This window comes from Platichthys flesus, chromosome 6, assembly GCF_949316205.1.
Source record: "Platichthys flesus chromosome 6, fPlaFle2.1, whole genome shotgun sequence".
Taxonomy (NCBI): Eukaryota; Metazoa; Chordata; class Actinopteri; order Pleuronectiformes; family Pleuronectidae; genus Platichthys; species Platichthys flesus.
Genome location: NC_084950.1, coordinates 21709968 through 21827430, shown reverse-complemented (window position 1 = coordinate 21827430; position 117463 = coordinate 21709968). Strand labels below are relative to the sequence as shown.

The 117463-nt window shown below is 41.3% G+C and overlaps 7 protein-coding genes across 8 annotated transcripts; 4 read left to right on the top strand and 3 right to left on the bottom strand.

The window, feature by feature from the left end:
- Positions 1-5172: 5172 nt before the first annotated feature.
- On the bottom strand, positions 5173-8340 carry LOC133955089 (myoD family inhibitor domain-containing protein-like). The gene is made up of 4 exons (XM_062389750.1): positions 8133-8340; positions 7682-7771; positions 6950-7183; positions 5173-5444 (listed from the first exon to the last, which is right to left on the bottom strand). The coding sequence occupies exons 1-4, from the start codon at positions 8191-8193 to the stop codon at positions 5173-5175; spliced, it is 657 nt and encodes a 218-aa protein (XP_062245734.1). The 5' UTR covers positions 8194-8340.
- A 3734-nt stretch (positions 8341-12074) lies between these two features.
- Positions 12075-24323, bottom strand: LOC133955088 (forkhead box protein P2-like). The gene is made up of 15 exons (XM_062389749.1): positions 24165-24323; positions 21214-21318; positions 20230-20316; positions 19490-19527; positions 18576-18923; positions 18049-18144; positions 16957-17044; positions 16418-16558; positions 15521-15707; positions 14716-14786; positions 14037-14138; positions 13805-13926; positions 12850-12919; positions 12636-12757; positions 12075-12551 (listed from the first exon to the last, which is right to left on the bottom strand). The coding sequence occupies exons 1-15, from the start codon at positions 24321-24323 to the stop codon at positions 12422-12424; spliced, it is 1866 nt and encodes a 621-aa protein (XP_062245733.1). The 3' UTR covers positions 12075-12421.
- Positions 24324-27856: 3533 nt separating this feature from the next.
- Positions 27857-33002, top strand: ppp1r3ab (protein phosphatase 1, regulatory subunit 3Ab). The gene is made up of 4 exons (XM_062389748.1): positions 27857-28707; positions 28931-29001; positions 29094-29173; positions 29697-33002. Exons 1-4 carry the CDS (start codon positions 27857-27859, stop codon positions 32838-32840), a joined length of 4146 nt encoding a protein of 1381 aa, XP_062245732.1. The 3' UTR covers positions 32841-33002.
- Positions 33003-38101: 5099 nt separating this feature from the next.
- On the top strand, positions 38102-46360 carry bmt2 (base methyltransferase of 25S rRNA 2 homolog). 2 transcript variants are annotated; one of them, XM_062390079.1, is made up of 5 exons: positions 38102-38345; positions 41729-41870; positions 41987-42115; positions 43147-43261; positions 43883-46360. In XM_062390079.1, exons 1-5 carry the CDS (start codon positions 38186-38188, stop codon positions 44513-44515), a joined length of 1179 nt encoding a protein of 392 aa, XP_062246063.1. In that variant the 5' UTR covers positions 38102-38185; the 3' UTR covers positions 44516-46360. The 2 variants fall into 2 exon arrangements, with proteins under 2 accessions (XP_062246063.1, XP_062246065.1); XM_062390081.1 differs by lacking the exon at positions 38102-38345 and adding an exon at positions 41210-41530.
- A 1230-nt stretch (positions 46361-47590) lies between these two features.
- On the top strand, positions 47591-55165 carry tmem168b (transmembrane protein 168b). The gene is made up of 4 exons (XM_062390077.1): positions 47591-49092; positions 49990-50132; positions 50615-50889; positions 53582-55165. Exons 1-4 carry the CDS (start codon positions 47956-47958, stop codon positions 54127-54129), a joined length of 2103 nt encoding a protein of 700 aa, XP_062246061.1. The 5' UTR covers positions 47591-47955; the 3' UTR covers positions 54130-55165.
- Positions 55166-56190: 1025 nt separating this feature from the next.
- ptdss2 (phosphatidylserine synthase 2) lies at positions 56191-77188 on the bottom strand. Its single transcript, XM_062390078.1, has 13 exons — positions 76967-77188; positions 76083-76447; positions 71991-72092; positions 70236-70318; positions 68611-68678; positions 67259-67393; positions 65518-65568; positions 64488-64601; positions 62827-62945; positions 62206-62320; positions 61452-61597; positions 60407-60592; positions 56191-59310 (listed from the first exon to the last, which is right to left on the bottom strand). Exons 2-13 carry the CDS (start codon positions 76313-76315, stop codon positions 59157-59159), a joined length of 1506 nt encoding a protein of 501 aa, XP_062246062.1. The 5' UTR covers positions 76316-76447; positions 76967-77188; the 3' UTR covers positions 56191-59156.
- A 6799-nt stretch (positions 77189-83987) lies between these two features.
- cdkn1cb (cyclin dependent kinase inhibitor 1Cb) lies at positions 83988-86139 on the top strand. The gene is made up of 3 exons (XM_062390622.1): positions 83988-84679; positions 84838-84955; positions 85416-86139. The coding sequence occupies exons 1-2, from the start codon at positions 84148-84150 to the stop codon at positions 84951-84953; spliced, it is 648 nt and encodes a 215-aa protein (XP_062246606.1). The 5' UTR covers positions 83988-84147; the 3' UTR covers positions 84954-84955; positions 85416-86139.
- Positions 86140-117463: the final 31324 nt, after the last annotated feature.

Here is a 117463-nt window from a genome sequence, read left to right as displayed (position 1 = left end):
CGGTTTTGAGATAAGTCTGTGTTTTTGCTTAGTCCTGCTAACTACCAAACAAACATGGACAGGGGTGAAAACATAACCTCCTTGGTAGGCGCAACAACAAACAATGCACATTAATAAAAAAAAAAAGTCCAGATATCCGATTATACGTGGCATGAACTTGCTGAGATAACATAAAATTGCATGTGTGACACAAACACTACATATGTTACAAACACGCAGATGTATGTATTGGTTCAGCATACAAATAGTACATACACACTTTCTCTTTTTCCAATCTGCTTCTATCAAAAGCATTTGCACTTGTTTTTAATTGATATTTAGCATCTGACTTAAAACAGAAAACACACTATAGTATAAACAAGGCAAAACCTACACGTATGTATTTTACTATTAGTTTTGGTGTATAACTATACACAGTATCTTGAACTCTGTTGTGCTTGTATTGCTCCTTATTCTGTTCGGCAGAGCGTCTCTAGATTCCAGGTGTCGTATATTCAAGATAAAAATGCAGCTGGGACATCAATATTTCATGCACACCCATTTTTAACCCAACCCTCATTAGCCATGTTTTGATGTACTTCACTTTACACACTGGCACACACACCCGCCCTCCTCCTCCTCCTCCTCTCACACTCCCAAACACGTTAAACTTGATTGTATGCGCTGGTTTAGAAACCATTCGCCTCACTTATTAAAATGAGACAATGTGTTTATGATTTGCCCCCCCCCTCCGCTGTGTCTTTCTTCCCTTTGATCCATCCTCCCGGCGTCAGCCTCAAATGTTAGATATTCAAATCTGGTTACATTTATTTTTGTTTCCTTTACAGCAGATGGGCACATCTGACAGACTGACTATTAGGTGTTATTATTTCCCCTTTTTTCAAATAGATGCCTCATCAGGCGATACACATAAACCTTGTTTTGATTGAGGAGGTTACAACCGTTGTCATGAAGCGTTGAAGGAAGGTGAGAATACAAATGGACAGATTCTGAAAAAAAAAGTGTTGAAAGGGTTGTTTTTGAAAAGCAGCTCAGGTTTAAAACCAACTGCTCCTCGCTGGATCGTCCTACATCTGTAATGCCCAGTGTTGTTATCTCAGAGAAGCAGTCCAACAACTGTTCACAAAAACAAGGTGTCAGTTCTCAACCTCGAAGCTCTGTCGGCTGAATCTTGTTTGTAAATCTTACACAAAGCTACATGTGCCAATGCACTTTACACCCAAATGAAAGGGTGACACGAAATAACAATACAAGAAAAGTCAAACATTGGTGAAACCATATCAATAACCTGAAACTTTGACCTAAAACAAAAATACCTCTATCTATTCCTCATTATTTTATTTTTATTTACTTATTATTTATTGATATAACAGTCAACTTTGATTCAAATGTGTCTTTTTAAACCTTGAGTCAAATCAGCATCATCTATATTGTGCCAAATCATAGCTGATTTTGTTATCATAGCAGTTTAAACAAAGGCAGTTTTAATTTAGAGCAGGTCAAGACCATTTTCTATGAAAGGTTGAACTGGGGTCTAACTAATTAACATGTAATGTCCGAGTGCCCTTCTAGTTTAATAGGGTTTTAAACGAAATTAAGCTTTGAAGGAGAAAGTCTTCACTTATATAATCAAAAGACATGACTAGAATGTCACTCAGTAGATCACAGACCTTCACCAAGGCCCAAAAACTTCCTGCATCAAGCTGCAGCAAATGTCACACTCTTTGATATCAGTTCCCTAAATGTGCCCTGTTTTTGTCATCAAAATATCATCCATAACGGCCCATCTTACAATGTTAAAAAGTATGAAAGAAAAAAGCCTGGATCTGCACCAAAATTGAATGGGTTCTTACCTGAGTGATACCGCAACCTTCCCACAAGTTTAATGGAAATCTGTCATGTAGTTTATGGAAATCCTTCGGAAGCATATTGCATTCACACTTTTCCTAATCCTGTTTTTCTAAAAAAAAAAATTCCTGTTTTACCGAGATAATTATATTAGAAAAGAAATCAGATGCTTTTATTTTGAAAGCATTGCTTAAAACGGTCAGACTCTCCTTCTGTATACATAACAAAGAACTACAGAAGACTAATGTAGCCGAGCAATTGGTTCTCTTATGCTGTCAGGAGGCCTTAGCCAAAAGAGGACACGAGAGATGGTTATTGAATCGGGACATCACACCCGTTTATTTTCCTTCACACATTTCTCTATCGATAGAACCCCATTCCGTTAGAACCCCTTTCATAACAAGAGTCCCAACCACCAATCAGCTTATAACAGGAACTACACATCAATCTTCCATAATAAAGCCACTAACGGGACAAAAATGAAAACTATCCTCTACCTGTAGCATGTCCCCCGAAAGATGGTCCAGACTTTCAAATGATTTTTCAGGGTTTATTTTAAAACTTCATATAAGTACACAGGTTGCTTGTGCCTCTTCGGAGGGTCGCTAACACATACAACTTCCTTTGTGAAGTTACATATTCATAACAGTAAGTGATAATTATCTCGGAAAAACAGGGAAACTTTTTTCAAGTGAATGCAATACGCGTCCGTAAAATCCTGCTACCTACCAAACGAACAGGCAGAGGTAACTAGTGGACTTGATTTACTTAATTTAGTTAGTTATTTTGTCAATACCGCTCCATATATACATGTTATGAATTATTTTTTTATTTTTTTATAGTATAATATGATTATGATTCATTATTGTGGCAGTTATTTTATTGATTTATTAAATAATTATTTAGCGTATGATAAATTATGAAAAATTCTCATCAGAATATTCTAAAGAAGATTTAAGGTTGCTCGTTTTGTCAATCCAACTCAAGTCAATCATCAGTCCAATCATTTTTTCCCCCCTAAAATAACAAATTATTTATATTGTGTAATAATCAATATATTTTCTGGTTGTTTAATCACCTACAGAAATAACAAATAAATTGATTGTTTTTTATTTTCTTCCCTTTTTCTTTCGGTATAATCGGAAATCATGGAAAATTTTTATCGCAAGCTAAATGTAAATAACTGCATCCAGCCTCAAACAGTGAATGACTGTGTGGCTGAGACATATGAAGCGATGTGTGTTCCCTCTGTGTATGATGCGTGGAGGTAGACATCAGGTGTGGGTAGAGGGTAGAACAAATTGAGGGGGACAAGTGGAACAAACCTGGCTGTTTATTATTTGTTGGTGTGCGCTCGCCACGCTCTAAATCCGACATCAGCGCTGTTTCTTGTCACGAGCACAATCCTAATGTGTTGTGGGCAAAAGAGACACTTAAATTCGATTTACTCGCTCTAACGTGATTTAAATGAGCCTCTTGGCTCGTCCGGACAGAATGACAGCGCTGTCTTTATCGACGCTTTGTTTTATTTTTGGCTGTTTACTCTGCCTCTCTGCTGTCGCCTCACATGACGACTTCAAAGGAGCTCGCTTCAATCTTCCGAGATCTGGAGAGACTGCGCCTGCTTTTATGTTCTAAGTGCTTTATATGACAAATTATGAAAAGGGATTCAAGAGAGAGCTGACAAGTTTTCTGTCGGCCTGTTCCTCAGCAGCAAAGAGCCGAGCGGGGAGAAGTCAAACCTGCAATCTTACGACATAAGATCCCAAACAAATAGCAGCAAAGAGGCTGAGCCGTCTGGGTCTGGGTCAAAGTCATTTAACGTAACAAGGAACAAACAAACTGTGTTTCTGTGGAATAAGGCCTGAAGCGATGAAACTGTGTACATTCCTTATGCTTGAGGGTCTTTTTTATGTGATTCTTACTTTATTATTAAAGAAAAAACACTTTGGATGCTGCAACATAACTAACAAAAACACTGGAGACTGATAAAGTCCCACACTGACTTTGATCCACCCCGTCAATCCATAGGTGTTTAACAAATATAAACAAATGACCCTTGTAAATGGATTTCAATATTTCCAAAAAGGTTTGTGAATTTATTTTCCCTTTCTTCCTTCTCTTGTCGGTTCAGTAGCACGGACAAAATCAATGTCAGCAGCAGAACCAGCCGTCATAGGCTATCGGTTCCAAACGGTTGCATCGAGTCTCTTAATTAATCATGATTGTGTTTCAGGCATAAGAAGTAAGAAACCAATCAAATGCCAGCTGTGGTTGGATCCTCCCAGATAACTCTTATAAGGGTTGTAGTGGTTTTTATTCTGAGGATTGTTTTGGTTTGCAGAGAGAACACTTCTCTGCAGAGGGAATGGTTTCACTTCACTCGTGAGCAGATCATCTATTTGCGACAACCAGTGGGTGTTGTCATATTACTAACTTAATAATGTGACCTTCAAATAAATAAGACTGTTCATTGAAAGCACAGCTTGTTCCTCTGCCTGAATGTAGCAACGTGCCAACATGCACATGACCAAGCCTCATTTTACAACCAGCTCACCAATGGGTACTCACATGGGAGTAAGTGAATATTCTATTGACATGTATGACATCTGTGTCTGTCTGACACGAGCCACCAGACACTTCAGAAATGAAATCATGATACCTAAGAAGTTATGGGCCTGACTATTGACCAGGAGCTTCAGGCACAGTGTTTCCTGTGGAGGACAGGAAGTCACTTGAAAACGGATTTGGTTATTTTTTTACTTGAATTTTGACATTCACAAAGACTGTATGTCTCTCAGGCTGAAGACTCCTGTCATACGCAGTGAGAGCAAAGGCAGTGCGTGGTTAGTGACAGACGTATACGCCAATACATCTGGAGCGAATCACGTGATTTGTGGTGATTATCACAGTCCGGCTCGGGCTTCAGACAACTTTATTCATTGTTGGCTACTGGGATGTGAAGAGGATTTCAACACAATACGATCAAAGTGTTTCAAGAAACAATCTAAGTTATTGTGTTGCCCCATTAGGAACATTCCCTTCACTGAAGATCAATCTGAGGAATCGAAGTCAAATTCCTCTTTATCACGTGGATTGGAATACGTTTTAAAAAGGATTTAGCAGCAATCGGTGTGAAAACAGTAAAAGTATTAGTAGAAACATTCGTGATCACAAGGAACGGCTGTTTGTGCAGTTCACAGCTCGAGAGTCACAACAAGCGATGATGTTGACGATGTCTCGTTGTATTTGGACCAATCCCTCGTTGGGTTCCACACGTAGCTTAGAAACCACAGTCCTCAGGTCGGGTGGTGCAGCTGCCTCCTAGTTGCGATGGCAGATCTCGCAGCACTCGAGGCAAAACTCGAGACACTCCGTCGGCTCACAGCAGGACTCGAACATGACCGAGTGGCAGTGGGCGTCGCAGTTGAGCTCCTCCACGGGCGCCTCCTGGATGGCCGAGCAGCAGCGGGCGCAGGCGTGGCAGCATGAGGAGCAGAGGGCGTGGAGGCAGGAGGAGCAGGCCTCCAGCAGGCCCAGCAGCAGCACGGAGCACTGGCACGACAGGCACGCCAGCAGCAGGTGAACGCAGGAGTCTGGGGCGTCAGCAACGAGACGGGGAAAGAGATTAAGCCGCAAATTTCTCGAGGTCACGAAAAAGAAGCTGCCGTTTGTTCTAAAAGCCTGTCAGACATTAACAACTCCATTAACCCCAAATTAATCTCTCGCATGTTTGCATGTTGTGCCAGGCAGGAGTTAAAAGAGAAAGCTCTGTTCTGCGGTGATCAAGTGTGATTGTGTTTACTTAATCACCGAGGTTTGTTCCAGCCTCCAGGGAAAATAAAAAGGGCCACAGAGGCGGCTGGTGATGAGCAACAACCGCGAAGAAGCTGTCACAAGATAATTGCTCCGCTACCCAAATTAGGTGCCCATGAAATTGCATACATTAACCCCGGCGGTGTGTTATTGTGCGTCTCTCGCGATCCTCACCGGTGCTCAGCTCGCGTTCTCATCCTCACACCGAGCACCTCGTCAGTGAGCTCATGCAAATCGAGCTGTTTTATCCTGTTTACTCAAGGAAGTCAATGAAACGGAGATGGCAGAATTCCCTGGGGAGTGGGGTCCGGCGTTTTTCTGCTAAGCCGCTCAAATGATGCACCCCCCGCACGCAACTTATGCTAATGACTGCACATAGATGAAAAAGGCTGCGTCGTGTGTGGCTACTGTATTGATTTAATGCACCACTTCACAGAGATAACAACATGAACACAATGATAAACAAAGAGTCGTCCACCGCGCGCTTTGATACAACTGGAAGAAAGTGCAGCAGTTTCAAAGTCGCCAATGGAAACTTTTTCTTATGCCTCAGCTTGAACAAACAGATTCTCTATGGTGGTAACCGACAAATCCTCTGATTGCAGTGGTTGATCTAGATGACCAACATCCATATTACTGATTCATTAAGGGGCACATCTTAGTCATTCCTGGTTTTCTGTTGGCTCTATAGCTTTGAGCAAACATCTCGCAACTCTTTGAATGTATTTTTTAATATTGTTCCTTGATCATTTTGTTCTTCAAAAAAGCTTAAGAAAAGAAAAACAAATCGTCATATTTATTGTTAGTTGTTAGTTATTGTTAGTAAGTGAAAAAACGGATTTCATCTGGGGCCAGTGCCCGCCCCCCCCAACCCCGTCCCTGGATCCACCACTGTTTGATTTGCTCACTTTACCCAATAACTGAACAATTTCAACTCGGCATTCTTATCGGCTGGTAAATCCTTCTTTTTGAATCTTTTTATAAATAAATGCTTTACTATTTTAGTATTCTCCACCCTCAGCCTCAAAGGGGCTTTAAAACGAAAAACACGAAGAAATAAGGTTGAAAAGTTGAAAAGAAAGAGTGCAACTCAACTGCTCATCCCCCAATAAATTAGGAAAAATCTGTTAGAGAAAGAAAAGGTAATATATAAACATAAACTCACCGTCATTAATCAAATTAGTTTGACAGTTCATCGTGATACGAATCTTTGATCATAGTGTCTTGTGTTGTTTACAGTTATTTACAGTCAGTGTGTGTAAGTCAGTCGTGTTGTAGTTCCTACCACTTGTTGCGGCTGCAGGTTGGTGTGAGCTGACCACACTGCCCCTGCTCCTCTTCCTCCTGCTGCCGCTGCTGTGCACGGACAGACTGGAGCCCTGCAGGCCCCTCTGGGCCCGGGGAGCAGGCAGGAGTCGGTGGTCCGGCACTGTGAGGCCACATCGAGGGCAGGTGGGCTTCTGGGGGTCACACGGTCTCCTCGGCCCTGCCACCTCTGGAGAGGCAGGCAGAGGCTGGGCTGGCCACACAGAGATTGAGATCATGATTACTGGCCAACAGGAACAGTGTGGAGGCTCCTCGGTGATAAAACTACTCAAAATGAGTGAGAGAAAAAAATCGGTGTCTTTCAACCAGGATTGTATTACGGTCTCTAATAATATAAATCGCCTAGGAGCTTATGTTTCATCTGTTTTTTTTTTACCAAATGCTTAATATGTATCAGCTTGTTTATTTTAATTGGATTAATACCAGTTTGATATGAAATTTCCACAGTACAACAAAAAGAGAAACATAGGTTCCACGTTATTAAATCAATTTATGAATGAAGGATCTGCACTTATTTCAAACTGCTGATATTTGACAACTTAATGACATATTGAACACTGAAACAATAAGTTAGAGACTTGATTCCACATGCAGTAAAGCTGCTATAAAGCTACAAAACAAAGAGAATAATAACAACAATATATAAATAGTCTTTGCTGTTTGCTGTGCAGATCTCAGGGTTTCCACTTACTGCTGATGAGGTCAGTGTGGAAGGTATTTCCTCCGCTAACAGAGTCCGGAGCTGAAGGGATTTCCTGTTGTGAATTTAAAAACGTTCCACCTTGAAACACAATGAAAAACATTATGTGAGCTGACTAACTAAGAGACATCATATGAATAAAAAAGGCATAAAACCAGGATTATTTTAAACATTTGCCCGATTATTAATAATTGATTGTTCAGATAAAGACAGTCTGAAATTGAATCTGCAAAATGATCCTAAATGATCATCTGTTAAAACGTTTTTATCTCTCATATAATGCAATGAGGTGTGTCAGGGGGTAAGTTCACTCCCATGTTGCTTTCACTGCCATTTCACAGGTTCTTCTACTTTTCTCTGGGAAATCTTATAAATAATACGTAGAAGCTTTAGTTGAAGTTGAAAATCCGTGCTCAGAGCAGCAGTGCGTGTGTATAGCTACCTTTAGTTTGGTTGCTCTGCTCTTCCCTCTCGTCCACAGGTAAATGATCTCCAGGTAACATATCTGATACTCATGACTTCCGCGTAGCTCTGTTCCACTTCACATCAGTCGGACGCCCTGTTCATCCTCCTGCTTCTGTCCACACCAAGATGTCAGGAAAACTCCAGCAACACCCAGCATGCCCGGCCTGAGTCACCACGCAGGAGACAGTGAGCTGGAAGTGTGTGTGTGTGTGTGTGTGTGCGTGTGTGGTTTGTTGTTGTTGTCCGGTGGGCAACACTCCCCTTTCCCAGCAGATCTGAGTGGTCACTGTGAACAGGCTGATCACAGCAGCAGAGACACAGCTGAGGCCGGGCCGTGTGACTTTAGCCTCCTCTGTTCTGCTTTTAGTCACATAACACAATGGAGACACATACCTCACAAGTGTGTCAGCTCAATACTGATTGAATGCAAACCCTCGACCACACACACACACACACACACACACACAAACACACACACACACAACACACGCATACAAATCTGCACTTATTTATGTGCAACATTTGAAAGCAACAACAACTCATACAACACAAATGAACACAATCATTGTTAAATATATTGTGTTGTGACTTTGTATAAATACTTTTAAGCATTGATGGACCTCTGCATATATGTAAGACACTGTGTTATCTGTTAAATATTCTTATTTTCTTGTTCTGTTACAGAATCTGTTACATTCTCTCCATCCTGTTACATTCTCTCCATCCTGGGACAGGAATCCTTCACATGTGACTCTCTCTTTAGTTTCTACAGTGGTTTTTTTTCACCCTTTTTGTTGTGAGGGGATGTTTCACCTTGTACAAGTTGTTAAGCCCCATGAGGCAAAGTGTGATTCATGAATATGGGATGTACAAAAAACTAATTTTAAACTTTTCTGTGAAAGAGATGTTTTATTTACTAGCGATGTCCATTGGCTGATTTTTAAAAGAGCCTTGTGGCCTCATCTTTGACGACTGTCTACTGTAATGACTTTTTTCAGACTCAAAAAAAACCCATTGTTTTCATGTGGTTCCGACATTTGCAACTAAGTACTGCATTATTACTTCTGTCACGAAAGTAACGTTTTTGCACCTGTCCACAACTATCAAACAGATTTCCACAAAACTTGGAAAGATGTGGTTTGAGCCAGGCAGGAACACATGGTGTTTTGGGCATATCAAGACAAAGGGGTATTGTGAGATAAGACTTTGTTGACATTTTCCCCATTTTCCCAGGGGACTGATGCATGATGATGAACATCAAAGATATTCACGGGACTGATATCTATGAGTGTGTGGATTTTGGTGCAGCCTGATTGAATTCAAGGGGACAGTTGAGCCTTGGAAGTGTTATGTTGTCTCCAAAGTTCAACATACATTTTGAGATGTCCTAAAACTCTCATAAACATTAGACACGCTTTTTCAGATTTCTTCTGACACCCTGTACCCCCATTTACTGTTGAGTCGTCTGTACTCACTCTACCACCGATATGGTTCTAGACCTTCAGTCTTCTTTTCATGTGGTTCACCCCAAGGGAATGAATCCCATAGTCTGTCTTTTTACAATTATTTCAACCCTCAGAAAGAAAAAACTCAGTAATTCATTTCAATCAGTGTAATTTTTGTGTGTTTATCTTGGTTTGTAAAAAGTCGTATTCTCCCACAGACGATGTTTTGAAGAGTGTGAAGGCGCTGGCGACAGCACCGTTGTTACATGTTGAAGAGAAAGACGAACAGAGACCGGCTCTTTTTCGGAGGGGCTGTTGACTAAGTACTGTCAAAAGGGCTGCGTTGAAAAACATGTTGACTTGCCCGCCTCACCGCGAGTGTGTGGCACATCAAAGCAACCCAAAAGTGAAGCTGTTGAAGTTGTCTCGCCCCACACTAACTTTGCGTCAGTAAACACACTGCGCGGAGAGGCAATCAGAGGAGGATGTCATCTAATGGGCTGACAGCGAATCAAAGGGAGCCCAGGGAGGCAACAGCAAACCTAAAACGAACTCGTTATCAGCAAAGACAATTACTGACATTAGTCAAAACACGGAGCGGAGACAATCTGAGGCCTTTGTTCTTTCATTTGGTTGTGAAGTCGACGTTAACAGCTTCACTTCCCAGCGTTCATCAGTCGATGAGACGATGTGATGCAGCCGGGACTGTTTGTTCCGTGGATTTTTGTTATTAATCCAATATTTTACACGCTGATGTCGTAAATTAAACAGGAGGAAAAAACAGAACTTCATCGCAGCGATCATCGAGGGGCAAAATAAAACACATCAATATTGGACAAAAACTGAGTAAAAAATGAATGATGCAGCAAAAAACTACTACTGTTCTCCCAACATTTCCTCATTTGTTGATAATCACTCAATTCATAGAACGGGACCAACCAAGACTCGGGGGGTAGAGCAGGTTGTCCTCTAACCAGAAGGTCAGCATTCAATCCCAGTCTCCCCCATTCCATGCTGAAGTGTGTGACGGATGTGTGGTAGAGAAAGTGCTGCACATAGATGCAGTGGGTGAATGGCAGAAATAAATGATTCATAATTGTATTTATAAAGATTTAAATACACATCATGTCAATAGCAACATATAACACACACTGATAATAAAACCTTTACATTGCAGCAGTGTAATAAAAGATATTCCCTGCACTGTATATCTAATGTAAATAGATTAGATTGATTTACATTTCAAGATTAGTTATTGATTTGCATGTTCAACCAAAAGAAAAACCCCTTGTTCAACAGAAGGAGGGGGGACGTAGATCCATGATTTTATATATAAAATTAGCTAACATTGCTTATATATGTATATATATAAACATATATATAAGCAATGTTTAAGAAAGTGAGAAAAAAATGATTCTTTGCCACTTTGCCATTAATTTAACTTTCTTTCTTGGCCATGATTCTTTTTAAATCATATTCAAGTTAAATTAAGTGAATTCCATGAAAACCTACATTTACTCAGTCGTTGTTGTAATCAAGAGACATTTTGACAGAAAATTAATTTCCTAGCTTGTTAACTGTCAAATATTCATGAAAACTGAGATTTTATTTGAATATGATATGTTGACCTTGATGATTGATGCCATGATGATCACTTAATGCAGCTCAACTATGTTCCTGAGCCTTCAAGATCTCCATCAGGGATTAGTGCACACCCTGTCAGCCTGCTGCCACAAGGCTTAAAACAACACTACAGGTGTATTCACTCAAGAAAAGTAATTTATTAATTTCCTTCAAAAATCAACTAAATAACCAACATTCACTTTCATAGACGTAAATAAATGATGGTGAAGTTTGAAGTGCATGAACATTTATAATTAGGCCTGTTCAACACACATTTCAAAACATGAACTGTATTTATCAGTGTCAGTGTCATTCATCACAAGTTTTATAACAATAAGATAAACATTAAACTGGGTACAATATATATATATCTAATGTAATTGACATACATCGGACATACAACCATACAGGCACATACATCTTTATAAATACTCATTGTTGCAAGTATTAATTCATAATATTTTGAACTTTTAGAAAAGAGGAATGTTTGGAACTATCTTTCTTTCAGTGGAAAAAATAAATAAATAAAAACACTTATTTTTTTAAACAAAAGCATCTAAAACCTACTTCCTCAAAAAAACGTAACATATATATTGTACATAACAATATCTCTCTATGTACAGACAAAACAGAGTAGAAAGTCAAACAGCACAAACTGTACATGTTTTTAACTGTTAACACAAACACAACACCTCCATCATGTTGTAACTTCCTGCTTAACCTGCTTTACTATCAATTGTAGATCATCACCAAACGTAACATTTTATTCGCTAGATAATTCACTTTGAAACTAAAATATTGAAATGTAGAGCATCAAGAATCACTGAAATGAAACACTTATAACACTTCCAGACATTTATTGCTTCCATTTTACAGTCAGAAATATTTTTCTCAATTACCTGTAAATTTGAATATTTAAAAAATGATTGAAAAAGTTGTGGGTGAACACAGAAGCCACATGTGTTACTTTATATTTCTTTACTGACTGCAAAGCAGCAGCTAAATGTTTATACGGAATTGATCTGATTTAAATCCCAGTTTGGGAGACCTCATGCCAGCTGGCAGCACAGTGAGATGTTCATTACTTGAAATCACAACGGTTCTGTTTGTACTTTGAACTGTTTTGCATACATCCCTGAACGCTCAATGAAATCTTGCTTCACTGTTTTATTATTAAAAGATTTCCATGCTCAAGGTTTCATTCGAGGTCGAGCAAATGCTCCTGGTCATTTCCAGTCATGCCATACTGCAGAGTGACTGGTTTCGCCGTCGCCATCTGACGCTCTGGTTCATCCAGATTCATTGTTTCGTCTTTGAGGAAAAGATACCTGCAGTAGGTGAAAAACCAAGACATTTGAAAATCCATTTTTGTACACAAGTCGTTTGATTTCTGGACTTTGCAACAAACTCACTGTTGGACACGTGCCGAGATGTTTTGGTGACTGTGGCCGTTGCTCTCCTGTGTTTGACTCCTGGAGTTCCTGCTCACACTTTCCTTTGTGAATCCTGGCAGTGATGTGTCAGCCAGCGCTGTCTACAACAAATGGATACCAAAAAATCAAACTGTTATCACCGATCAACCAAAAACCTTTAATCAAGAGGCTGCGCTCAAGCACATCCGCTCACCTGTAAACTGGCAGTCAGAGCTGCACCCAAAGCAAGGTTCGAGGTCACATTCTTAATAAGTGATGGACTCCTGCACAATAACAAATTGTTAGTCATTTAGAAATAGAAAATGTAGAAAATCGATAACATGTATATATTCCACTGATAAAGACAAAACACGGTAAACAGCATTAGTTTGAGGCAAGGTCAGTTATGATGGAAAATAATTCATTTGAGTGAATCATCGGCACAAAGCCTCAAAACTGTCGTCACAGTTACTCTCATCATAATCCTCAATTTATTAAAGACAATAAATGTTCAATACAGTAGATGTATTATAGACACGGAGCTGGAATTTGCTTTATGCTTTCTTTAATGCATTTGTTACCTTCTGTCAATCGATGAGCCCCAGATTTGTTTTATTCTGTGATATGCTCACACAGGGACTTCAAAACAAAACAATATTTTCTAATTAAAATTCAAGGTCTAAGGTTTAATAAACCATTGAGAATCTCTGCTTCATTTCTGTTTGCACTGTATCACTTTAATCACTACGTTTACACTTTTAGAGAACCTTATGCTGCTGTACTTAAAAAATTCTGTATGTTTACTTAGTATTAGGAAATGTCTTGTGTTATCTGTTGTGCCTGTGCACTTTATATGTTTCACTGTGGGAGAGTGGGAAACGTCGTATCGATTCCTTGTATGTTCTGAACATGTTAAGAAATTGACAATAAAGCTACTTTAACTCTAACTTTACTTTATTCCCTTTTCAATAATTAGCTGTCTTCTATTTTCAATGAAATCGTATTATTTAGCTTGTTGCCTTCGATGTTTTGTTTTCCTGTTTTTATTTGTCCTCTTTGCGAAGCACTTACAAGGTGTGAAATAAACAAAGTTAATATTGTTATAGTCAAACTGAAATACAAGTTGATAATAACAAGTCTGGGATGAAACAGGGTGTTCTCTACTCTACCCTGTGATCTTCTGGGATCTCCTCCTCTGGAATTCCACCTCATCCACCGTCCACACAGCACCTTTCACATTCTCCACCCGCACAAAGCACTTGTGCAGACTCAGGTTGTGGCGCACAGCGTTCTGATCCAGAGAAAATCAGAGCGAAGGAGCTGTGACTGAGTACATCCTGCATAAATCAGGTTAGACATAAACACTGCAATCCCAGAGTTAGTTATCTGCGAGGGGGATACCTTCCATGTGGCAGCGTTGCGTCTGAAATAAGCGAACGTCCGTGTGAACCAGTTGTAGATCTCATTGAGCGTCAGCTGCATGTCTGGTGCCTCCAGAATCGCCTGTAGACGGAAAGGAAATAAAACAAACATGATCGGAATCAAGATAAAAACCATTACTTTTATAACTCTAACAAAAGGCAGATGGGAAAATGATACACTCAAAAAATATATGACAATTTTTTTCCAGCCCCATGAACAAACTTTTTGTTAATTTTAAAATAACCTATTTAAGTATTAAAGCCAGTAGCATTTTATAGAGATTGTGTTCATGATCCACTGATTTGGATATAATTTTTGATTCATTCATTCAGTCATTGTACATTTAAAATAAAACTGTAAGATGTTTTTTAAAAAGCACAGAGCCCAAGAATACCAATTTGAAGTCTTTTTTTTTACCCATCAATACTATAAAACCATGAAGCTGAAACCAAGTGATTTTTGATGGAAAAGACACTTCGATAACATAATGTTTATGCTTTAGACAAGTGATTCAAATGAATGAGCTCACATGGAAAACATCTGGATGCTTGAATTTAAATGTGAAGACAATCAAGCATATAAACACACACACACACTTAAAAACACTCACAAGTTTATATATATATATAAATATTAGAGGATAAGTCAAAGATGGTACCTGTCTTATCAGTGTTGCGTAGGTAAACGGTGGTCTGATGTCACTGTTCTTGTAAAGCTCATACTCATTTTCTGAAAAAAGAGTAAAAAGTTATAAAGCTAAAAGTTACCACATTATTTGATACACCACATTAGTGGATAAAGCATGCAGGTGTGTTGCAACCAGTGACATCTCTATGTGTGTCAAAGTGATAAGTGAAGCAGATTTAATCCAATGGGGCGGGGCTTAGTGAACTGTGTCAGAATTTGTCCAATCATCACAAATCTTGGTAGACATCTTGAGGTTCGAAATTGGGAATAGGTAAACCAAAGCATTTTTTATCTGACCAATAGGGGTCATCCCAAATACGACATATCTGTACCTCACACATAATAGTGCAGCATGCCCTGAAGGCAAGTATTAACCAAAATCGGTACAAGGGGGCGTGGCCCATCCCAACTTTGCTCATAACTCAAGATTCCTTCAAACTAAATTGACAGAACCACATATCAAGACTTGCGGTTATTATTAAAAAACCTCCTTCACAGCATTAATATAATGGGTAAAACTCCCATATGCCCACAAAATACATTTATTATACAATTACGCTATTTGATTGGCTTAGTGCAGTCACATGTGACCACAGCCTCCGTCACTGGAAAAGAGGAAATCTCATAAGGAAACCCTAAACATTTTGTTTGTTGTTTAGGGTTTGCTTCTTGTTATTATGAAGTTGTAATCATTTCTTAACACTAAGACATTTTAGAGATGTAGCACATGACATATTTAAAATGAACCCTCTCTCTGTGTGCATCCCTAGATTTACCTGAGGACAGCGAGTAGACCAGCGGGTGCTGCCGACGTCTCATGGCCCCGGCACATCCTGTGTGAGTGGGCGTCTCTTCCTCACAGCCCTGGGATGGAGAGCCCACAGAACCCAGGGACTGGAGCGGGGAGACTGGTGCCCCGTCCGACGGGTTCAGCGAGGTCAGGTCGCTGGCGACAGCCCCGAGCTGAGAGCGACACATGCAGACGAGGTTAATAAGGCAGCAGGCAGAGTGACAGACAAAACAAATCAGACACAGAGAGACTTCCAGTGTAACAGAGCGATTCGATTCGCCTCCTCAGAGGTGAGTGCACTAATATCACAAGAAGTTATGCTTAATTATAGGGTGAAATTGTTTGGTGAGTGTTTTGATTAATGTGTAATATTTGCAAGATTAACAAATGATTAGCTTCTACACAGAGTATTTCCGCAGTATGAAAACACAATGGTGGCCTTGTGATGTCAACAGCTGGGCACCAGAGGGAAAAGAAACACTCAGGAAGGATCTCGTCATGCAGCTAAGACTTTTGGTTCAAAAAGAAAGGACCGTACAATAGTAAACCTTTTCGCAGTGATGCATTTGAGCAGGTTCAAGGGTTTATGTCTATCTCATATTGTTTTGTTTCAGAGAAAATACCAACACACACACAGAGCAACTCATCCGACTGTAAAAGACTCTCAGGTCAACTACAGGCCGGCTGCATCCTCATCCGGAGAAGATAAGTTTGCAGGCAGAAACATGGTGTTTTGACTCCCCACCACATATTTACTGTTTTGCTCACAGCTCCTTATTGCCACACAAACACACATACACACACACACACACACTCACACACACAATTCACAGCTCATTTGCTCTGTTGCTGCTGTTCACACAGCTATTACCACACACGCTACCTGTGGAGCTCGTGGGTCAGCAGCCATATCAGTCATATCAGGCAACTGTTGACTGGCGGATGCAGACAGCGACTGAGCTTCTGGAGATGGCAGATGCAGGTGAGCCGTCATCGCCCGCAGACGCTGCCGCTCTTTGCAGAGCTGTTAGAGGAGACGGAGGGAGGGAGAGGGGATCTGTGGATGGCGTCGCATTCAAAATCACCGAGCACAGATCTTTGAAATGGGAGGCTGTGAACCGGACACATTTTAAAAAGTACATTTTCCTGATGTGTCAAACATCAGGAGGGAGGAGGAGAAGGTGTTGGCTGAACATTACATGAATATACCGAGAAAAGGAAGGTGTTTAGGGGATAGAGAAGTCAGTTATGGAGAAACAATATGCTATTAATATCAGAGGATTTACCTTTTAAATAAACACACTTCTAATCAGTGCACCCAGTTTGATTGTCATGGTGCAGATTTACATTATTACAGGGCAGGATTGCATGCAGTCCTAACTTTTGATGTTGGACAGATTTGACCGGACTCATGCTTCATACCTGGAGCTCCAGCTGCTGAACCACCTGCATCTGGACTCTGCACTGCGCTGTGCTCCTGTCATCCAGAGTGTGTTCACTGCCTATGTGCCTGAAACACACACATGAGCATCAAAGCAACACTCCACTGAAAAATCTGCTCCATAGTTCTATAGACCAGTACAATATACAAGTCCCTAAATAGCTCTCAAAACAATGTTGAATATTTGTAACTGCTCGGTTGCTACAGCTGACTCCGACTCCCAAAGAAAAAAATACTAGTACAATCATTTTATCTCTTAGTTTGTGACACTCTTGTCTTGTCCTTGCATTCAAGACACGGAGATAACATCAGTGTGTCTGATGTATCCTCTTTTCTGTATGAATCAATATCCTGCTGCATGTTAAATACAATTATACCCAAGCTATGATTATTTCTTATCTAAAATCATCACCTTGCAGATGTATGTTCCAGTATACATACGTTTCTTTTCCATACTCGTATGAGGTCACTGTGACCTTCACCTTTGACCGCTGAAAGTCAAAAGGTGAAGAACCTGAAGGCAGGCAGGATATTTATGTTCAAGATGCCAAAACATGTTTTGTGCGGCCACTGTTACCTTGACCTTTGACCTTTGACTCCAAAAATCAGCTCATCTGTCCAGCTAAATGTTAGTACCAAATTTGAAGAAAATCCACATAAGCGTTCCCGAGATACCATGTCCACGACAAAGGGACAGACGGACAAAAAAAATATTGTGCAGAGCTATTAAATTTATGTTGAAGAAAATTCTGAAATTGCAACTTGGTAACTGATCAAAACTCTGCGTAAATCCTTTTTTTTATCTTCATGGTTTGAAGGATCTCTGACACATCTGAAAATTATGCAGTAAACAGCATTAAGTGCCGTTAACCTACCTCCAGAGATTTATACTTCAGAAAAGCAGATGCTTAGTTCTGTCACTCAAATGTAATGATAATTCATAAGAGTCTCAAACCGGGGCATTTCACTGAATGAGTCATTTTCTACTGAAAGTAATAAATATAACTTGGAATCATAAACAAAGATTTGAAAAACGTTTGAAGCTGAAACACATTAGGATGGAGATTAAATACCTGATGAACTGGTTCAAGTTCTCACACGTGGTCTCACATCCGGGCCAGTTACACACACCGTGACTGTAAAGAACATGTGAGGCGGCACGATCAGCACTAGACGAGGGAGGTGAAGAAGGAAAGTATTGTCATCATTAAGAAAACCACAGCAGCCAAACAACAGCAAGAGAACAAGAGCACAACAACACAGACATGAGAGTGTTTTCTTTTCCAAAAATGACAGAGAGAGGTTGGGAGGGGAGCTCTGGGAAATAAATGGGAAAGTGTTTACTTTTGATTTGGGACATGTTCTCATGTAAACTTTGTTTTCTTCTTTTTCTTTGCATAACCACTTCAGGTGGTGGAACACAAAGCAAACAAGCAAAACAAAATCTATCGTCCCGAGGGGAATTAAAAGTGAAGCCTCGCTGCAAAACACAACGCCTCCCCACCCACACCTCGACAAGAGGAAAACGTCTGCCGGTGAAAAGTGCTTGATGTTTGAAGAGAGGGAGTGTCTGTTTACAGCAGGAGCGGACTGGTCTCACCATTTGGTCCTGCGAGGAGAGGGAGACGGCTGGACATCGGCCTGTCCCCCCCTGACTTGTGTTGACCTGGTGTCGTTAGTGGAAGAGTCATAGTTGCTCTTAATCGTGGTTTTATCTTCAGTTAATCCATTTGTCAGCTCCTTCCATATCTGCTGCAACTCTGCTGGGCTGAAACCCCCTGAAACGTAGAGAAACAAAAAGTATTTGTAAATCCAAAGATGTTGTTTTGTATGTCGAGCCAGTTTACTATAAATAATGTTGACGCAATCCTTTTTTAAAATCTGTTTCACATTCACACACTTCTTCTGGAGAAACTGGAAAAGCATCTCTTTCTCAGGAGCCATTTTACTGTAATCCAGGAATAATTACCACTACAATTATTTTTCTTTCTGTCTGTCTGTATGTGCAACGCATGTCTCGCATATATGGCATGTGTATTCTAAATTGCCTGAAGAAGTGCAGTGTCAGGTTTGGCACAATTTTCCGATTTTCTACGTTACATATAAATACAAATGTAACAAACTGCCGACCAGCCCTCTGCTGAGCTGTAATGTATAATGTATACAAAATAACAGCAATTCAGTAAATCATTCAAACTTCATAATCAAATCTTCATGGCAGATGAACCAGGTAGGATGAACACAATATTTACTCTACACCATAGAGTGTATATAAAAAAGCTCTAAGAGAACGTCCATTAAAATATGAAGGTATATTGTAGAACTGTTTGAGGAGTACTCACTAATGACAAGTAATAATTCTGAAGAAGACTCCAGAACCACAGAACTAACCCTAATCTTTGTAAAAAATGTAAAGAGCAGTGACCTGGAGGGAGGGTAGAAGAGGACAGGACTGGTCTCTGCACCCGGAAGAGCTGCTGCTGCTGCTGCTGCTGCTGCTGCTGGAGCTGGAGCTGGAGGAGCTGCTGGAGCACGAGCTGCTGTGCAGGGAGCTGGAGGAGACAAACACAAAACAACTCATTCAGCAGAAAAGTGAGGTGATATCTATATAAAACTCTGCTCACACTCTATTGTCTTCTGATCATTTTCTGGATTTTGACTGCGGATAAAATCAGTGACATACACAAGTATCTCTCATAGCATTCCTTCACTAGTATGTCACAGTGAGTTGACTTTCCTGACTTTGAAATCTCACACTCACAATCTCCTCTATAGATTATATTCTCAAATAAAACCAAGCACATGAACATGTCTCTTCATTAGATATCATTAAGTACATGATTACTACCACTGTACACTTTATATTCTGGACAAAGTGTAGATATCTGTCTATATATTTGGTCTCTATTTTATTTAAATGTATTTTTATGCTTTATATCGTCATTTTATTTTTTGTCATTAATCTATTTTGTATCTGTTTATGTTAGGCTTCCTTTCTTCTTCCATCTGTCTGGTTATAATATGATATTGTTATTTTTGCAGGCCACTGCTAAATGTTCTTCTAGATACTGTAGCAGTTTATTTAAAACCATTGAAAAGATTTAACTCTTATTGGACTTCCTCATAACGGCTCTTACCACAAGATAGATAAACCTGGATAGATAAATAGATGCAAAATCAGTGAAGTAAACTGAAACAAATAAATAACAACAGATAATAATAATAACACATATAATAGACAAATCATCACTTGCCTCCTTGGCTTTCTTGCTGGGTTGCTGTTGAAGCAGCTGCAGGTGAATCTTTTGTTGTTGAGTCTTGTAAAACTCTTTCAGATGTTGCTGGAAAATGGGGAACCATTATTTCAAAGACACGTAATTCAATCTCAAACCACTTGTGATTAAATTGTTGAAATAGTAAACTTCAATATACATAAAGCTATAAATGGCCAACTGTAAAAAAGAAATTCTGTCCCCAGAGTCTTTTCTTATTCAGTGTGTGGTTTTGTTCTCAGATCAGACAGTGGTTAGTCTTTTTTACTTCTTCAGCACTTTGTCAAACAAAGAAAATATATTGGGTTAAATGTTTATATTCACAATGTAAGGTCTGTGGGTTAGTTTACTAATTTGTATTCTATTTTCAACAGTATACCCACCACTTAACATTGAATTACATAATGCTTAGTACTTGTGTTTTGCTAGTTTGTTTTTTCCTTTAGAAAACAATTTTTTCAATTATCTGTCTAGATATCATAATGGTGAATTATGGTCAGTTGGTTAAAACATGGTTTCTAATGGTGGTTTTGCATTTTGTGTTTGTCGGCCTCTGCAGACATAACTTACTTAGTTTCACTTAGCTGGATAGTTAGGATGAAAACTCTTAGTTAGGTTAACTTAATATTGCACTACAATTTTTGTTGCATTGTGTTAAAGAATTTATACACTGAGTCGCTATATGGTCAGTTGGCTAGGCTAACTTTATATTGCATTGCAATTTTAATGCAATATATTATATAACATTAAGTACTCTAGTTACAGTATGGACAGTCATCCAGGGTATATTGCATTACATTTATATTCATGTTATATTGCATTTTCCCCTTAAATTACAGTATTTTCAGTCCAATAAGTCTTTGTGTAATGTAAAAAAAAAAACATTAATATACAAAGTCAAGTAAACCAGAGACCTGTTCATTGGAACCAAAAACAATTGTAATGGTTTCAGTATTTTATAAATACCTGTTGGAGCAGAAGAGCTTGTTGCTTGTGGTGGATCAGAGCCTGCAGCTGGTTTGGAGAGAGCAGCTGTTGAATCTGCCGAGGAGCCATCATCGCCAGACACACCTTCAAGAGGAAGAGGAGGGATACGATGAAGCAGGAGAAACAGTGTACAGAGTGAAGGCGAGAGGACAAGTGGACCCGACAGAAGGCAGGTGTCAAGTGTTAAACAGTAATAACCATCCAATGGGAATCTTTCCAATCCAATTACCAAACAGTGCTGTCAACCTTTTGTGAACATCCAAGTGTCGGATTGTGTCATTGACCCCAAATGAGAAGGGAGATGGGCTGACCAGTTAATTAGCAACACAATTACATGCTTGTTGTGACTCTTAATAGAAGTGTATGGGTATTAATAAAGGCAAACACTGGCAGAATAATAACCGATCTGCACTGTTACTGATTGAGCGTCAAATAACAGAGTGATTGTCTCCGTCTCCTTCTGTAGTCAAACAGAGGCAGCGGCAATTGCCATGACTGCATTTTTAAAACAACAAAAGGTGCTTACAAATTTAATATGGTGTATTACAAATTATTTTAAAAATATAATATGAATATATATAGTATAATGAAATAGTGCTTCATATTTATTTTGGGGAAAAATAGGATCATTAGGATTTTTCATCTTTAATTTTTCTACAAAGAAAATGTAATTTTCGCAACATTTGTGCAGAGGCTGTGAGTTGATTATGTTCTTCATAGGTTTCAGTAAAACCTCAGTTTATCTCTGTTGGTATATGATCTTGGATGTAATAAACTAAGTCTTTTGAGATATTCCCAAACAAGTTTCCACCAGACAGATAAGACACTCCAAATCACTATGAATAGTAGTATCAGAGTATCTGAATTTCATGATTTGGTCGTATTTAAGATTGAAACAATTATTATATTGATTAATGTGCTGATCAACTAAAAAGATGTATGCGAGTTAAACATTTTCACGAAGCGCTGACAGCAAGTTATATTTTGTTTATTTATTTTGATTATTGTGTCCTCTGCATTATGTGCCCAGCCTAAAGCAGGCTCACAAGAAGAAGAATAAAAAAGAAAGAAAAAAACAAAGTAACAGCATCAATATAAGCACTAAACAAATGAACAATCCTGGCGTTTTAGAAGCAAAGGTAGCAACTTATGAGCATTTAACCTAGACAACCAATCTGTCATTATCAGTGAACTAGAGCCTTTCTGAATATTGAAAGGACTATTCATGTATTCTATAATCTTGACTCATCAAAATAACGGTGATACAGAATAGAATGTGATTCATTCTCAACCTCTTTGAATTCACTCAATCTGTTGTCCACAGGGATTTTTTTAAATAGACTAACGTTTACTTTTACACAAGGTTTAGTGCCATTAGTGTGCTTGATTTGAATATATGATCGTAATTTCAGTTTTACCGCAACATCTCTTGACAATATTTCTTCAAATCTAGCAAGTCACTTTCTTTTAATTGTGTTCAACCTGCAAGGTAAATGATTTCAATACACATATTATAATTCAGCTTCCTCAAAAACATCTGAAAGATCTGTGGCCAATGGAGAACTGTGTGAGTAAAAGGAAAACCTTCTTATTGACCCTGTTTTCAGACACATTAAGCAAACGATTCCATGCAAGTCTTTCTCAGTATGTAATAAAGCAAGTATCTGTACAATCAGAATAAACTAATGTCTGACACAAAGTGGTGAAGAAATAAAATACAAATGTGCAGTATTTATTCAACTATTTAAATGTACACAAGTTCTCTACATATTTAAGGAACAGGAAATCAGTTTCCCCAAACTTAATATAACCAAAATCAACTCATCTCAATAAAATCTCTATGAAAAAACAATACACGTAGCTAATTATCATAGAACTGGTGGCACCAGTCAACAAACCTGGTGTTTTGACCAGAAGTCAGCCACATGTATGACAGTGTGCAGGGTTGTGTAACTGAGCCCAACAGCTAATTTAAAGATGCTGCCTTAGACTCTGGAAACGGTGATGGACAGTCTTATTAATTTTCTGACAATTTAATAAATGATAGCAAATTTAATTACGAACTAATATATCAGAAACATAAAAGCAGCTGCAGGTCTTTTACTTTCTGTGTCTCTCCTGGATTTTCTTTTAAGCAACGTTTTAAATAAGGCACTGACACCATTTGAGTATGTGGCATGCTACACAACAGATTACACATTGAGGCCCTGCTGTTTTATGAGAGACGCCCGCTCTTCACTGTCAATACTCTTCAACTGTAACATTTGAGAGTTTAACATTTAAAAACTTTCATATCACCAGTCATTATTATGCTTTGAAGACTGGAGTCACGACAGACAACATTGTGAACAGTGGTGATCATTGAGATGAAACCATTGATTATGCCCGGGAGCAATGTGTTTATAAAATTGTTCAAATATTTTAAGGTGTTTGAAGTTTAAGGCCTTTACATGTCCTGATCACAGTGAATTAAGAGAACAGGATGAGACTGTCGGGATGAGGAGCCGTCTGAAGGAGATGGAGACGACCACACACTCATTACCTTGTTGTTTCACTGATCCCTGAGATTAAGATTCCCGGGGATGGAATCGCAACAGACAACCATAAAATGATCTTGAGCCATGCTCATTTCACTTTTCACTTTCACTTGCATCTGCTTGGCTGAGGTCTGTGGACAATTACTCCTCCTCGGCTCTGACATGCAAACTAATAATTAACTACAAACAGAGGTTTTTGCATGTCACCTCCCAGCTCGGATCAGATCTCAAATAAATCCCCTGCCACTGTCCACAGATCTACAGGCTTGTGTTGGCTGTCCTGTCAGAGGATGTCCAATGTGGAGCTGACTGGCTGTATTTCTCCTGACATCTGTTTGCCTATTTCCCGCTTATGAAGAGGAGGAAGGAGGAAGAGGAGGAGGATAAAAGTACCTGTTTATGGTGGAGACTCTGCCAGTTTTCACCACTCACTCTCCGGCAGAAGTCCCCATTAGCAACTCTATGTGCCGCACTGTTGTCTGTGTGACTGAGCAGGCTGCTGGCGGCTGGAGTTTGACGGGCTGCCGTGGGACTGAGAGGAGACTCAGGCATCCCAGCTCAGGTCCTGAAAGAAAATATTCAACAATAAATAAACCAAAAATACACTGAAAATACACTTCAGCATAGCTGCTACATCACACCTTTATGTGGCTTTGCACTAAACACAAGGCAAGAGAGACAAATATACTTTGTGATATTTAGAAATACAAAGCGTGTGTGATTTGTTATAGGGCATACTAGAAATAAAGAATATTTGCATAATAGAGACAAACAATGTAAGGTTTGAAATCTAATGAAATGCTGTAGATACAGTTTAAAGAACCACACATACAGGCATACAAAAACAACCTCTCCCAATAACAATCACTGGGAACAAACAGGAGTTTTATTTCAAGTATTACAAGACAAGAAGACACTGTCATCCCGTGTCCACAGCAGAGAGCTCTGTGATGCCTTTGAATCTCCCAGAATAACATTATAAGCATACGTACCATTTAGCTGAAGACAGAGCAGCCGGGCAGAGTTGGTGTCTCCCACTCATACGGTTTGGAGTGAGGATGGGGGAGAAAGTGCTCCAGCTGTGTGTCTACCTGAGAGGGAGGAGCCACAGCTTCAGTCTCTAAAGTAGACAGACAGGGGAAAAGAAGTTGATCACCGGGTTGTGAAAAAAAAGATGAAAATTAGCCTGAGCAGTAGAATTTTTTTTTACTCCAGGGCTTGAAATTGTTTTCAGTTAAGAGAGCATACCTGGTGAGTAGTGGAGATTTTTTACATTCAAGCTTCCCTAGAAATCCACACAAATCAATACACAGCACATCTAAATTGCAATAATGCAAAGATTATTGATATTTTGGCATGAAAACATGATCCTGAGATATTTAGTAACCCATTTGGCAGTGAGAAAGCATTCATTTCCTTTGTTGATATTTATAGACGTATGCAATCAGGTAACAAAAAAAAATGACACAATATCCTCAATGTGAGCATCGTTTATTGTCTTTATTGGTGAAAACAAAGGGCCCTTTGAGAAAAGACAAGTATAGTTGTCTGGGACTTTATTTAGAGATAAGAAATTTAAACAACAAAAAGAGCTCTGTGGCTTCAACTGTCAAACTGTTATCAAGGAGCTTTTTACAGTAGTGCACTTTTACTTGAATAGCGCATTAGTGCGTTTATGACAAACAAATAAAAGGGTGTTGTTTCGAACTGCTGATAAACACCTGGAGTGCAGAAGTTCAACACAGACACCCGAACTGACTCTAACGTGAAAAAGCTTTACACAGGACGTTTCTGCTCAGTCACATTTTCATGTTTTTCATTCTCTTCTATGTAGTATTTTGTATGTGGGTGGCTGTGGCTCACGGGGTAGAGCGGGCCGTCCACTAATCAGATTCTCTGCAGTGCAGTTGATCCCAGTCTCCCCCATTCTACATATCGAAGTGTCCATTGGCCCAAATGGCCCCTGAGTGCAAGTGTGATGTGTGATAGAGAAAGTGCTGCATATACATGTATGAATTGTGTGTGCATGGGTGAATGTCAAAAACGGGTCTGTAAAAAGCTACATAAATACAGACCATGTATTTTTGCTCTTCCTTTATGCAAACCTGAAGCTGTTTTTTCTTTCAATGTCAGCTCTTTATTGTGGAACATGTTTTACAGACTGCAGGTGCAGCAGAGGCCAGGCTGTTCTAACATCAAGACTCATTCTCCTCTGGTGAGATGAGAGGGATTTCAAGGTAGGAACAGAAGCCCTGAATACATTATTTTCATTTCACGTGCTTTTATATTTCAATGTTTATTTCTTGTCATAGTGCAACGAACAAACAACATAAATATAAAGAGTAATGTCTTTGACTACCACATGTCAAAGATTAAACTATTTTTACTATGTATGTATTTATGTAAGAAACAGTTGAGCATTGAGGCCAAAATGTTTTTTTCTGTCATAAAAAACATGTAGGGCAGATATAAGAGCAATTAATGATTGAAATGTAGATATTGTTACCAAGGTAACTTTCTGCCACCTACTGGATCAGTATTTACCTGTCCTGAAGCTTTTATGGAAGAAAAAGGAGCACACGTGTGCTCAGTGTATTCAGACACAGGAAAAAACCTTCCTTAGCATTTCCAGGGGTGAAATTAAAAGTTCACTCTGTAAGGCCATGGTTTTTTTAACTCTTCAGGGATTGAGATTACACACCAGCAGCCAGGAGTTCTGGGGGGTTGTGTTGCTGGTGTCGTGATGTTGTGTTATACATGTCCATGCGGTGCAGTTTCTGTTGTACCAGCGGTAACACTGCCACATCCGTGTGGTTGACATGAACATAGCACTGTGTCATCCAGTTGGGGGGTTGTACCCAGCCCACATGGACACTCCATGGCAGACAGCTTGGGTGAGTCCAGTCCAAATATACTGATACCTCCACAGGAACAGTGGCTTCGGAAAACCCTGCTGGAAGTCTCTCAGTTTAGCTAGGTGGATGCCCCAGTGATGGCCCCCGGCCGCAGAGGCTCACCTTCACCAAGGAACCGCTCCACCATCGCTTTGTAGATGGACTCCAGGTTGAGTTTCTGGGAGGGGGAGGAGAGGATGACTGTGGCAATCAGAGAAACGTAGGAGAGCGAAGGTTTATGGCTCTGCATTCCTAAGAGAGGGAGTGTCTGAGGAGCTCATCGGGGTCTCTGGAGGATGAACTGGTTCTGTGAGGATACTCCCATAGGGACTGACAGCCTACATCATTGTTGTCCCATTTTTTCTCCTACAAACGAATTGTAAGATAGATGTTGTCTTCTTCTTCCTATCCCTGTATTTATTGTATAATTTGTATTAGTTTAAGTACCCTGCCTGTATCCGATCACACATCCTCTGACAGCTTGTTTCTTTCCTGTTGGACATAACACTGGACGTCTCCTGTCTTCTATGTAACTTAACATGTCTTTATACTATTCATATCTTAGGGTGAAGTTCACCATTTTTTCAGTTCAGACAAATGACTGTTACTCACTATTAAAATGTGAATTATTTTTGCTCAGTAAGATTATGATTTAACCATTTTGCCGCTCTGATAGACACAGGAAGTAACACAAACGCATTTCATAACAGTAAACTGTGCAATTCTAATATCCGCAGTTTGATCTTGAGGGAAAGTGGTTTCTCCCTATGTCAGACTCGGAGAGTGATTTATTGGTCAGAGGTGAACATTTTGGAGGCCTAAAGAATATGTAAAGGCCATTTGGTCTGTTTTAGACCTCACGTGACCCATTCCTGGGCAAACGCAACAATCAGAAATAGCCGTCAAGGTAAAAGTCATGGTTGTAGTGCAAATACCATCCTCAGAGAGCAATTAGAGCAGTTGAGACAAAAAAGGTGAAGGTTTTGACAGAGTTTTGCAATAAGAAAATTAGATAATCACTGATCTATATTGTAGATAATATCACATAAACACTTTGTCTCAAAGGGGATGATATTTTCTCTTCCTGAGCTTAGATTGCTAAACATAGTTTAAGTCCCTTCTGGCCTATTTATAGTGTTGGCCCTTGCAACAATGTCATCTGTAACTCGACTCCATCTGTTAAGTCAGAGCATGTTGAATGTCAGTTGCCAGGAGCAGAAGCACTGCAAGTCATTTCCCGCTGCCTCGCTCACGGAGAGCCCCATGGAGTTTGTGGGACAGACGAGACTTTCCGGGACCTGTAACCTCCTAGGAGTGCCAGGCCCCAGCTCCCTGGACGAAGACAGTGATGAGGGTGAAGTGGTTATCGGCATTAGGCCCAAATCCTCTCCCCTCCCACGGAGAAGGAGCTCTTCCTCTGACGAGGACTGGGAGCCCGAGCCGCCCCTCAGCGGCTCCAGGAGAGTGTCCTTTGCAGACGCCAAGGGCCTCCGTTTGGTGCAGGTGAAGGAGTTTGACACATGGGATGTGCCCAAGCTGCCTGGGTACGGCTCCCCTGAGGGTAAGGGTACAGAGGCAGAGGAGTACTTCCTGTCTCCTCACACGTTCTCCTTTCCGTTGTCCACTGAGGAGCTGTTCGCCAAAGTGCGGGACCAGAGGTTGGAGCTGGAGACAATCGAGTTACTTCACAATAAGACGACAATACTGAAAGGCGTGATCCGTGTCCTCAACATCTCCTTCAGTAAGACAGTGTATGTCCGAACCACGTTGGACGCCTGGTCCAGCTACTTTGACCTACTGGCAGAGTTCATCCCCGGTTCCAATGACAGTCTGATGGATTGCTTCTCATTCAAGCTCACCTTGGTGCCCCCGTTCGGGGAGCAGGGAGCCAGAGTGGAGTTTTGTCTGCGGTACGAGACTCCTGTGGGGACGTTCTGGGCCAACAACAACAACCGGAATTATGTGCTGTTCTGTCACCAGAAGGTTAAAGACAAACCACAGACGGACAATGTGAACAAGAAAAGCTGCCTTAAGACTATCAGGTGAAGAGCTGTGTAATTTTAAAATGTCAAAACTATAATATGGTAATTGTAAGACTCATGGATGGAAGAATAGCCTGTCCTATTTCTGCCATTCAATTTCAAGAATATGTGTAACGTCTACATTTGCTTAAAGTTTGAAGCAAATTATTTGAGCATATAGTTAAGAAAGCTCCTCTGTGAGACACAGATGAGACATAACTAATTTTATTTTATTAATTCACAGTCAGAACTTCTTTGCGGAAAACATCTCAACCATGGAAGCTTCACTCGAGGAGAATACTTCAGCTATTCCAGGTGAATATTTACGTAGCTGATTGTGAACTTAAGAAAATATTTGTCAATTTTGAAGAAAGACCAAAACAATGTGCAATATTGCTTTTTTCCAGGTGTGTCAAATTATGCAGAGGAAGCGACTACGATGAAAGCCAAGCAAATCTCTGATGGTGAAGATGGACAAATCACAAAGGTGAGTAAAACATTTGTGTTTTATATTTCTTTTTTTCATTATTACTTGACACAAGACATTACCAACATAATACAACATTTTGTGGATTTGCTTTCAGACTATTGAGTTGCCGAATGCAATTGAATAAACAAGATTATAAATTTCTGTTTGCAACAAAATTATTTATGCAGGTTTGTTATACTAGTATCTATGAAAGGGTACTTTAAGACACCATGGTGTTTGTAAGGTACAGGAGAAACTTAAAGTGAGCCTGGGTGCACTTTCTGAGAGAAGTTCACATGACTGCAGCCTGAGAAGCTCCACCCTATCATACTCTGCACCAACACGGCAAGAAGTTCACGCTGCTTGCAGTTCCCCTGTGTGTCATTCTTTACATGCACGCTATTTTCTATTCACTCTGGATAAAAACCTAGGCTACAGTACTTAACTTAACGTTCCTATGTGACTTACAACTTTAAATCCCCACTCCCTTTTATTAAAACAGCATGGCCAAAATTAATCTTCTCTTGTTGTTGATTGACAGACCGAGAATAGACGAATCAGCAGCCGAAGAAGTGGCAAGAAGGCTGCGAGGATCGCTCGGGCGCGTGACCACTTTGCTCAAAGAGGGAAAGGAGGAAGCGACAATGAAAGGGATGAAACCCCGCCAGAAGCAAAACAGGAAGCACGTGAAGAAAAGCCTGTGGAAAAGCCTTCAGATGTGCCGTCACTGTCCGAGGGAGGCAACGGATCAGAACTTTCTCAGGTGGTTTCAGAGGCCCTGGACACACGCAGCAAATCCCTTCTTGATGTTCTACATGATACGACGCTGGCGAATGACAGCACATCTAACAGCGAGCCAGAGAAATCTGAGAGCAAACATTTGACTGACTCTGCAACATTAACAGGTGGTGTGAGTGCCACGGATACGTCAGATGAACCACAGCATTCACAGGATGAGTCTGCTCCTGCAAAGTCAGTCTGCAGAGCTGAGGGTGAAACTCAGGAGCAGCACACAAGCTATGAAACCACTAACAACTCTGCGGTCGACAGTGTAACTTCAGTAGTGACCAGCGAAGGCCTTGTTAGCCAAAACACCAGCTTCACGTTTGGAACTGTGGTGGCTCCACTGTATCAGCACATGTTTGACAGAATGGGATCTGAGAATGAATACTTAGGAGAGCGGGGGAATCCTATTCAAGCTACACTGAGTTTTGGAGAATCAACTCATAGTAATCCTCACTCTGAAGGAAAAGAGAGCTGCTGCACTCTTCTAACAGATTTTAGAAACAACACTGACACATTTCAGGGAAATGTGATTAACACTCAGGAATCCAACCAAGAGAACTTAGATGCCACTTCAAATAATCCTCCCAATGAGGAAAAGCAGTCATGTTTGTATGAAACAATAGGTGACCTTCAGGACAGTATAGAAAATCAACAGCATCCATGTGAGGTCGCACATTTAGACCAGGGCTGCACAGATACACCTGATGTTCCTAAAACTCTGTCTGAAGCAGAAGTAAACATTTTACAGAGAGACTTGTTAAGAACAACCGAGAGTTTCCATCAGCAGGGAGAGGCACAGGAAGACAGTCTGTCATGTGACTTTCCAAACCAAAAAGCGAAAGCAGCAGCAGCACAGGCTCAGCCTCCAGAGAATACAAGTTCACAAACTTTATTTAATAGAGATACAACTGAAGTGGCAGACGTCACTGCCAGTGTAGAAAATTTGCTTCTGCGACTTCAGCCCGATGGTGATGAGACAGTCCAACAAACCAGCAAGGGTGGAGAAAATGACAAAGAAGATTGTAAACGCACACCAGTATCAACAGCCAATGCATCTTCAGAGCTGGAGAACCTTGGAGAACCTGAAGAAGGTTTGACTCCAAACGCAATCCATCATTCAGCTGCAAGAGAAACTGATAATATCTACATGTCCAATGGTGAAGATGCTGAGGGGAATTATTCCTCAAAACCCAGAAGCTCTCAGGAAACCCAGACAGAGACTCAGACAGAAACTAGAAATGGGGAGGAACAAAACAAGTTGACTAACAATCGGATTGATGATGAAAAAGAACATTCAGGTGAAACTCAGGTCACCGACGAGGAACATGAGTCAATGACACAAGCAAGTGACAATCACACGTGTGGCAATGACACATTTATGGAGTCGAAAGAGGAAAACTCTTTCAAAGATGAACCAATGTCAGCAGCCTTACTACGGGAGGATTTAGCAGACACTACTGAAGAGAATAACTGGGAAATGATGGTTGAAGACGAGGAGAAGATTATTTTAGCAGATCAGGAGGAAAACAAGGCAACATGTTTAAAAGCAGACACTGAGACAGAGCAAACAGGACGCTCAGAGGACAGAGGGATAGAGACAGAATTAGAGGACACAAATTCACAAGAGAGCGAAAAAGACCTGGCCGAGGAGCTCAGAGGTGCAGGGGAGAACGGGACTGAGGCTGAAGACGCTGAGGGGCTGGAGGACAAGGAGAACGATGAGGAGGAAATATGGAAGGTGGGAGAATTAGAAAATGTTCAAGCCAAAAATACAGAAAAGAAAGAAGCTGAGGAGGAACACAGAGATGGGGATATTGAAATGGAGAAGGGAGAGGAACAAAAGGAGACAGAGTTAGACAAAGAACAATACTTTGCAGAGATGCAAGAGGTCAGTATCGGAAGGATCGATGTCCGAGAAGAGGAGGAGATAGAAGGGGAGGAGGAAATGAAAACAGATTTGAACAATGGATATGATGATGAGGTGGTGTGGGATGATCAAGTAAAGCCAAGGGAGGAAAAAGCAGAGGAGGAGATTCCAAATTATGAGGTGGAGATTGCATTGGATGGAGCAAGAGACTCAGAGGTTGTAGATCCAGACTCAGGGAGCATGACAGCAGAGGACGGAGAAGATGAAGTGTCGTGTTTTGAAGAGATGTTAGACGTCCAACAAATTAAGGAGGAGGGTTTATCTGCTCAGATGAACCGGGTGCAGGCCTGCAACAAAGACAGGGAGGAGGGAAGTGCACACATTCCAGCTGAAATGTACTTTTACAAAGATGAGGATTTTCAAGGCGCAGAGAATGACCCAAATAACCGATCAGAAGCTGAGCGTTTGTCCTCGGCCATGGAGGGAGACTCGTGCATTTTAGCAGATGAGCTCGAAAGTGACCAAACAGGCCACGACAGCGCAGAGTCTGACTCAGACGACGAGGTGGAGTTGTACATGCACTGTCTCAGGGCTGTTCACACTGGGGCTCAGGCCAACAAAGACAAGGACACAGGTTTCACTATGGGTAAAAGGCCGTCTGTAAACAGGGGCAAACTGCTTTCCACGCCCATGCCCTCCATCACTGAGTCTCTGGATGAAGAACCTCACCTCAGCTGCCATCAGGACAACCACGAAGACGCGGATGCAGCAGATGTCCAACCTGCAGCCGCAGCTCCGTCACTGCTGGCTGGACCGGACATAGTGAATACAAACGTTTCCTGGTGGAAAGAGACTTTTTCCTGCGGCAACCTGTCGAGGACTTTGCTATGCATCACATTGTTGGTGTTATTTTTTTTCATGGCTTACCATTACGACTTCCTCGCTTGTTTTGGCCTCTACTTGATATCAGTGGTTTGGCTCTGCTTTCAAGGAGAGAGGCAACCAGCGAAGAATAACAAGAGAATAGGTTGAACTAAATCGTCCACCAATCATCCATCCATTGTCTATGCCGCTAAACCCAGCTGACATATGACAAGAGGTACATCACGCCCTGGACAGGTCACCAGCGTATCACAGGGACGAACCATTCACTCTCACCTACACATCAGTCTAGAAACTTCACGTGTTTGGACTGTGAGAGGAAACCTAAGTACCTGCTGAGAACCCCCCCCCCCCCCCCCCCCCCACACACACACACACACACACATGGGGAGAACATGCAAAGTCCAAATAGGAAATCTCCCACTGAACCAGGATTCGATTTGGCTCACAGCTCTTTTTGGGATAATGGACTCCTTTTGTTCTGCACACCATCATGCCACTCTATAGCTGTGTCTCCATTCAGGGGCCACGTCCTTCGTAGGCTGCGTTTGAAGACAAATTGCGTCACAGCCGCACGACAAGGTTGTCTCCTCCAAATGTGCCTGACAAATGCGTCCTACCATCCCTGAGTAACATTTTTCCCAACAGTCACAAATAATGGGCATTGAATTAAAGAATATATCAGGGTAAATGTTGTGTATTCCTTATTGGAGGATGTTGACTCTCTGTTGTCAAGAGTATGAACCAATTTTCTTCACGCTTTTACAGTACATTAAATTTTGTGATGACTCAGCCAACAGGAAGCGGACCAGTGGTCACAGACCACTTCTGCAGAATGTTACTGAGGTGAAAACCCATCCGTTTGCTGTGTATGTGAACTCTACCCTATAATATCCTAGTATTTGTTTTAGTTACACATAGTTTTCATAGGTCTATAATGAATAAAATGAACTATAGAAAAATCATTTCATGTGTCAGTGACTTTTTATTATTGTTGGTGGTCACAGCTCGTATAATAGACTAGTGATAGCAGCCACCTGAATATGAATAAAACAGTGCTGATTTAATTAAAATCAATGCAGTTTATTCTGTGTTTGTATTACTTGCCATGTATTTGCTTACAAATAAAAAGCAGGATTTGTAGTCTTGGGACTTGTTTCCCTAAAGGTGGCAGGTTGGTATAGATAATCTCATCAAAAAGATCTAAAATCAGTTGTCACCACCTATCAATTCTAAAATATTTTGAAATCAAGCTGAAAAACACAAAGATTAATCTACATTTTAAAACCATTTTGGTGCCGTGGGGTTTTCAAGCTGCAGACTGAAAGTTGTTAGCCTGGATGCCAGACGAACTTAGCCCCGCCCACAACATTTTGGTCGGGCAGTTCTGACTAGAATTGTGAGTCTGACAACGTCAGGCTAGAAAGTTGTTGTTTAGACATTGAAATAAAAGCTCCAGGGACATAGACGGGAAAAAAAATGTTGTGAATTATTCCCCATCGTTTTCCATCTTTTCTTATCTTTCTCTGGGAAAGAATGTCAGGGTGAAGTTGTTCCAAGTTGAGGATAAACCCCGAGCCAAGTTCATGCAGATTTTTGACATGTCTGTCTGTAATGTGTTTATCCTCAACTTTAAATCTAGCAAAGTAGAGTTCACCTCTGACGGCTTCAAATGCCTGTTGTTCAGAGTACAGAGGTTGGTAAATATTTTATCTCAGAATAAATCAGTAGAGTCAAATAAAGTGACTTGTAGTTGAAGCACGTAGTCCCTGCTCCCTGTTTGAACCCTGGACACAGCTGCAGTCATGTACTCGCCTGGGGATACCAGGGCAGCCCGCCTTGAGGATTACCTCTCGCTTTTGCCAGGAAAACATATTTTAGTCCCCCCAAAGAAACACACTAACACATCTGACATGAATGGACACACAAAGGAAGGCTTTACTTATTCAAAAGGAACTAATACATGTTTATACTTTCATTATTGTTTCCCATTCCATATGAAGCCTTCAGGGGTTCCAGGCTATGCAAATACACTTTTTTCTATAAAATTGGATATCTGAGTCCTATGATTCAACCCTGGTAGCTGTAACTGAAACAAACTTATTCTGTCAGTCTGGTTTACTGGGTTCATTTTTACCCTGTGCAAAGATTTAGCTGCTAGCAGGATATTGTTTTTACCTGTGTGTGTGTGTGTGTGCGTGTGTGTGTGTTTGTGTGTGTGTATGTGTGTGTGTGTTTGGGTTTGTGTGTGTGTCCGTCAGCTGGGATTTGCTCCAGCCCCCTGCGACCTTCAAAGGTGAAATGGTGTAGATAAGGGATGGATGGATGGTCGCATTGATGGCTGAATGGATGTTTTATTGAAATATTTAAAAAACAAAGATATGAAAAAATAAGAATGTGAATTACTCGTCTCATTCTTTTCATTAAACATTATATAACCCTGCTATTTGATAAGATATGTTTTTGGTATTGCAGTAATCAGTTTTTAACCCTTTTTTTCTTTGCACATGAGCTTATCTGGCCACGTGTCATTAGAGCATGTTGTCTGAACCCAACACTTATCAGATTACATATACAGCCAACTGTCTGTAAGAGCTCTTTTTATGCTCGAGTGCAGTGATAAATCAAATGTACTGTGAATATATGGACGTTTACACTCAGACAGTATTATAGTGCCACCATCAACACTTTGAGCATAGGAGACTATATCATGTCTATTAAATCTGATATTCACACTAAAATACACGATTTACGGTCTGAACCACACTGTTAACAGATACAGATACATTATAATTAATACAGTAGAGTACACACAAGCTACAATGTCAACCAATGACATCAATTATAATTTATTAGGGCCTATTTAATTTCTTTTCCTGATTACTACAAGCAGCCTTATGAAAGACCTCATATGATGAGGCTCCATTTATACCTAGAATAGTGTTATGGTGTAATTACATCCACCACAGTGCCACAGAGAAGGACACAGGCTGACAGCATCTGTGATGAACAGTGCAGCACTGATCATGTGCTATCTGTTATAGAAGGATACGCTATAGTTACCAGTGATATAAGTATTTAACTATTAATACGAGTTTATAAATTAAGTCTGGATAAGAGCGCTTTAGATACAATCATAGTTGTTCTAAGTTCAACTCTTAAATCAGGACAAAAGCACTGTTGAAAGAAACTATGGTCACAGTTGTAACGACTGAACATCTTAAACGTGGTTAACCTGATTCTTTGTGATGAACGTGGACAAATGTGTATAGAGATATGAACATGGTAGAATGATGAGGAGGACAAATATCGCGAGATCAGAACAATGGAGGCATGTGGGTAAAACAAAAAACACAGATAACGTAAATCAAGCCATATGCACGTCAATGAAATATGATTCTCATTTGTGGATTTTACATTTCAAATACCAAATGAAGGACGTTTGATTAAACTTTTGCAATTAAAATCTATCATTATGCAGAGAGTTAACTGCTGTTCGTTCACTGTATTGAATGCACAAGGTAAATGTATAATTGTTTTTACTCCAGGTGTTCTACAGCATCCTCCAGAAGTCATTGCCTCAGAGACAGAGCTGGCTTGTAAACATCAGTGATCCTAATTTTGTTGACAGCCTACTATTTATCCAGCTGTTTTTAACACAGTAGCTTGTTTATACCAGCCTCAGTCAGGCGACAGAAATCCCAGATGACGGACTGTTGGTAACTTTTTCCAAAGCTTTTCGTGTGATGTCAACATCCTGTTGTTTCCATCCATCCGCTATGCTGCGTATCCTTTGAGGGTCGTAGCTGACGGTTGCATTAGAGGGAGAGGCCCTTGAAAAGTTTATCAGCATAATGCAGACAAACATCTATTCACGCTTGCATTCACAGACAGATGTAAGTCGAATTATTAACCTTATGTCTGTGGGCTGTGTGAGGAAGCCAGACCCCTGGCTGGACTTGGATTTAAACTAAGAACGTTCACGCTGTGAGAGTGCTTACTACTCTTGTGCCAACAGTTTAAGTTTCTGTAATGGAATATTTAAATACATTTCACAGCAATGACAATTATCAATTCTGGTTGTTTAATTCTTACCCAGCTGCGGCTAGGGGCATCTTGCTTGTACAACTGAATGATCCGAGCAAGCGCACATGAACAGTGAACTCACAATGCGTTTATACAAGTCAAACCCCTCCTCACACAGATGCAGAATGTTCATCCAATCAGATCTCTGCTTTGTTGTAATCAGGCTTACATTTAGTCACCTTCAATCTGAATGAGGACCCCTTTGAAAGTAACACAATGCAATGGCATCAGGCATCTGCTTAAACTCCAAGTTTCTAAAAGACTAGGTGTGAAAACCTTTTGTCTCAGCAGAGGCACAGAGGAATCTCCAACGAATACACATCTGAGTCTGCCACATCTCAGGATTTACAAAGTCTAACTGCAGAAAACATTCTAGCAACAACATTCTATATATATGTATATATATATATATATATACATATATATTTGTCATTCTTCATTAAACTTAACTAAATATAAAATCTGCCATCACAGTTTCCCTAACTCAAAGTAATCTTTGCTTGTTATCGGTCTTGTGTGCAGTATTCATTTCTTAGGCAACTTTCAAATTCAAAGAAGAATCTTCCTTTTTCCACCATTCAATATGTCTTATGCACCTGAATAATATGAACCTCATGCTAAACATTATATCATGCAAGGACTTTCCCATGTCCTCTCTCCACACTATCCAAGCATCATGTTCATGTTCAGTCACACTCTCTCAATTCCGTGCATCCATTTCTGGGCCTAATCTGATTATCTCACTTGCAGTTCACCAAAGGTCTTTAGATGTAGCAGTATCTCTGTCAAATCCCAGTAGGTAGTACCAAACACTTGTATGAGCATGTTTTAGACAAACAGACAAACTAAAGGCAGTTTACAGAGTACCTATATGGAGTTATTAATATGAACGGTATATAAAGGGCTTTCAAAACAGTGAAAGAATGCACAATTATGCATGTTTGCCCTGTGCTATGGTTTGATAAAACAAACAAAGATAGAGTAAAATTTTGTAAACAGACACACACACAAACAAACACACACACATACACAGGTTTACATGTATAGCACTTTTCTTTACAAAGTTAAAAATGCTTCACACAAGGATAAAACAGTAAAAACTGTGAAACCAAGATTTAAAAAAAGTTAAATTCACACAGACATGAATGACAGCTTTTTATTAGAGACATAGAGGAGTTGTGGGATTTACATAACTCATTTAAACGCTCCATGACGCATACGGAGACCCAGGTAGGTTTCCAGGCCTGTGATAGGACGACGCGCTGTCATTTGTTCGCCATGCCTGTCAGAGTCCACCAATCAGCTCGCGTGTTGCTGGCCGGTGCGCCGGTTCGCCGGTCGTGTTGCAGCTCGGAAAAGGGGGAAGCGACCGGCGGAGGCAGCGGAGGCAGCATCGGCGGTGCGGTGCTATGGACCCCAGGGACAATGTCGAGACCGGGGAGACGGAGAACCAGCCGGAGCTGTTTTACTTCCCCATCCCGGAGGAAGCACCGAGCAAGAATGAGCAGGAGAAGCTGTCGGTGGTCGTCAAAAACGTCCACAGGAAACTGCGCAAGAAATACAGAGAAGGTAAGCAAGCCACCGTGGGCCCCTCAACCCGAATGTGGCCCTGCGGCCGAGCAGCGTTAGCTCCAGTGTCTCCATGTAATCCTGCCGCTAGCTGCTGTGTGTGAGAACACGGACCTCTGTCAGCGAGCCCCCACACAGACCGGGTTGTTGTGTTGTGCAGACACCAGAGAGCTCTACATTCAGAAAGCAGGGCCTGGCTTGGAAGCTGCTCGACGTTAACATGACAGACATTTTCCAATGCTGCTGCTGCTGCTGCTGCTGTGTTATCTTATGTCTGTACAGCTTTTATCTCTCCCCAAAACCCAGTTAACTGACCACTGGGAATTTTACAGCTTAATGACAGACACTAACGTAGTCATTTTGTTTATTGCCAGTGCATTGCTTATACATTATAAATAGTGTTGTGGACTTAACAAACATTCACTGAAACTTCTGCAACCACCATTAGCTTTCATTCTTAGTACTGGGATTCAAAACTACACATCAGAAATGTTCTTATGCGAGATGATAAATGCATGGTTGAGCTGCAAGGGGTGCACAGTGTGGCTGAAAATACAAAAATGCATAAAGTGATATAGAAAAGCATGTGGACATTTTAAGAGATGCTCCATAGACAACATAACATGCCTGCTTGGTCCAGAAACACCTGACACTTCAAAGCATCCGCGTTGATACAAAATTCAGTCCAAAGTCCAATGTTGCCTCCATAAAGCAGTTTGACTTATTGACTTGATCATTGCCCACAACAGCCAAATGTGACCCGAGAGATTAAACAACACAATCTGGTGGAAAAGTGTCTATATCGACCAACACTGTCTTCTGCAGTCTATTCCATAACATGGGTCTGCAGAGAACACGAAGTCAACACACATTGTGTATGAAAAGATGTATAATGAGATGTAGGTAAATTGACAAGACTTGCATGATTACATTTTGATTGGTTTAAAAATATGGAAATTTAAAAATATGTATTACGAACCAAAGTTACTAACTAATAGAAAGCATGTCGGCCACAGAGGGTTTCTTAGATAAGTGCTTCGCTTCATGGAAATAGTTTGAACATCAGCATTTTAATCAAAATATCTCAATCACTGGTCAAAACCACCATCGTGGCAAAAACATCTAACTGAAGAACGTCTATGCAAATTGTGCAAACCAGAAATAAAATTGCTGCTCTCTGCAAAAACCTCAAGAAACACTCACTTATGTTTGTTCCTCATTTGTGTTCCAGACATAACATGTGAGATGGGTTTTGCTTTAACTTGAATTTCCTTTCAACCATTTTCACTGCAGTGCTCAGGAGCCACAGTTGTAGTGCTTATTGCATTCAACAGACTTCATTAGTAGACAAGACGGTGGAGTGTTGTGTAGTTCTGAATTAGCAAAACATTCGATACACAAGATCACAGAACTTTATCCATGAAACTGAGTAATTGGTCTTAGTGGGCTGATTTTTAATCTATGAAATTGTACTCAAAAGAAAATAAATTGGACCCTTTCATAGAGACAAGAATCGTGGTATGTTGCGTGCCACAGGGTTGTGTACAGGGCCCTTTATTATTTTTGATGCACAATAAATTACCTAAGCAGCAACCTCATGCAATCTGTTTTTATATACTGACAAAATACCATGTAATTTATTCAGTGTATATACGTTTTTTAGCTTTTATGACCAGAGAAACACAAGACTGTTGACATGGCTGGCCTTTCTCTGCTATTTGCCTGCTGTTTATATGTTGATTCAGCTTCACTTGCTCGCTTGTTGTTGTTGTTGTTTTGTTCATTATCTTTTGAAGTATCATTCTAGGGGACCGCTTAGTCTTCAGGCTTCATTGTGTTTCTCTGTCTCGTTTTGTGTGATTTAGGAAATGCAAATGCATTTTTTTACCTGAAAGTAATCTAATGAATCTTTTATTCATTAAGCAAATATCAAAGTCATTTGAGCCAGCACTGCCTCTAGAAGGTTAAAACAATAGTCAGTGTGAGTTCATCTGCAGCTGTCTGTCCTGAGATCATTTAAACTGGTTTCCTCTTGTGAGTCAGTCTGTGTAGGAGCATATAAAAAGGGAAGTTTGGAAAAACCCTTTGACAACACCTTGGCACTGCTGAACAGCATCTGAGCTGCAGAATGCTCAGAGAAGAAGACTCAGAGGTTCAGGCAGAGTACCAGTGGTGAAGTACCCTGGATTTAAACGCTTGCCACAATGCCGACCCACACTGAGGCTTTGTGCTGTTGCTGCACTCCGTCTCATTTTTTCTCCCTACTGCAGACTGTGTAGGAGGGGAACACAAAAAGGCAAATTCATGACAGGTGCAAACTCTTTATCTTGGTATTAGTGCATCGCCCTCTTATGATTCTAGCAGACGATGGCATTTATCTTCAGAAGTCTAAAACCACAAAATGTCCTGATTCAGGTCGTCTCCTGCTTGACTGCCTAGCTGCTATCAGATCTCAAAATAAAAGCAGAAAGAAAATGTTGAGCATTTAAACAATTCATTAAAATGTAATACAAACAAGTTTCAGTAATACTTTTTGAGCTGCAGCAAATAATCTGTTATCAGTTGTGTGGTAAGAATGTTTTGCTGTATTTTCTTTGGGCTTTGTCTTGTTTTTTTCACCTTTAAAAACACTTCACAACCAAGAATACACTGCTTTAATTGGATCAAGTCATGTTTTGAACAAAGCATGTTGAATCAGAAGTTATTCAGTGTATGAGAGACGAACTGGTTGATTTGGAGAACAGAGCAGCACAGAGGCGTCTGTCCTGCTAAAAGACCTTATGATTGGTTAATAAGTAAAGCATGATCTGGTAGGCTTGGCATTGAATCACAGTGGTCATGCTTCCAGAGCGCCGCTGTTTACCACTTGTTGTTCCCTCATTTCTGCAAATCAGATAGTCTTTCCCTGTGGTCATGGGATTTCACCTTTATCAGCGTGTTGGCCTGCGCTACGGGCTGTAAACTTCTGAGCAGCTGCGGAGATGTGCTGAAAGGAGTTTTTTGGACATTATTATTACCAGGAAAAATGGCTTTTTGAGTTTGATTTTTAGGGAGACAAATCCACTTCTGTGCTGCCAGAGACGAGTGAACATTGAGACAGTGTAGGAGGTTTTTTTTTTTTATAAATTTTTTCCGGAGGGGTACAATAATGTTTTGGTTCAAAGCTGGATGATCACAACTGGCAAGTAGGTTGAGAATGTTAGTGACTTGATGTGGATCAAGTAGAAGAAGACAAAAATTGTTCAGACAGGAAATGAATGGAAGTGATCGATAGCAGTAACCTGAGCTAACTTTGACATGCTTGATTTATTCATCTAAACTGTGAGCTCCGATACATTTTTGTTTGTTAATTTTGTCCTGATGTAATTTCTTGGTTTTCTTAGTGGGTGACTTTGACAAGATCTGGCGTGAGCACTGTGAGGACGAGCAGACACTGAGCGAGTACGCGCTGGCCATGAAGAATCTCGCAGACAACCACTGGACCAAGAACTGTGAAGGAGAGGGACGTATCGAATGGTGTCGCAGGTAGGGCCGACTTTTTATGTGTTCTCGTTGCAATTTTTGGACCCCAAGACAGTGATATTTAGAAGTGACTAGTCATTCTCACTTTCACAGTAATGTCATGTTTTCCACTCCTGCAGTATTTGTCAAGAATATTTTTTGGATGGGGGGATGAAACGAATGTTGGAAAAGGATGAGAAAAGTGCCACGCTCGCCATGGGGCTGACTGCAGCCTCTGTAAGTGCCCAACCACACAGCACTATCCCGAGGTAAGTTAAAGTATCTAACATAGTATGTGTTCTGATTCCATAACAATTATACAGTGTATATATATTATATATACACTATATTGGGACAAATAAATGCATCCAAATCTTAATCTTAACTATATACTAGTCTGTATAGTGTGTTGTTTAATAGTAGCAAAGTAATTATGAAATGCATGCATTGTCTGGTGTCAACCTAACTACAACTTTGTAATATCACTGATCATATAAATGTTTCTGTTTTTGGAGCAGTTTTACCAATATAATATTTTTAATTCTTTGAGCTGTGAATATCAATATGAACAACAACAGTACCTTTCACCGACTTTAAGGATAGTTCCTTTTTACCAGTATGAATACCCCACACCCTCAAAACCCGCAAGACTGTCTTTTCTTCAGCCACTCTATGGCAGAGCAGGGAGATATACTAAAGGGCTTTATTTAGAAGGGGTTTTATTCTAAATAATAAATGCCTCTTAAATCACTGCAGTTCTTTGTTGTTAAACTCCTTTGAAAAATATTAGAGATTTGTAAAGTAGAAATCTAGTATCAGATTAGATCGGTCAATATAATTCTGCTGCAGAGAAGAGCACAACATAACTTGTTTTCTGTATTTCTAAACCACATATTTATAGCGTCGATATTAAATGCTTTGTAAGTCGAATGTTTTTTGACTCATAATTATACATGGTCACCGAGTATAGAACATATTCCGTCTGTAGTTTTTCTGATAATTAAAATGGTTGTTTTCATATTCAGCAAGTATCTTCATCACCACATTAATATCTTATGCTATACTTATGAAATATTTTCATTTTATTTCTTTAAAACAGTTTCTCTAAGATGTAGTAGAGAGTATATATCTATTTATCTGTTGCATATAAGGTTAAAAAAACATAAAAAATCAATTATCCATTACTGTTTAAATATATAGTACTTTTGCCAATAAGCTGCTTTTAAAAAAACATACAGAGTTAAGCTGGGATTAAAAAATGTTTGCTTCAGTCGACACTTCTTCCACATTTGTGTTTCAGTTCAACCTGTCATCTGAGAAAGATGCGTGTTCTTGACGTGGGCAGCTGCTTCAACCCGTTCTTGAAGTTTGATGAGTTCCTCACAGTTGGTATCGACATAGTGCCTGCAGTCGAGGTACCAGTGTTCCCTTTTTTCTTTTGACAACATATTTGACACACATAAAATACATAAGGATTTCCTGTCTGGTGTTGCCATTTCCAAAGCAAAGCAAGAGCCATGATGACTCGTGCATGGTGTCTGAGTTGTGTGTGTGCAGGTGTATGCATATGTGTCTGTGGGCGTGTGCGTTAAGAGTGTGTTCAGAAAGCAGAACAAAAAGTGCTGTACATCCTGTAGCTGCCTGTAATGAAACAACAATTTCAGACTTGAACTCCGTATATATTTTAGCGTTTCACTGTCTGAAACACCGTCTTTTGTCTACTAAGAACATCATCACACTCCCACTTGCAAACGATGAATCCTCCTGATATCTGGTGCTGTTCTCACTTGGGCCCACTTGGACATTCTCCAGAGTTTTTCTAGGTTGCTGGCAAGAGAGCCTCCAGAGAATGCAGGCAGCAACGGATTCAGACATTTCTGTTCTCACATACAGTCCCTCTGGATAATTTCAGGAGGTTGTCTGAAGTTTAGTGCATGTCTAAAAGCAGATTAAGAGGAGTGACATTGGTTGTAGGCGTAAAAGATCCCATTTGAGCCATGCTTTATGCTGTTTGTTCTGCCCTTCTTCTCCCTCAGAGTGTGTACAAGTGTGACTTCCTCAACCTCCAGCTCCAGCAGCCTCTCCAGCTGGCAGGCGACGCGGTCGACGCCTTCCTCCGCCATCTCCACAACCCCATCGACGCCTTGCCCGCCCAACTGTTCCACGTGGTGGTATTCTCACTGCTCCTCTCCTACTTCCCTTCACCGTACCAGCGCTGGATCTGCTGCAAGAAGGCTCACGAGCTGCTCGAGCTGCATGGCCTTCTGCTCATCATCACGCCCGACTCGTCCCACCAAAACCGCCACGCCCTCATGATGCGCAGCTGGCGCGTGGCGGTGGAATCGCTGGGCTTCAAGCGCTACAAGTACGTCAAGTACTCCCACATGCATCTCATCGCCTTCCGCAAGGTGTCTCTGGCCACCACCAGTGACCTTGTGTCGCACAACTACCCGGAGATGCTCTACATCCCTCAGGACTTCAACTCCAACGAGGAGGACGACTGTGCCGACGTGCCAGTGCAGGTGCGCTCCGAGTTCGAGGATGACCAGCTGGCTTGGGGCTTCATGGAGCTACCTGACGCGCCATACGATTCAGATTCTGGAGAGAGCCAGAGCAGCTCGGTGCCCGGCTTTCACGAGCTCGAGGACCACATACTGCTTCAAAGCTAGGTTGAACCAGCAACTCCCCCCATCCCCCCCCCCCCCGTCACCTGCCCTTCAAACTGCTGCGCTGCCAAATTTAACCTGCTGCATTCTTCTCCACCCGATCCTCCCTCTCCTCCAATGCAGTTTGCACAGTGCGATAGAGTTTACAGATAATTTTCTCACATACAAACACTTCTCTGAAAGTGCACACATACACACAGACATATACACACACACACACACACACGAAGAAGAATATATTTTGATAAATAGTTAGGTTTTCTAAGAGTCTTAAGAGTTGGAAAGTTAATTCCCTTACGGTATCTTTACTCCCTGCTCCTCAATTTTCACCCCATCTTCCAATCAGCTCTCAATAACAAAAGTCAGCTTAATTCTGTACTCAGTCGCTGTTTGAATAAGCTAGTGTGGTAGGCTGCTTAGTATATATGCCAAATACAGCAACCCAAGCAGTCTGATGGTTCTATTGCACTGGAGGGACTGATGTGGAATGACAGGACTTGGTACGCTCGCTTCTGTCAGTCATGCAGCTCGACTTTCTGATAATCCTTGATGTGCATTTAGTTTTTTTCCAAAACAAAAGAATACGAAGTTGATTGTTTGAAATCTATATTCTCAGAACATTGCTGTTGTCCAGTGTAAAAGTGTGGCGGTGCCATTTTACCTTGGCATCCTCCGAATGATTTGTGTATCTTTTACAAGAACGTGGTATTTGTAGCATTTGAAACATTTTCTGAACCGTACAGTAGGAGTATTACTAGGTTTACTAATGTGAAACTGTAGCTGTGTTTACTCATTGTGTAACAAGGTACGATTGTTTCAAAGTAGGTATTACACTTCTCTCCTCCTCCTTATTGTCCTCAGAAATATCTACATTGAATTATCTCCTGTTAGATCTCCAGTATATTTTTACTCTTAAGCAGAAGAACATAGTATAACACTGCGAGTCAGTGACCATTTCAGCACCAGAATCCTTTGCAAAGTTTTGTATCTTGGAAATGAAAATACATACAGTGTCTTCTCGGCCTGATCTCCTCGCAGTCAGAAAATTCACCTGGACAGAGGAAATTTGCACTAATTTACTGTTTTGTCGTAAACCGAACCTCTGAACCGGGTGACACTGGAGATTTTAGCAATAGCCAGCAAGACCAGACACGAAGACACTACCAGGTGAAACGTTAGAGTGTGTTGCCGCCTGTCCCTGAGCAGGCCCAATGTGTGACTGTGGTTGGGTTTGTCAGAGTGAGTGAATGAAGGAATACATTCACGTGATGGTTTATTTCTCTTTTGCCTGTGGCACTTTATCTCTGATCCCAAAGGGTGTTACAAAATGTAATTATTTTCCTACGACGATGGTTTACAACCTATACGATGGGCCCATAACATGATACCATTGAGTCTAAGGTGCCTTCTCTGTCCACATTTCCGTGCACTCCGACTTTCATACCCTGGCAAAAAAATTAACCACATTTACTTTCAACAGAAGCTATCAAGCATATCTGGATCTTAACAATGTACACAATCTATTCTCCTTTCTCATATTAACAGTTAACAACGAACAGTTCCAGTGTTGGTGTAATGCAGTGTGTTGTTGCCATGTCATATCAGTTTTCAGTAATGCACATCTGTTTAAAAAAAAAAAAAGAAAAAAAGACATTTAACAGTATCCACACATACTCAGACTCTGAAGGGGGTTTTGCGACTGACTTTGGTGCATTTGTCTTCCAGTGTTTCTTTTAGCCAATTTGCATGAGATGGTTCATCTTCATTATCAACATGTTCAACAGTGCCGAACAATGTGTGCTTGTAGTACGGTTGTATCTTTCTTTTATAAATGAATGTAGATGTGAAGTGTTCGTGTGGTTTTTTTTTTGTGTGTATTGGGCCTTTTATTTTTTTATATTCATTTACTGCTTATGAAGTTTTTGAGGCGGTAAAATAGAATGACTCAAGTTGATCATTCGCTGAAAATATTAGTTGACATTAGAGATTGAAAACATAAAAAGAGCAGAGGTTGGTGACATGAGGTAGAACACTTCATGTAGTAATACTGCACATTAAATATATTACACCATTTCCACAGGTACAAGACTGCATGGGTACATTGGAATACCTGCATTTGGCACATAGTCAGCTTTTGTAGGAAAAGCAGGCAAATAAAAATAGCGGCACAAAACTATTAATAAATACTCCAAATACAGTGACAAAATATCAGATATAGGTATGTATCTATAATTGTCTGTTTTAGCTCTGATGATTTCCTCTTTATGTTTCGTTACCTAATGTTTGTTTCATATCTCTTTGAGGCTAGTTTTCTGTGTCCTCATGATCATTTCGTGTTTTAATTGACATTTTCTGAGTCTGTGGTCCTTGTTTGTATCTTTCTGGTCATTTTGTGTAATGTTTGTGTCAAATCACCATCTAATGTAGTCAGTGCTGTTCTGTACAGTTATTTTCTGTGTCTTTGAGGACATGTAGTGTCTTTATGTTCATTGGGGCGGCTGTGGCTGAGGGGTAGAGTGGTCGTCCTCCAAACCTGAAGATCGGCAGTTCGATCCCCAGTTTGACCCATCTGCATGCCGAGGTGTCCTTGGGCAAGATGCTGAACCCTGAATGGCCCCCCCATAGAATAACAAAGTGCTGCGGATAGATGCACTGTATGAATGTGTGTGTGAATGTAAAACTGTACTGTAAAGTGCTTTGAGTGGTCATCAAGACTAGTAAGGCGCTATATAAATACAAAACCATTTACCATTATATGTGTCTTTATACTTAATTCTTGTTTTTGTGTAATTTATCATTATGTTTGATCATGTGACGTAGTTGTGGTCATTCCATGCTCTCAATCAAGAAACATCTATGGTCCCTCACACAGAGGCCCTGGTCCCCGGGGAGCCTGACCCCTAGGGCATGTGCCGGGTTAGCCTAATGGATACTACATCATCAACATACATCAAGCTGCTAATAAAATAAATATGTTCAACCAAATTTTGTCAGACAAACTACATATTTTCGTTTATATCGCCATTTTAAATAATACAAAAACACAGATTTGACATTTGACTATCACTTTCTGACCCTCTGCGCATTCCGTAGTTGGAGCAAGTGTCATGGCGACTTTCATCATACCCAAAACTTTTGGCGACATAAACTTTTTGACCAGAAGTGTTTGTACCGGTGCTGACAGCCGCAGTCTCCTCCCGCCATCCTGTATTCAGTAAAGCAGATTCTACGATGACAGAGCTACAGAGATACGGTCTTCAGGGTGCGAGTGCTGAGGTTAACCGGTGTAAAGACGCACCGCTGTGAGCTAACTGTAGCTAAGCTAGCCACGCAACAGCTCAACCTGTTGCGGAAGTCAGTCGCGGGGTTTGTGATGTCTTACCGGGCTGTGAAGCGACCGTAGCCCGTCAAAGAGCCGGTTTATTTGGGACTTAAATATCAGAATGTGTCGGTTTCTACGCTACTGTTTCAGCCACTGCCTCCACGCAGCCATGACCCGGCTGGAGGAGGTGAACGGGGAGGTGAGAAGGTGGTCGTCGGTGCGGTGGCTCGGGTACCTGTCCGGGCTCAGCCTGCTGCTCGCCCTGGGCCTGGGGCTCTACGCCCGCTGGGAGAGGAGCGCGGACTCCACGCTGCTCGTCATCTTGGTGTTGGCTCTGCTCGTCCTGGGGGTGGCCTGCATACTCTACTACCACTTCAGCATGGAGCGGGTGAGCCTCAGCATCCTGCACCTGTGCCTCGGCTACCTGCTGGGGCTGCTCTGCCTCCTCAACAGTCCGGCTGTGCAGGTCGACGTGAAGGAGCGGGTGTCCAACTACCTGCTGCTGGCCAGCGTGGCTATGAGGACACTGTGGGCGTTTCTGGAGAGGCTGCTGGGGTGCACCCGGTACCGACCCGCCTTCCTCACTTCGGCGGAGCGGATGGAGCTGGTGGGCTTCGCCGCCGCCAGCACCACGCTGCTCCTCAGGGAGTCCCTGAGCGTGATGGTGCTGGTGGTGGCGCTGGCCACCGTCATGATCGGCCTCCGGATGAAGGCGGTCCTGGCTCTCCTCAACCTGTTTTGCTTCGCCGCCGTCACCGCGCTGCTGTACTTCAACTCGCTGCAAGTCCCCACCAACCCGTTCGCCCTCGCCTGCTTCTTCAGCCAACTCATTTGCGACCCCCTGCTGGATGTCTACTTCAGCGGCCTCTCCGTGACCGAGCGCTGGCAGCCCTTCCTGCTGTGGAGGGGCCTGTGGCGGCGGATGTCCCTGCTGCCTCTGCTGGCGGTGGAGGTCACCTTCATCGTCCTGGCCTCTCAGAAGCTCAGGGACCGGGACCAGTGGTACTTCATGATCCCAGGATTTGTGGTGTGTGTGATCCTCTGGTGCATCTTCCACCTGGTGTTTGTCATCACTGTGTGGGGCTTCCACACCAAGCTCAGTGAGTGCCAGAGGGTTGGCCTGTACCAGGGGTCAGGGGTCAGCGGACTGGACAAGATCATGGCCTCCAAGGGCATGAGACACTTCTGCCTCATCTCGGAGCGCCTGGCGCTCTTCACGCTGGTCACAACTGTTGCTGCTGCTGCTCTTTGTTGGCAGGTATGAGACAACACATGTACTTTACAAGCACGCATCACATACAGTTGTCTACTCATTCTCAAAAGAGGAATCATGCTAAAGATAATGATTTAAAAAATATTAATAATACAAGCATCAACATTTTCATATTTACATTTCAAATCATTCAAATATAAAAAACTATTATTCTTAGAAAATTGGGGAAGATGCATATCACAGTTTCCCATCTGCCGTTATCCTTCGATTAGAGTGAGGAAAAACTACCCAAAAGCCATTTTACAGGGGACAAACCATAGAAACCAGTGGTCCCTCTCCCAGGACGGACAGAAGTCTAATAGAAGTTGCATTTTTTAAATATTAATGAGAAAGTGAGTGGAGAGGTGTATAAATGTTTTAAACACAAGATAAGCATCAACATAGAATTTGAAGTCTAAAACTTTCATGAAATATGTATCCATGTGTAAGATGCCTGGGGGCTGTAACTGATGTTTTTCAATTATAGTTTAATCTTTCAACTGCCACACACACAGCTTATCATACACATTTATATATGTTATAAGACAGAAGATACTCACATTTCACTTCCAGTCAACTGAAAAGCTATAGAAATACTTGTTAAATATGTAGTGCTAATGCAACACAGGACTATGGTGAGCATTTCTTTTTGCATTATATTTTGTACAAAAACGTTTTATGTTGGTGCATATCATAAAACAAATACACTAATACAGTTATCCCCCTTAAATTAATCATTAAATATCAATTAATAATAACTCAGAATTCTCACCTGCTATAACATGTGTCAGATTAATATTGTTTTTAACTTTTTTTAATCTCTGTTACTTAGTCTTACACAGAAGTATTCTTCTTGTCTCTCTAACTCTTAACCCGTGTCTTAATGATACATGTGCTGTGCAGGCCTCCAGCAGCCTCTTCATGAGCATGGTCCTGCTGGTCTTGCCTCTCGAGTCTCTGTTCCACGGGCTTTTCCACGAGCTGGGGAACAGCCTGGGAGGAACCTGTGTGGGCTACGCACTGGTCATTCCCACCAACTACTGCAGGTACAGTGTGATGATGCTTAACCAGTTGCAGAGTGGGAAATAAACGACCAGCCATGTTCAAGTTGACTGTGTGTCGGCCAAGAATATTAGATGATTAAATCATTTAGGGAACTGATAACTGGGAGTGTATGAAATGTGGTGCAGCTCGATTGAATTAAAGGAGACTGGCAGGCCTTGGTGGGGTTTGCGCTCGACCTAGTGACGTTCTAGTTTTTTGCTTTGTCTGTCATTCTTTATTATGTTTTTGTGCATCTGGCCACACAAAAATAAGACACGACTGGATTTTTCTATTGCCTGGACAGCTCTGATTTAAAATCGTCTTCCTCAGCAGGAAAACATCACATGCAGTACGGCTTGTCAGAATATTTAAAACCAAGAAGCTGTCAGTCACAGTCAGGTGGTTGCTCTAGCCTGTGCAGCTTGACTGATCTAAATAGACACGGTTCACTCACTCCTCTGTGTTGTTTGTATTTGTGCTGCAGCCCCGACGGTCAGCCCAGGCTGCTGCCTCCGGACCAGGTGCAGGATCTGAACAGACGTTCCACAGGCATGTTGAACAACGTGCAGCGCTTCTTCGCCCACCACCTGATCGAGACTTTTGGCTGCGACTACTCCACCAGCGGCGTGACTCTAGAGGCCCTGCAGGCCAAGATCAAATCCTTCTTTGAGCTCCGCACGGCAGATGGGCCTCGCCACGACACTTACGTGATCTTCTACAGCGGTCATACCCACAGAAGTGGAGAGTGGGCGCTGTCAGGTGAGACCAGTATGAGTCTCATGCTCCTAACACAAAAATAAATCAGGGTCCTCGATTTGCTGTGCTGTCACTGTGATCACAAGATTGTCTTTTACCACAAATGTAGTTTTTGTAGGTGCTTTATTGTGAAAAGATGCTTTTTTGTAATATTACATGAGCAACTTATGAGTTTAAACTTAGAAAATACAGTTACATTGAAGTCTTTTTTTGAGTCGTTTAGAACTCTGGAAAATGTCTGGAAAATAGGTTCCAGCAGGTAGGAGGCCATGACGTATAGCCTGACGTTGTCAGACTCACAATTCTAGTCAGAATGTGAGTATGAGACCGCTCCATTGGGCTGTCGAGTCTATTTTTTGCGCTTGACGCGAGTGTATCGCACCAGGAAACACACTGAAAAATGATTTTAAACGATATTGATGACATATTTTATATGATATAAATGATCAAATATGCATCCCATACTTTGAAGTCCCCTTCTGTTGTCCTGGAGTTTTAATTTGACCAATGACATTATTAAATGTCCCCCTCTGCCCATCCACTACAGCCACACAAGCAGTGATACAGATAAAAAGAGAGAGGGGGGGGGGCTACGTGTTCCCCACATAGGCTTGAGTGGAGAATACGTAATTCACCCCCGACACCCGACATTTAACGGAGCAAACAGTGAAGTTCTTCAACATGGATGACATTAAATTAATAATTGAAGTGGAGAAGTACAGTGAGTTGTATGATCCTCGGAACATGTTGTATAAAGACAACACCAAGAAAGACAAATGTTGGGACGCTGTTGCTTAATGTTGGAGAAACAAGTAAAGCCTGAAACATGCTTCTGCGTTTTCACGGGCCCGTAAGCGCTAGAGCCCTTCCGGGTCCCTTACGTGCTTATGTATCCCTTCTTACGTGCTTATGGGCGTCGCCCCATTTTTCAAAAATTTACGGCAAAGCTCCGCAAGCTCACTCAGCCCGCAAGGCTGTGATTGGTCTGCTCTACATCCCTTCTGGAGCTGCATTTCCGGTTTCATGCCCCATAATACAGGCAGAAACAACGGAAGATTTTAAAAAGAAGAATGGACAACTGTTCGGTTGGAATCGTGAATACACTCTCTGCCATGGTTCACCGTGTGTTTGTAATGGAGAACACGACTGGTAGAAGGTAAATAAACAGTCAACAACGATTGCCACACCCACAAAGAAGGCGTCTCTCAGGTCGTCTTCGACAAAAAGCATTACTCCGCCTAGTGTTCTGTCGCGGAATTGCTTTGTAGACGCGCAACGCAGTCGCAGAAGCATGTTTCAGGCTTAAGTATATGCTTTTAATCTACTGGATCAACGGGTGATATTATTAGCGCTGCCCGGCGGTTCAGCATCGCTTCAGTGTCCGTTGTGAACAGCCAAGCACCGGGGCGATAGGGATTAGTGTGTTGCTTTGGCATCGCCTCCACGTTCTCTGTTCCTCTTTCAAAATGAATGCGCTGTCGATGTCTTCTAACACAGACTCAATGGCAGCATCTACACATCTCTGCTCGCCAGCGGCAGGCATGTTTGTTGAAAACGAATTCAACCCAACGGCACTTTGATGACGTGGTTGACTACGTTACCGTTGATCATCTGTCCATCATCGTATAAAGCCCGCCCTGACAATCTGATTGGCCCGGTCGGGCATAATAGAGCGACTCCAGACCGAACTTCCCGACCTCAAATGTTGTGGGCGGGGCTAAATTTGCCTGGCATCCAGGCTACATGACGTATAGATTCACCTGCGATTAGCACATGTTTTTGTTTGCAGCACATTGACCCCAGCATCGGCCCTTATCAATAAAATCTCTTGAATCTGGTTTTCTTTGTCTTCGTTGGCATATTCTACGTGTATGACACCTCTTTTTCGACCTGAGATGTTTCTTTGTTTTTCACATTTACGTCTGTTGCATGTTAGAAAATTCCTTAACACACCCACTTGCTCGCTGTGAGTTTTCCTGCTGTATTCTTACATGGGCTCACTCTGGACATTTACCATGGGGTTGGCAGAAAGAGCAAGTGATTTGATGTCTCCAATTAAGCCCTTCTGGAAAATTCTTCAGTGCTTGTCTGAAAGCAGCTTTGGTTGAATGATGCAGTGGCATTATTTATACACTGTAGATAGAATTTTATTTGTGATCTACCTTAGATAAAGACAGTCATTTTTGTCAATTGTAAATGTTTGACTATATCAAAGCTTTTGTTGAATGATTAATAGTCCTGATAAACAATTGTATTTTCAATACAGAGCAAACACTCTTTGCATTATTATTCTCACCATAAATGCTCAGGGCTATAAGGATCTAGTGTGCTCATGTATCCGATTCAAAGGTCTTTGGAACACTTTAGACCAGGATGATCCAACAGGATGTTAAAGGTGATGTTTATGAGATGAACCAGTCCTCATACTGTATATAAAGGTAGCAGAAGGTCTGGGTACATTAGTCCCTGTAAAGAATTCCTCTTCAATTTCTCCTCGCTTACATGATTAATGTGTGGTCCCACTTTGACCCTTACCCACATCTTAGTCTCAGTCTGTTATGATTTTATTGCAGTTTTTAATTATGTATTTATTTTGTTTAATGTTGTTTATCTGGTGCACTTAGCTCAAATCTCCTTAGTGATCTCTGCCAAGTATCTTATTCTCCTTTTTTCAATGTTATTCTCTGTTCATCAGGAGGAGACACTCTCCGCCTGGCGCACATCTTGGACTGGTGGCAGGAGAAGAACGGCAGCTTCTGCTCGCGCCTCATTCTGGTGCTGGACTGCGACAACTCGGCGCCGTGGGTGAAGGCGGTCACGAAGGTGGAGGGCCCGCACATGGCCGTGCAGGGAGCGACGTTCGCCAGGGGGACGGACGTGGAGATGCGGGACACGCCGCAGCTCGGAGACTTTACCTCTCAGTGGGTGGAGTATAACTGCAACTCGAGCAGCAGCATCCAGTGGTCTCAGAGGGGCCGGCTGGTCTCTGCCACATATGGAATCTCCAAACACTGGAGTGACTACACGCTGCACCTGCCGACCGGAAGCGACGTCACCAACCACTGGAGCATGTACTATCCCCGGATGACCTACCCCGTGGTGCAGCTGGTGTTGTGGTGCGGCAGCATGAACGTGCTGTGGATCTGCGGTGTCTGCCTGCGATGCCTCAAGAGAGTCAAACTCAACTGGTTCCCACCAGCAATACTGGACACAGGTCAAGGCTTCAAACTGGTCAGATCTTAGAAACGCAAACAGGGAAGTTTTATTTGTAGACTTCACACGGAATATTTTTCTAAAACACGTAAATAAGCCGTTAGCCCTAACCAGTATATGTTGTTACTGCTAAACTAATCCCATGGTTACTGATTGATTCCTTTTTTTTTACTCTTTAGTATCAGTTTTTTCTACTCTTTGCAGATTATTATATAGATGTGTATTTTTAGCTTTGACTCAGAGATCCCAGTTTATTTTGAGACTGAGCCCAATTACAAATTTGCACATTTTTGCCTTGTATTTACTGTGAGATATATTCGGACGGGGCCTTTTACCACAGAAGTACCAAAGGACATCGAGCTCTCAAACCAAAGAGGGTGTGGTACATGTTCAGATGATGATCTCAGGCATGAATTATAGTCCAAGCGATCTGTTTCTAGAGCTTGAAGTTTTATATTTAATTTTTTGGTGGCTTAATTATTCTTTTTACACTCCTGTAGGTTCTATGCACTGCTTTTCTAATGCTTGATATCCACTGTATCTGCTTCAGGGAATCCAGAGACTTTATTTTCTGTACTGATTAATCCAGTAATACAGGAAATGTGCAAGAATGACAGTAGTTATGTGTACGGTAACCCAAGAGTTTGCGTTCAGTGCACTGGGCTGTGCAAGGTGGTTCCCAGCACTTGTATGTGTATGTCGATGGATTAGCTGAAGGACAATAAGTTGAAGAATGGAAGAAACTATGCAATTAGAGACGAGTGGGACACGGCTGAATACGTTGTTTTAATAGGCTTCTATAATATATTCTCCCTTAAACTAAGTGAAGCAGGTTAAATCATGTGTCACATACATTGAGAAAATATCTCTTCCATTCAAAAAATTGAAATGCTCTGCACTAGGGAGACACTTTACGGGGCTATTATTTCTTAAAAAAAATCTGTCTTAAAAGTCTCCTGAAAATGATATGTAATTTTTGATTATTGTATTGAGACTGTAAATGTTCCAAGTTTGGCTGAGCTGTGAAATGTTTTCTGATTCCCTGGAATGAAGTGCTCCTTTTAAACCCCTCGTCATTCCTTTGAAGAACAAAGAAACTCAACCTCGTCTCTCTTTCGCCTGCTCAAACACTATTGAAGGGAATCTAATTGGAAGAAGAGATGAAAAATAAAGCTGCCAACTCGCAGCCAGCTTGTCGGGGAACGTACTTTATTGTTACAGTAGCAAGCAGCTACAAAATAAAGTAACCCAATTTGGTCAGGTTACAATTTTATATTTTCCTTGTGTATGGTGGACGACACGCGTCACACAACCGCTGTATTGGAAAACAACGGCAAAAGCTCAGTTCATGGTCAACACCCATTGTTGCTCACTTCGCCTTTTTTTTGTTGGTCTGGGGCTTCTGTATTTTACATTTGCAGTTGTTATGCGTTAATGCAAAAACACAACTAAGTACTCAAGACCCAGCTACTCAACTTTAATATGAGGTGAAAGGTTGAATGGTTTCATCACCAACTCTCTCCACGATGGGACAGGAAATTGACACAAAAGACATCTTCATGTATGACAACCAGGGTCTCGTTTCATCAATTTCAATTGAAGACTTTTTTTATATAAACTATTCTAATATAAGATATATGTCCAGTATGACAGATATGAAGGAATATCAGTCCCAGAATTGCTTACACTTCCCCGTATTTAAAGATAAGGTGAGGTAGCAGAGTAGAGACTAACTCTCTAAACACGTTGCCTCAAATCACATTCCCATGTTTGTAGTTTTATTACAGTGACATCTGTACTGAAGAGAAAAAACTGCATCTTACCAAAACTAATTTTAAAGTGCAGCAGAAGTAATGTTAAACAAATGTGAACATAAGTAAGAACTACCTAAACCTATTGAAGACATAACATAATATTTTGAATTATTTAAGAGATTTTAATGCCTTAGATTCACATTTTAGACTTTTTTAAGGGGTTCTGTTAGTGGTAGAGCAACAGTGGAGTATCAGTATCATAGTTCAATAATATTACCACAATAAAAGCTGTTTTCTGAACTTGTGATGTTTTGTTAAAAATACATACTGAGCCTGATTAAGGTTTTCATTTGATTTTATTGAAAACATTATAAAATTGTGGTGCAGCAGCATATATTTTATTTCTATGATCTTTAACATGTTTCACATTTACACAAACCATCATTGAAAATGGCTTTTAACTGCAAGTTGCCACTGATCATTGTCATGAAGACAAGAACAGAGGGCAGCGCCAGCAGTAAATCAACATATCATATACCGCCCCCATGTGTCCGTAAGTGAAACTACACAAACACTAAAAGGAAAAGGTCCTGTTTTTATTATTATTTTTGGCCAGTTCCCGTTTCAGCCTCTGAATTCATTATTTAGTGTTGTCAGAGCTGATGTGCAAATATATGCACTTTAGTCAATCTAAGACATGAACACAGTAACACAGTGAATCCCCCAGACCCACATCTAAATCAATTTGATTTAAGAAGGAAAAAAGCCATCTCTCTGAACTCCTACAAAGTTCTCAAGCCACTGAACCGGGACAGCACAGAATAACGAGCACAGGTTTACACCAGCTAGAGGTTTTAAGGGTTTTTAATTTGCACAGCATCTGTGTTCCAAAAAAGAGGCTGAAGTATTTCCAAAGCCTGGATGAGAAGGAAGATGAGTTTTGTATATGTGACAAACGTCAGGACTTCAAAATCCCTCTCTTTTGAACCACAGATTCTGCTGGTTTACATTCAGAAGGAAAGGATTTTATCTTTATACAGCAGCAGTCTACTTTACAAGATCATTAGGGGCTATCGTCACGGATGACGTACACACGCACACACACAAAGTTAACCACGGATTCTATGACCTTAAGAGACTAAAGCTTGTTTTGTTGACAGTGGCGATTCAGCAAGATCAGAACACGAAAGGCGTTGTTTTCAGTTTGCTTATTGTGTTGTATGATAATGACATTTCTGGATCATTTCTTTTAAATGATGGCAGGAACTTCTTCTCTTTGGCCAAGTTACTGGTGTCTGATGGTAGAGATGATGATGCTACTCACACAGATTTGTTTGTTTTTTACTCAAACTAATTACTATTTTGATTGATTAATCTGTTTCTCATTTTATTGACTAATTGATTGGCCTGTAAAATTTCAGAAAATATAAAAAAAAAAAAGAAAAAAAGCCATGTCTTCAATTCCCTTGTTTTGTCTGGTGCTGAGACCTGAGGTTCTTCAGTTCATTAGCACATAAGCTGCTGCCAGAGAGTATTTGACATATTTAATTGAACAATGACAACTGATTATCAAAATAGCTGTGGATGTATCTTCTGTTGATGAAAGATTCATGGACTAAAGGTTTAAAACTTTAAAACTGAAGGAAATCAGAAGCTTCTCACACGAGATACCCAGTGTGACAGAAATGAGGTGAGATCTCCGACTTACTGACATACTGTCAGTTTGGTTTCCAGGTGTCAAGTTAAGATTGGAACATAAAACTGTTAATTGAGGCAAATCACTCCAATGGCTTTGAAATTCGGCTTTGCTTAAAGTCAAAAGGAATCTGCGTGAGGTTTAACGGCAGTTGGAGCAGCTCAAGTGAATCTCTGTTGCTTTTATGGCTTTAAAAATAATGAGATATAAGCTTTGGCTGATTGCATGTGCAATATGACAACTCCCCCCAACACGCACACAAGATAGGTTCTCTTCCCCAACATTAACACAAATTAACTCGACATTAAACCTTAATTTCTTTTGAAAATTGAATTAATTCAACTGGAGAAAGAGATTTGGCATTAAAAAGAAACATATTAAATTCACATTCTGATGTGACCGAATGAGCCAGCGTTTCAGCAAAGCCTCAACCTTGACGGTGTAGATTCATTACTGTGCTACATGAGAGCCCACATCAGAGAGGACAGTGAGCACAGCTTCCTGTCAGCAGGATTGTCCTGGATCTGTTCATGCTGCCGATTTCTCTGCACCACATTTACCAAAGAAAAAAGAGCTAAAGAACAATCTAGTGTTCAGAATCGATTCACCCTAAAGAAATAACAGGGACAACAAAACATCTACAAAAAAACTCACCAAACTATATCTCATATATCATGTGTAGTATTGGAAGTTAAATACCTAGAATATGATACGTCTTGACTTTTTTTTTTTTTTTTTTTTACAACTCGTTCTTTTCAAGAACAAAGGGTGAGAGGAGAGAACAACTTTAGAGGAATTTCCTCTCCTCCCTGTGACTGAGTGAGTATCCCGCAGCAGTTTTAATAACATCCAGGGTCAGCGCTTCTAGGAATCACACACCTGAACAGTAAATGAAAACATTTAAGTATGTTACAGTAGTACAGTAGTACAATCTGTAAAAAACGTATGCGAATTCAACTGAAGGTTACAGAAATGTTTTGTTATTGACCAGGCTTAGTTTAAACTGCTGCTCTGTAATAGTGTGGCCAAACTCTTGAAGATGCTGAACACTGCATAGCAATGGACGATAAATGGAATCCAGATCAGTCATCACATCAAAAGACATTACTCTCAGCACCACTGAATGACACAGAACAAAAGCATATTTACAGCGACATGAACTTGACGCTTGTTTTCTAAGACAAAATGCAGCTGAGAAATGGAATCTGTTTTCAGTTATTGGTCGAGTCCCTGTCACCTCTATCCCTCCTTCCACTACTCTACATAAGCTTTTGTTTCCCCCTCTTCATCATTCACATGTATAAATAATGTCACGTGCATGATTGCACACATGTACTTTAAAAATAGAATGAGGTAAATCCGTGTAGTATGACAATTACTAGACGATGCACCAAATGAAAACAGCTCCTTCCACCCTCACCTATCTGAACGACTCCTGGTTTCACGCAGGCACAGAAACAGTCTACACAGCAAGTACACATCCATCTGTGTGTCTCTGCATGCGTCTTACCCTTCTCCTTCACTCATTTTATTTATTTTCCCATCAAACCTTGTCCTTTTATCCTTCAGTAGCTGCTGTGTGAGCAACTACAGCCCCCCCGCCCCCTTCAGGATTTCCTCTGCCTCACAGTCTCGGCGCTGCCATTCAGTTTGCTGCGCCCAGAGGGGGCGATGGTGCCGCTGCTGCCTAGAGGGCGGTCCCAGTCAGGGGGCACTTCCTGTTTGCGTAGTCGGGTCTCTTTGTATCGAAGTGTGATGTCCCTGGGAGAGGATAAAGGAAAATAGACAACCTGTTAATAGAAAAATCACCTGCAGGAAATCTTCCTACCAGTTACTTTCTGTTCCTCGCACTTTTATTGCTTTTTTTCACAGAGGACGTCTTTAAAAAGTGATTCTTTAAAGTTGCCACCCCAACACACTGACTAGAACAGTGTGTGTGTGTGTCTGTGAGGAAAAACAAACCGCTCCTCTATGTTTCATTTAATGAGAACGTCTCCTGTGTATCACTTTGACATCGGCAGCAAATGTGGTCTGTCTTCTGAATGCTTCACTGATGGCTACTGAGACAAAAAAATGATGTTAAGGAAATCTGAAGAAGTGAAGATTATATGATTCACCATAACAAAGAGATGCAAAGTGCCATGCAGGACCAGGGCTGAGCAACATCAGTAAAGAGGCTTACAGCAATGCACTGGAGTCTGGATACTCCCTGACATTTTCCGGATGTGCTGTTTGTGAGAACACAAATGTCCAAGAAAGTTGCTGAGAACTTTTTCCGGAACTTTACCGTCCAGACCAAATGTCTCAAAAATGTCTGAGTTACCCAATATACCTCAGAATGAAAAAGTGGAGCTATACATGTAGAAAAGCTGGAGACAATATGTAAAAGACAAAGATTTTAGAGCTTTTTGGTAATGAGGGCTGTCGCCAGTGTCTATGTGCTGAAAACCTAGTGTGTCCTGCACGCTCTACCCAGGTGCCAGCCCTTGCCTAAAGGTTTCAGAAATGTTCCAGTTGTTGTGAACGTATCTGACCCAGATAATCTCCTGCTGCGTTCGTCATATGTGAAAAGCAAACTCTTGTCTAAAAACAGATGAGTCAAGAGGAGCTCAAAGAGGCTTATGAATCAGAATAGGGAAAAACAGGGGGGAGTGGAAAAGGACAAACACCTATCTTAATACTATCTAATTACTATTAGCATGAGTGGGAGGGACTAGGACCATTAGGGGAGGAGAGAGGGGAAAGGAGGGATGTGAGAAATGTCTAACCCTAACCCTTTTTTATAACGAATTTCTTGTCTTAATTTCCAAGTTATAACCCGAAATACCGCAACCGTTAGACCCAGCCTACTTCTTACCGGATAAAAAACCTCCACAGAGTCCAGCTGAAGATGAGGAAGATTCCTAACAACCAGCACTGCGTGACTACGAAGGGGATGGGCAGCATGATGGTCTTGGGGTCGTACTTGGCCACTATGAGGAACTCCGTCACTGTGATGGCTGCCACCAGCCACGCCTGCTGGCCCAGCTTCTTGTGGAACTTCCTGATGGGAAAATAACACAAGGAGTGGTTACAGAACAATCAAATAACAGGGAGCATGTTACTGTTTAAGGGGAAGCTTATTATGTTCAAATCAATGTATCACTCAAGGTCAGTGTTACTCCTACAGCTCCACAATGATGGACAAACTTAGAGAATTACAAAGCTAGACTGTAAGCTCACTAAAATACAGATATTAAGCTGATGGGAGGCCACATGGTAAACGAACTACAACATGTTCACACGGTTTTCCCTCCACTGCCATATGAAACCCAGACTTTACACTACACTGACTTCCAATGAACTGTTTAGGTTGGATTCTGCCACAAGTAATGCCAAAGATGGAGCCTCAGTGTGTGACAGTGGAATGTTTCCTCAATAATACCCGAACTGCTTGTTTGATAAGAAGCTTACATCTTCAGCCAGGTAAACAAATACGCTCACTCCTTAAGGCGACCTGAAGTCTTGCCAACATCAACCTAACATGGGACTCATAGTGATGCAAGATTTCTTTGTTTGCACTGAACTGGAAAATATCATTGACCTACAATGAACTGCAGCACATACTGAATGTCCAAATAGAAAAGCAGCGTCACTGCTGTGAGAATAACACAAATACACTGAGTGTTGATCATCTTTTCTGCCTGAAAAAGCTACTAACGAGTCAAACTCTTCACTCAAACCTGATTTCTATTACCTTTACTTTAGATTCACCTGCTGAGTGAATGCAAGATCCAAATGCAATACTTGATCCATGTTATGAATCACCGTTCCAGTTATTTGCACACGTGATCAACATATATACAGCCCGACTAACCCCTGCACTGTCCAGCAGTCAACTGCGTGCATGGATGAAAACTCACGGGTCGTCCATGAAGTCGTAGATCTCCCTCATGGCGACGCCGCCCACATTGACGAAGAAGACCAAGCGGAGCAGCACCAGGTAGTGTTCAGGAGGCATCCACAACACACACTTCAGGTAGAAGGTGTTCAGCTCTGCCAGGAGGAACTAAGACGAGAAAAATAACACATCTCAACTTTGGTGCAATGAAATTACAATTTAATATAATTAAACATTTTTTTTGTAGACCTTCTACATCCGGCAACCATTTTTTAATCATATATGCAGTTGCTGTTGGTTGCAGATCATGTTCTCTTTGAAATGTCTTATTAAAGTAGGTAAAGAGCTATTACTGAGAGTTGAACTTAATATATTGCACATTCAGCAAAAAAAATATCTATTCAGCAAAAAAGCTGTAAGAAATAAACGGTGCACGTCTAAAGGTATTGTGTAGGGCTCTTATACAACAATCAAAAATGTAAGCACCCTTCAATAAGAGATAGAGGGAAAAAACACGATTATCACCGAATAATTTCCTGATACGCAAGTTATAGTTTGAGAGCTATATACTTCTGGAATTTATCCATCATGCAGAAAAGTTAGCAAGTCAGCAATGGGCTGAATATTAAGGTGAAAAAGCTTCAGCAGTGTCAATATGGTGTATGAGAATGAGGAAATATATTTAATTCTCCATATTTTCCATTTAGGTAAAGTCATCTCATTCTTTATCGACATTATAACCATTTCATGTCAATAAAATACAGGATATTTCTTACCATGAATATAATTCCTAACACAGCGAGCCAGCGTCGAAGGTTGGAGGCGGGCTTCCACTCAAACTTCACCCAACTGTACGGTGTGAACTGGAATGCCATGCGCTTTATCTTCCCCCTGAGAAGCACACAGCGGTTAGACTTAAACATATGCAACGATAAAAGATGAGGTTCTGTTTAAGACTACTGAAACAGAACGTGAACATTTAACCTATAAATGGGTCATACAATAGAAAAGAAGAAATATAAGCTAGAATTATCCCCATTCAGTTATGTGCCTCTTCCAATTAGAGCAGTGTCAGTCTACATACAGTTTGTTCCAGACTCATATGAGGTCCCCGTGATCTTTGACCACTAAATCGAATTATTCAATCTGTGAGCCTAAGAGAAGATTTGTGCCAAATTTGAAAGATTCTCTCAAGGCAACAAGGCAAGTGTGTTGAGAGTGACCTTAGCATTAAAACAATCAATTTTAATCAATTCACCCTGGACTCGGGCACTGACCGCGCAGTTACATAAAAACAGTCTAATTTGTCTGATTTTAATTCTATCGGGGCATGGTTCTGAAATTAAATTCAGGTTAACACAGGCAGTGGTTCTCAGCGGAAACTTGGAAAGTCATACTTGTATGTGGGAATGTTCCACAGGCCCTGCCACTGGTAGGGCTTCATTGACAGCCAGGCCAGGGTCTTCATGCCACAGTAGATTCCCAGGCCGTTACACACCAAAACATCCATGATCCACTGCAGAGAGACAAGTACATATGTTATCAAAGGGTTAAACAGGCGGAGTAATGCCCTTACACAACTGGGGTCACCCTACACTAGTGTGTTAAATTAGACCTTTTCTGTTTGGGTGTGCACAGTTTGAGCCCGCCTTAAATCTCATCCCCCTCCTTTTAGTTTTGCTGCTTCCTATGGGAAAGTAAAGCTGACCCTGTATCCGTCCTATAAGACTTAATGACATCCTGCTCCTCCTCAAACCTTAAACCTGGTGAGTTTTGTGAAAACGAGTGAAAACATCGTATGGTGTGTGTATGTCTTCTGAGCCACCATAATCTTTTGTGATCATGTTTAATGTAAATAATCCATTGTTTGTATAACAACTTAAGTAGCTGCTCGTACTTCTCACTGACTCTCAATAAGTTTGTTCTGAACTTCATATAATTGCCTGTTTACACTCACTTATTCTGTTGTGAACACTTGCTCTCATTTGTGATGCTTAAACTAGGCTGCAGAGAGTTTCCCACTTGTGTAATTAAAGGTTACTATCAGAAAAACAAATGAGAATCTAATTACTGTCATAAATCTCAATGGCAAAACATTTAACTGCTTTAATACATCAGGTAACGGGTTATTAAACATATCCATTCTTAAAGGGTAACGCTACAGCAGTGTTTCCTTGTAAAGAGTTGCCCAAGCATACTCACACTAACAGCAGGTTCGCGGCACCAGTTGGCTTATTTATGCATTTTAACCCTCATTCACTGAACCCCAGTCCTCCGACAGCTTTTATGGGTCAACAAGGAGCATACGATTATGTTTCTTTTTATGTTTACTTTTACAGTTATACTCCATTTTGTATACATGTCTTCAATAAATGTGAGTTCTCATGGCGGCTTACAGGAATCTTCCTCTAAAGGCAAATTTATAGTTTCTGCCACCACCAGTCCACTGGGGTCATTATGGTCCTTGTGACAAATGGTTATGGTTAATGGTTTTGTATTTTTATAGCACTTTTCTAGTCTTGATGACCACTCAAAGCGCTTTACACTACAGTTTCACATTCACCCATTCACACACACATTCATACAGTGCATCTACTTGCAGCACTTTGTTGTACTTTCAGGGTCCTCATCTTGCCCAAGGACACTTCGGCATGCAGATGGTTCAGACTGGGGATCGAACCGCCGACCTTCAGGTTGGAGGACGACCACTCTACCCCTCAGCCACAGCCGCCCCAACAACATTGTCATCCACCCATATCGACTAGGTTACGCACAGACCCCTATGTGGATGTCCGTGTGCAGCCAAAAAATTGTGGCCACGCCGACTATACGCGTCTACTGCACATGCTCTACATACAAAGTAACCCCCTACTGGAATAGAATGGAATGTTGAGTGGGCGAGCAGGCTTGTGCTTCAGGTTTTATATCTACTGACTTTCATTTACTTCTATTGATTCAGGATTAGATTTGTCTTGAGACATGATAATGACAGTAATGTAAAACTGTGGAGCACAGCAGCATGTGAGAAAAGAAGAAGATCAGTAATATATGTACGTACGTGGTCCCACCAGCACTCAGAGAAGTTAGGTAACTGGTGCTCCAGGCTGTATTCCAGGAACTCGAACATCACACTGATTATCATACACATCCACCAATCCCGGATCATCAGAGTCTGAAGAAGAAAACAGAGCAGAAGGTTGGGTGAGTAGGAGGAGGAGAATGGCGGGGAGTAGGAGGAGGTCAGGAAGTTATATAGACAAATCTAAAAATCGACATCGCTGACAGATTGAACATAACAGACAGGTGTTTCACAAAACAGCACAATAGAGATTGGTTGTCAGTCTATAACAGACAATACAGATCACGTTTTACAGGACCGATTTTTTAAACATTTCTATCATCAGAGTAATTTCATTATAAACTGAAACTGAGCCTCTTTCAATTATCAAGCCTGACTTTTATTTGTAAATAAATTGCAGTAATTTTCCCAAATATTGATGTAAACTCGCAACTTTTTAAGACATGTCTAAATCACTTTTTATGAGTTTAATAGAATTAAAATGTTGGCCAATCGTAAAGTCACGGTCTGATGCCTAAGCTCCTTGTATAGTCCTGGCTGGTCAGAGTCCTTATTCTGTTTGAAGCTATCCCGTTCTGTCATGTTTACTCTCCTCCATGTTTGTTTGAGTTTGGCTTCCTGTTGTTTTCCTTTCCTTAACCGTGCCAAGTAGAGGAAGGCACAGCGGAAAACAAATTACTCAAAATATTGGCCTAAAGAGTCATTTATAGCTCAATTAAATTAACATAAACTGATAGAAAGATGTTTTCTATAATCACACAGAATAAACTCTTACATCACCCACATTAAATGTGTTTTCTGTAACTAATGACTAAGAAGTTGTTTTCATTTGCAGCATGTCAAGGACTGATTGCTGCAAATAGACAAGGTACATATGAGTTTGATGTCCTGTGCTCAACTCCTCTCATGATGATGCAAATGGAGAGATAGTTTTGAAAGTTGGAGCCAGTCAGTCAGTGCATATTAGTGCTCAGTCATGTTCAGTGTGTGATGCAATCTGCACGCTCACCTTTATATACCATCCCAGGAAGTGAGCGGGAACAAAGCCATCAATCTTGTCCTGTAGAAACAAACGAACGTGTTGCTTAACATGTTCTCATCATGTAAACATTTTTTACATTTTTTTTTTTTTACACCTATTACATCATCAGGACATCTTGACTGATCCACCCAGCGTGTGTGAAGGAGAGGTATCACAGGTTGTCCCTTTCTGCAGCTGTAAGTCTGTACAACCAGTTCGGCTCCCGGTAGAACACACACACACACACACACCAATTCTGGCACTGCACAAGAAACTCAGGTTTAAACTCATTGCTTTCTGTGTGCAATGCAATGGCTTTTGTGCAATCCCTTAAACTGTATATATTCTGCTTTCACTGTATAGATTCTTGCAATGTATATATCATTTCAATTTGTATATTTCCTTGCTGTGATATTACATGTTTACTTATTCATTTTTAGAATATTTTGTGTCCCTTTGCTGCAGCATCACAGCACATTTAACTATTGTGATACTAATAAATGATTATCTCATCTTATCTCATCTCACCTCATCAAGGTAACTTTTTATTTTGAAAGGGTTAAACTGCGATAGCAACGTCTTTATTTGTGCAGCGTTTGTTTAGCTTAATAAAGTCTAACAAAGAGCTTCAAAAAAGCCTGAAACTATGATTAAATAACAATAAAAAAAGCAATACTAAACAGAAATTAACTAAATTAAATTAAATTAAGAAGGAATTCCAAAGTAGTAACAGATTTTATATGTCTTATCTCAGCTGTTGAGTCTTTTGATTGATCAAAAAACAATTTAGTATTATTTTGGTAATAATCTATTTTTGTAGAATTAGTTGAATAAATCAAGCGATTCCCCATCTTTCACTATTTTCTAGCATTAAATGGAATGAATATTTAACAGTAAAGTCAATCACAGATTATGAAAATAGTAATTATTTGTGTTTATCAGGCCTTACTAACACTGCTCCCTTACTATGATTTTTTTTCTTCAACTACATTTGTATATTTTTTTCATTCCTCAAAATCTGGAACATTTCAGTTTATTATGTTCGTTTATTATGTTCTTTTATTCAGAATTTCATTTTGGTTATTATTTATTTCTAAATTCTAAATGTATGTCTAATTATGCTTTTCACATAACTTGGCTGTAATATATTGGTGCTGTGGTGGTTTGACCCCCTCTGAGAGGCTGAAATCGTGCTGACAGAAGAGACAGGGCCTGCTCACGCACGGCAGCCGCAGCAGCAGCAGCAGCAGACCGTCTCCCCAGGGGGGAAGGAGGCCTGTTTGTAACTGATGGGCTACAAACTGCAGTATAGGCACAACCCTCTGGTGCTAGTCAGCATCCAGCCACAACTGTGTGTTTGTGTGTGTATGCACAAGAGAGAAGGGAGATGGAAAGCAAAAGACAAAGACAGAGAGACAGCGATGGTGATCTGAGGGAGTGTGAACGTGTGAATTGATGAGTGAAAGTGAAAAGGGAAAGAGAGGATTCTGTCAGTTTCACAGCACATCAGATGAATGTGTACAGATTCCTTTATTTGAGATCTGGGTCATTTCCTCATTCGTAATAACTGAGGATAAAAGTAGACCATAGTATAAATAACAGCACCAGGACAGAAATATCACTTCTTGGAGAGCAGCCTCATACTGAGTGTTTCTGCTACAAAATAAAGTCTGCTTCCAGCAGAAATGAAATAGAGTAAAAATGAAATGCATTGAAAAAATAGTCTCACCCAGATGTTGTGGAAGGGGTCAGTAGTGTTTCCTGGGTCATATATGAGGCAGTTTCCTCCATAGTCACGCTCTGGCAGGGGGACCCCAAGTTTGGGGTCAATGTACTTCATGAACTGTCTTCCATCGTGCACCGTCTGGAAAACAGAAGACAGAGGGGAAGTATGGAAAGTGTCAGCACTTATTCTTCCTGAAAAGAGACACAGAGGCAATCAAGATCACAAGACCAAAGTAAGGATTACTCACTGAAGAAAACTGTCTTCAAAGTTTTTGCTAGTGTCCAGGCCTGATGAGATTTAGTTTTCTAGCTGTAAACGGTTGCTGTATTTTAGGGTCTCACTCAGTGATAGTCATTTAAATTAAAGCTTGGGTGTGAAGTTTTTGATGAGGAAGCAGATCCCACAAGGAAAAGCACCAGTGCACGGAGTGGATCATTTAAAGCTAAAAAACAATATTTTCTTTGTTATGGTGTTATGGTTTTAAGATGCCTCTATGGTCTTCACCAGATCATTTCTCAGTGTTGCTTTGGTTCCTGGACATTAACAAACTAAAAGGTCAATGTAAAAACAGAGACAGGTCTGTAAGCGCTGTAACCCTAACCCTATCACCAACATTTTCAAGTTTAACACCTGAGAGAGACGTGCATGCCCTATCGCTGACATGTACTAAGTGTGCATTTGATTGCTATATGGGTTTGCTGTGATGATTTAAAGTTACCAGAGGTAGAAAGAATGCTGATTACCTCTGCGAAGGAGGTTATTTATTCACCCCCCTTCTCCACCTCTGTTGGTTGGTTTGTTTAACTGTAAGCAAGATTACACAAAAACTATGGGATGGATTACCATGGAACCTGGTGCAAGGCTGTGGAATGGTTCAGGAAAAAAGCCATAACATGTTGATGTGGATGTGGATCTGGATCAAGGTGCGGGTTCAGGACTTTTCCTTCACTTTCTTGAACATAGTGAGATGGCAAATGTTTTCAAATATTTTCCTTGATTTCTCAGAATAATCCATGGGTCTTGACATGTTTAGGGGACTGATATTTATGAGTGTGTGCAATTTGATACAGATCCAAATATTCAGTGAATTTAAATGTTGGGCCTTGGTTGAGGTATGCATTCTATTGAGTGTCATTCTAGTTTACAACTGTTGTCTCTTGGCAGATAAATAAAGACGTGACAAAAAAACTGAGTAACAAATACAGAAACTAGTATACAAATACAAAAAAAAAAAAGGTCAAAAACAAATTACACTCAATCCCAATTAAATGTGTTTTCATGTATGCATGCCCCTCTGAATGTTTACATGCGAGTGTTTCAGTCAGTCATGGCATCACCACCATCAGTGGACCCACCTGGAATAGGATGAAGATGAGGAAGAGCTCGTAGACGACCGTGACACAGAGCCAGAAACGCCAGTAAGCTGCATTGAGAGAGTAAGAGTGAGAGGGTGGGAGAAACTGTAGAAACAACTTATACTGGACATTTGCTGTGTCATTTCAAAAAAGAGATAAAAAGAAACCAAAGTACATCTGGGACTGGGTATGACATCGGTTTTAGTCCCTCTGTAAAGTGAATATGTACCCGTCTGAAATGAGGCCGAAGCATCATTCTGAGATGTCATCATTTTAATATTTAGTAGAGTAATGAACCAATATCCTACACATAAAATGAACCTTTTTAAATTCAAGTGTACAAACGTGTGGTACTTCAGCACAACTGCAACAACGTGAACGGCAACAACTGAACCTACTCTGCTGGTTCAACAGGTCAGGGTGTCTGCCACACTCACTCACTACACTCCTAATTAAAAAATACTGAAACTCCTCTCCACAAAAGGAGGGTTCGAGAAGCTACAAGTTAACCAACAACGGCGGCACAAATTCTTGTGTTCCACCTCACGTCAACAACGACCGACAATATTAAGCGCCTGACTCAATGCGTGACTGTCCTCCACACTCTGTTATCTTCCTTACTCCCTGCTTTCCCCTTTGGAGTAAGTAGGGTGTTATGTGATCTGGTTAAACTTAAATAAAAAATGACTTTAAGAAATGAATTGTTTAAATATAAGCATCCATTCATTGTGTGTAGCAGATTGGGGCGGTGGATTGATGAAGTCTTGAAAACAATTGTACAAATAAATATATACCCGTGGTGATGTCAAAACCAACAAACAAGAGCAACAACAAATAAACTCAAACACCTACATCATTCAATCTTCATGCAAACTGTTTTGTATTACATTGACATGGCTCTTACAAATCATATCTATGGCAAAACGAAAAACAGAAGCTTTAATAAACTTAAATTAAGCATCATTGTTGCTGTTCTTACGTGCACCTTACTTGTAAATATCACCTACATCAGAATGTGCTATTACTATTCAGTTACCATAACCGGGACGTCTCTGCTCTTATGTAATGCAAACCATGTAAAATACATCACCTACTCTCAACTCAATGTTTCATCTACACAGACATCTCCTTTACTTTGTTTACTACATTAACCTCGATTCCCAGCACTCACAGGACTTAAATATCATATCAGACAATAACATGAGACTTTTGAGCAACACAGCGGCTACAGCCACAGGTTAGCAAAGCTGTTAATAGATGCATTTCAGCCTCCTCACTTACCCAGGTCAAACAAGTGCATGTGATTCAAAGATTACTGAAACAGCTCTGTAACATGATTCAGTTATTCATGTGTAATTCATTGACAAACGCTTAACTTTTCTTTAGTGTGTGTTTGGCATTTTAACCTTTATTAACCAGCTGAAAATATACAGAGAAACAATATACAATATAGGAGAGAGATGGGTATGAAATGAAACAAGGTCCCCAAGATATATGGAGAAAAGTGCTTTTACTGAGATCAGTGGCAAAGATCATAATACACTGGGGTTAGGGTTGAGCAGCCTAGGTTGACATACTAGACAAGTCAGTCCATTAAATGAATGTGATAAATGTAACCATCCTACCTGGATGTGGTCTGGTGAAGGGTCCATCTTTGGCCTGTGTCACTCCAAAACAGAGGAACACAAGAATGCTGGCTATAATCCCCCTAAAGGAGAACAATAAGAAACACAGAAATGTAAAGGTAATGTAAGTTGAGATCTCCAGCATTAGATTTTGATGCTGCACTGGAAGTTTTGTGTAGTGTTTAATTACCCAAGTGTGACGATCTATTCTCACAATTACATGAACGATCTTTGAGAAATGTTAAGCTGTTGCTTCAGTGTAAAGTAAACAGTTTTCTGCACTGTCTCTCTCCAACACACTGACCTGTCTGTGTGTTGATGGAGGACCCTCAAAACATCCAAATGGTTTTACTGTCACACCAAATCCTCATCATCCTTGTTGGAAAACTGTCCTCATGTCATGTGATAACTTTCTGCATGGATCGGACACTTTCTCTTTGTAACTGCCGTATCCGACTGAGTATTGATAACTAGTTATGTGGGCACTGCCACTGCTACACACAAATAAAGCTAATAGGCTGTTTTTGATTGCGTCTGTGCAGAGAACTTCCTACTTCATGAGTAGGCAATTTTCTGGATTTTACCATGAGGACACTTCTCTGAACTTCGTGTCGCAGCAGGAGAGTCTGTGATTGGATGATTGACTGTACAAATGTGAGTGGGTAGAAAGTAAGAGTTTTTGATTTTGAAGTGGGGTTAAATGTGTGGGAAGGAGTGACCGCGTGGTATTAGACCAACAATGTTTCACAATATGTGAGAGAGGATGAGTGAAGATGACGATGTGTGAATGAGAATGTGACAGAGATTCGGACAGTGAGTGTGTGCGTGTGTCTGTTGCTGCCAGGAAGAAGCTCTAGGGTCTTTATCCCAACAAGCCTGACTGCGCTGACTGCAGCAAATCCTGTTAAGCACATTCCCACAACACACATCATCATGTGTACAGCCTTCTCGTGATTCCAGTGTCCTATCAATGCCACTAGTTAAACATCCAAGCAGCTCAAAATGATTAAAGGGACTTTTGAACATATCGTTGGTTAATATGATCCATTAAATAAAAGGTGGAATTTCCTTTGTGTACATCTCCACACATCTGAGCCTGGTCTGTGGCAACAGAAAGGAGCTTATAGAACCTGCACCTTCTCAACTGGCTCCTCGCCACACGAAGGAGTGGCAGCTCTAATCGGACGTCTCACAGATGTCTGAGCTCCTAACTGTGTCTCTCAAGGTGAGCCAGCCAGCTTACAGAGAAAACTAATTTTGGATGCTTGTACTCATAATTTCCCTCCTCCAGTCACTAGCCCCCAACTCAGCTTCCTCTTCTACACAATAGTCAACGTTACTGTACCAAACTTCCTGTTTATCTCTGTTGAAGATACTCAGACCTCGCTCCCAAGTTGAGAACGTTCGAGTGGCATGAGGTCTTGAATACTACTGAATATGAAAATGAGCCAGTTTTGATGAATCTGGATCTCATCCATGTACTTTTATGCTAAATTATGTTATTATTGGATGGTTTAGTTATGTGACCCTATAGGCAAATATAGACAGAGAGAGAATAAGAGACAAAAAGAGACAAATATTATAAATGCTCCTTACGAGCTAAACAAATTTTCTCTCAAGCTTAATTTCTGCACAAACTATTTTATCAAACTTGAGTACGATCAAAAGGCCAGACTGGATTGAGTGGACCTTTTTTTAGGCAGCCATCAGGGTCCTGCAGGGACACAGAGGAAATGATGAAAACAGCCTACTGACCTTTTGGTGTTATAGGCCGTGTCCTGAGGGGTTTCTTCCAACAGCGTGACGTAGACCAAAGCACAAGTCAGAATGAACAGTACTGTGACAGTATGGGCTCGCCTGCAGAGAGGAAAACAGAGAGGGGGTTATAAATATATTATAAAATAAGAAAAAAAAAAACTGAAACTACAGAGGGAGAATGTTTAGCAGGATTAATTCACCGTTACTCTGTCTGCAACATCCACATTAATATGTTTTACATTGAAAAATACTTTTGTGGATCAGACAGTATTGATGCATAACAGGAGATAACTAAACAAAGTGTCCCAAGAGAGATTCAGACATCCTGCTTGGGGCTGAAAAATCTTTAGGTAAACAGAGCAAATTCAAAGTGTTTTGGGGAAAGTGGGTTAGTTCTGCTGAAAATAGTAGCAAAACGTTGTGCAACAACCAAAACAAATAAACACAATGAGATAGGCATTTTATAAACAAGTTCAACAAGTTAGGAATTAGATATTCAAAACAGCTTTCAATTGTATTGTCTGTGTGGTGAACCTGTCTGATTGTGGACTGATCTCATGTAAGGCTGTGTATGGCCACTGGAATTAAAAACAAGTATTCACTCAGTCAGTGCAAGGTTTCAATACAATACTTTAGAAGCTAGATGGCTGGATGGCCAGTAGTCATTATTGTTCAGGATGTACAAATGAAACACAGAGAACAGTATTTATTTAAATTCAAATTCCCCATCAACTTAGTCTCAACACTGACAGACATCAAACGGTGTGGTGAGCAAGTTAAGTGTGAAGTAAACAGACAGGCAAAAAATAATGCTAAAAGTCCTGGATCAACCCTGAAATGTAATAGCTTCTTCCTGGGGTCATGCTCAACCCCTCTGAACTGATTTCTGAAATCAGTTCAAAACTGATTTCTGAACTGATTTCTGAAATCAGTTCAGTGGTTTTTGTGTACTCCTGCTAAATAAACAGATTAATCCACCAGCAAACAAATGGACAGGGGTGAAATCATAACTTTCTTGGTTGAGGTAAGAATGCAACACATCTTTCTGTCCTCTAATATATTGGTGATTTTTGACAGACATGTGCCAAATCTGATATGTCTTGGATGAACCAAGAGCGTAAATAATATTAGTGATACAGATATTTTCATCAGACTCCGGATCAGATATTTCCTCATACGTACGAAGAGACCAGAATAGAACTAAATGGGAAGAGAATATAAGACTTATATCAAACAGGTGGCCATGAACGTGCCAACATTTGGGGGCATGTCGCAGCAGCAGACAACATGGTGTGCAGTGGCTGTGTGTCGTTCAGCACGTCTGAATGTTGTTTTGCTCCCCGGAGGCAGAACAACTATTCATGTAAGTTCTCTGAATTAACACTGTAAGTGTAGTTTGTTCCTTTAAACACTTTTAACTAGCAAAGCAATACACCAACATATTAAAAAAAGGTCCCAGAGCTTGCTCAGTGATGTGTGCCGGAAAAAGCAATCCTTTCAGAGATTGACAGAGCAGCCTGGAGTTGTTTCAGCAACACTGAGCCGTGTTTGCCATCATTATAGGAAATTAAAGAAAATGTGACCTGAGGCAGCAGTGTGGCTCCTTTATGTGTTTAATAAAGTTTTGGGATAGCGATAGAGGCCAATGGGACAGAGGAATTGAAGGCATGTTTGTATGGTTTAAGAAGCTTCTTTTGTATTTTGATCACTTCCGTCACACCCTTAACCTTGGCTCAGTCCTTGTCATGGAGATGGCAGACCAGGTGTTATAAGAGGGAGAACCTGGCTTGGCTATTGCCTAGCAACCAAAGAACATCACTGGGAATGACAGACACAGTGGAAAGACCACCCTTGTGCAACTGAGAGGCGGGCTATGCTTAGACTAAAACTTGCCACTAAGAGTAAGATAGAACATACAGTTAAAATAAGCTGCTGCTGAGTATAGTCTGTGTATGGAGAAATATCCTGATGTTGTCCTGAGGTTGACAGTGAGGCTGAAACTGTTTTTTTAGGGGAAAAAGTCCTGACCAACCAGCTTGTCATTGTGTATAATTTTATGTAAATGTCCAGCCACTGGTGTGCAACATATTCAGTTGGTATCTGTTTTAGTTTCAGAGATACAGAGGCTTTAAAAGGGGGGCATGTCGGAAAGAAATCAAACCAATGATGTTGCCCCTGTTTGGTTCTCACTGTGTAATAAAGCCCTTATGCTTGACCTGTAGTGCAGGTAAGATTCATGGTTAGCTGATGAACGTCAAGATTGTTGATTGCTTTTTACCAGGGCACATCACTGTGGTAACTTATGCTGCACATTCATAATTGATTAAACACAACAAGGATTGGGTGTTAACAAAGTTAGAAAATAACCAGCTAATTCAAAGAATGGTAAGGTAAGAGACAGAAGAATAGGGAGCAGAGGCATCTGGGAAACGGCCCCTTAGCCTATTTTTCATGCCCCATAAATCTTTCAAACAAGCCAAAAATGTATTTGCACTAGATTGTTATGTAAATAGCACTGACTACACAAAGAATACAGCAAAACCAAAAGGGACAGTCTGTTATTTTATTTTTAAACTTCCAGTGTTTTTTCATACAAAGCATATTGCATTATGCCACATGGTTACTCTCCTTGACAACCAGGGCAAGCTGTTAAACTCTAACACATCTCCCACATCCAGCCACTTTGTTTCTGAGAAATCCACAACAAGCAACCAAATTTTTCTAGTCAATGATTTGATTAACAGCCACTTTATTCACTGTAATTATGATATAATTTGAGTTGAATTCACTTTTTGAAAAGAAATATTGTGACTTCTGTCAGAAAAGACTAAGATACTGTGCATAACCACTATTGTTTAGCTTCTTGATTCCAATGTTATTGTGCCTGCATTCACAGATCTTTAGTGCCATATGACTCACTGTCCACAAAGCCATTCTCCATTATTAGACCTATATTATATCCACAGTGGGAGAGCCAACAAAAACCTGCGAGACCACATTCCTTCACCGTAACAATCTGCATCACAAGCAGCATTACGTAGAGCTGCTCATCACATTGACTCAGCAGATGGTCAAAACTATGACATTTCGATACAGCATCTTCATATCGCATCATGGGATTTGTCAGGTTATCAGGTGCAACTAGCTGGAATGAATACTGTCTAATGTCAGAAACCCATGATAGATCCTACCTCCATTCAGAGTATAATCGTTTCATCTGTTAGGACTGGTTTAGTGAGGTGTTTATTCAGCTATATGGTCCCTAAGTCCGATGTAGTTTGTGCTGCTGTTATTAGGAATTGTACACCTTGGACAAGAACAACAAAAAAAACACCCATTGATAGAGATGTTCTGCTGCCAAAGATATAGCTTAGCAGATTTTTTTAATGCCCCCTGCTTTAAGCGCAAAGAGGAGCTGGGACACGCACACTCACACACTCACACTTTAATCAGGCTTAAAAATTCCTGGAGTAACAGGTTGAAAGGCCACGGTAACTGAACTTTAACAAAAGCTGCAGGAGAGAAGGTCACTTTTCCAGACTGGCCTCATGCGCTCATATAAATACACCAGCATCCTGCACATGCCAACGACCTCTGTCTCTTGTGGGTGCATGCATAACTCACTCGTCCAGTTTACCGCATGGACAGTGAAAGCAAATATCAACGGGCTGCATGGATGGCTGTCTTTACTTCCAGTCTGTCATTGACCTCTTTCTGCAGAGCATGCTGGGATATTAACTATTCTCGTGTCAGCAACAAGCTCTGACTGTGCAGTGTGACCCTCCGGTATTTTTGCATTTGATCACCAAACTGTATGTCAGCTTGTCCTCAGGCCTCTTCTGTGGATCTTAAAGAACTGGATGGATCAAAGCGTCAGTGTGATTAATGGAGGTGTCATGGGCCTGTCTTTCAGTTCACCTTGAAACCTGAAACCCACCTTGCTGTCACCAGACACATGCGTCTTCCTGCAGCAGCTTCTCCCGATTTGAACTGATTTTGTGTATGTGCTGCTGCAACACCACCTTCTCTTAGGATGATACAACATTCATTCTGACATTTGCATTGTTGTCACTGTCAGCCAGCACTCACCAGAAGAAGGTGTTGGTCCCGTCGTCGTACACCTCGCACTCGGTGTTCCACCGGTAGAGGCTCTCCCTTGAGCTCTGCTTCATCACCTTGGCTTTGATCGGGGCGCTCTGACCCGGACAGCCCGGCTGAGCCGCGCCGTTATTGACCTGCTCGGCAGCGGATGCGGCCGTGGCGCACTTCGCTGCGGCGTTGATCGCAGCCGCGCCGCTTCTCCTCGACTCGGGCTTGGTCATGGCTTGGCTTCGGACGGACCGACCGCCCCTGGCTGCTTTACAATAATCCTGAGCGGGATAGGTTTGTATCGCTGAGCTCCGCTCCCGTGCACCGTCATCCGCGTCAGCCCCACCCAGGTGACTGTCAGCATCCTGTGGGTGGTCGGGGGGAAGAGATCGTTAAAAGGGGACGAGGGCGGAGGGAGCCGCTTGAAAATCACGTCCTGCTGTTGGGTGAGAGGTTGAACACCACTCAGCAGCACTAGGAACATCAGTGTAACACAACCGTGTAACACAACAGTGTCACACAACAGTGTAACACAACGCAGACAGACACATTTACACTTAAAGAGCTCAACACTGTCAGGTAGCAACAATGCTAACCACTGTGTAACAGAGCTACTGTACTAGTGTTACGTTAATGAGTATCTGCTGCTAAACAAACCGCACTGTCTCTGCAGCGACGACTGAAGCTTCCCTTTAATTAACTTGGCTAACTATCTAGCTAGCTATCTGTAGCAGGCTAACTAACCAGGATAAGAAGGCTAAGTTCACTGACAGTCCTGTTAGCAAGTAGCCGGTGTAAACCCATCATTGTTACCTCAGGCGTCATTCTAACAGTTCACGTGTTAGTTAGACAATGCCGTTAGATCGAATCTTAGCATTACTCACCAGCTGAATATATGGATGACTGCGTTGAGGAGATGCTAACGCTACATTAGCACATCCGCTTGAGACTGGCTGTATGGCTAGATAGAAAGAATAATCTGGTGACTGTCGCGTTGAAACTGGTTCAGTTACACAAACAGAGACCGTGAACTGTGTGCTCACTCCAGACACATCACATGGACATGCGTCGCTCACTGTCAAGGTACGGGTGCAAACAAAATCATATCCGGCCTATGGCCGTCAAACTAAACACCATCATACACCCACACGTCATTAAAGCTTTTATTTTGAAATGGAGATATATAAATCGGAAGCCCTATGTCCGCGTGTTTCCGGTGCTTTGTGAAATTGACAGGCTGACCTATCTGGCGGATTTAGCTGCGGATCAGCGTTGTTTACCACAGCTGAAGACATCGAGTCAAAGTCAGAACCTCCCATAGTAACAGCGGGCAGAATTAAAGCCATTTGCAACAGAAAAATTCTTCATCGGGCCACTTGGTTAACGCATGGTGTCCAAACAACATGTTATCAGTCACTTCTGACGTCACTTCCTTGTAACTGCACCGCCTACATCGGACAGATTTGTTAAGTAAAAAGACAACTACACGAATAATATTAATCATTTTAAATTCATTTTATAGAAGAGTTCATTGGTTATAATGAATCCATAACTTTTTATTCTAACACCTTCACATTATTACATTATAGTATATTTCCTTGTGCTTTATGTAGTATATACAAGTGTGGTTGTATACGTAAATGTTGGTTATCCAGTGATAGAATTTTTCTATTTTTCTAATGATCCATCAAGGTTTTATTCATAGCTGGTTTAAACAAAAAAAAAAAAACCTCTAGTCTCAAGTTGTAAATGTTGGGTAAAAATGATAATGTGTTCAGTTTATCTTCTTTGCAGTTGCCCTTTGGACCATTGGAGGACACTTTCTGATGAATAACAGAGATAAACAAATAAATAACCAAGTAGAACATTTGTTGAACAGGAAAACCAGTCAAATGTTCCCAACATAGAAAAAACGTTGCTCTTATCAAGGCATGCTGATCTGTAATTGTTTTATTAACCATTGATAACTGTTAGTTACACATTAAGAAACCACAATTCATAAATTTTCTTTCTTTTGGAGTTTTCACCATAGCGCCATCCTCAAGGTATGGATTCACTTTCTGTTCTTTAACAACTGTTACAGGGGCTGTTCATGGTTTTCACAGGGCAAAACCAACTTTAGCTCTCTTTTGAGTAACCAGAGTTAAATATATTTCCGGTTTGGAAAATCTCCCATTTTTACTTATTTTTACAGATTCCTCCATTATCTTGGAGGAAAATGTACTTTGTATCCTAATAGATTTCTGTGGGTCAAAGATTATCAGCTTTGAGCAGTTGGTAATTAATAATAATAAATAATAGTATATTGATTCAACCTCTACATTTTTTTTCGCAATTTGAGGTTGATCAAGGACCATTTGGTCACCTGTTTGCATGTGTGTGTGTCTGCAACATTCTCCACAGGCTGGATGGGGCATACTGAAACCTTAACGGCCATTTTGGATCATAAAGTGTGAGAACAGAGGTTTAGTATTTGTGAGGGTAAATAAATAGCAGGAGTAGCCTTGGGCTTTTGAGTATTTGTTTGACATCGTTTGACTTTATGATGTTGACTGCATGCCATATAAAACAATCTGCATTCAAACACAAAAACACTTTTGTTTGCTTTGAAGGAATTTATCGTTTCTTACCAATAAATATTTCAATATATTGACAATCTCTCTGATTTAGAGCCTATAGCCCTACAGTGGCTCTTTAAATCCCATAAGCACAGGGATTTACAAACTAAAAAAACTTACAACAACATAACCAATCTGATCTTTACAGACCTTAAAAAACAGCTAGAATAATGGAGAGGCAGAGTTAAAATCTGTTTCAAGGGCCTTCGGGACAAAGCACACAGCTGTATAGTCTTATCTTGAAAGGAACAGCACAAATTCAGTGCAGGCAATGCACGGCTGCCTTTTCAACTGATACTCTAATTTAGGTCTTTCCTTTGGAAGAAGTAAAATGAAAACTTTAAAATAAAAAATTTTAACTAAGGTTTTCTTCAATCTAATTTCCTCAAGTACAAGCGTTACTCCTCTACCAACAGATTTACATGATTTTTATTTTTACATAGTTCATATTTTATTTTATATATTAAAAAATTGATTCTGGTTCTGACCCTGATAGTAAGAGAATATAACAAAGGAACAAGTTAAAAACATAACTCTGTACAGTGCAAAAACACAGAACACATACCCAATGCAACATGGTAAAAGGTGTTTCTCATAGATCTTCAGAGTATAATTTATGGATCTTGAAAAGTGTCTGAAAAGAGTGCAATTTGGTGCATATCCAAATAAATATCCAGATATAATGCATTTAACTACTGTTTCTAAAGGAGAAATAGGGGGGGGGGGGGGGTCTGTCATCCCTGGATCTGGGCTGAAAACTATATGGGGGCAGAGTGTTGCCATCACGACCACAAGGCATGACTGGTATGAATTGCCGGATGAAATAAGGACTTATCTTCAAATGTACATTATCAGTGGGCACATTGCCAGGCTACTGTTGTTCTTGCATCTCTATTGTTATTACTACCATTATTGGCGATGTTCTTCTTTCTATATCAACCATTTGTTTTGTTGTTGTACAGCACTCTATACTTTGTGTTGAAAAGTGCTCTATCAATAAAGTTATTATCATTATTGATTATCCAACATTAATTGTCTCTGCACTGCTCACTGCTATTTTAAACGTACTGCGTGTCTTTGAAGTGCCCGATGGGCTTAAATATATGCTCACACACACACACACATATATAATTTGGTGGCATGCATCATTAGGGAGGAAATAGATTATTGCAGCTGGGTGTGTCAAGCGGCGGCCGGCTCCAAGCTTCGAGGCAGCACACAGAGAAACAGCTTTATAGGTGTCTCAGTGGATGGTAGGATCAAATGAGCATTTAGCTCCACAGTGTTGCCTGCAGCCCCTCTGTCACATCAAAAGGATGAGTTTGTTCAGGTGAGGGGTCTCGGTGGGGGTGGAGAGCAACACCCTGGAAATGGCCCATTTTAGTTAATGCCTTTATAGGTCAAAAACAACAGCACCCACCCACAGCAAGACCAAAAAACAGTAAACTGTGCAAACAAAGAAACACCATGTGGTTTATAAGTGGTTAGATAAGTTAAATGTTGCCATACTTTAGATCTTTTTTCTCTTTAGGTATTTTCTAGAGTCACAAAAATAGGAAAAAATGCATTTAAATATATATATTTGTATCATTAAGGCCTTCACATATACATGTTTATACATCAGCCATCTTTAGTTGAATGTGGCACCTGGTAACATACCATCAAAGTTGCAAGAATAAATAAAAAGACAATATACTGAGACTAAAAAAGACTTGACTTAAACCTTTCCTTCTATCTCACAGCAGTCTATATGAATCTAAACCTTTTCTTGGTTAGAGGTGGTGCAGTGATATAGAAGCATAACTAAGAGTTGGTTCAGGACTCATCTGATCCAGCCCTAGCTATAGGCTTGGTTATCCATTAAGTCTAACCTTAAATATAGAGATGGCGTCTGCCTCCCGAACCGCATGGGAGCTGGTTCCAGAGGAGAGGAGCCTGGTAGCTGAAGGCTCAACCTCCCATTCCTCTCTAGGAACCACAGGGGAGCCTGATTTTCAGGAGTGAAGTGATCTATTGGGAAAATACGGTTTCATGAGCTCTTTGATATATGAAGGCGCTTGATTGTTAGGAGCTTTGTGTGTGAGGAGCCGGATTTGAATTCTATTCTGAATTTTACAGTGAGTCAATGCAGAGAGTTATTTGACCTCCCCTTCTAGTTCCTGTCAGCACTCATGCTGCAGCATTTTGGAGGCTTTTCACAGACTTAATGGGACATCCTGATAATAAAGATTTACAGGTAATCCAGTCAGGAAATAACAAATGCATGGACGAGTTGCTCAGCATCCTTCTGTGACAGGATGTTTCTAATTTTCATGATATTGCGCAGGTGGAAGAAAGCTGTCCTAGAGTCTTGTTTTATGTGTGGGTCAAATGACATGTCCTGGTCAGACATGACTCCAAGGGTCCTCACAGTGGAGCTGGGGTCGAACTAAAACCATCCAAGCTCACTATCTGACCAGACAGTGATTATGGGCCGATTACAATGATCTCAGTTTTGTCCGAATTTAGAATTTCTCTTTGCATTCAAAATCCTGCTGTCAATTATAGTTGTATGAGGAGAAAGTCTTCCCAGCTCTCAAATTAAATCAGTGAAAAATTTCACACAAATTAGATGTTACATATTTATATTTTGGACCGTTTAACAAACATTATAGAAACAAAAGCAGTCATCTAATCAAATTGATTAAAAGTTTGTCATCATCGTCTGTGATCCATTGTAGAGTTGGATATGTATACATCTCATTGATTACCATGGGAATATTAATATGGTCAAGGTGGGTGTTTAATTTAATGATTCACATGGACACTGTGTAATGAGATACACTTTTTCTGTATACATATACCGCTTATTAAAAAAAAATTAAGGCCAGGTTTTAGTACGTACCTTTTACCACTAGATGGAGCTAACGTTCCATGCTGAGATTTCTACCATCTTTGAGCACAGAAAAGAAAAAAATGATCAGAGCCCAGATGATGACCATGATCATCAGATATTTGTGGCATTAGACATAGTTCGTCAAATTTTAATTAAATTTTAATTAAAAGCAATAATCACGAGGAAAAACATACTTTAAACTATTTTTACTAATCACATCAGATGAGCTGTAAAACAACAGATGTTCTTAGGCAAATATTTTTTGATTCATCCTCATCCAAGAATTCAGTTAGATAAGATCAATAAAACAGTTTACTGTTCTATATACTATACTCCTGTTGTGCATCTTCAGGTGAATTACCGACCATCTGATGTACTATATGTGTATGTAGATTCATTTGTACCATCACTGTAGATTGGTCACACTTCCAGCCTGCAGAACACAGAATCACCGTGAGAGGGGGTGTCCCTTTCCGAGACCACCTGGACTTTGAAACAGGTGAATTGTTTGAGGCAGGCAGCCATCCCCTCTCCAGGTGGTCTCACACTTGAATTTGTGTGACAATATGACCTTGTCGACCTGCATGATCCACGTGTGACATCAAGGTGTCACGTGACGTGAAGTTTCTAATACGCTTCCTAAAGCCAGGTGTGAGGTGACGTACGGAGAGCTGACCACTGGTGAGCCAATCACCTGTGACAGGAATCAATATACAAGTTCAAACATTGCACTGGAGTATGTTCCACTGCCACTTAACTTCCTGCAGATCAGGATCGCTACAGTTTCCTAGTTAACATGACAGCAGTTACTGCAAGAAGGCCAAACATTTAACCATACAGATCACATGTCCACAAGTTGTGGAGTTGTGTTTCATCTGTATTTGTTTGTTAGCGGCATGACTGCAAAACTACCAGAAGCGTTAACAGAAACAAATGGTGGAGGGATGTGGTATGTGTCAGGAGAAAATCAAAGCATTTTGTAGGGATCACGATATCCTTTCGATCTTGACATTGTTAGATATTGCTAATATGGCATATTAAGAGGACTGATATCAATGAGTGTGTGCAATTTGGAGAAGCTTGAGTGAATCTAAGGGGGCTGTTGGGCCTTATCTGGCTGAGGTATGGGCACTCATAAGTACCACACTATTTTTGCAAACGTTTGCACTTTTAACGTGCCCTAATTGCAGTGATAGCTTTGAACCACAGAGGGGCGCTTTGCACCACTCTTCCACTGCAAGGCGTTCCCTGTGCGGCTATGAGGGCAGCAGAGTGGAGCCTGCACTAGGCAGCGCGCAGTCACACTGAAGTGAATGTACACACTAAATAATGATGCTTGACCAACACGGAATAAACTGTTTGCTACACACTCTAACCAATGCTTATCCTCCAAGACGACACGCAGACACCATGGCGACCGCCTGGTTGTGGAAGGACTCTGCAGCTCTAATCGTTTGCAATAAAGTAGCACATAACCACCTTTGTTGATCGAGTGTATTACCAACAAGCTGCTTTATTAAAACATGGAATAAAACCTTCCCTCACTTCGGTAATATTATAAAGTGTTTGCCAGTACTGGAAAACACACAATATAACTGTTTTGCAGGAATCATTTTAAAATTAGCTGTAGTTTGATTGAATTTTTTTTAAATAATAATAATAATAACACAATATTTAGTTCAGAATAATTCTTGTGTGTGTATTTTTCGATTTCCAATCTGGATTCATGACCTCCTTAAACTCGTGTTGTACGCTTTGCTTCCGTGCGTAAAAGGCATCTCTCTCTCTCTCGTGATTGTTGTTGTTGTAGATAGTACACGACCGAGGAGCTCGTGCTGTTATTGTGGTGACAGAGAAAAGGGAGTGTTGTGCGTGTGTGTGTGTGTGTGTGTGTGTGTGTGTGTGTGTGAGAGAGAGAGAGAGAGAGAGAGAGAGAGAGAGAGAGAGAGAGAGAGAGAGAGAGAGAGATACAGAAATCGGGAAATTAAAATGGTCTTTCGCTTGATTCTAACATAATAGTAGACAACACACACTACGCAATGGTTATACGACTATTCAACGTTTGGATTGTGTACAACGGAACCACTGTAGGTCCAATATCGGGCCGTGTCCGACGGGTACTCAAAGGAGACCTAAAAGTGCAGCTCCGACACTTTTTCGCGCTGACATCGGGAAAGTCCGATCTCTGTGATCCCATGCAGGGTTGACACTCCGAGAGAAAAGACTCCAAACGGTGCGCTCTGCTCGGTGCGCAGCCAAATTGACTCAGAGGGGAATCGGGGTGGGGGTTGTGCGTGTGAGTGTGTGTTTGTGTGATTCTGGGGAGGGTTGGACTTCAGGCAGCCAATGAGAAAGTCGTGCGAGGTGGCTGCTGTGACCGAGGACCCTGGAGGTTATATACTCCACATCTCACTACGAAGGTACATTTAAACTGAAGTGTGGGGTGTGGACAGGCGTGAGAGCGAGGAGACATTTACTGCAGCACCCGGTCGTTTCTCACCAGGGATAAATCAGACTCCTCGGGCATCTTCCTCTTTATTTCTTGGGAAACTTGTTTGGAAACCTTTTAGACATGTCCAATGTCCAGTTATCGTGCAGCGCGTTGGAGAGGCTGGTGGCCAGGAGGACCTTCCCTCTCCACAGGCGCACCAGCGTCTGCCGCAACCTCTTCGGGCCGGTAGACCACGACGAGCTGAGCCGGGAGATGACAGCCAAGATGCGGGAGATTTCCGAGCGCGACCAGCAGAGGTGGAACTTTAATTTCGAGGGCAACACTCCGCTGGATGGGGATTACAAGTGGGAAGAGGTGACCGTGGATAACACGCCGGAGTTTTACCAGGACACGGTACAAAACGGCAGGATCCGGGTGCCCGCAGCGCCCGTCAAGCAGAGGCCCTCCACGGACTCCGCTGTGCCGGAGACGCCTCTCCCTGACGTGCTGGAGCGCTTGGCCGTGCCCGAGAGCAGCGGCGCTCCGTGCCAGGTGGAGGTCAACCAGGAGAACCGCACCGACAAGATCAACTCAGGGAGGACGAGTCATAGACAGGTCCCGTGTCTGAGACGCAAGAGAGCTGCCACTACTGACAACACAACGCACATCACAGGTAAATAACATTCAAGACACTGACAATTCTCTCATCCAGGCGTTGCGCTCCGCTGCGGTGCTGCGCCCTGAATCCTTGTCTGTCGCTCCTTCGTGCGTAATCTTTATGTGGATATGAGAGAACACTTTCTAACGTTCTTATCTGTTTTTTTTTTACAGACTTTTTCGTGAAACGAAGGAGGGCTGCTGACAGAAAGCCCAGTGACACGGGTGCGTGCCTACTCTCCAAGTCTCCGATCCCGGTAGAGCAGACTCCACGGAAGAGGATCCGTTGAAGGTACGAAGAAAATTCTGATTTACCACTTTTAAAAGTCAAGATTCAAACGCGACATTGAAGATAGAAATATTCATAGTGGTGCTGTAAAAAAAAACATAGCTTGTGTCCAGCAACGAGTTATTTCTGTTTTGTTTTTCTTTGGGATGGTTGTAGAGGATTAGAGACGTGAGCCAAAAAGCGCAGGCAGGCTTATCATGGAGAGGAGGGGAGGGTGGTGGGGGTGGGGAGAGGTGGTGAAATCGCACTAGTAGTGATAGTAGAAGAAGTAGTAACACCAGCGGTTGGGGGAGGGGGACGTGTGCGTCACCGTGTGGCGGGAAAAGTGCTCGGGTAAAGGGTGACGCATGCTGCTGCTGAGGTTACATTTCCTGTTTCCTCGGAACGCGCACTCGTGCCTTTGCTGTTGGTTCGGACTTCTGCAGAAAACTCACCGTGCTTTTTCTTCTTCTCCTTCCTCCAGGTGTACACTCACACCCCGTTCGTTTTCTTGTTGCACTACTTGCCTGCGCAATTTTTTTCGTTGAGGATCGAGGAGGAGGCGAGGATGGTTGGTCCGCCCCACCCCGGGGACGGTGCGGGAGAAAGGGCGCACGGCCGGGGCTCGGCTGCCTCTGCTCGGCTCGGCGCGGCCCACCGGGACCAGACTCTCAGGATCGCACGGTTTGGGTTCAGGGGGAAGGGATGAAACATATCGCCGAGTGACATCTATCCAGTACAAATGTAGCATTCATTATTGCTTTTGCATACAGCCACTCGACAGTGTTAATGTTTTAACATCTGTGCAATCCTAAATGACTTAAATAAATAAAAAATACACTGGCCAAAGTGTAAAGCTTTATAGAGACAATAGCCTAAATAAATGTTTTATTTCTGTTGTGTTTTTTCTCTGTAAATTTATATTTTTAAGACTATTCTAACTTATAATTTATTTATGTTTCTTTACATTGGTCAAATGCCTTGTTGATTTAGCCAAAAGGCATATTTTTATTTTATTTTGTTATTTACATTTGTTTCATTGTGATGTTTTGCAATCATGTAGCTTCCCCATAGTTCACACTTGAAAAATAGGTTTTCTTTGTGTTTCTGAGCCGTTTGTTCTCTGTGTTTTGTGTCATACCTACAAGTGCCCTAATCATGTCTTGCAAAAAAAGATGAGAATAAAATATTTTTCACTTCAATTTAAAGCAGATTTGTTGGTTCGTTCTTTGTCCATTTTACTTGTTCAGATCGTGTGTTTCGTGCCTACATTCGCGTTCTTTGAATGCGGATTCAGAGAAAAGTCTCCCGTTTAAACGTGGTATTTATAATATGAGCAGTTGCTTTATTGTAGATTTATTGAATTATGCGAAATACAAGCCGCATTTAAAGAGAATGTATGACATTTTACGCACGTATCGCCGCAAAAGGAAGGATGCCATACACCACCAAGGATCCAGTGTTTTCAATCACACTTGTTTACGACCCCCCCCCCCCCCCCCCCCCCCCACGGCGCGCAGGTACTTCACTTTTTCCACGTAGCCCCGCCTGTATCTGTCTGCTGCTCACGCCTGTAAACCTTGCGTGGCCAAAAACAGATTCAGACGCGCAGCCTCGGGCAGGCGCGGCAGCTGCGGGATATAGGCTGGGATTTAAAGGCCCTTTCGCCCCTTAAAAGAAGCAGCAGCTGCCTTTGGATCCCCGCTTTGTCCGCCACGAAGACACCCCCACATGCACCCGCACTCAACAAGCCCTCTAAAGACCCACTCTGCACACACACACTGTGTTTACCCCGCCGTGGATACACCGGGCGTGGAGGCCACCTGCCATAGCTGGAAAAAGAAAACTACTAGTCTTTGTAATTGTCCTCGTCTATTGAAACAAACCATTCAACAGGTCACACTTGCAAGTTTACCCTTTAATTGAAATAAGCCAAATGCAGCAGTGGGTGAATGCACCTGTGCAGGGCCTGGAGCCACTGTCAGGGCGCATGCAGGAGAGGGCCAACAAAGAGATGTCATAATTCCCCATAAGTTCCCCCTGGTTCGTGAGTGGCTCTGACATGACTGTTTTGATGAAAATGGAGACTTTCTGATGGCCAAGGTGACTTTGTCAGCTCCGCAAAGCCATAAGCTCTGACGGCCTTGTTCTGATTTCCAACACAAAGCGCTCTCTGGCTCCATTCTTTCCTTTTTGTTGCCATATGGCAAATCCATGTAGACATAGCCAAGACCCATTCAGTCTGCCACAGAATGTCCTGCATCAGAGAACAAAGGCCACTTTGTCTGGCTGCTCTATTGATACGAATGGTAGAAAAAAAATATTATAATTAATCTATGGCTATATCCAGCTAATTAACGCCCATATGCCCACGGGGAGCTGCGGGGCCTTTCAGTGCAGTTTTAAACTCTCAATAGTTTACATGTTAAAGACACAGCTGTTCATGTGTTACTTTAATGAAGTCCCTTCTATTTTGGGTACTGGACACATTTTGGGGGGGATCGAGTCCCCCGCAGAGTTACAGGGGTCATCTTCCTTTATTTGTCTCCTCAGCTGTGTAACTATATAGAATTGGTCCCAATAAATAGAACATGAAATCATATTCGTTTTTTCAAAAAGGTATTGAATCGGAGCCATTGTGAGGGAGGTCAGAGGGCAAGTCCCGAAAAATCGAATGCTAAGCTCCTCTTTTAAACGTACACGCCCAATATAAGGACACATAAATTAAAAGAAATGTGCTTCTATTACAAACATGTTCATCAATTTAATCAGACCATCCATGCGTAATAAGTGGCGGTTTGTCACAAATACTGTTAGCCCCTCTGCCAAAGGCCTCCGTGTATTGTGTCTAATGTTTTGCTTGTTTTTAATGCACACAGCTTATAACTTAATTAAACCCTGCTATGATGGACATACAGGAAAGAGATGACAGTTAACATACAGAGCTCATTAACAAGCCCTGCTTCTGCTGCTGCTGCAGGAGAATATATGAGTGAGCAAGCAGCTGCTGATGGAGAGAATCCACCTCGTGGGGCCTTCAGTCTCCCATCTGACCTTTAAGCTTACCCACATCCACTGATTTATTTCCATCAGGCATCAGTGAAATTATTTTCTTTTTAGATCTTTAGCAATATGAACCATGAACCGCTACAAATCAGGTTGTTCTGAGAGCCAAAATAAAACAATGTAGTTGACCTTTTAGATGGTTATCACCATGAAAAATAATAAAAACAACTGATTAAATACTCTGAGAAAAGACACGTTTTTTCTTTTGAGGTACAAGACATCATGTGAGCAGTCATTCCCTTTTATTTCATTGGATTGAAATTGGTATTGAAATCACAGCACGTTTTCTTTTCTGTGTTAGGGTGAAAAATAACATTTTGTATAATTTATTTGCAATGAACGATATAATTTGTAGTTTGATTGCCAAAAAAACGAATAAATTATTATTCGAAGTCATAAATTGAACTTCTTGTCACTGTAATGAAATTACTTGATGCGTAAAGCTCCTGCGTAAAGTGAATGGATCTCGACTCCTCTGTGTGCGCTCCTCCAGAGCCTGTTCATTTTTATCTTTGGCTATTAATCACATTGACGCCTGTAATAAAACATGTCAGTTAATCCCCAAATAATTTGGATGCAGAAAACCTGACCAGAACTTTACGCAAACACACAGTGGCCTTTCGTTTTTGAATGCGATCACGACTAAAAATATAATTTGTGGGAGAGAGAAAAACAGATTAAAACCACTCAAAACACACAATTAACGGGACGGTCTGCAAAGAGCACAATTGAATATGGAAAGGAGGAAAATCAGCCAAGAGGAATTAGCATTTTCCATGACCATCTGGCATCGGCGCAGGCGACGGGGAACAAAGGCGAGCAGGATCGAGAGGAGAGGCGAGTGTGCCATCGCATTGACCTGCAAATGAGTCTTTGTCACCGAGTTAAAGCTCCCTGACCCCCTTTACCCCCCTCCCCCAAATAAGACTCTTTTTTAAAAACATATAGCGAAACGAATGAAGGCCCGGATTCAGGACTGTGTGTAACTTGAAGCTGCGGAGCAAAACGGTTTCGGAATCATTGACAAGGTGTAAATAAGAAAGCAAATCTACAAAAGAGTATGCCTCTTATAATCCAATAATAGATGGTCATTATTTGTTTTTTGAAATCAAATGAGAAACCCAGATGCACGTTTCCAGTAGTCTTGAGGAAAACGATGAACTATTTGTTCAGTTGTATTACCAAACGAAATAACATAAATGAATCACATGAATAATGTTAATGCTGATGTATTGTATCTTGAACTGGGCTTTGACCTTTGAGGCACAGGCCTGCTGAGCCACTTACGCACGACAAATCACAAAATGACTCCTTTGTTTTTCTTCTCGCGTCCCATTCACTCTAAACTTAACAAATCCTTTTATCAAAATACTCATTATTCCTGTTTGCTGCACTGCTTGAAGGTTGCGCTGACGTGTGCGTGCGTGCGTGCGAGTCGCAGAGGATGTTTTGGCCTCGGTTGCGCGTTCGTTAGACTGAGGACACCTGTGTCGCCCTCATCCCCCCCATTCCCCCCACTCCACTTCACTGGAGTCGTAGACCCACGCGTTTGCATAAAGGTGATTGTATCCGGAGAATGGGACGACCACCCCCCCCCCCAACACACACACACACAGACACACACACACACACACACACACACTCATGCACACACACACACTCACGCACACACATACTCTCTCTCTCCTTCTCTCTTTCTCTTTGAGCGTGTGTGTGTGTGTGTGTTTGTGGGTGTGTGTGTGCAGAGGTGAGTTAATGATCTATGTCGAATCAGCCATAATGTAAATGTAAAGGCGGATAATAGCGCATACAAGTCTAGCCGTCTACATTGTAGTACTAGGACTTTATCATCCTTGAACAAGTAAAGCCTATTTAGACTGTCACACAAACAATATCGAATAGTAATACATCAGAAATATTGTCTATAAATAAATAAAAAGCCGCCGTTTACGCACAATACTGTTTATAATGGATTATTATCGGATTACAGGAGAACAGGATTAATGTAGATGATAATTTAAAGAGAAGTCAGTAAAACACTGCGCCGCATATTGGTGACACCAGAACCAGGTCGGGTTATTTTTATTCCAGACACAGCCGTGCTCCGGTACTTTATATTTCCTTTCCCTTTTGGGCCTTTTTCTTTTTACATCCACTCAGTATTCATGCCCGGGGACAACAAAGAGCACGACTCAATCCGCGCAGGAGGCGGTGTGACAGGGAACTCGTGGCAGCTTTTCACATTTCTCCCCTTTTTTTTCGGTCTCCTCCTTTTCTCTGCATCTCGACTTTGGTCTCGGTTGGAAGGGAGGTGTGTGTGTGTGTGTGTGTGTGTGTGGGGGGGGGGGGGGGGGGGGGGGGGGTAATCAGCCTCCCACCTCAATCTTCTAATTCACTTTGCTCTCACCACGCATCAAGGGGATCGGATTTAACGCTGTCCACAAGAGAGAAGAAAAGCAGATCCTTTACAAATGTTACACGACGTGATGGAGCTTCAGTGCTCTGCAAACAGACACACACGCGCGCGCGCACACACACGCACAGAAACACGCGAGCGCTAGACTGTATTAGAAAATTAGTTGTTGATGGGGATTACGACTTTGTTTATCTGAGAAGAATGAATCAAGTGAATATGTGCGGAATATCCACCATGAGTTAATTACAACAGCTATTTTTGTTTTTATCTCAGTGTGGATGACAAGAGCAGAGTTTAACATTGTTTTAAAAATAGCTAATGTGTTAAGTTTAATTTGTTTTATAAGAATACATATTGTCGTTGTTACTATTTTACAGATATTTAAGAGAGTAGTTAAAAGGTCTTATGTTTGATCAAATATAGGTTTTAGCCTATACAGCATTTATAACAAATACTCCATGTTTATATAAATCGTTTGTTCACTTAATCTACTTTATTCTAAGTCCTGTTGTATTATATCAGGACCCAAAGCCTGAATAATAAATTGTTATTGAGTTTGTATAGATTTTGTATCTGAGATGATTCAGTAGTGATCTTCTGCAGTTTCCAAGAATCAGGCACGATCAATACATGCAAAGTCAGTCAGTCAGCACTGACCTTGTGTCATATTTATTGTTTATCAAATTTACCATTTGTAGGAATGATTAATTCCTACAAATGCTGTTAAATTACATTTGAAGCCAGACTGTGTCTCTAAGGGGCAGCAATATACTGCGCTCTGGGGGCAAAGGTAAAACTTTGGTGTCTTTAACTCACGATAAAGTCCACAATCTAAATACATTTTACATGTTGGCTCAACATGCATCAACAAACACTATTTCTCACTTTACTCAGCACTAAGCAAACAACATCAGTTGAAGGACCATTCATGTCATGTGGGAGAGGATCCACGCTGCCTCACTGCCCTTGAGAGAGACAGTGATTCCCTCTTTTGATTGATCCACGGTCTGACCCCAAACAAGCACTCACACAAAACACTGGTGTCTCTGCGGTACCACCGATACATCACCATCAACATCTGCTGTGTGTGCGTGTGTGTGTATGTGTGTATGTGTGTTACATTCCCACAGACTACACGTATCAATGCAGACAGTGATGCAATGCAATTATTGGAAGCCTGCAAACCACAGATGTCGGGGGAATTCCGACCTGTGAGACATATAAAGGTGCCTCGCAGCCACTGAAACCAGGCCTTCCTTTAAATATCGATTTCCCAGAGAAACTACAACGAGCAACGACAAAATTCAAATGGATGTGTACGATTTGAAAACGATGTGGATAAAAAACAGGCCCTTGTTATGGCTTCCTGACAGAGTGTTTAAGTTCCACCTGAGAGCTCCACACCAGTTTATTCACAGTATTAATCAAATTGGCCTGAGTTTTGTTCCACCCTTAAAAAAAAGGCAGTAAGTGCTTTTTTGAGAATGACAGTAGATGATTGGGTCCTGCAGTGCAGCCCGTGGTCTGTGATCGACATGGCGGTGGGTCAGCATTCAGAAGAAACCGTGTTGAGACCGGCAGTCGCAGCAGTGGCTCGCACTCTGTCAAACAACAACCCACTGTGGCCCATTGAGTTTCACACATACTGTACCAATCAAAAACCCGCACCAGGGAGTGATGGGTTTACAACCAGAGAACCATATGTGGCCTTACAGGAAGGGGCCTGCTGCTTTGTGGGAGTAATTGGACAGAGAGGAGAGAGGAGGAGACCCAGATAGTGCGATGACACTTGAGAAATGAGATCTAACTCCATCCCAGCGCCAGTCCTGACAGCCACAGTCCTCCACCTCCATTCTTTTGCACTCTCCCTTTGTCTGGGCCCTTTTCAGCCCCTCCAAGCCAAACCTGTTCCCCTTCACCTCCCTTCTTGCACGGGATGCTTGTCCTCTGTCGAGCGGCTGCTGTCTCTGTTTTATCTGTCCATCCATCCATCTCTGACACCTCGGCTCCGCGCTCCTCCGCTCGCCGTCCCTCTCCGCTGGCCGAGCAGCTCCCTTCTCCTTCAATCATTTTGGCTCATAAAAGTTGGGGAGGAGGACGAGCAGGCTGTGTTTTCAGGGCTGGCTAAACTGCTATGGGTGCACTGACTCGGACTAATGCCATTCACGCCTCACATTTGCTCGCCAGGTCCTGTGAAAAGGGACGGCCACGGAACCCTTTATGGGACGCGCAACAAAGGCCCATCATTCATCAGATAGCAAGGAGTGGCAAGGTTTGGGTTCATCCCGCGAGCCCTCAGCTGCGTATCTCTGCTAGCCTCGTTTTTGGACAGGGGTGTCCTTTTTGATGAGACGTGTAATCACGACCACTTGTAACTTGTAAAAAGCAGCGACCGGCAAGTTGAGAGAAGCTGATGAGGAGAAATGAGAGCTGAAATGTCATGTATATATTTGTGTATGTGTGTGTGTGTGGGTGTGTGTGTGTGTGAGAGACAGACATATGTGAAGTCGAGCGCTGTGTTGTGTGCTCTGTGGTGGCAGTATAGATTAATAGCCATGCTCACCTTTGCTTGGCTTTTTTCCCCTTCACACTGCGCCAGAAGCTTTAGAGTCTCGTTGGCAGCTCACAACAATACCCAGAATGGCACGGGGCCTTGTCAGCCTGTCTCAATTTGTGACTGGGGTCCTGCTTGAATTCAGCCGCCGCTGGCTGCTTGACCTGCTGTATTCTGTTGGCAGATTAGCAACATCTTTTGGTCTCCACACGGGGCTGGGGCTGATACGCAGCCGGCAATTACACAGCAGGAAAAACCCTGCTCAGACAAAACACACATGCATGCGTGCGCACACACACACACACACATATATTTGTCTATGTATGGATGAATGAATAGATGGAGAGTTGGCGGAGGAGGGAAGGAGAGGCAGGTGATGTGGGGGCAGGCTGCTTTGATGGGTACTTAAGAAAGAGGGAGACTGGGGGGAAAGGGAAACTGTCCCAGTGTGGGTTTTGGGGTTTTGTACTTACACAGTGGGTATCCAGCCTATATTGTGTACATGGAAATCTATGTATTGAGGGATTTAGCAGCAGGTTATCCTCACAGACGTGGTACTGTATGACAACATCAGCATCAGAATGTCAACAGATGCCTGACAGAGGTGAGAAGGGCCAAAATCATCCAGCTAAAGGGCGTTATTCATAGGATGTTACACATGTCCTATAGAGTGTTTGGGATAATATCAAAGCAGTTCCTTTAGCAGTTGGAAATTAAGTGACTGTAGTATTGCAATGGCTATTAGTGAGTCTATTTTGACATTAAAACCTCAAAACCTACTGGTGATTGGACACAAAAATTGATGGTAGCCTAAAGTGGTCCACTTTCAAAGTAGAAAATGTGTTCCAAATATTGTTTGGGCAAACATGTGGTGATTTGGGCAAGGTGTAATCTGAAGTGGTCAATTGTGTATAAGCCCCAAATAGCACAAAACAAATAAGAGTGGTTCAATTGCAGCATTGCTATTTTTTTCCCACGCCCAGGATCTGGCAAACAGGAGCCAGATGACAGTAAGGGCCAAATAGGCCAAAACAATTTTGCCATGTGGGAAGATGATACCAACGTGATTCAAAGTCAGGATATTTCAGCCTCTAGACCTTTCTTTGTTTTAATAATTTTCTTAAATCATCTTTCATTTTGGATATACAGCATAAAATGGCCCCACAAAGTCTTTAAATAGAATATCACTGAGTAAATCTCATACCCCTGTCCAAAACTTCAGTGTTTTTTTTTTTTTCAAACGCATCGTCTCATCTCGCAATGTAAAGAAAGTGATAAAGAATTCCTGGATCGACAGCAAAATTATAAAAAGCTCCTACTCTTGCAGAAATTTGGGGTTAGTTTTTTCTCAATCTTGCTAAAAAGCATCCAAACCAACCAGCATGCAAACTGACAGGGGTGATAACAGAACCTCCTTGGCTGAGTCTTTTACAAGATGTTGCAGATAACTGATGAAAAAACAAACATATAAATGGCGTGCAAGCATTTATGGAGTGCTCACCTTCGTGAAGTACAAAAAATAAATAACAGAATCTCAATTTGCTTATAGAAGCGACCGTCATCACCAAACAGTATTAGTGTCATGGACGCAAGTGTAGTGGCACCAGAAGCAGCAGCAGTGAGGCCATGTTGGGACTGCAACTACCAACAGCTAAATTAACCAGGCAACTGCAGGATTAAAACGTTTTGTCCAGAAGAGAGAACGTAAATTTGCAAAGAGTCGTTCCCAAGCCGAAACAGAAGACCTGACCACAGATAACAACGGGCAGTTACGCAGCAGGTCAAGTGCAGATCAGACACGACAGTGCACACAAAGCTCACAACGATGGGAATGGGCAAATTGGCAAACCTAACATGGTCCCCTGCCATCATCCCTCACTCCCTCCCTCTGTTTCACAACAGATGCTGTGTTCCATGAAGACGCCGTCAGCTGCACAAGAATGGGCCGAAATTTGTCGACAATGACGATGGACAAAAAAAAAGAAAAACCCTCTCGAAGTCAGCGTTTGCGTTAACAATGACGACACAGCACCGGGGAGGAGGGCTGTGTGCAGCGCCGCAGACCTCTATCCAGGTCCCATCGCTATGGAAACACGGCCCCTGCGCCCCTCCCTTGACCACTATTACTATAGTATACACATGCACGCACACACTTGTCAGCTGCAGGCCAGGCACTGTCTGAGCCCAGATGGTGGTAAACTGCATAACTCACTTATCTGTCTCTCTCCTCTAAAGGAATGCTTAAAGGCCTCTCCAATTCCCAGTGGATGTCACCAAAAAGAGAAAGAGTGAGAGAAGGAGAGAGAGGGAGCGAGTGGGAGAGGCACGCCATCTGCTCCTAGACATCGTGGGCACACCCTTTTCTTGTCTGTCTATCCACATTTTCATTGTGATCCCTGCGCTGTTGGATAGGCACTACGGGGGAAGAATCAGCATCATAAATCCAAGACAATAATTTGACCAAGTCATTCAGGACATTAACAGGATTTCTACTTCCTGATCACCAGCAGTATATTTTTTACTGGTTGAAATCATGCCAAAGTGGATGAAACTAGATAATTGTTTTATTCTTCTATTTATTGATTTTATTGTAAAACATATTTTACCGACAAACATGTTCCGCTATTGCTGTTATCTACTCTTGGATTTAATTCCTTGATTTAAAGTAATTTTAAAGGACAAAGTGGGTGTGAAAATATCATATATATTACAAAAAAAAATCGAATAGTAATTTTATTTGCAAAAATGATAAAACTGTTAGGACACAGATTTTTATTTCGCTTTCATCCTCTTGTCAGATTAATCCTCAGATTAATTTCAGGATTTCCTGGAGGATCTCAAGCCCCCAGGTTAGAAACCACCGGATTAGATATTGGAGTTTCAATTTAACAAAATATGAAAAGAGTTCTCCTTCAGTAAGTAAAAACAGTCAATTACTTTTAATAAATTAAAATATGCAAATTAATCTGTTTAATCAAACTGTGAATGATCTGTGTGAATCAGAATGAGAAATACTTTATTGATCCCCTGGGGAGAAATTGGTCTTCTTTGCAGTTGATCCCGCCAAAAATAGAAGTATATACAGACCAAGAAAATATAAATAATAAAAATACAAAATATAGTTAAGAGTTTATACTGTGTATAATCCATTTTTCCATCCAACCAGCAACTTTAAAATGAAAAAGAGAAACTATGTCTTATTAATAAACTTTACACTTTATTGGCAATTCTGCAAAGAGAGAGAAAACCAGAAGACCAGTATCATATTCCCAGTGCTGTGATTGGTTTTACTTCAGTTTTTCATACATCTCATATTGTGTAGTATTAAAACACATAATTACAACAAAATTTATTTTCATACGCTCTCCTTCCCTGTTTTAATGCTTTACAGGGACAAGACTGCGGGACAGATAGCACGTACATACTTTTTGCAGGGACATTATAAACCAGGGGTCACTGGGTTCAGTCCATACATCGTTTGTGGAGGAACCTTCTTATTGCTGCGGATGGTTTGCAGACTGGGGCTTTCCAGAGACACTGCATTTACTCCTCCTTTTCCATATTGGAAATATTTTGCAAGTGAAAGTAGCTCTCAAAGCCTCCATTTTGTTGAGTATTATGCTGCACCATCTAAACAGGCCACGTCTGGCGAGTTCCCCACCACCCACCCGCCGCTACATTAGTTCACCTGATATCATGCACATGCTTATGTTGAATATGAATGTACATAAATAACAGAAAACAAATCAGGGTTAATGGATTGGGACTGAAGGATAATTTACAAGTGCTCAAGTAAAGTACAAATGGATATTTTTATTTGCAGAGTTTAGCCTATTTCTTAATTTAACACTCTACTATCATTCATTGTGTCTACTGTATATTATGTTTTATATAACAATAGAGCAGACTCATTTTTCATATTAATAAAGAATTTGCGAAGGAAGTAACTAAAAAAGCATTGTCATGATAATTTATTGCTGAGTATTGTCGCAGGCCTCTTTGAAATCCATTTGACATGTTCTTCAACGGCGAGGGCCCGGTCACATACACAAATATTCATTGGCGAACCTCTGCCTCTCGTTTACTTCCAATCTGTGCGAGCAAGGAGGCGAATGAAACATTTGTTTCCTCTGGCGAAGCAAATCGCAGTGTGGCTTCATGTGGAGTTCAACTTTGGTGAACCTTTACCCGCGTTATTCACTCTGCATTCACAAATGTGTGACCGGGCCATTATGCTGCTGCTGCAAGAGCTAGATGAATGTACCAATTCCCCTCTCTTTATTCATTCCTTAAAAAAATAAAACATGTACATGTAGAGAATGTACTGGGGTATAAAGTACAAATATTTGCTAATGTGTGTGGTGGGGTGATAGTGGAAAAGTACCTGAAAATAAATCTGCACAAATTAAGTAGAGAAAACATGAAAAGTGTACGAAAGTACAGTAACCAAGTAAATGTAAACTGATCCAAAGACACATTGCAGTGATAAGTCAAAGGGTGCTGGGCTGTTGTACAGTTTATGTACAGTGCTTGTGTTAGTGACTGGGCTGAGTGTGGCAGATTGGACTAACAAGAGAATGATTGTAGTACTGGACTGAAAACAGCCAAATGTCACGGCCATAGGAGCTGCGATGCGTTCACTTGTTGTTGTACGTGCTGACATTGTAGCTTACAATAAAAGTGAACAAACTGTAACCTCCACTTTGTTTAACTCGACTGATGTGATTAAATGATCAGCCTTGAGCTCTTTAGAAAGTCAAGCAGCAACATTGCACAGCTGACGTAATGAAAAACCACCTTCGCTCCAGCCCCAAATGGGTCAAGTGTACTTTACACAGCAGATATGGTCAGGGCTTTTACCAGCAGTGAACGCTCCACTCCTTTACTTCCTTGTGGGCAGCTGTGGCTCAGGAGGTAGAACATGGCCCTTCGTTAATCTGAAGGTTGCTGGTTTGACCCCTGGCTCCTCCGGTCAGAGTGTCCTTGGGCACGACACTAAACCCCAGAGTGCCATCAGTGTGTGAATAGATAAGTGGTAGAGAGGTGATAGAGATGAATATATGCATGAATGAGACTATTGAGTGGTTCAGATGAGAAAAGTTCTATGTAGACGCAGTACATCTGTCTTTTGTATGTTTTCTACCCATGTTTCTTCAGCTGTGTGTGTGCGCAAATCACATGCAAAGGCCCTGCACTGGTTACATTCAGGTGGAGAGAGCAAAAAGAGAATACGGTGAGAAGAAGACAGGAAAAGGTTGGCTTCTGAGATCAGTTGATTTAATTTGATAATAAGAAATACTATTATAATAATAGAAATATCTTTATAGCATACCGTGACAGGGCTGAATTAACTGCACATCACTGGTGCTGCAGCGGTTGGTAGTGTAGTCGCACAGGCCACAAAGTTGTATCACAAGTAAAACAACTGTTCTCTGATAAAGATCTCAGGAACGATGCAGTTAATCATTTGTGTGACAAGGAAATACCTTGTTGCAGTCAAGGGCAATTTATTAAACCTTAATGTTTTCAGATGACATCACAAGTGAATACAACATGTATTATCATTATATTCAAATTGGCAGTTCATATCACATACAATTCAAATAATCATAAATACACACATTTATTTATACTATCACTAATAGTAAAAAAAAAAACAGATGCTGCTTGTGTGTGTAGATGTGTGAGTGTGTGTGAGCATGTGCATTACCTCTGCCGCTCGGAGGAGAATGATGTGGGCTCATTTATTGGGCGTGATATTTATGATGGGAAAATGCCACTTAATTTTCCTTCATTAAAGTGAATTTTTTAAGTTGTAACGTGTCTGTCGGGTTTTGACTGCTTGACAGGCTGAAAAAAAATGTATTGTTCGCGGGGAAATGTGGGATTTGGTGTTTGATGTATGTGCTCTACGCAGACAGACCACAACAACCAATGTGACATCAGCTCACCTCACACACCAGCAAGAACACTAACCCTCATATCACAGTCCAGACACACAAGTGGGTGGATTGTGTGTGACACACTCAAAAGTGTATCACACGGTTCTTCTCTGACAGTTCTTTTGGTAGCACGTACAACGTTTATGTCTTTTTGTACAGCCCTGCATCCTCAATACGTTAACATATATTTGGGGATAAAACTGTAGATCTTTTAATTTTCCCTTTTAATTTCACAAATAAGATATGCACTCATCTTACTAAATCCAACGGTAGCATACGTTCGAAATAGGGCCTCACAGTTCTAACAGAAGATTAATCAACTTTCCTTTGTCAATGAAGGATTACTTCTGATAGATACATGCTTGTTTAAGTCTCGGGTCAAGTCTCCAACAAGTCAGGACAAGCACCTCTATCATGTGGCCTCCCAGCACCACCAGCTCGGAGCAGCTTTGCCATGGCCACTGACAAAACATGTGGAACAAATGGCACCAGCCAAATGGAAGGGCAATAAGACGAGGGGCCCTCTGTGAAGTGTGTGTGTGTGTGTGTGTTTGTATGTGTGTGTGTGTGTGTGTGTGCCTGAGAGTGCGTGTGCGGGAGCGTGTGTGTGTTGATAAAGTGTACCCAAGCAGACAGGACGTGGTGTGTGTGGATTTTGCTGAGTGAATGGTGATTGTGTATCTCAAAGGAGAGGGGGTGTCCCCCTGTGTGAGAGTGAATGTCAGAGCCCTCTGTGAGTGAAGGCGCGTGTGTGTGTGCGTGTGTGTTACAACAGGCCAGAGTTTGGTGAGAAAGAGCAGTCTGTCGGTTCAAGTATGCCCCCATGTGACCATAGTGAGAGTTGAAGACCGAGACGGGAGGATGACAGACTTCTGGTTCCTTCTAGACATCGAATTAGTTCTGTGCCGGTGATTATGCTGCTTATTTATGAACACCTATGTTTGGGGTTCAGTTTGACCCTGTGATCAGTGGACGAGCGGCTCTAAACCACGACCATGAATTCAGTTTTTTTTCTTTCATTTGTCAGCTGCCTCTGCTTCTGTGTCCCCACCCACCAGAACGCCACACAGAAGTGCCCATTTATCTGATGCCCATCATTTGTCTGTGGCTTCAAGAAGTGTCAGAAACCCCCTGGTGAAAACTCTGAGGCTTTTATGATGTCACAATGCTACTGTTAATGTTTTTAGCACAAAATGACTTGGTCTCATTTAGTTTGGGTTGAAATGACTGCTCCAACAATGACAGGGATTTTTTTTTATCATTGATACAAGATGAAAAAAATGATCTCCACTTCACCAAAGTTGTCTTGTTGTTTTGTATCTTGTGGGATCTTTGTGTTTCTTACTACAACACAGTGCTAACTTACCGCCTGGATGAGTACTTTGAAAACTTGAAATGAACCAGAGTGACTCACAGAGATTAAATGGAAATTATAAAATTATAAAATAAAGTGTAATAAAATAAAATGTACTGGAAAAACAAATAATATACCTTGCCAATTTGTCAATGGCAGGAACTAGAAGACCATTGATGTGTTCCTATGAATTGGGAGTTTATGAAGGATACTTCCTCCCTTGACACTGGTGGTGGTGAGGAGGAATGTAACATTAAGTGGGGATGTCTCGTGAGGGCTTCTGGTTGGAGGGTTTGATGGGAGATGAGTGGGTATGAAGAGTTGGGATGATGCAGGGCTGGAGGTGGGTCATGCAGTGGTCGTGGTGCTGAAATAACAGCTGGATAACAGGAAAGAGAGAAGGTTTTTAAAGCTTGACTGGAGCTTGGAGACAGCAGGAACTGTTTTTGTGATTTAGGGGGCATGGGACCATAGATTTTATGGGAAGATAGACGACATTGCATCTCTCCAAAAGTGAAAGTGTCTCCATCACCTCCTTGTGGTTGGCTGCACTATAGCTCATAAACCCCACCTCCTCCGTGTTAGCAGATGGGACATTGGCAAAACAAAAAATGCTAATTAAATTTGAAATAAATATTTTGCATGGATCGTGAAGTGTTATTCTAGTAAATTTGTTTTTTAAAGTCTTATTTGATATTACAATTGGAGTGAAACCTCCTGATTGACCGCTGAGACTGACTCCCCATTGTTTAAGCACATTTATTGGCAGGACTGATACCGTGACTCCATTCCCCGGTCATCAGCTTTAACCCTAGAACACTAACGTACAATAAGTAACACCATCACTAGCGTCAGGTACATTTGACCCGATATAATATACCCGATAAAAAACACTTCTCATCAAAATATATTAATCTACAACAACACATGTCAATTTGAAGAACTCTTCTTTTATTTTCCCCTATACAACCTCTCATAAAACAAAAAAAAAGGTATCATCGGGGGACCCTTTAAAAAGGCAATTTTCTTTTGAAAAGTAGTATTAAAAAAAGAATGGAGCTGGGAACTTGTTCTTCGGTCCAGCCGTTCCTGGGAAATGTCCGGTGAAGGCATAGTCTCCCTGCATCATTTACAACTTATATTTACAAATATTTACCCTCTATCACTAACGTCGGGTCAATATTACCTGAACACGTACCTGAAAAAAACAGGGATGGCAGCAGGGAAGCTAGCCTACCTTCTATGATGTCAGTGAGCAGGCTGAAGCTACTCAAGGACCCATGCCACTAGCTCGGGCACCCAACGTTAGTGTTCTAGTGTTAATATCACCTCATTGACAGTATATCTGTGGATATTTTAGCCCTACACAGTACTAATGGAAATGTAACTGTGTGTGAAGAGTTAAGATAAAGACCAGAGGAACATCACTGTTCTTGTTTTTTTTTACACTATAGAAAAAATCTGACCATGTTTATCCCCTTCAGTGAACTAGTCCCCGTAGATTATACGTTTCCCTGTGGGCCTGACTCCTCTATAGCTGAGAGGCTCGTTGACCAGTCCCATTCAATCCCTGCTTCTGTTGAATCCAAAGAGGATTTTCACCCCTTTGATTAAAGCAGACCGACAAACAAGAGGAGCTCTAAGACTTTAAATCCTCAAGTAAGACGCCATCGGCCTGAAGAGGCACTTGCAGCAGAGACAGGGGAGGCGAGCAAAGTAAGCAAACAAAGACAGCAGGACAGAGATGTTGTGTGTTTATCTTTTGGTATGAAAACACAAATCAGCCTTTTTGTTTTGCTATTTATTTTTTATCAGATGGCCGTAATGAGCCGCCTTCTGAGTGTTTCAATGAGAAGGCCTTATGATCAGAGGGCCACTCTTATCGGCCACAGAAAACTTCAAACTGAACAACAACAAACTTGTGGAGAAGCCTGCTGAACCCCAGGAGCGGGCCTCTTTTTATCTGCCTCCCCTGTTACGTTGGGACTGTGATCCTGCTTTGTTGACAGGTCCGATATTATTAAGCCATTATGTTTAAACTTATCGCTGTATCTTTTATCTTTTTCGACCAAGCCCTGCGTCATGGAATCAAACCTCCGCTCCACTCTAACAAAAAAAAAAGAACATGTCTGTTAAATTCTTTCATCTGCCCACAATGTCACATCTGGGCTGAGATCAGTGTCAAGCCCTATGTGTCAGATGTGGTCCCTCAATTAGCTAACGTGGCTGGTTCAGAGCCCACCCCCCCTTTTCTTTTTCCAGCCTTTTGAGCAGACTCCGACAGAGAGGGTGACTTGAAAAGACCTGGGACTGCTGGGCAGCAGGGCCCCGAGTATAAAACAGTACTAATTGCACTTGGCTGTTCTTTATGAAGTTGGAAGTCTGTCGCTCAGTGCCACACCCACCTCCCCAGCACTTAAGTCACACAGAGGCGGCAACTACACACTATAAACACCGCCCCGGCAGGATTTGTGGTCGCCACGATCAAAGTCCCAAAGGGGGTTGATAGGTCTGATGCTGTATGTGTGTGAGTCTGTGTGTATGAAACAGCTGTACAACTGGATGAGCGAACATGACGCTAACATGCTACCCTCTGACGCTCTCTGTGTGGGTCAGCAGTGTGCAACAGTGCAACTAAGTTGCGCTCCATCCCAGCAACAACCTACTCAAAGTGAATGTTTTCTTAGTAGAAAACAACCGAAGTGGAGCAGTGGCAGTGTCTGACCCGTGTTGAACCAGGGTTGGGAGGAGGCTTGTGAGGAAGGGGAGGCTGATGTGTCTGTGTTCATCACTTGACAACTTTAGCATAATGAGCATGACTTTAAAGGGATAGTTCAGCCAGCAATGAAAATGATCTATTCATCCCTATGTCAATGGAGGGGCTGGTGAAGTGTTTGAGTCATCATCTCTAATATCATTGTAAAGCTTTCCCTTGTACAGTGACAAATACAGGCTTTAATTTCAATTATATTCTATTGATATTGTTTTCTAACGAACTGGTCAAAACAATCATTACACTAAACTTTCAGTGGTTTAGGACCACCAGAAGCAGAGCCTCATAGCCAATATATGGTTGAAATGTACGTGTCATCTGGCCACATCTGTAAAGCCATGCTCAAAGGCGGTGGAATAACCTGCCTTCATAGAAAGTGGCCAACCAATACAGATCAAATGGGGATAATGGTGCACATGCTTCGACATTTCCTCTTCAAAGTCTTAAGAATAAAAAAATAATCTGATCACAAGTGGCCAGTGCAAAGTAGATGTGTTCCCACCTAGCGCTAAAATGCATCCTGAATGTGTCTCCTGTGACCACTTGGAATCTGATCTCACTTCTCTGCAATACATGCAAATTAACACGGATGTCATTAGTGTTAGTTAAAACCAAATGATTTAGTTTTGAGGCGTGTTCAGGTGCGTTCACACATGTCCTTAGAGCTGTCCACATGTTATTGGATAAAAACAACATAACTTGCCTCCATACTGCTTGTGTGTTTCAAGTGTCCGTCAACCCCGACATTCATATTTTACATCAAACTGCATCATTTACAATCTAGTTTTAGCCTAAATGTCCTCTGATAGCCTCCTTCTAGCATGCTGCAGTAACTGCACCTATGGCGAGTACTTTATTTTGTTGTTTTTTACATTTTAAGAAGTGCTCACCAGCTACTTCAGTTATATCAAATTTGGCTGCAAAGCTCTTTACCACTGAAACTCCAAGTGTTTTGTGGACTCAAACACTATCCCTTTAAAACCAGGTGTGTATGGGGGCAAAAAGAAGATCTTAACCTATTACAGATACTGTTGACCACACAATTCGCCTGCAGGACTTGTTAGGATTTCAAATACACGCCTGACAGACTCAACAGAAACAGGTCTTCAGTGGCTCACATTTCACATTGATGATGCACGTGGTAGCAAAACAGCAGCAGTAGTGGTTGATCAAATGGTCTGTCTCTAGTTTGGTTCTGCAAACTGGACATGGTTTTTTTAATGCCAGGACTTTTTAAGCCCTTGTCACATTGTAAACCAACCCTAGCCCACTTTGTTTGGAGGAAATCATGTGTCTTTGCTGTGACTGTATATGTTACTCACTGAGATACCTTCAACATTATTTAGAGGACACTGACTTGAAATGCCCTGCCTGACATTTTCTCCCCTTTTCCTCCTAAATGTTCGCCCGTTCCTTCCCCTTATTGTTCCCTTTGTCCTTTCTTTTCCTCTTCCTGTCTTATTCTTAATTTTCCCTACACTTCTTCTTTTTCATTTTCCTCCTTCCTCTTCCTCCGTCTACTTACGAAAAAGGACATGTCAGGCTACTTCTATGGAGAGTCTGCTTTTCTTTTTTTCCCCCTTCTCTCTCTCTCAGTTTCTCTTATCATCCTCTTCTCATGTCACTCCATCTTTCTTCCCTCCTCTTTTCTACCTCTCAACTCTTTCTTTCCCGGGCTCTCTCTTCTCCATTTATTATGGCAAGCTGAGAAAAACAGAGCAGTCGTCTGGCATCGAGCCAGAGCAAACACTGATATCCAACCAGCCCCTAGCTGCTCTCTCCCTTCACTGGCAGCTGTCCATAACTAAACACACAATGTAGCAACACACAGACATGCACACACTCCCCCGGAGTGTGCACTGTAGCTGTTTGCTTGGCTGACATGCTCTACTATAATTGCAGAGGTCTGTACAGTGCACTACAGCCTGCAGCTGTAGACCTTAGCGAAGGCTCAGACTGCAGCGAGCCAGAAACAGCTACAAACTGCGGCAGAAGACAAACAGACACTTTCAGTCTCTTACGGCCCTGCTGGTCATTTTCACCTGCTTTTTTGAAAGAGGACTGTCTTCCTTTCCAGACAGATTCATGAAATGAATTCAATAGAGCTCAACAGAGGGGTTCCCAAGTACAAATCCCATTCATTATCTGAAGAGATATTGATAATCAGCCATAACATTTAAATCATCCAATGTAGACTCACCACAAGCTATAAGGGTGTGAAACAGTGTTATATGCTCCCAGAAGTCTGTATGATATCAACTGCATATTGAGAAAAACCTATTTTAATCGCAATGCAAAAGGAGATAAACTACACTACCCACAATCCTCAGACATAATGTTGACATCTCTTATCGCTGCTTCCATGGAAATGTTGACCACGACCACGACAACCATGTCGGCTATGAATGAGATGCATCAGCATTCCACTACGTTTCCCACAGAGTGACCAAGATTTATTTTTCTTTTTTTTATATACGAGGAAAATAAGGTTGAAAATAGTGAAATTAAAGAATAAATGTGCCGGAAGTCGTTGTAATGGATAATGATTTATGGGATATGTAGTTTCAGCTTATAGCTGGTCGGTGTCAGTGGAAAAAATGAATTTACTGCCAGAACCAAAGGTAGTCTAAAAGTGTCTGTTACCCTCTATGACATATTGTATGATGATGCGTTTATCCTACTGACTCATTAAAAACACAGTGAGCAGTGTCATTAAGTTCCCTTTTTATACACTCTCAGTCACACTCTCACTTCCTTATAAAAGCTATATTTATATTCTTCAACCTTTTTTTACCTCTCTTGCCATTAACCTGACCTATTAGTACGTGATTCAACTGACACAATTTTGTCCTTATTCCCTATACTTTCTTTTGGATTAGTTTGATACTTTGAGAAATGCGCTTGATCTTGAATGCACAGAGTTAGATGAGAAGAGATATATTGTTAATCTTCAAGTTTTCAGTTAATCACGTCTTAAAAAGTAAATAACCCACAAACTAAATCGCTGAAAATCTTCCTCCAGTATTTTCACATTTTAAGGCTGATAGGAAAATTTCCGGAAAATGTCCCGAACAACTGAAGCAGCTTATGTTACACAATGTAACCTGGGATCAGTCTCTTGTGTCTGCAAACATTCCCCCTGCTGGAGTATCGTCACGCAGGACACGGAGTCCCTGCCAGGTTTCTGTTCTGCAGCTCTGATCCCTCCACAGTGAGGCTGTTGAGGTTGAGCAAACTCATAATCACCTCTGAGGTGACGCATATAGAACAAATCAAGTTGTGTTTGTGCTAATGATTTCTGTGCATTTGAGTATAATAGGTAAAAGGAGATGGAGCATTCACACTAAAATAGCCAGCTCCACAAAAATGTCATAAGGGTTTGTGGCTTACATCATGAATATTTCCTTTTTCTTAGTTACCTGTGCCCATCTGGAGGTGGATTTTCACGTCATCCACCATCTTTGCATGTGAACAAAAAAAACATGCTGTTCATAGCGAAAGTCTGCTGCAATGTTTTCAATTTGTAGAAACAGGAACAAGTGTTTTGCAAAGTTATTGCGACAAATATGTGCATAGCAAGAATGAAACCTAAGTGTAGAAATGTGTATCGATTTGACTCATGCTGTGGTTGCTCATTTTCAATTTTGTTAAACCCCCGACCCCCACTAAACATGTTGGACATGTAACAGCACTTAATTAGTAAGATTACCTGTTACATTTTTACCAACCGGCGAAACCCGGACTCTCACTCACATCATTTCCTGAAGGTTAACTCTCTTCTTCCAGTCTGTGTGCCAAGCTGTTGCTAGACTAAACATACGTCAGTCCTGGCTACTCCCCACACAGACAAGGAATTGATTTATAAATCTTTTTACGTAGCAAATTTAGAGAGCAGACATGGTTATCTGTATCATTTGAAGGTATGTTAAGTATTTTGATCAGCTTTCTTGTATTCAAAGAACAGATCCATGTATTTAAACAATCACAACCTCTGCACATATGTCTCTGAGGTAAACCTCCAATTGTTTCCACACACACATGCTGACAGCTCATTAATGGCAGGTAATAAAGGTTGTGTCAACACATCTGTTGGCGCTCAGTTACCATAGAGTAAAAGGCTGTAAAACTGCAGGCCACCATGTTCAGCACAGAGCTTCCATTATCAGCTCGGTGACATTCAGCTGCTCGTCACCAAACTTTTTGTTGTTGTCTTTCTTTAACCACAATTCTAAGAAGTTGTTTGAGGGAAGCCCTTCAGTTTGGATGCCGCCCTCCCTTTGTGCTTTGTCAGTGTTTTTCACTACCTCCCACTGATGCTTTGCCATAAAGAAGGATTTGGGGACATGAAAATTCAATTTGAAACATCAGTAGTAAGCTGCACTGTGTTTTTGCTGTATTCTTATAGTTAAATATGACAAATTACACAATAAATATACCAGAAATTATCGTAACATTTAGTAACAATAATTTGCATGACATTATGGGTAAAGTGCATGATGCAATGTAATTTACACTAACTTACTGTATTTCTTTCCCGTGTTTAATCAATGGAAAAAGAGAAAAGGAATGTGTTCTTTGACAGAAAGACTTAAGTTAAGCTCTGATTCTACACTATCTACTTACTGTTTGACATACTGCTTGACTCAAAGCTGTTTCATTATGAAATGCATCTACAGTAGAACAATGTAAAATTAATTTAAATGTCTAACTGTGTGTTATTAAAGGCAATTTTTGATAACTGCAGAGGATTCAAGAGTCAAGATTCAAGAGATAATTGTCAAATACACAACAATTACATATTAAGCAGTCGGTGGCAATGCAATGCTTGGGTCACAGGCTCTCATATAGCAATGCTCAGAATATTACAAGCAAAAATACAAATATTGATGAAAAAATATAAAATCAAACATTTTAAATAGAAAATAAACTATATAACTAAATATATATATACACCGGAAGAAAAAACAATAGTGCACTTATGTGCAGTAGTAGGAGGACAAACAATTGGACAAGGTGGGACATGCTGCATCAAAAATCACTGGGTGTTTTCTCCTCAAAATACAAAACAATAGACTGCTATTAAGTTTTGAAGGAAAAAATCCAGAGATTACAACCTGACGACCCTCCCCCTGAACACCTATCCCCACACAGTCACTTCCCCACTAACAAGCATCCTGTAGGAAACAAAGTAATGAGCTGGTGGGCGGGGGCAGCTCTTTGCTGCGCGAGGAGGTTGACTGAATGACGTAGTATGGGCACGTCTACTGGGAATATGTGCCACATGGCTGATAACCAGATCTGCCCCACGCTCTGAGCAGATGGCTCTGGGCGTATCGTTAGCATCGCAGAAGTGGTCACCAAACGAGATGAAAGCAATAGCTGGGATTAAGAACAATCAATAATAGTGATTAAATGAGATTTGACACAAAGGACGGGACGCTACAGGACGCTGAGACAGAAGGGCCTAACACGTCCCAGAGCACCTTTTACGATCTGCACAGAGCTTTGTCAACTTCCGATGAGAAAATGAGGCGGCTTCTGTCCGGCTGTGACTCAAAGGGAGAATGCCATTAAGATGCAGATTAATTTGACTCAAACAAAGTGATGCAAATGAATGAATTGATTTTATTCTCTTTGCAAGTCAAAAATGATTAATCTTCTATTGAAATTCAAATCCAGCCCTTTTGATGCAGTAATGATAAAGAGTTGCTGTAAAAACCTGTATCCTCTTTTTAATACATTTTTTTTTATTTAACTAAGGTAAGCAGAGATTTATCTGTTTGCTGTGCATACTTGTTAGACACTACATGTCAGTGTTTTCCACATCCACAGCTGCAAAGAACAGTCTGAGTCAAAGTGCCACTCAAGCAACCCCAGTGACAGTGAAGGTCAGATTAATGCTACATCCACACTAATGGGGTTTCGAGTAATTTGTGCTAAATTTAGCGTCGTGATCAGGGCCTAAAACAAAGAGTTTTAGAAATGATGCTGTCCTTTTATAAAAACTCCAGAATTGAGTTTTGGAAACCCTACTGCAGACACCGTCATTCTCATCCTGATTGGGTCAGGTCAGCTACGTCTCGTCTACCAAAGGTGAACGCAAAGCATTTTTAACCCGTACTGTCATTAACACTTCCACCTCATTGGTCAGTCCTCTGACTTTTCCTTCTGCGACAATCTACTACCTACCGACAGCTAAGACTTCTGAGCTAAAACTCTGGATGTAGAATTTGTAATAGACATGATTATAAATGAGAAAAATACAAAGGCTTGAACTAGAACATCTCTTTCATGCATGACACAACTGGATGGGTATTGATCCTATTGGCCAAACCAGATGGTGAATTGCATTTAATGTGATCAGTGATGCATTGGGACCACACTGCAAACAGGTGTAAATGCAAGACTTTGTCAAGCTACAACAACGCCTGCAAGGGAAAAAATATGAAAATCAAAAAGGACTGTCACTGTACTGAGGAAGCAGCTAGCTAGCAAACTATGGACAATAATCGATAATTCAGAAAGAAAACAAATACAATAATGCAGTTTCACAGAAACAACTTCTTCTACTCTTCTTCTTCTTCTATCTTTTTTTGTCTTTTAGTGTTTTTTTGTACTGTGTAAGAAGACACTTTTGATGAGAACCGGACAGAACAATCCTATCTCAATGTGAACATTGGAGTCACATGTTACTACCAGATGAAAATGTAATAAAGCTAAAATCATAAATATATATATAAACACTGGAAACAAGCCACAGTCTAATTCCTGGTGTAAATTGAGTCTTTGGCATTGTATGAAAAAGAGTGGAGAGAGAGAACTTTAATAAAATATCATTATATAAAACATGCATACACACACAAATTGAAACTGAAAGCACAGCTTGTCCATCTTACACCTCTCAGAATGATTCCAGGTGTTCTTGTTGCACTGCTCTTTCGGCAGGCACTCTGAATCAAATGTATATAGAACATATAGATAAAGAATGAAATGCTGGACATGTCTCTTGGCCAATGCAGCACATGTGGATTTAATATAATTCACACCTCAGGGAATGATGGTGGATGGTGATAAACACACACATACACACTAGGGGGGGGGGGGGAGGGGGGCAGAGAGAGTGAAAAAACAGAGCTAAAGAAAAAGAAGGGGGCCATACATAAATATTTATGGCTGTTTTTTGTTTTTATGTGTTCAGGATTTACTCCCAATCGCCCATGGAAGCTGTAAAAGATGTTTCACAAAATGGTCATTGACATTTTCCTTTTCTGAATAAATCCTTGTCCTCCCTCGGAGTGAATGATTAAGAGATCTGGGTCATGAAGCGCAGCCAAAAAGGAAAAGTGAGCGCAGTGACTTGTCCTGGCTTGTCTCACTTGTTTATCTCAAATGAGCAAAGTGGTTGTTGGGGGTTGGTGAGATTTCATGTTTGCATCTGTGTGTGATACAACATTTGCTTGTTTGGCAATATATAGTCGAGTTTACAGTGAAACAAGCGAACAATAAGAAGATTGTATCTTCCCTGTGATAATGAAACACTGAAGTAAAAGTGAGCACAAGAGAAGAGTCTGCATACTTAGGAGGTCTGTTTGTAGCATATTTGTTATTAATAATAACATGTTATTATGTACTAACATAGATTCAGGAGGGGGTTGATAGTTTAGAATGCAATGTACATGTCTACTCTCGTTAATACAGGTGTAGAGCACAGACTATCACTTTTAGTCTGCTGATTATGAGCTCCCTCAGCCGCCCCCCAAAGTCCTCCTCCATTGTTTGCCGTTTTTTTGTACTGTTGATTTAACAGAGATTTATGTCCATGTATGTTTCTTTTGGGGGATGAGTTCTCTTTGCGTGTCGAGTACAAGTTGCTGTTCACATTCTTTAAGGACTCCATCAGAGGGCAAAGCTTTTCTGCCATATGGATTTGTTTTTTTTCTTATCATTGTCTATTAATTCTTAAAACTAATCAGTTTTCTCTACCAACTTATTTCTCCACATAGTGGAAGACACGTTATTAAATGGAGCTCTGAGAGAGTGTATGTTTTGGCCTTGGCCTCTTGCCACCTCATCCTCCCCTCCTGTTGAGAAGTTGAAGCCAGATTCTTTGGTCCTTGAATGCCGGTGGTTCTGGTCCAATCAGCACCGCTGGCTCGTCTACATTCTTCCGTATACCCGGACATTCCACTCCACTGGACGGCCAACACAGTCCTGCACTTTCTCATTCTCCTCGGGACCGTTTTCCATCGCAGGAAGCCAGATGGGATTGTGGCATGCCAGGCATTTCACCTGGCTCTAGTCGTGTCTGTTAACGTCCTGGCCATCGAGGGCCCGGCGGGCATGAACCACCTCCTGCTGAGGCACGGGACGCCCCTCGCATTGTTCCAGGCTTTGGCTTCACCTCAGGACTTTCCCGCAGGCTATTGTTCCTGCCAGTGGGGAAGAGGCATGTTCACACAAACAAGGACAAACTCACTCAGACTGACACACACACACAAATGGTCATTTTAATAAACTGAATAATCCGTATCGAAACTGAAAAATTTCCCTTAAGTCTACGAAGAACAAAAACAAACATGTTTCTTTATTCTACTAAAAACAATAGATCAACAACCTCACTTCAATGAATGTTGTTTCTCTCTCGCGTTCTGATGATGAAACAGAAACTGAAAGAGACACCGCATTCATCTTATTGTCTCGTTCTTCTTTGCATGCTCCACTTTCTCTTAAACTATTTGTTTTTTTCCTCCCTGTTCGCTCCAGCCTCTCCATAGTCAATCAGTGGCTGTGCTGTCCATAAACCACATTCTCTAACTTATTGCATTACATTCCTCTGACTGCAGGGGGTGAGAGTATAGCAGAAAGCTCCTTCTAGGTCAATGTCTTTGTGGTAAACCTTCTACAACAAGAAAATGTTGGGATGTAGATTACTCGTGTCAAAGAGTTTGACTGTTACACTGATGAAGATGCATTTTCAGACAAAACAGTGGTTCAGGAAAGGAAAGTCTCTGCAGGGCAAACATAAACAAATTGGTGGAGGAAAAAGAACAGACAAAAGGCTAAAACATTTACTAAAATGTAATAATAACTTCTTGAAGTTATGTCCAGACTTTACTCTGCTCTGGCCATTCACTCATAAGTCACTGTTATTCACTCCCATTTATTTATAATGGTAGGCAGTGAATTAGCTCAATGGCCGCATGTAAAATGAACATCTCTGGCCCAATCCCCCTTCACCCCTTAGCCCTGGGTAGGGCTAAAGGCCAATGTATGCTTCTCCGTTTTGACGGGCACGGACCGATAGGACCACCTTCTTTGCCGTGGAACGCCTTCTCCGGGCTCCACAGAGAGCTTTTCGTGCAGCTCAGATTTTTCTAACTACACGTCGGCATGGCGGAGAGCCTACGGATAGCCCTTGGCTGTGATTGATCCGCTTAGGGCAGCTAACGACATTTCCAGACCTCAAACTTCCTGTTTCATTCCCTATAGCTCAAAACCCAAACACATCTACAACTCTAGGATTAATGTGACAAGTGTGTTTAGCCAGCGGAGTTGTCCGGCTGACGGTGGCTGGTTAGAGCACAAAATGCATGTGAGTACGGTCACATATGTTTAAAACAGGCTAGCAGGCTATTCACCGTGCTAACTGCGGTGGTAACAGCGCAAAAACCCGCTGTCACGACTTTAATTCCACGGCTGTCATGAAGCTGTTTCTCAAACACCGTCAGTTGACTTTTATTCCACCCCCTAACCTCAAGGATGTGTTAAATTAATAAATTAACACATTATCTCATGTTATATTATACTGCATTACATTGCATATTGCACTCGGACACTGTTTGTTTACTGTTTTGCATTTTGCATTTCACTTTTTACTTCACTTTTTATATCTTTTATCTTTCATATATTTTTATTCAGAAATGTTTATGTCAAAAATAAATGCTACTTTGTATAAATATTGGCAAAAAGGGAGTAAATAAGAAGGGGAGAGCGTGGCCTAGGGGATAGAGCGGGTGCTCTGCAACAAGAAGGTTGCCGGTTCGAATCCCACTCTATCCCATCTGAATGCCTAAGTGTCCTTGGCAAGATACTGAACCCCTAGATGGCCCCTCATAAAATGATGAGTGTTCTAAAAAATGTAAGTCGCTTTGGAAAAAGCGTCAGCTAAATGACATGTAATGTAATGTAAACAGTGAGTAAATATATAATGGTTTTCTATTTTTTATTGCTTTTCCTATGTATGTTGTATTTATTGCGTTTTATGTTTCTATGTTCATTGTATGCACCAATAACCAGAGCAAATTCCTTGTAGGTGTAAACGTACTTGGCAATAAAATACTTCTGATTCGGATTCTGATTAAAAGCAAACACTTGGTAGTAGTTAGTATTGGGTGTCCATGCTGACTGTGTGTGGAAGCTGGGGGGGGGGAGCTAGCTGCCTCTGTGTAGCTTCAAGCTGTTGAAGTAGCAACGCAGTTTGGAAACAAGACCGAGGAACCGCTGCGCTAAGAAACGATAACATAAGCATTTTGACCAGCTGGGTGTCACTTTATTTCTGCAAAAACTGTCGAGTCATCAACATCCTTTATCTGCTAGTTGCCATCGTTCACTGTGTGTGAGGAGCCGGGAGAAAGTCAATAACCAGCGTGGACTTCTTCTACATACCTCATGAGGTAGGCTTCTCTAAGCTCTCTTCCGTTGCCCCAACTACTGTTCTGGTGGTGAATTGTTTTTCAGCACAAACCGCCCGTAGAACCATAAATGAAAAAGAGTCCGTCCGATCCATCCGCACGTAACGGACTCGTAGAAGCATACTTTAGCCTTTAGGCATAGGGTTTTACATCCCTCAAGATGAAAATTTCTTAGTTTAATATGATTTCAATGTATTATGGTAATTTTCTTCACAACAACCTTAAAACAAAAGATCGCATCAGCGCTAGTGTTAGCATACAAGCAATACTATTTGTTGATGATAGTCCCGTATTTTCACATAATTACATATAGCTACCGCCCTCTCACATGTGCACTTGATTGAACCAGCGTATAGCAACAATGTTACTGAACTTAACTGCTCCTCTAATAACACAGCATCCTGACAGGGTTCCATACAATCAATCAATCAATCAATCAAATTTTATTTGTATAGCCCATATTCACAAATTACAATTCATGTCATAGGGCTTTAACAGGGTGTGACACCTCTGTCCTTAACCCTCAGCAAGAGTAAGGAAAAACTACAAAAAAAAAAAAAAAAAACACTGCTAGCAACTGAGGCTGTGTACTTTCTTTGTTGCTGTACTTTCACTTGGCCTTTCCTTGTCAGACAGATACTTGGGAAACTGTCTAAACCGAAACAATGGGTTTTGATCTTCTCTGGGTACAAGTAGAGGAGACACCACCAACGCTGCTATTTCTGTCTGTGCTACACCAATTTTTCCATGTTTTTAGCATGATAGATTAGTTATTCAAGATTCAAGATTCAAGATCAAGATTCAAGATTTTTATTTGTCAAATGCACAACAATAACATTAAGCAGTCGCTGGCAGTGAAATGCTTGAGTCTCAGGCTCTCTTCTAACAATGCTCAAGTAATTACACACTATACAATAAAATAAGAGAAATAGTATAAAATAGAATATCAAAATAGGAAGTAATGTATATATATATATATATAAATATATATGAACAGCTGAGGAGAAAATAAAACGACAGAAGTGCAAATATGCAAAAATGTCACGGTGCTAGTTTGATGGAGTTATTGCAGTTCAGAGGAGTTTAAAAGTATTATGGCCTGGGGGATGAAACTGTCTCTGAGCCTGGTGGTGCGGGCCCGGATGCTGCGGTACCGTCGGCCAGATGGCAGCAGGCAAAAATGTTTATGGCTGGGGTGAAAGGGGTCTTTAATAATCCGGCTGCTCTTCTACCTGCACCGCTGGGTGTAGAGGTCCTCTATGGATGGTAGCGCTGTCCTGGTGATGTGCTGGGCAGACTTCACCACCCTCTGTAAAGCCTTACGGTTCAGGGCGGTGCAGCTGCCATACCAGGCGGTGATGCAGCCAGTCAAGATGCTCTCTATGGTGCATCTGTAAAAGTTGCAGAGAATCCTGGAGTCCATGTGGAGCTTCCGCAGCCTGCGGAGGAAGAAGAGCCGCTGTTATGAGAATATGATGGAACAAACAGCTCTAAAAAAAAAAGTGCAGTCGGCTTCTTTGGCTCAGGGCCCGGCTGTTTGATGGATTGGCCAAAACAATGGAAAATGTGTTTTTGGAGAAGAAGCATCAGTTTTCTTAACAGGTTTTGATCCATGTCGCATACAACCACAAATACTTAAGTTTGTTGTGCTCTGAATCAAGCTGTAGTGAATCCACATAGGACATGCATTTTGCACAAATAGAGTGAACAACTTAAATCAGGGAAACAGACAATGAAGGTCTCAGAGGGTTAATTTATGTAATGTTCCGCCAGCTTTGTTTACAGAGAATTCTCTCCTATACTTGTGATGATAACAGATGATGAATGCATGAATGAATGTTGCATTCAAACTTGACACAAACACATGAACAGGGATAGTGAACAGATTCCTACCTACGATTAACTTGAAAATCTGAACATTAATGTTGATGCATAAAACAGGTTTCTACATGAAGATAAAGTATTAGTCACAGACCCTCTATGTCTCATGATTATGTTGCCTTCCTGGTTTGACTGACTCAGCACTAGCTGATTTAGATGCAGAGATTAATTAATTATTCAAATTGTTACATTGATGTATTTTTTTGTCCCAGAATAGGCATAATAACAATAACCAATTTAACTGCTATTATGAATTTGCCAAACGTTGCTAGTTGGCCAGCATAGCTATCAAGCAAATCATGGCAATGCAAGTACGGGCTGATGCTAGTGGCTGCCCCGTGTTTTTTGTTAGCGTTCTGTACACGGAATAACTTCACTTGTGCGTCTGTCTGGTTGACACATCGCTGAGAACATGAAGGTACAGGGGAGTTGTCAACAGGTGTGTCAGCTATTGCCAGAGTATTACTTTCAGTCCCAGATGCTGTTGCTCATGTGATATCTACAAAATTAAACTTGCAATGAACTTCTATCTTGGCTCAACTTTTACAGAAACTTAGTTTGAACATCATCTGAAGATACAAACAAGTCCAGGCAAGACTTTTTGCAAAATATTGAAATAGCTGTAACATGCATGCTGCTTCTAACATTGTTCCACTTATACTCTGTAGCTTGCTAGCACTTAGTGAAGACATTAAGCTTTTGTTTTGCTCATCTGTTTTGCTTAATCTGTTGAATCTCAAGCAAATATACCTTACTTCTTCAGTTATCACTGGAACCTTTGAATGAACTGTTGACATGCAGGATATGACACTTTTAACTTCCTCTAATCTGTTCATTGTCAGTGTAATGCAAGAAATTATCCCTTCTCAAATCTGTATCCTGAACCGCAGTTGCTGTTTTAGGAAACATGCAACACGCTAAAAATGTCACTTTTAGCAGGGAACAATTATCTTTGAAACTTACTGGAGGTGAAAATGCTGTTTATATTGTGAGTCTATTATCTTTTTGAAAATAGCCAACAGATAATTTGATTTTAGTGGTTCAAATAAAAACTGAATCAGTTTCCTCCTTATATCTATTAATGTTTGTTGATTGCGTAAATTCTCTATATTGCTATTTCTGACTGTTTCAGACACATTTAGCTCTGTCCTAACTAGATGGCCGCTGCCCACTTTAGATTATCACCCTGGTAAAATGCAGCTATGGCTAATTACATGGGAAAAGAATCCGCGACTTGTGCAGTTTCGGGCAAAAACGCACACTTGCAAAGCCACATGGACAAAAGTTGTTCACGAAACGTGCAAGCACACAAACTCACTAAGGCATACACACACACACAAACTAACATATTTACACTACTGGTGGTCAACACATGGAGAGGACCACCCAAGACGAGCAGCCTGTTTGAAAATAATGAAAATTCCACGGCAGCCTGGTGCTGCACAGCAGCAGGTCTACGCAGCGCTGCGTCTACACAGGAGAGTCTATATGGACGCTCACATCCCACCTGGCTGCAGTGGCTGGAGCCCACAGGCGGAAAGCCATATGATAAACACTTACAGTTTTTTTCATCTGCCGCTAAAAAAAGACATCTGTGGGATCTTTCGGCCTGTGGACGCTGTCAGGAGGGAAACAACAACAGATAGCTTGAGCCGATTCCAGGCTAAATTACAGTTTGTGATGGAAATAATCTAACAAACAGGTTCCTTTGAGAACAATTGTTGTACTAATGACTCTAAATTTGTAAATTGCCTCGAGTGAAGTAAAACTTTTGAGGCAAGCACAATTAAACTGTGTCCTCTGTGTTTACCCGCATGGTTAGAGAGATTACATTTTTTATCTTGATGTACATGTG

Bases quoted from the DNA above. Each gene is read 5' to 3' on its own strand.
- tmem168b (XM_062390077.1), top strand. From the start codon at position 47,956: ATGTGTCGGTTTCTACGCTACTGTTTCAGCCACTGCCTCCACGCAGCC. The intron at 49,093-49,989 runs GTATGAGACAAC...TGTGCTGTGCAG, and splicing joins CTGCTGCTCTTTGTTGGCAG to GCCTCCAGCAGCCTCTTCAT. The intron at 50,133-50,614 runs GTACAGTGTGAT...TTTGTGCTGCAG, and splicing joins ATTCCCACCAACTACTGCAG to CCCCGACGGTCAGCCCAGGC.
- cdkn1cb (XM_062390622.1), top strand. From the start codon at position 84,148: ATGTCCAATGTCCAGTTATCGTGCAGCGCGTTGGAGAGGCTGGTGGCC. The intron at 84,680-84,837 runs GTAAATAACATT...TTTTTTTTACAG, and splicing joins CAACACAACGCACATCACAG to ACTTTTTCGTGAAACGAAGG.
- bmt2 (XM_062390079.1), top strand. From the start codon at position 38,186: ATGGACCCCAGGGACAATGTCGAGACCGGGGAGACGGAGAACCAGCCG. The intron at 42,116-43,146 runs GTAAGTTAAAGT...TTTGTGTTTCAG, and splicing joins CCACACAGCACTATCCCGAG to TTCAACCTGTCATCTGAGAA. The intron at 43,262-43,882 runs GTACCAGTGTTC...CTTCTCCCTCAG, and splicing joins ACATAGTGCCTGCAGTCGAG to AGTGTGTACAAGTGTGACTT.
- LOC133955088 (XM_062389749.1), bottom strand. From the start codon at position 24,323: ATGCCTGAGTCTCCTCTCAGTCCCACGGCAGCCCGTCAAACTCCAGCC. The intron at 13,927-14,036 runs GTATCCCCCTCG...TCTCTGGATCAG, and splicing joins GCAACGCTGCCACATGGAAG to AACGCTGTGCGCCACAACCT. The intron at 12,758-12,849 runs GTGAGCGGATGT...CATTTGTTGTAG, and splicing joins CTCTGACTGCCAGTTTACAG to ACAGCGCTGGCTGACACATC.
- ptdss2 (XM_062390078.1), bottom strand. From the start codon at position 76,315: ATGACCAAGCCCGAGTCGAGGAGAAGCGGCGCGGCTGCGATCAACGCC. The intron at 64,602-65,517 runs GTGAGCGTGCAG...TTTCTTCTTCAG, and splicing joins TCCTGGGATGGTATATAAAG to ACTCTGATGATCCGGGATTG. The intron at 59,311-60,406 runs GTAAGAAGTAGG...ATCCTCTCCCAG, and splicing joins CTGTGGAGGTTTTTTATCCG to GGACATCACACTTCGATACA.
- ppp1r3ab (XM_062389748.1), top strand. From the start codon at position 27,857: ATGTTGAATGTCAGTTGCCAGGAGCAGAAGCACTGCAAGTCATTTCCC. The intron at 29,002-29,093 runs GTGAATATTTAC...GCTTTTTTCCAG, and splicing joins GAATACTTCAGCTATTCCAG to GTGTGTCAAATTATGCAGAG. The intron at 29,174-29,696 runs GTGAGTAAAACA...GTTGATTGACAG, and splicing joins AAGATGGACAAATCACAAAG to ACCGAGAATAGACGAATCAG.
- LOC133955089 (XM_062389750.1), bottom strand. From the start codon at position 8,193: ATGTTACCTGGAGATCATTTACCTGTGGACGAGAGGGAAGAGCAGAGC. The intron at 7,772-8,132 runs GTAGCTATACAC...TTGTGTTTCAAG, and splicing joins GCAGAGCAACCAAACTAAAG to GTGGAACGTTTTTAAATTCA. The intron at 5,445-6,949 runs GTAGGAACTACA...CTGACGCCCCAG, and splicing joins ACCTGCAGCCGCAACAAGTG to ACTCCTGCGTTCACCTGCTG.